At 43.7% G+C, this 125,000-nt stretch overlaps 1 protein-coding gene and 1 pseudogene across 2 annotated transcripts; both read left to right on the top strand.

The window, feature by feature from the left end:
• The first annotated feature begins 3,917 nt into the window (after positions 1-3,917).
• Positions 3,918-119,352, top strand: reck (reversion-inducing-cysteine-rich protein with kazal motifs). 2 transcript variants are annotated; one of them, XM_086191827.1, is made up of 22 exons: positions 3,918-4,108; positions 43,211-43,269; positions 45,841-45,915; positions 49,598-49,634; positions 53,437-53,522; positions 53,665-53,712; positions 55,432-55,465; positions 57,262-57,459; positions 60,095-60,214; positions 60,898-61,162; positions 62,391-62,564; positions 69,482-69,694; positions 70,345-70,481; positions 71,414-71,557; positions 72,426-72,614; positions 78,580-78,702; positions 94,450-94,621; positions 97,383-97,572; positions 108,076-108,286; positions 108,387-108,460; positions 113,820-113,975; positions 115,255-119,352. In XM_086191827.1, exons 1-22 carry the CDS (start codon positions 4,036-4,038, stop codon positions 115,468-115,470), a joined length of 2,994 nt encoding a protein of 997 aa, XP_086047953.1. In that variant the 5' UTR covers positions 3,918-4,035; the 3' UTR covers positions 115,471-119,352. The 2 variants fall into 2 exon arrangements, with proteins under 2 accessions (XP_086047953.1, XP_086047954.1); XM_086191828.1 differs by lacking the exon at positions 60,095-60,214.
• On the top strand, positions 29,182-30,414 carry LOC147242062 (uncharacterized; annotated as a pseudogene).
• Positions 119,353-125,000: the final 5,648 nt, after the last annotated feature.

Here is a 125,000-nt window from a genome sequence, read left to right as displayed (position 1 = left end):
GATGATGATGATGATGATGATGATGATGGTGACTTTGGTGGTTGTGATGATGATGATGATGGTGATGGTGATGGTGGTGGTGATGATAATGATGATGATGATGGTGATTGTGATGGTGGTGGTGATGATGATGTTGATGTTGATGATGATGGTGATGGTGATGGTGGTGGTGATGATGATGATGATGATGGTGATGGTGATGATGATGGTGATGATGAATGTGGTGGTGATGATGATGGTGGTGGTGATGGTGATGATGGTGGTGATGATGAATGTGGTGGTGATGATGATGATGATGGTGGTGGTGATGTTGTTGGTGGTGAAGGTGATGATGATGGTGGTGATGATGATGGTGGTGGTGATGATGATGATGATCATGATGATGGTGGTGATGATGGTGGTGGTGATGATGATGATGATGATGATGGTGATGGTAATGGTGTTGGTGATGATGATGATGGTGATGATGATGGTGGTGGTGGTGGTGGTGATGGTGATGGTGGTGATGATGGTGATGATGGTGATGATGATGATGATGATGGTGATGGTGATGGTGTTGGTGATGGTGATGATGTTGGTGATGTTGGTGATGGTGATGGTGGTGGTGATGATGGTGGTGATGGTGATGGTGGTGATGATGGTGATGATGTTGGTGATGTTGGTGATGGTGATGGTGATGGTGATGGTGATGATGTTGGTGATGATGGTGGTGGTGATGATGGTATTGATGGTGGTGGTGGTGATGGTGGTGATGGTGGTGGTGATGGTGGTGGTGTGTCTCTTCCCTCCCGGTAAGGTGATGGATTTCATTGTGTCATAACATCTTCATCAGGGCTTTTCCTCAGTGCAGAAACACATCCGGGGAACACGGCATCATGATTTTCACTCTTGCCTTTTCTCAGGACTACAAATCCCGCGTGTCCACAGCGCCTACATACGGTAATAAATACATTAACAAATTGTATATCACGCGAGAAGCATGCTTCAGTGGGCAGCGCCTCTATTCTAATTTTATTCTAGTTTCGAGCAGCCACGGCATGGGGGGGGGGGCTAGGGGGGGCTTAAGCCCCCCCAAGAATAACCTTAGCCCCCCCCATTAGCCCCCGCAGGCAAAAAGTAGAGCGATCCACAATCAACAGAAAAAAATTAACGTTTTAAAAAAAAAATAAAGTTTGCATTGCAGTTGCCGGGTGAGCTATCATGTTTTATGAACCAAACCAAATCACACACAAGCAAAAAAAAAACAACAACAAAAAAAAAACTTTACACTTTCTTACCAGGCCACCCAAATCGATTTGATTGGCTGGCTGACTTGGCTCAAACTGTTAGCTACACCTGCGCGAGTGCGCGTGCCCGTTTACGTACAAAGCGGTACAAAGCAGCAGCATAAAAAAGAAGACAGAAGAGAACACAGAAAGATGGATCGCTTCATCACTATTGGCAGGAAAAGAGGAAGAGTGGACACCGGGGATGATTCAGCGACTCCAAATTTAACCGAACGTGCCAACGAGGGTGGTAACGTTAACGTAGTGGAGACCGCCAGAGAGGAAGATGATGAGGAGGCAGCAATAATAATGACTGAGGAGCCGGAGGATGGTTCGTCATCATCAGAAGATTCGGAGACAGAGCAGAATGATGTAACGCAGCAGAATGTAACGTTAATCTTACCGGCGGGGGCTGATGAGGCAGAAATGGGGGAGCTAGCTTCCACTGCTTCCATTGCTAGTGACGCATCAAAGCTTGGTGCGGCAGACTTGAGCCAGAATCCAGCCGAAGGCCCGAAGCGTCCGCAACTGCTGTCCTACCCATCGCGAAAATTTGGCGCTCAATCGAGGGGATTTAATTGCTCATGGTTTAAGCAGTACAGCTGGCTGGAATACTCGTCCATGGCTGATGCCGCTTTCTGCTACGCATGTCGGCATTTTTCCCGCCGTGGATCGGGGAGTCATGTGGAGAAGAGTTTCACTGATGTCGGGTGTCGAAAAGGAGCAGAGAAACTATCCCAACACAACGCAAGTGTGTCCCACAAACTAGCCATGGAAGCGTGGGCTGAGTTTAAGGTGCGAGAGAAAGGTGGTTCGAGGATCCTAATAAAACTTGACTCGGGCATTCAAAGACTGTACAGGAAAACAGACACTACTTGAGAGCAGTGGTTGAGACACTGAGGTTTACACTGTAAAAGTGGAGATAGATAGATAGATAGATAGATAGATAGATAGATAGATAGATAGATAGATAGATAGATCTTTATTTTGTCATTGTAACATGTACAACGAAATTAAAAGTGCCGACCAATCAGTGCAACAATCATAAAAACTAAAAAGAGCTAAGAGAACTAAAAGCATAAAAACATAAAACATAAAAACCTAAAGAGCTAAAAGGACTGGTATTGCACAGGACCCTTATTACATTTACATAGCAGCGTTTAGTGCGACGACCGCAGTGGGGAGCAGCTCGGACCAGCAACTTGGGAGTACTTGCCATCAATTCTCAAAGGACAAAAGAGCTGGATGTTGATGCAGTGATTGACCGCTTCGCTGCAAACCACAACAACAGGTGCATCATTCTGCAGTGATGGTGAGTAGGCTACGCCATGTTCTCTTGTTGACATTAGATGCAGGCATTTTATAACTCTGTTTTGTCTTGTAATCCTACCGTCAGCATTTAGCCTATGACAGATCAGTGTTTATCGTTTGGTGTTTAGTGCCTCTATTTTGCAACTCTAGTAGGCCTATTCTTTGGTGAGTGAAAGTTTGCATTTGTTGCAATGTGCGCTTTATGGTCTTGTCCATTTAATGTTACTCTGAGGTTGGTGGTATATTGTTAAATATTGTATTTAGGTTTTAGTCACTGAATAGGCTAGCTATGGCATTTAAGCCTGATTTATGCTTCTGCGTCGTGGCGACGCCGTACCTACGCCGTCAACGCAGACCCCTACGCCGTAGCCCGACGTGCACCTCCAAAAAATCCTGACTACGCGTCGCGTCGACGCTTAGTGACGTGAATGTCAACGGACTGTGATTGGTCCGCTCACACGACGTTTCCGGTTCAGCACAACAACACCGCCATTTTTAAAGTTTCTGTGGTGAGAGCAACACGCAAAAATAAAAATGGACCAAGCCGAAGAAAGAGTTATCGAGGAGGTTCGCAAGTATGACCACCTTTACACCTTCCATTGTTGTCTCTGTCTCTGACCCATGTGCTATGACTGGAAGAGAACTAAGGAATTCGACAAGAGTCCCCCAAAACCATACGAAGATAAAGCCACACCCCTCTAGTGGCTTGGCGGTGCACAATGACGACGTAGGGGCAACGGCATAGGTACGGCGTCGCCACGACGCAGAAGCATAAATCAGGCTTTAGGCGTACTCCGCTCATGGTGTGTGTGTGTGTGTGTGTGTGTGTGTGCGTGTGTGCGTGTGCGTGCGCGTGCGCACATGCACGAGAGGGAGAAGAGGGGAGCAAATTTGTCCTCCTTGAACTTGTCGTACACACTTAAACACAAACATATTTATTATACAGTAATATTAAGTTGACTTGATCAGAAATAGGCCTGCTTTAATAGCTCACCCAGCAACAAAAATCGCGCATGAATAGGGAATGGCTCATCCGCTCCAGTATGGTCATAGCGCGGTACTGTAGGAGATTTTTTGTTTTATGCACCAAAATTCGTTAGCACCCCCAATGAAAAACCCAGCCCCCCCTTAGCCCCCCCAATCAATAATTTCTGGAGCCGTCACTGGTTTCGAGTTTTTCTACTTGAGCCAAAAACTACAACTGTCCGGTCAACTTCGACGTCTGCTTCGTCGCCGTGACACGAGCCGCTCCTTCCATCTGCGCATGTCCTCTGCGGTCCGCACCAAACCCCGGCGGACAGAGCGAGAGAGAGAGAGAGAGAGAGAGAGAGAGAGAGAGACAGACAGACAGACAGACAGACAGACAGACAGAGAGAACAGACCAGGGTCCATGTCCATGTCTCGACACCAGTGTCCTCTATGTCTTCTTGTTCACGATGCACTTTAGGATTTCATTAAGATGCGTGTGAGTTTGCAGATCATCGGATTCCTGCTCGCAGCAAACTTCAGCGTGCAGCCGCTCCGAGCGCAGGGTGAGTCCGTCTCAGCTCTCAACTTTATTTCTGTCGAACTTCGCTGAAACAGGACAGACCCGCTTATCGGCGGAGGCTGGACACATCAGCACTTTTACACCGCAACTAGTTGAATCCGAGTCGGCTTGCATCCGGCTTCCAGATTTCAAGCCAAACTCCATTCAGAAATCTGACGACTCCGTATTTCCTAGCTGGCGGTGAACCCGGGGACCTCTCCGCCGGGTCCCGGGACGTCCTCTGAGTAATAAAGGACTGGCGGTTGATTCGGCTGTCGGTGGTCCAGACCCCGTTCCGCTGCTCACTATAAAGCGACGGTTAACGAACCTCCGCGCGGCCGCCGAGCAGGGACCAGAATAACGGGACGCTTTGATCACTTTGTTGTTTTGCGGTGCGTCATTCCAGCGAGGGGCTGCGGGCGTGTAACGGGACCTTCCGCCCAGAGCTTCGCGCAGCAACACACGGAACGTTCGTTAACGGGGATCTATCAGTGGATAACGGGACCCCGGTTGGAGATTAGCGTCCCGTGAAGCCCCTCTGGGCGCAGGAAACCCTTGGAATGCTTGTTGCTGTGTCAGTTATACAGTTTTATATCACAATCTGATGACGTCAGCAGAGTTGTGTCGGTAACGGCAGAGGAAGGAAACAGTCAACTTTTGAGCTACCAGAGAGCTAGCTTAGCAACACTGCAGTAGGACTACAAATTCCATACGAGAACTACAACACCTTAGCTGGTGGTACATGTACTGTCCCACAGTGCTCTGAATTGTAGCACTCTCTCACACACACACACTATCACATTCACACACGCACACACAGACACACTCAAACAAACACGCTTACTCTTCGACTCACACACACACACACTCACACACACATTCACACTCACACTGGAACACATACACTCCCACACTCAGACACACGCACACACACTCACGATTGGCCGATTCTCATTTCAGCCTGTGGTTAATGAGACCTGCTGATTCTGATTGTCTAAGAACTCTACTTGACAGAACAGATTCCTCTTAGTTCCCCTAAACTGCACTCCTACCTGGATCTGTTCTGACTGAAGTAACCCTAACAAATCAATCAATCAAGTGTCCTCTGCTGGCAGAGGAGCAGTGAACGCCTCCTGCCGTGAGTCTCTGAGGCTGATGAGCAGTAGCAGCTGAGTGCAGCGGCAGGAGGCAGGAGAGGCTGCAGGCTGGTTCTGGGCTCTGAGCTCTGCCTTCTAGCATTAGCCCTTTACCTTTTGCTAGCTTCCTCCAGTTGGGCTGATGGAGGTTGGAGGACTGATTGGGTTGTTGGTCGTCTTTGGTCTGACTTGTTTTGCTAGTTGTGAGTTTATATCCTCATTATTCAAAGTGAAGAACTTCCTTTCTGACCCAGAATATCGCTGTGCTCAGCTGTGCCGGTTCCAGCTGCCGCTGGCTTTGTTAACCTGCTCAGACTCCGCTGGTTTAGTAGTTGGCTCTTGGTTCCTGTGTTTCCATCACCTGCAGGTTGAGTCTGTGTTGATATTGATTCCTTTTCAGAGCTGCTTTTGTGATCGGGAGCCTGATCTTGATGTTTTATTTTGAAAATTGACAGGATAATTGATCACTCATTTGGAGATTTCCTGACTGTCTCCATCTGCGCTGACTGATGTGCCGTCAATCAAAGAGTCTCACAATCCACTATTCCTGTGCGCCGAAAAGTGACCGGCTAGCAATGGCCAGCCAGATTCCAGTCCCTGGCAATCGGTTCACCCCTAGGACTCACATGTTTGCAGCCTGTGGTTGATGAATGGTGTAATTGGTGCGTGTGGTGAAGCCCTGAGGTTGAAAGGGTTAACCAGGTTTGATGTGGCAGCAGGCCTCTAACATGCTGCCGGGGAGCTCTTTGATCTCCTGTCCACATGGGTGCAGGATGTGGATTTGCTCCGGCTAAATGTCACTTTGTATCGTTTTATTCCTCGCACATCTGCTGGAACATGAAAGCAGCACAGCGCTTAGATCACCATTTGGGCTGCACATTGTCTCCCAGAGGCGTGGGACAGTAAACAAGGTCTCTGAGAACCTCCAGAAGGTGAGATCCACACTCCCATGTGCAAGAGTGACCAGCAACATCCTCCTCTCGCTTCCTCCTTGTGTCGTTTGTGAAGAAATTCCATACATTTTTGGCTTCTTCTGTATTTTGTGAAACTTCTCTCCTTCGTTCCTTTCATGTTGTGATTTGGTTGTACGCATCTGGAACCAATTTGATGTCTGTGAGCAGGGAGGAGGAGGGAGGAGGAGGAGGAGGGGGAGGAGGGACGTGTCCACTGTGAGCAGGCCCAAGTCCCACAAACCTAATTACAGTCGGCTAAACCCAAGATGAAAGTCTCCTATAGCTGAGCAGGAGATCTTGTTCCAGACTTTGTCAAAGATAAACAACGCACAACGGAAACATTCAGGGTTCAAGATTTCCTCTTAGAAGGAGAAACGTTAGCAGCCAAACATGTGTTTTACATGATTTGATGAAAATAGTAAGACAAGTAATGGAGACACTCTGGTAATGTGTGCGTCTGCGTGTGTGTGGACCTCACCTGCATTTGCTTGTAATCAGTGTTGTTTTGGACACGGGGGGGGGGGGGGGGGCGGTGTACATGAACATACTCTCCTTTAGGAGTCAGTCAGTATTCTACATTTGAGCACATTACTGTGTCCTGTTGTGGATGAGTCTTGCACCACTATAATGAAATCTGAACAATGTTGTGCATTCGTGTGTGTGTGTGTGTGTGTGTGTAAATATGTTGCATGTTGGTGGCAGCATTAACATGAACCTTCAAATGACCGACTACCACCGAGCAGCCGACCTCATTTATTTTCCCTCAAAACCCAAATTAACTCCTTCCGCTCTTGGCTGTTGGTTTGGACCTCGGCTCTGTCCGGCTGAGGGTTCTTCATTCACGTGCCTAAGAGAGAACTCGGGCAGCGATGTGATGACGTCCTCATGTGGAAAGGCTGGTGTATGGATTATCTACCATCTTTTCATTGCATTCATGTTCTGTTAGGTTCGTGAGAGAGGAAAAGCGGAAAGAACTGGGTACAAGATACAAGATGCTTTATTGTCATTATATACATAGTCAAGCTGTACAGTCAGGGTATGGACTCACTGAAAAAAGAGAATAAAGAGAATAAAGGGCTAAAACAATGGCCATCATCACAACCAATCACTGATTCACATAAGATTCAAGCATCACACATTCCAAATGATCACCTCACAACATCAAGTCAGTCAGAAATTGCACATTTCAAATATTGCACTTCCATTATTCAGTGTAACACATTGTGAAGTATGATTATGGCTGTGGGGTGAAAACTGTTCTGAATCGTGCGGTGTGTGTTTTGATGGACCGAAGAGTTCAAAGAGGTGTTGGGCAGGATGAGAGGGGTCTTGATGATGTGCTGCGACTTCTGCAGGCAGCGAGAATTGAAGCTGTATTCAGAGCTGGTAGTTGGGAGTTGGTGGTTTTTGAGCAGTGTTAATAATTCTCAGCAGAGCCTACAGTGGTGGACTGATGCTGAAGTCAAGATTCTGCTGACAAATCATAACTTTTGGCGGAATAAACCCTTTTGCAAGGCACCAAGGAGGCTCCTAAAGGTCCTAGATCTTAGAATCATCCCACATTCCATTTTCTTCTTTGTTGAGTTAGCTCCCACACTGTCGTGTGTATAAATAAACAATTATCAGTCACATGAATTTCAGAATTAAAGCCACCAACATGTCATATTTTATTAACTATATTAAAAGCATTTTCACTTTACACCAACTTCCTCCAGGAGAAAATCCAGCTTCGCAAGTCCTATTTTGCTATTAAAACTGTCAATTGAACATAGAATGACAAGAATTAACTGCAAGGTCACATGCTGCTGTGTGTTTCTGCTGAGCTGGGCTCGAGAAAAACTTTTACAAAATGGAATATTTATTGAATGTTATTCAATGAGTCAAACAACCACAAAAATTAAACATCTTAAACCACAATGTTGTAGAATGTCCAGAGAGCTGTCACTGACTGCTTCTGATACAAGGCCCATATCCAGGATTTTAGCAAAACCACAGTCCAAACTCAGGTTCTCTGTTCTTCCTCTGATCTTAATTTACACAATTTGAGGTGTTACTGCAACTATTGCATAAAAGTAGCTTCAAAACCATGTCAGAGAGTAACCTGCCCTCATGTCAGCCACTGAAATTCCATCCACCCATCATCCATCACTCCATCCATCCATCCATCTATCATCCATCCCTCCATCATCTAACCCTCCATGTTCCCCCTCTCCTCCTGTAGAGGGTGGTGGGGGTGGAGCCTATCCCAGCAGCCTTCCCCCAGGACAGGTCACCAGTCCATGTCAGGGCCAACACATAGAGACAGACAACCATTGGCTCTCCCAGCCACGCCTACGGTCAAGTTAGAGTCTGGATTAACCTGGTCCCCTCTTGATGTCTTTGGACTGTGGAGGAAGCTGGAGTACCAGAGAGAACCCAGCAGGAACAGGGAGAACATGGTGACTCACCCAGAAAGACCCCGTGCTCCAGCCAGGGCTCCACCCACAACCTTCTTGCTGGGGGGCCACAGTGAGGACCACTGCTCCACAGTGCCACCGACTTTGAATCCACCCAATCCAAAACTGAAAGTTTCCCTTTGCTAGAGACACCCCCTCTTCATGGAGCTAGCAGATTAAAACACGTAAAATTACTTTTTATTTCCTGTCTCTGCAAATTAGTATATATACAGATGTATTTTAAAAATCAATTTTCTGGCGAAAACCAGTAGCGACCAGGAACAGGCTCGTTGACAACCAAGATTAGAGTGGTGACGACTGGAGAGATTGTCTCCAGTCGTCTCTGAAATTACATGAATGTTGATAATTTACAGCACACCAGAGCTGTGTGTTCATGTTAGTGTATCTCAGTCAAGAAATTCAAAATGATAACTCAGCAGATATTGAGATACAGCACCGGCTACATGAATATCACTCACCTCTGCTGCTAATGTCAGATTTGAGTCTGACATCAGGATAATCCCATCAATCTAAGACCAAGATGATCCCCTCAATTTAACATCAGGATAATTCCCTCAATCTAACATCAGGATAATCCCATCAATCTAACACCAAGATGATCCCCTCAATTTAACATCAGGATAATCCCATCAATCTAACACCAAGATGATCCCCTCAATTTAACATCAAGATAATTCCCTCAATCTAACACCAAGATAATCCCCTCAATTTAACATCAAGATAATTCCCTCAATCTAACATCAAGATAATCCCCTCAATCTAACATCTGGATAATCCCATCAATCTAACATCAGGATAATCCCCTCAATCTAACATCTGGATAATCCCAACAATCTAACATCAGGATAATCCCCTCAATCTAACATCTGGATAATCCCCTCAATCTAACATCTGGATAATCCCCTCAATCTAATATCAAAATAATCCCCTCAATCTAACATCTGGATAATCCCATCAATTTAACATCTGGATAATCCAATCAATCTAACATCAGGGTAATCCCCTCAATCTAACATCTGGATAATCCAATCAATCTAATGCCAGGAAAATCCCCTCAATCTAACATCAAGATAATCTCCTCAATCTAACATCTGGATAATCCAATCAATCTAATGCCAGGAAAATCCCCTCAATCTAACATCAGGGTAATCCCCTCGATCTAACATCAGGATAATCCAGTCAATCTAATTCCAGGAAAATACCCTCAATCTAACAACAGGATAATTCCCTCAATTTTACATCAGGACAATTCCCTCAATCTAACATCAGGATAATCCCCTCAATCTAACATCAGGATAATTCCATTAATATAACATCTGGATAATCCCCTCAATCTAACATCAGGATAATCCCCTCAATCTAACACCAAGATAATCCCCTATAACTAACATCAGGATAATTCCCTCAATCTAACATCAGTATTATTCCCTCAATCTAACATCAGGATAATTCCATTAATCTAACATCAGGATAATTCCATCAATCTAACATCAGGATATTCCCCTCAATCTAACATCAGGATAATCCCCTCAATTTAACACCAAGATAATCCCCTCAATCTAACATCAGGATAATTCCATCAATCTAACATCAGGATAATTCCATTAATCTAACATCTGGATAATCCCCTCAATCTAATATTAGGACAATTCCCTCTATCTAACATCAGGATAATCCCCTCAATCTAAAATCAGGATAATTCCATTAATGTAACATCTGGATAATCCCCTCAATCTAAAATCAGGGTAATCCCCTCAATCTGACATCTGGATAATCCAATCAATCTCATGCCAGGAAAATCCCCTCAATCTAACATCAGGATAATCCAGTCAATCTAATTCCAGGAAAATCCACTAAATCTAACATCAGGATAATTCCCTCAATCTAACATCAGGATAATTCCAATAATCTAACATCTGGATAATCCCCTCAATTTTAAATCTGGACAATCCCCTCAATCTAACATCAGGACATTTCCCTCAATCTAACATCAGGATAATTCCATTAATCCAACATCAGTATTATTCCCTCAATCTAACACCAGGATAATTCCATTAATCTAACATCAGGATAATTCCATCAATCTAACATCAGGATATTCCCCTCAATCTAACATCAGGATAATCCCCTCAATCTAACACCAAGATAATCCCCTCAATCTAACATCAGGATAATTCCATCAATCTAATATCAGGATAATCCAATCAATCTAATGCCAGGAAAATCCCCTCAATCTAACATCAGTATAATTCCATCAATCTAACATCAGGATAATCCCCTCAAACTAACATCAGGATAATCCCCTCAATCTAACATCTGGATAATCCCCTCAATCTAACATCAAAATAATCCCTTCAATCTAACACCTGGATAATCCCATCAATTTAACATCTGGATAATCCAATCAATCTAACATCAGGGTAATCCCCTCAATCTAACATCAAGATAATCCCCTCAATCTAACATCAGGGTAATCCCCTCAATCTGACATCTGGATAATCCAATCAAACTAATGCCAGGAAAATCCCCTCAATCTAACATCAGGGTAATCCCCTCAATCTAACATCAGGATAATCCAATCAATCTAATTCCAGGAAAATCCCCTCAATCTAACATCAAGATAATCCCCTCAATCTAACATCTGGATAATCCAATCAATCTAATGCCAGGAAAATCCCCTCAATCTGACATCAGGACAATTCCCTCAATCTAACATCAGGATAATTCCATTAATCTAACATCTGGATAATCCCCTCAATCTAACATCAGGACAATTCCCTCAATCTAACATCAGGACAATTCCCTCAATCTAACATCAGGATAATCCCCTCAATCTAACATCAGGATAATTCCATTCATCTAACATCTGGATAATCCCCTCAATCAAACATCTGGATAATCCCCTCAATCTAATATCAGGACAATTCCCTCAATCTAACATCAGGATAATCCCTTCAATCTAATATCAGGATAATTCCATGAATGTAACATCTGGATAATCCCCTCAATCTAACATCAGGGTAATCCCCTCAATTTGACATCTGGATAATCCAATCAATCTAATGCCAGGAAAATCCCCTCAATCTAACATCAGGGTAATCCCCTCGATCTAACATCAGGATAATCCGATCAATCTAATTCCAGGAAAATCCCCTCAATCTATAATCAGGATAATTCCCTCAATCTAACATCAGGATAATTCCTTTAATCTAACACCTTGATAATCCCCTAAATCTAACATCTGGATAATCCCCTCAATCTAATATCAGGACAATTCCCTCAATCTAACATCAGGACAATTCCCTCGATCTAACATCAGGATAATCCCCTCAATCTAAAATCAGGATAATGCCATTAATGTAACATCTGGATAATCCCCTCAATCTAACATCAGGGTAATCCCCTCAATCTGACATCTGGATAATCCAATCAATCTAATGCCAGGAAAATCCCCTCAATCTAACATCAGGGTAATCCCCTCAATCTAACATCAGGATAATCCAATCAATCTAATTCCAGGAAAATCCCCCCAATCTAACATCGGGATAATTCCCTCAATCTAATTTGAGGAGAATCCCCTCAATCTAACATCAGGATAATTCCATTAATCTAACATCTGGATAATCCCCTCAATCTAACATCAGGATAATCCCCTCAATCTAACACCAAGATAATCCCCTCAATCTAACCTAAGGATAATTCCCTCAATCTAACATCAGTATTATTCCCTCAATCTAACATCAGGATAATTCCATTAATCTAACATCAGGATAATTCCATCAATCTAACATCAGGATATTCCCCTCAATCTAACATCAGGATAATCCCCTCAATCAAACACCAAGATAATCCCCTCAATCTAACATCAGGATAATTCCATCAATCTAACATCAGTATTATTCCCTCAATCTAATTTCAGGATAATTCCCTCAATCTAACATCAGGATAATTCCATTAATCTAACATCAAAATAATCCCCTCAATCTAACATCTGGATAATCCCAATAATTTAACATCTGGATAATCCAATCAATCTAAAATCAGGTTAATCCCCTCAATCTAACATCAAGATAATCCCCTCAATCTAACATCAGGGTAATCCCATCAATCTGACATCTGGATAATCCAATCAATCTAATGCCAGGAAAATCCCCTCAATCTAAAATCAGGGAAATCCCCTCAATCTAACATCAGGATAATCCAATCAATCTAATTCCAGGAAAATCCCCTCAATCTAACATCAAGATAATCCCCTCAATCCAACATCTGGATAATCCAATCAATCTAATGCCAGGAAAATCCCCTCAATCTGACATCAGGACAATTCCCTCAATCTAACATCAGGATAATTCCATTAATCTAACATCTGGATAATCCCCTCAATCTAACATCAGGACAATTCCCTCAATCTAACATCAGGATAATCCCCTCAATCTAATATCAGGATAATTCCCTCAATCTAATATCAGGATAATTCCCTCAATCTAACATCAGGATAATTCCATTAATCTAACATCTGGATAAACCCTTCAATCAAACATCTGGATAATCCTCTCAATCTAATATCAGGACAATTCCCTCAATCTAACATCAGGATAATCCCCTCAATCTAATATCAGGATAATTCCATTAATGCAACATCTGGATAATCCCCTCAATCTAACATCAGGACAATTCCCTCCATCTAACATCAGGATAATTCCATTTATCTAACATCTGGATAATCCCCTCAATCTAACATCAGGACAATTCCCTCCATCTAACATCAGGATAATTCCATCTATCTAACATCAAGATAATCCCCTCAATCTAACACCAAGATAATCCCCTCAATCTAACATCAGGATAATTCCATCAATCTAACATCAGGATAATCCAATCAATCTAATGCAAGGAAAATCCCCTCAATCTAACATCAAGATAATTCCATCAATCTAACATCAGTATAATCCCCTCAAACCTACATCAGGATAATCCCCTCAATCTAACATCTGGATAATCCCTTCAATCTAACATCAAAATAATCCCCTCAATCTAACATCTGGATAATCCCATCAATTTAACATCTGGATAATCCAATCAATCTAACATCAGGGTAATCCCCTCAATCTAACATCAAGATTATCCCCTCAATCCAACATCAGGGTAATCCCCTCAATCTGACATCTGGACAATCCAATCAATCTAATGCCAGGAAAATCCCCTCAATCTAACATGAGGGTAATCCCCTCAATCTAACATCAGGATAATCCAATCAATCTAATTCCAGGAAAATCCCCTCAATCTAACATCAAGATAATCCCCTCAATCTAACATCTGGATTATTCCCTCAATCTAACATCAGGATAATTCCATTAATCTAACATCAAGATAATTCCATCAATCTAACATCAGTATAATCCCCTCAAACCTACATCAGGATAATCCCCTCAATCTAACATCTGGATAATCCCTTCAATCTAACATCAAAATAATCCCCTCAATCTAACATCTGGATAATCCCATCAATTTAACATCTGGATAATCCAATCAATCTAACATCAGGGTAATCCCCTCAATCTAACATCAAGATTATCCCCTCAATCCAACATCAGGGTAATCCCCTCAATCTGACATCTGGACAATCCAATCAATCTAATGCCAGGAAAATCCCCTCAATCTAACATGAGGGTAATCCCCTCAATCTAACATCAGGATAATCCAATCAATCTAATTCCAGGAAAATCCCCTCAATCTAACATCAAGATAATCCCCTCAATCTAACATCTGGATAATCCAATCAATCTAATGCCAGGAAAATCCCCTCAATCTGACATCAAGACAATTCCCTCAATCTAACATCAGGATAATTCCATTAATCTAACATCTGGATAATCCCCTCAATCTAACATCAGGACAATTCCCTAAATCTAACATCAGGACAATTCCCTCAATCTAACATCAGGATAATCCCCTCAATCTAACATCAGGATAATTCCATTCATCTAACATCTGGATAATCCCCTCAATCAAACATCTGGATAATCCCCTCAATCTAATATCAGGACAATTCCCTCAATCTAACATCAGGACAATCCCCTCAATCTAACATCAGGATAATCCCCTCAAACTAACATCAGGATAATCCCCTCAATCTACCATCTGGATAATCCCCTCAATCTAAAATCAGGGTAATCCCCTAAATCTGACATCTGGATAATCCAATCAATCTAATGCCAGGAAAATCCCCTCAATGTAACATCAGGGTAATCCCTTCAATCTAACATCAGGATAATCCAATCAATCTAATTCCAGGAAAATCCCCTCAATCTAACATCACGATAATCCCCTCAATCTAACATCTGGATAATCCAATCAATCTAATGCCAGGAAAATCCCCTCAATCTGACATCAGGACAATTCCCTCAATCTAACATCAGGATAATTCCATTAATCTAACATCTGGATAATCCCTTCAATCTAACATCAGGACAATTCCCTCAATCTAACATCAGGATAATCCCCTCAATCTAATTTCAGGATAATTCCCTCAATCTAACATCAGGATAATTCCATTAATCTAACATCTGGATAATCCCCTCAATTTAACATCTGGATAATCCCCTCAATCTAATATCAGGACAATTCCCTCAATCTAACATCAGGATAATCCCCTCAATCTAATATCAGGATAATTCCATTAAGGTAACATCTGGATAATGCCCTCAATCAAACATCAGGACAATTCCCTCGATCTAACATCAGAATAATCCAATCAATCTAATTCCAGGAAAATCCCCTCAATCTAACATCAAGATAATCCCCTCAATCTAACATCAAAATAATCCCCTCAATCTAACATCTGGATAATCCTAAAAATTTAACATCTGGATAATCCAATCAATCTAACATCAGGTGAATCCCCTCAATCTAACATCAAGATCATCCCCTCAATCTAACATCAGGGTAATCCCATCAATCTGACATCTGGATAATCCAATCAATCTAATGCCAGGAAAATCCCCTCAATCTAAAATCAGGGAAATCCCCTCAATCTAACATCAGGATAATCCAATCAATCTAATTCCAGGAAAATCCCCTCAATCTAACATCAAGATAATCCCCTCAATCCAACATCTGGATAATCCAATCAATCTAAGGCTAGGAAAATCCCCTCAATCTGACTTCAGGACAATTCCCTCAATCTAACATCAGGATAATTCCATTAATCTAACATCTGGATAATCCCCTCAATCTAACATCAGGATAATTCCCTCAATCTAACATCAGGATAATCCCCTCAATCTAATATCAGGATAATTCCCTCAATCTAATATCAGGATAATTCCCTCAATCTAACATCAGGATAATTCCATTAATCTAACATCTGGATAAACCCTTCAATCAAACATCTGGATAATCCCCTCAATCTAATATCAGGACAATTCCCTCAATCTAACATCAGGATAATCCCCTCAATCTAATATCAGGATAATTCCATTAATGCAACATCTGGATAATCCCCTCAATCTAACATCAGGACAATTCCCTCAATCTAACATCAGGATAATTCCATTTATCTAACATCTGGATAATCCCCTCAATCTAACATCAGGACAATTCCCTCGATCTAACATCAGGATAATCCACTCAATCTAACACCAAGATAATCCCCTCAATCTAACATCAGGATAATTCCATCAATCTAACATCAGGATAATCCAATCAATCTAATGCAAGGAAAATCCCCTCAATCTAACATCAAGATAATTCCATCAATCTAACATCAGGATAATCCCCTCAAACCTATATCCGGATAATCCCCTCAATCTAACATCTGGATAATCCCTTCAATCTAACATCAAAATAATCCCCTCAATCTAACATCTGGATAATCCCATCAATTTAACATCTGGATAATCCAATCAATCTAACATCAGGGTAATCCCCTCAATCTAACATCAAGAATATCCCCTCAATCCAACATCAGGGTAATCCCCTCAATCTGACATCTGGATAATCCAATCAATCTAATGCCAGGAAAATCCCCTCAATCTAACATCAGGGTAATCCCCACAATCTAATATCAGGATAATCCAATCAATCTAATTCCAGGAAAATCCCCTCAATCTCACATCAAGATAATCCACTCAATCTAACATCTGGATAATCCAATCAATCTAATGCCAGGAAAATCCCCATAATCTGACATCAGGACAATTCCCTCTATCTAACATCAGGATAATTCCATTCATCTAACATCTGGAGAATCCCCTCAATCTAACATCAGGAGAATTCCCTCAATCTAACATCAGGATAATCCCCTCAATCTAATATCAGGATAATTCCCTCAATCTAACATCAGGATAATTCCATTAATCTAACATCTGGATAATCCCCTCAATCTAAAATCTGGATAATCCCCTCAATCCAATATCAGGACAATTCCCTCGATCTAACATCAGGATAATCCCCTCAATCTAATATCAGGATAATTCCATTAATATAACATCTGGATAATCCCCTCAATCTAACATCAGGACAATTCCCTTAATCTAACTTCAGGATAATTCCATGAATCTAACATCTGGATTATCCCCTCAATCTAACATCAGGACAATTCCCTCAATCTAACATCAGGATAATCCCCTCAATCTAACTTCAGGATAATTCCATTAATCTAACATCTGGATAATCCCTTCAATCTAACATCAGGATAATCCCCTCAATTTAACACCAAGATATTCCGCTCAATCTAACATCAGGATTATTCCCTCAATCTAACATCAGGATTATTCCCTCAATCTAACATTAGGATAATTCCATTAATCTAACATCAGGATAATTCCATCAATCTAACATCAGGATATTCCCCTCAATCTAACATCAGGATAATCCCCTCAATCTAACAGCAAGATAGTCCCCTCAATCTAACATCTGGATAATCCAATCTATCTAATGCCAGGAAAATCCCCTCAATCTAACATCAGGACAATTCCCTCAAATTAACATCAGGATAATCCCCTCAATCTAACATCAGGATAATTCCATTAATCTAACATCTGGATAATCCCCTCAATCTACCATCAGGATAATCCCCTCAATCTAACACCAAGATAATCCCCTCAATCTAACATCAGGAAAATTCCCTCAATCTAACATCATGATTATTCCCTCAATCTAACATCAGGATTATTCCCTCAATCTAATATCAGGATTATCCCCTCAATCTAATTTCCGGATAATCCCCTCAATCTAACATCAGGACAATTCCCTCAATCTAACATCAGGATAATCCCCTCAATCTAACATCAGGATAATTCCCTCAATCTAACATCAGGGTTATTCCCTCAATCTAGCGTCAGGATAATTCCATTAATCTAACATCAGGATAATTCCATCAATCTAACATCAGGATATTCTCCTCAATCTAACATCAGGATAATCCCCTCAAACTAACACCAAGATAGTCCCCTCAATCTAACATCAGGATAATTCCATCAATCTAACATCAGGATAATCCAATCAATCTAATGCCAGGAAAATCCCCTCAATCTAACATCAGGATAATCCCCTCAATCTAACATCTGGATAATCCAATCAATCTAATGCCAGGAAAATCCCCTCAATCTAACATCAGGACAATTCCTTCAATCAAACATCAGGATAATCCCCTCAAATTAACATCAGGATAATTCCATTAATCTAACATCTGGATAATCCCCTCAATCTAACATCAGGATAATCCCCTCAATCTAACACCAAAATAATCCCCTCAATCTAACATCAGGATAATTCCCTCAATCTAGCATCAGGATTATTCCCTCAATCTAACATCAGGATAATTCCATTAATCTAACATCAGGATAATTCCATTAAACTAACATCAGGATAATTCCATCATTCTCACATCAGGATATTCCCCTCAATCTAACATCAGGATAATTCCCTCAATCTAGCATCAGGATTATTCCCTCAATCTACCATCAGGATAATCCCATTAATCTAACATCAGGATAATTCCATTAATCTAACATCAGGATAATTCCATTAATCTAACATCTGGATAATCCCTTCAATCTAACATCAGGACAATTCCCTCAATCTAACATCAGGATAATCCCCTCAATCTAATTTCAGGATAATTCCCTCAATCTAACATCAGGATAATTCCATTAATCTAACATCTGGATAATCCCCTCAATTTAACATCTGGATAATCCCCTCAATCTAATATCAGGACAATTCCCTCAATCTAACATCAGGATAATCCCCTCAATCTAATATCAGGATAATTCCATTAAGGTAACATCTGGATAATGCCCTCAATCTAACATCAGGACAATTCCCTCAATCTAACATCAGAATAATCCAATCAATCTAATTCCAGGAAAATCCCCTCAATCTAACATCAAGATAATCCCCTCAATCTAACATCAAAATAATCCCCTCAATCTAACATCTGGATAATCCTAAAAATTTAACATCTGGATAATCCAATCAATCTAACATCAGGTGAATCCCCTCAATCTAACATCAAGATCATCCCCTCAATCTAACATCAGGGTAATCCCATCAATCTGACATCTGGATAATCCAATCAATCTAATGCCAGGAAAATCCCCTCAATCTAAAATCAGGGAAATCCCCTCAATCTAACATCAGGATAATCCAATCAATCTAATTCCAGGAAAATCCCCTCAATCTAACATCAAGATAATCCCCTCAATCCAACATCTGGATAATCCAATCAATCTAAGGCTAGGAAAATCCCCTCAATCTGACTTCAGGACAATTCCCTCAATCTAACATCAGGATAATTCCATTAATCTAACATCTGGATAATCCCCTCAATCTAACATCAGGATAATTCCCTCAATCTAACATCAGGATAATCCCCTCAATCTAATATCAGGATAATTCCCTCAATCTAATATCAGGATAATTCCCTCAATCTAACATCAGGATAATTCCATTAATCTAACATCTGGATAAACCCTTCAATCAAACATCTGGATAATCCCCTCAATCTAATATCAGGACAATTCCCTCAATCTAACATCAGGATAATCCCCTCAATCTAATATCAGGATAATTCCATTAATGCAACATCTGGATAATCCCCTCAATCTAACATCAGGACAATTCCCTCAATCTAACATCAGGATAATTCCATTTATCTAACATCTGGATAATCCCCTCAATCTAACATCAGGACAATTCCCTCGATCTAACATCAGGATAATCCACTCAATCTAACACCAAGATAATCCCCTCAATCTAACATCAGGATAATTCCATCAATCTAACATCAGGATAATCCAATCAATCTAATGCAAGGAAAATCCCCTCAATCTAACATCAAGATAATTCCATCAATCTAACATCAGGATAATCCCCTCAAACCTATATCCGGATAATCCCCTCAATCTAACATCTGGATAATCCCTTCAATCTAACATCAAAATAATCCCCTCAATCTAACATCTGGATAATCCCATCAATTTAACATCTGGATAATCCAATCAATCTAACATCAGGGTAATCCCCTCAATCTAACATCAAGAATATCCCCTCAATCCAACATCAGGGTAATCCCCTCAATCTGACATCTGGATAATCCAATCAATCTAATGCCAGGAAAATCCCCTCAATCTAACATCAGGGTAATCCCCACAATCTAATATCAGGATAATCCAATCAATCTAATTCCAGGAAAATCCCCTCAATCTCACATCAAGATAATCCACTCAATCTAACATCTGGATAATCCAATCAATCTAATGCCAGGAAAATCCCCATAATCTGACATCAGGACAATTCCCTCTATCTAACATCAGGATAATTCCATTCATCTAACATCTGGAGAATCCCCTCAATCTAACATCAGGAGAATTCCCTCAATCTAACATCAGGATAATCCCCTCAATCTAATATCAGGATAATTCCCTCAATCTAACATCAGGATAATTCCATTAATCTAACATCTGGATAATCCCCTCAATCTAAAATCTGGATAATCCCCTCAATCCAATATCAGGACAATTCCCTCGATCTAACATCAGGATAATCCCCTCAATCTAATATCAGGATAATTCCATTAATATAACATCTGGATAATCCCCTCAATCTAACATCAGGACAATTCCCTTAATCTAACTTCAGGATAATTCCATGAATCTAACATCTGGATTATCCCCTCAATCTAACATCAGGACAATTCCCTCAATCTAACATCAGGATAATCCCCTCAATCTAACTTCAGGATAATTCCATTAATCTAACATCTGGATAATCCCTTCAATCTAACATCAGGATAATCCCCTCAATTTAACACCAAGATATTCCGCTCAATCTAACATCAGGATTATTCCCTCAATCTAACATCAGGATTATTCCCTCAATCTAACATTAGAATAATTCCATTAATCTAACATCAGGATAATTCCATCAATCTAACATCAGGATATTCCCCTCAATCTAACATCAGGATAATCCCCTCAATCTAACAGCAAGATAGTCCCCTCAATCTAACATCTGGATAATCCAATCTATCTAATGCCAGGAAAATCCCCTCAATCTAACATCAGGACAATTCCCTCAAATTAACATCAGGATAATCCCCTCAATCTAACATCAGGATAATTCCATTAATCTAACATCTGGATAATCCCCTCAATCTACCATCAGGATAATCCCCTCAATCTAACACCAAGATAATCCCCTCAATCTAACATCAGGAAAATTCCCTCAATCTAACATCATGATTATTCCCTCAATCTAACATCAGGATTATTCCCTCAATCTAATATCAGGATTATCCCCTCAATCTAATTTCCGGATAATCCCCTCAATCTAACATCAGGACAATTCCCTCAATCTAACATCAGGATAATCCCCTCAATCTAACATCAGGATAATTCCCTCAATCTAACATCAGGGTTATTCCCTCAATCTAGCGTCAGGATAATTCCATTAATCTAACATCAGGATAATTCCATCAATCTAACATCAGGATATTCTCCTCAATCTAACATCAGGATAATCCCCTCAAACTAACACCAAGATAGTCCCCTCAATCTAACATCAGGATAATTCCATCAATCTAACATCAGGATAATCCAATCAATCTAATGCCAGGAAAATCCCCTCAATCTAACATCAGGATAATCCCCTCAATCTAACATCTGGATAATCCAATCAATCTAATGCCAGGAAAATCCCCTCAATCTAACATCAGGACAATTCCTTCAATCAAACATCAGGATAATCCCCTCAAACTAACATCAGGATAATTCCATTAATCTAACATCTGGATAATCCCCTCAATCTAACATCAGGATAATCCCCTCAATCTAACACCAAAATAATCCCCTCAATCTAACATCAGGATAATTCCCTCAATCTAGCATCAGGATTATTCCCTCAATCTAACATCAGGATAATTCCATTAATCTAACATCAGGATAATTCCATTAAACTAACATCAGGATAATTCCATCATTCTCACATCAGGATATTCCCCTCAATCTAACATCAGGATAATTCCCTCAATCTAGCATCAGGATTATTCCCTCAATCTACCATCAGGATAATTCCATTAATCTAACATCAGGATAATTCCATTAATCTAACATCAGGATAATTCCATCATTCTAACATCAGGAAAATCCCCTCAATCTAACATCTGGATAATCCCATCAATTTTACATCTGGATAATCCAATCAATCTAACATCAGGTTAATCCCCTCAATCTAACATCAAGATAATCCCCTCAATCTAACATCAGGGTAATCCCATCAATCTGACATCTGGATAATCCAATCAATCTAATGCCAGGAAAATCCCCTCAATCTAAAATCAGGGAAATCCCCTCAATCTAACATCAGGATAATCCAATCAATCTAATTCCAGGAAAATCCCCTCAATCTAACATCAAGATAATCCCCTCAATCCAACATCTGGATGATCCAATCAATCTAATGACAGGAAAATCCCCTCAATCTGACATCAGGACAATTCCCTCAATCTAACATCAGGATAATTCCATTAATCTAACATCTGGATAATCCCCTCAATCTAACATCAGGACAATTCCCTCAATCTAACATCAGGATAATCCCCTCAATCTAACATCAGGATAATTCCCTCAATCTAACATCAGGATAATTCCATTAATCTAACATCTGGATAATCCCCTCAATCTAACATCAGGACAATCCCCTCAATCTAATATCAGGATAATTCCATTAATGTACCATCTGGATAATCCCCTCAATCTAACATCAGGACAATTCCCTCAATCTAACATCAGGATAATTCCATTAATCTAACATCTGGATAATCCCCTCAATCTAACATCAGGACAATTCCCTCAATCTAACATCAGGATAATCCCCTCAATCTAATATCAGGATAATTCCATTAATGTAACATCTGGATAATCCCCTCAGTCTGACATCAGGACAATTCCCTCAAACTAACATCAGGATAATTCCATTAATCTAACATCTGGATAATCCCCTCAATCTAACATCAGGACAATTCCCTCAATCTAAAATCAGGATAATCCCCTCAATCTAATATCAGGATAATTCCCTCAATCTAATATCAGGATAATTCCATTAATCTAACATCTGGATAATCCCCTCAATCTAACATCAGGACAATTCCCTCGATCTAACATCAGGATAATCCCCTCAATCTAATATCAGGATAATTCCATTAATGTAACATCTGGATAATCCTCTCAATCTAAAATCAGGACAATTCCCTCAATCTAACATCAGGATAATTCCATTAATCTAACATCTGGATAATCCCCTCAATCTAACATCAGGACAATCCCATCAATCTAACATCAGGATAATCCCCTCAATCTAACATCAGGATAATTCCATTAATCTAACATCTGGATAATCCCCTCAATCTAACATCAGGATAGTCCCCTCAATCTAACACCAAGATAATCCCCTCAATCTAACATCAGGATAATTCCATCAATATATCATCAGGATAATCCAATCAATCTAATGCCAGGAAAATCCCCTCAATCTAACATCAGGATAATTCCATCTATCTTACATCAGGATAATCCCCTCAATCTAACATCAGGATAATCCCTTCAATGTAACATCTGGATAATCCCCTCAATCTAATATCAGGATAAGTCAATTAATGTAGCATCTGGATAATCCCCTCAATCTAACATCAGGACAATATCCTCAATCTAACATCAAGATAATCCCCTCAATCTAACATCAGGATAATTCCATCAATCTAACATCAGGATAATCCAATCAATGTAATGCCAGGAAAATCCCCTCAATCTAACATCAGGATAATTCCATCAATCTTACATCAGGATAATCCCCTCAATCTAACATCAGGATAATCCCCTCAATGTAACATCTGGATAATCCCCTCAATCTAATATCAGGATAATTCCATTAATGTAACATCTGGATAATCCCCTCAATCTAACATCAGGACAATTCCCTCAATCTAACATCAGGATAATTCCATTAATCTAACATCTGGATAATCCCCTCAATCTAACATCAGGACAATTCCCTCAATCAACATCAGGATAATCCCCTCAATCTAATATCAGGATAATTACCTCAATCTAACATCAGGATAATTCCATTAATCTAACATCTGGATAATCCCCTCAACCTAACATCTGGATAATCCCCTCAATCTAATATCAGGACAATTCCCTCAATCTAACATCAGGATAATCCCCTCAATGTAACATCTGGATAATCAAATCAATCTAATGCCAGGATAATCACAAAAGTCATGGTAATCTAATGAGGTTTATTTGAGGATATTTCCTTCAGGATGATACCATCAATCTTATTTACCCGAGATCTAGACCTGAATGCTAAAGAGGATCATGTCTGACAATAACCTTCTGATTTAGTGGGTTCTATCAACCAGGATCCTCTTATCTGACCTCTTTCCCTTTTAAAGCAAAACAACCAGTCAGGGATCAGCGCTACCATGACGCTGCTTATCACCTCACAACATCAAGCCAGTGTTTCCTGTTTGTGTTTTCATGTGAAAGGGGTGGAGCCCCCATTAGATGACCAATCACCAACATGGAGTGGTAAAGAGCTGCATATTTCACCCAAGAGGAACAAACAACAACCCTTCACAGATGTGAGGAATTTAAATCAGTAGAGCCGCAGCTGCAGCCGCAGCAATGAGTTACTGATATTGGCAGCTTGTAATATCACAGCTCATCAGCATGAGACGATCCGACCATAACCACCTTTGACTGACATTTGACGAACAGGTGATGTAGATGGACCCATCCATCCACCCATCCACCCATCCATCCATCCATCCATCCATCCATCCATCCATCCCTCCACCCATCCATCCATCCATCATCCATCATCCATCCATCCCTCCATGTTCTCCCGCTTCTCCTGTTCAGGGTGGTGGGGGTGGAGCCTATCCCAGCAGCCTTCCCCCTGGACAGGTCACCAGTCCATGGCAGGGCCAACACATAGAGACAGACAACCATTGGCTCTACCAGCCACGCCTACTGTCAATTTAGAGTCTGGATTAACCTGGTCCCCTCTTGATGTCTTTGGACTGTGGAGGAAGCTGGAGTACCAGAGAGAACCCAGCAGGAACAGGGAGAATATGGAGACTCACCCAGAAAGACCTCGTGCTGCAGCCAGGGCTCCACCCACAACCTTCTTGCTGAGGGGCCACGGTGAGGACCACTGCTCCACTGTGATTTAGATGTACGTATATTCAATATTAGCATTGGTGTCATTGTAGCAGCTGCAGCTGGTTTGATTCCTAAAGGTTCCAGTTGTGAGTCTGACTGGGATCATCTAACTGCTCTGCACCTGCGTTCCTCTAACTGGTAAATGTCAATCATTTCCTCCTGTTGTGAAGCAGATTAGCCCTGCAGCATGTTACCATGGTGATGTATTCCACTGAAAACTCAACCACCTTAATAGTAAAGAAATTCCCAAACTGAGCCTGAAGTTTCCTGGCTGACCCTTTAATCCTGTTTCCCAGTACAGGCCACTGTTCTCTCTCTTTCTCATATGCACACATGACCAAAACATTACGATTGTCAGAAATTGAAGGTTGAGGATGATGGAGACCCAATTGCAGACAGTGAGGGCGGTGCACAAAAGAGGTTTATTGAGAGGGGGGAATGGGAGACCTTGACAACTGGAGACGTGGCGTGAGGGCGAAGGCTTGAGACGTGGCGTGAGGCAGGAGACGTGGCGTGAGGCAGGAGGCTTGGCGTGAGGCTGGAGACGTGGCGTGAGGCAGGAGGCTTGGTGTGAGGCAAAAGGCTTGACGTGAGGCAGGAGGCTTGACGTGACAAAACTATAACTACAACGATGACAACAGCAAATGACGACAATGACCCAACACGTAACTGAGGAAACACACAGGTTAAATACAAGAGGGAAAACAAGACACAGGTGGTGCAATCACCCAGGTGAGACACATGAGGTAATCACAGGAGGGAGGACAGGAAGACAGGACATGACTACAAAATAAAACAGGAAACACGGAGACAGGGATCGTGACAACGATAGACTTAATTAGTGCTGTCAGGCGATTAAAATATCAATAAAATTAATTACAGGATTTGTAAATAATTATTCCAATTAAATGTATTTCAATCTCATATCTACTTACAGTCCCCAAATAAAGATTTCAAATCCAAGGACATTACAAAATTGTAGTGCATGACAAATCAAATGATTACACAAAGAAGAGAAGATGTGAAATTTACATTTTTATCGGTGATTGAATAAAACCTAAGTCAGAGCGTCTGAAGGCTGATTCTCAAACAGGCGCTTTGACAAGCGACGCTTGGCCAATGGCTTGGGCCATTTTGTATTTTTTATCCATCCTACAGGAAATTTGATGAACAGCTTTGTGCTTCTTTATAAAGTACATTTATTTCCTGTCAGTTTTTTCTTCTAATCAGCTGGTAATTGTGAGTCAAGACGAAAACATCCATTCATTCTCAAACCTTAAATTATCCCACTCAGGGAAATAAAATGCAGAACACATTAAAGCATGTGCTATAGTGTGTTATAATTAATCTTGCGTTAATTTGTATGTGTTAATTTGCGATGTAATTAATTAATATAATTAATGCCTTATAGTGAGAGCCCTACTCTAAATACTAAATAATCCTTCAGAGAAACATGAAACATAATAAAATCAAGTGATGTGTGGAAGTTGAGTCAGAGCCTCACGTTACTTGATACTTTGTTACATTCGATTGTTGGAAGAAACGACTGAATTTCATTAAAAAAAACAACCTGATTTTGATCCGCCTGCGAGGGACTGGCAACCCATCCGGGGTGAGCCCCGCCTCATGTCCAATGTCAACTTGAACAGTTTCCAGTCCCCCTCACCCCTCCCACCCCACCCCCGCAACCCTTAACCCTTATATGGGGTATAGAAAATGGATGGATGGATAGATTTTGATTCTGATAGTTAAATGCAGCTAATGGAGATGCTCTGATCAGTGTTGAGGACTGAAAGAATGATGAGTGGCACAAAAACTCCCAACAGCCTATAACCATTGAGTCTGCATGTTGGAAAGACTTGATGTCAAAATGTACACAAGTGAAAAGCCTCTGGACGAGGATATACCTTTGGTGAAAACATTGCTGATGGGAATAGTTCTTTACCTTCCAAATGCTCTGATGATCCTTTAATGTTCTTTCTGGCAAATCTCAATTAATCAATGCACAGGAAGTTACCTTTGACCTCCATCCATTAAATTCTCCCCCCAGAGAGTGCTGCTGATCGAAGGAATGCAGGAAGCAGAGTGTTAGCATACAGGATTCTCTGAAATGCGTGTGTGCATGCACGTGTGTGTCTGTGTGTGTGTGTGTGAGAGAGAGAGAAACACACATAGCCTCCTGCTACATCCCAACATTTTGAGAACATCAGTCCAGCTGTGAAACACAGCAGTACTGCTAATGAGTAATAGAAGTGCAAATACTGAAGACAGGATCTTCATTGATGTTTTTATATCACCAAACATGCAGTTTCTTGTTTATTGAGCAGAAAAATGCTGGTAAACAAGCAAACACTTCCATTCATAACAAAGCTTTGGCTTGTTTCCTGGCTACAATGGTCACTCGTGCTGACCATCTACCCAGCTGGCCACTCTGAGGCATTGCTGAACCTTCTCCATGAGGTCTGAACAGCTGATTTAAATCACACTGTTGACCTTGAAGGGGGCCACAAAGGATGAATCTGACACTGCTGCAATACCATTTCTTGGCACAACGGGGCTGTGACAGCCACACAGGGACGAACATTAGCTTTCTCTTACCAGCAGACACAAAAAAGCGAATGTCATCCAATATTGTAACTCAAAATATAACACGTGTATATTATATCCCCCCCCCATTTCCTCAAGCTCCTCTTCCAGCTCCTGGTATCTATCCAGCTCCTGGTGCTCTGTCCTCTGGTGCTGCTGTCCTTTGGATGCTCCATCTATCACCACCACCACCTTCTTCTGTCGGTGGTCCATCAGCACCAGGTCTGCTTGGTTAGCCAGCACCAGGTAGTCAGTCTGGACCTGGAAGTCCCCCAGGATCTTAGCTGAGTACTTCTCTTCCACCTCAGGAGGATCCATCCTGCCCTTGGGACCTCCAGCCTAGACTCAAAGCAAGTGTTCCTGTCCATTATGCAGCCGCAGCTGCTGCTACTATGTGGTGAACTGTCTCAGCGGTGTACTGGCCCAACCTGCTTCTGTGTGTGTGTGTGTGTGTGTATACACACACATATATATATATATATATATATATATATATATATATATATATATATATATATACACACACACACATATGAAGTGGAGGTCAGTGGTATAAATCCTGGCTAAGGGTCCTTAGGCAAGACCCCTAATGCTACACTGGCCCACCTCAGAGCATGAGTGATAAAAATAATAGAGTCATACCGGCTCGGATGTCCTCCAGGTCAACAAGGTCATCGTCAGTTGCTAGGGGACCAGGGAAATCTGATGAGAAATGGGGTACTGGAACAAGACACACTTGGATGAGGGCGGAAAATACAGAATTGTTGGGATGCTACTATATGAGCAATCCCAGAGACAGAGGATACATGCAGTGAATGAAACAGCTGTTAGCTCAGTGTTCCAACATCCATTACCAGAAACTACTGTCACAGCTAGAGATTAAGGACGTACAACAACGATGCTACGGCAAGGACGACAGGTCGGGGGGAGGGGGTGTCATCGTCACCACCACTCATTGAGATTGGGTACCAAGCCTCAAAATATACAAAAAGCCTCAATAGAAAAGCTGCTGACCTAAGAAGGAAGATTATGAGACAACAAGAATCTTGGAACCTCCGACGAATTCCAAAGCTGAGTTGTCAAGGATCCTCAGAAGATGTCAGGGTTTTGAGGGTTGAGGATGATGGAGACCCAATTGCAGACAGTGAGGGCGGTGCACAAAAGAGGTTTATTGAGAGGGGGGAACGGGAGACGGGGGAACTTGAAGACTGTAGACATGGCGTGAGGGCGAAGGCTGGAGACGTGGTGTGAGGCTGGAGACGTGGCGTGAGGCTGGAGACGTGGCGTGAGGCTGGAGGCTTGGCGTGAGGCAGGAGGCTTGACGTGACAATGAGGGGACACCAGGGGACGACGACAGCGACAATCAATGACAATGACAATGACAGCGACAGCGACAGCAACAGCAACAGCAACAACACCTACGACGACAATGACCCAACACGTAACTGAGGAAACACACAGGTAAATACAAGAGGGGAAACAAGACACAGGTGGTGCAATCACCCAGGTGAGACACATGAGGTAATCACAGGAGGGAGGACAGGAAGACAGGACATGACTACAAAATAAAACAGGAAGCACGAGACAGGGATCGTGACAGAAGATCTACTAGTGGATGCGAATACTGTGCTGAATACAACACCCACAGCAACCATCGCAGATACAAACAAGCTGATGTACAATACAGCAACAGTAATACTGGAGATGCCTGGGTGCAAGGTAGACATGGAAATGGAGCATAAGAAGCGATACCCTCCATGGAAGAGAAGGATAGAGGCTAAAATAAAGGCAACAAGGAGGGAAGTTAACCAGTTAGCAGAGCTGCAGCGAGGAAACATGGTGAATAAAGGTGCGCCCTGGAAATACACCAAGCTATCCATACCAGAGGCACTTGAAACTGCCAAACAAAAGCTTACAGCTCTGGCCACCCGACTGAAGAGACACACCAAGGAGGTAGAGGCCAGAAGAATAAACAAGATGTTCTCCACCGACCCAGCCGAAGTGTTCTCTCAGTGGCAGGGAATAAGAACCAAGCAGGCCCACCAAGAGCTGAGATGGAAAAGTACTGGAAGGGCGTATGGGAAAGAGAAGCATCACACAACAATGATGCACAGTGACTAGTGGAATAGAGAACTGACCACAGAAACCTCCCAGACCAAGATCCAGTGACAATGTTAATGGCAGACATCCAAGAGCCTCAAAGAAGAAGAGCTGGACAGCACCGGGCCCTGATATGATCCACATGTACTGGCTGAAGAAGCTAACCTCACTCCATGAATGCCTTGCAGCACAGATGAACCAGCTTCTAAGGGATGGGATGCACCCAGAGTGCTTAACCCAGGACAGGACAGTCCTGATCATGAAGGATCCCCAGAAGGGACCTGTCCCATCCAAATACCGACCAATAACCTGTCTCTCTCAACATGGAAGCTCCTGTCAGGTATCATAGCGGCTAAGATAAGTAAACGCGTGAGTCAAGACATGAAAGGTGCTCAGAAAGTAATTGCCACACATCCAAGGAGTCAAACACCAGCTACTGCGACAGAGCAGTCGCCTGAGACTGTAAGAGCAGACAGACAAGCCTGTGCACCACCTGGATACATAACAAGAAAACCTACGACTCAGTGCCACACACGTGGATACTAGAACATCTGGAACCGTACAACATCAACAGTAAACTGAGAGCCTTCGTTAGAAACTTGATGGAGATATGGAAGACAACCCTAGAGGCCAACTAAAAGCCAAAGGTCTAAGTAAACATCAAGTGCGGCATAAACCAAGGAGATGCACTGTCACCAGTACTGCTCCACATAGGCCTGAACCCTTTCAGTCAGATCATTGCAAAGAGTGGTTAGTTCCAGGAATGAGAGAGAAATTGACTCACTGAGCCACACCTCCAAGATCGTCAGGAACGATAGAGGGATGTCATTTGGATCGGACAAATCATCAGAATCAGAATCAGAATACTTCATTCATCTGTAACAGAAATTCTGTTCGTAATAGTGCTCCACTCAACAACAATAAAAAGGGTGTTACCACCCTATCAAATGCTCACAAAACACCCCAGGAGGACTAACATAAGGACAAGGATGGCGTGTTATAAATGCAAGGAGTTTATTCAAACTTGAGGAGACACATGAAGTCAGGTGCGGGCTGGACTGGAGAACAAAGGAACCACAAAGAGGAAAAAGGAAAGGACGGCCACCTCAGCCAACCTGCAATGGGCCGTCAGACGGGGCACTGACCTTCTACCCCCTAACTCAAAACACAACACAACGAAACCCTTAAGCACAAACCAAAGCCTGAAAAAAATGGACAAACAGCTCTGCCAGCCAGCCCGATGAGTGTGTTTTCCAGGAGCGTCTGGAGAGGGAGTGGTCAGAAGGCCCATGTGTGTCATGAGGAAGAAGAGAAGAGAGCGTGCGCAGGAACTCTGTCCTTTAAATACCCCAGCAGTTATTACGCACCTCGACACCTGGGACAGAAGAAACACAGAAACATTAAATTCCTAGGCCAGGAGAGGGAGACAATGTAACTCATGGAATGAAAGAGAACAAGGCTATGCACATTGTAACAGAAAAGACTATACACAGAGTACAAAAGAGCTGTGTGGAAAAATACATAAGTACAATAACTGGGTCATTTACATTAATGAAGACAGTGCAGTGAGTATGGATGGTTGACAGTGCAATCATGTATTGTATAGTTGTGTGGTTGTATTGTATAGTTTTATTGCCACTGGGAGAAAGGACCTTCTGTGGCGCTCAGTTTTTGAGGTGGGGGGTCTGAGTCTGTCGATCCGTGTACTCCTGTGTTGGACCAGGAGCTGATGGAGGGGGTGGGTGATGTTGTCCAAGATGCTCCGCAGTTAAAGAAGCATCCTTCTCTCCATCACTGTCTCTAAGGAGTCCAGTTTCACCCCCACCACATCACCAGCTTTGAGGATGAGTCTATTGGGTCTGTTTGCATCTGCAGTCCTCAGTCTGCTGCCCAGCACACCACAGCAAACAGAACCGCACTAGAAACCACAGACTCGTAGAACATCCTCAGCATCGTCCTGCAGATGTTGAGCCTCCTCAGGAAGTAGAGGCACCGCTGTCCTTTCTTATAAAGGGCTTCAGTGTTTCGAGCCCAGTCCAGTTTATTGACTATGTGGACTCCAAGATATTTATCGTCCTCCAAAGTGTCAACGTTGACCCCCTGGATGGAAACAGGGGTCACAGGAGACTTGGTCCTCCTCAGGTCCACCACCAGCCACATTGAGCTGCAGGTGGTTCAGCTCACACCATGAGTCAAAGTCCTCCACCACAGCCCTGTACTCTCCTCACCCCTGCTGATACATCCAACTATGGCCGAGTCAGCAGAGAACTTCTGAAGGTGGCAGGACTCTGATTAACTGCTAAGGTCCGTGGTGTAAAGGGTGAAGAGGAAGGGAGAGAGAACTGTTCCCTGAGGTGCCCCAGTGTTACTGACCACTGGACCCACACACTGACCACTGTCTGACACACAGCTCTGTAGGTGCACATACTGTGGTCTGCTAGTCAGGTAGTCAATATCCAGGACACAAGAGGGGCTTCAACCTGCATCTCCATCAGCTTCCAACCCAGCAGAGCTGGCCTGATGGTGTCAAAGGCATTGGAGGAATCAAAAAACATGATCCTCACAGAGCTGGCTAGCTGGTCCAGTTGAGTGTAGACTTGGTTCAGCAGGTAGATGATGGCATCATCTTCTCCCAGGTGGGGCTGGTAGGCAAACTGGAGGGGGGGGGTCCAGGGACGCGGTGACCATGGGCGGGAGCTGATCCAGATCAGGCACTCCAGGGTCTTCATGATGTTGGACGTCAGAGCCACTGGTCTGTAGTCCTTATTAGTCCTGGGATGAGGTGTCTTTAGGACCGGAACCAGGCATGATGTCTTCCACATCACAGGGACCCTCTGGAGGCTGAGACTCAGAATGAAGAGTCGATGTAAAACTCCACACAGCTGGGGGGCGCAGGCTTTGATCACCCCAGGCCTGACACCGTCAGGGAGTGGAGGGCTCTCAACTGACTCCTGACCTGGTCAACAGTCAGGGACAATGGTGGTCCTTGTGGGCAGAGGGGACAGGTGGGGTCTATAGGCTGAAGTGTGAAGTGGGGGGTGGGTGGATTGGCAAAGGTGTGAGGTGGAGGTGTGAGACCCTCACAGGGCGATGAGTGGGGATGGGGGGGATGTCAGGAGATCCAAAGGCACTGGTCGGGGACAGACACCAGCAGGGACTGATGGGGGTTGAACCGGTACCACTGTGTTGAATCTTTTGAAGAACAGATTCAGCTCGTTGGCCCTGTCCATGCTACCCTCAACGTCCCTGCTGCCCTGAGGTCTGTAGTCGGTGATGGTGTTCATGCCGCTCCAGACTTCCTGCATATTATTTGTCTGAAAATGTACTCCAGCTTCCTCTTGTAGTTCTCCTTGGCCTCCCTGATTTTTAACTTCAGGTCTCCCTGAATGGTCCTCAGCGCCTCCCTATTGCCATCACTGAATGCCCTCTTCTTATCATTCAGGATGGCTTGGAAGTCCTTTGTTACCCAGGGTTTGTTGTTTGGGTAACAACTTATGGCCCTTCTTAGGACATTGGAGTCCACGCAGAAATTAGTGTAACCGGTGATACACCTGTGTGTCCGTTGATGTTGTCTCCAGGTCTCGCACAGAGTACATCCCACTCAGTGACTTCAAAACAGCCCTGCAGTATCTGGAAAGTCTCTTCAGACCACTTCTGAACAGTCCTAATGGTCACAGGCTGGCTCCTCACCAGGGGCACATAGCAGGGGTAAATGTAGCAGGATGATTAGAACTGAAGGGGTCACCCTATCAGAAGGGCTTATAGGTGACATCCAGAGAAGCTACACACAAGCTAATGGAAACCATGAGGAGGCAGTAAGGATGTCAATCACGAACAAATACTATATATATTTTATATATATATATATATATATATATATATATATATATATATATATATATATATATATATATATATATATATATATATATATATATCCATGACTGCACCAGAACGTAGATCGCAACAAACAGGTCACATTTGGATTATGAATTTATTTAAAAATTACAAATTGTGAACTGTGAAGTTGAAGTTGTTCATTTTAATCCATGTGAAAAGAAGTTAGAGCTCACTCTTGGAAAGTGTGAGCTGGCAATGTAAACACTCCTCCACCCTGGTGAGGCTTGAGGCTGCGAACTCCATTCGACCTGCTAATGGGATTTTCTTGCAACATCTGAATGCAAATAGTCAATTTACATGTTGTCTTTCTCCCTGTGTGACAGTTTTCTCAATGTTGTTTCAAATATCCACAAAATTCCCTTACCCACTAGCCCCCCTCCCCACAACACACACACACACACACACACACACACACACACACACACACACACACACACACACATACATACAAAGAGGAATGTGTCAACATGAGCCCTGAGGTCTCTGCAGGAGGAACATGTGGTCCAGCTGTGGGGGGTTATCTGAATACCCCTGTGTGTGTGTGTGTGTGTGTGTGTGTGTGTGCGTGCGTGCGTGCGTGCGTGCGTGCGTGCGTGTGTGTGTGTGTGATAGCATGTTAGGGATGGGCCAGATACTCAGATGAAACGATTATCTATTACTGACGAAGCGATTTTGAGGCCAGGTATCTAACAAGTAGCAAGGTGTCACAAACTGTGATCGGGTGTTTGGTGTCTGTGTCCAACAAAGTTCTCTGATGGGCAGCTGGCCTGTCAAGTTGGTTGAAGGCCAACAAGAAGTTGGCATGGCAGGGATGAGGTTTGGTTGTAGGCCAACGGGAAGTTAGCATGATAGGGATGAGGTATTTTTGTAGTCCAGCAGGATGTTAGGATGTAAGGGATGAGGTTTGGTTGTAGACCAACAGGAAGTTAGCATGAAAAGTAATGAGGTTTGGTTGTTGGCCTGTAGGCCAACAGGAAGTTAGCATGTCAGGGAGAGGTATATAAATAATCAAACTGGAAGCTAGAATGTAAGGTGCGAGGTCTGGTTGTTGTCTAACCAGCTGCAACATAATTTGTGAAGTTAGAGGGAAGGCTTTTTCCTACGTCAAACTTTTTGTCATGGAAACAATGCATCAAAATGAAAATTGTGTGCATCTGTTTGGGCCCTCTCTCGAAGAAAAATTCTTTCCTAAGTGTGTATACAATGATGGAAAGGCAGGAGCACAGTATTTCATTTAGAATAGTATTTTGAAACACAAAAAACCTCTAAGAAACATCAAACCTTCCGCCCATTTAAGAATTGCAGTCAGTTAAATTGAAAAAAATTAATTTAATTTTGATAAATTGTACAGCCCTACTTTTGATGCTCAGTTATTTGTTAAAGCCTGATGCCAGTTTATTACAGCTTGAGTCAGATTGGTCCAGTTCTGACCACATGTCACCGATGCCATGGCAACACATTTTTCACAATAGATTCTTGAGAGCATAAAGCTTCTGGTCCTCATCCTTCTAGTGAGGGGTTGGCTCACTGTGCTTCATTCCACAGACCCTGAACGTACTGCGCGAGGGTGGGGGTGGTGGTGGTGGTGGTGGTGGTGGTGGTGGTATTGGTCCGGTGCTCATTAGCGGCTAGCTAGAGGCCTCATCCTGTACATGAGGGGCCTCCATCAGCCCCCTCACTCAAATAATTATGTCACTCTCCATTGTGTGAACAGGCAGTGTCTGTTTATGCACACGTGTGTGTGTTTGTGTGTGTTTGTGTGTGTGTGTGTGTGTGTGTCTGTGCATACATGTGATTGTGTATGTGTGCATTGGTTAGGGTTTGTGTGGGTTTACTCAGGGCACTCATTCCACCCAGGAAGTGCATGAATATACCATGCGATCACATGAAGAGGCAGGCAGCACACGGGAACTGGAAACTGGCCTCATGTTCAACACTCACGTCTACTCGAGATCTACATGGCTACTTTTGTCAAAGCGATTTTTCAACATGGCTATAACTTAAGTTGGATTCTCTTTTTATTTGGAAAATGCTTAAAGAACCAGATCATCATTGTCTGACAAATAAAAAAAACTGTAGGCATTAGCATTTGAATAGTTAATGTTGATGAGATGAGGGAATTCATTTTTTTTATCCATTATCTGTACTGGTTATTCAGTTGAGGGTTGTGGGGGGGGGGGGGGGGCTGTCCGAACTCTCACTGAGGCGGTGTCACCTTTGACAGGCTACCAGTCTATTAAAGAGACATACAACTGTTCACTCCCTGTTATTGATGGAAGTCTGAATCTACTCAGGCTCACTCATTCAACCAGACTTTAAGATGGGGAGTAAGTATGAGGACACACACACAAACACACATACACTTTTCTTTTTTTTTAATCGACATCCAAAATATATATTATTGACCTTAAAAATCTGAGTAAAAGCAAATAACAACAACATTATGCTAGAACCATCAGTACATGAGATTAACGAGTTCCTTTGTTGGGTTACATGTGAGCAAAACAAGAAATTAATCCTGGCCTGGTTCAGTAATCCCTTCAGGCAATGGTGACCCTTCATTACACCATACTAAGACCATCCCTCAGCCCCCCACGCACTAATGACCTACCCAACTATGACCCTCCCCAGCCCTCCCTACCCACTGATGACCCAACTACCTATGATCCCACCAACCTATGACCCTACCAGCCACCCACCGAACTATAATCCCAAACACCTATGATCCCCAACCATGACCCCAACCATTTATGACCCCCCCAGTCCATATATGACCCCCATCTATGACCCCTCCCACATATGACCACCCCAGCCCCCCAACCTGCCTATGACCCCACACACCTATGCCTCCCCATCCCACCTATGACCCCTTCAGGCCCCCCATCCCCTTAGTTGGCTTGGGTAGGGTTAGGTAAATAATTTGAATAATTTAATGTCTTTTTTTTGTTTTTTTTTTACACATCATTCATTCTTCATAGAGGAGCTCATTAAAGCCAGAATGTGTTGATATCAAAACCGTTTCTCCATCATCGAGCTTCGAATGTACACTGGCACCCTCAGGAGCATCTTTGCTCCCAGGAGTAACTGGAACTTTACCATTTTATTTTGTTTGTTTTTATTCAACAATTAGTTGATTAATAATCAAGAGTCGGGCTGCACGGTGGTGCAGTGGTCAGCACTGTGGCCTCACAGCAAGAAGGTTCCATGTTCGAGTCCCGGCTCGGGCACGGGATCTTTCTGTGTGAGTCTCCATGTTCTCCCAGTGTCTGCGTGGGTTCTCTCTGGTACTCCAGCTTCTTCCCACCATCCAAAGACATCAAGAGGGGACGAGGCTGATTGATTCTCTAAATTGACCGAAGGTATGAATGTGAGTGTGAATGGTTGTTCGTCTCTGTGTGTTGGCCCTGTGATGGACTGGCGACCTGTCCAGGGTGGGACCCCGCCTCTCGCTCATAGATGCTGGGATAGGCTCCACCCCCCGCGACCCTTAATGTGTAGGAATAAGCGGAAGATGACGATGGATGGATAATCAAGAGTCACACATCCCTGCAGGACGCTAAGACCTGGAGCTCAGTTGTCTCCCTACTGAACCAATGAAGTGATCTTGGAAAGACGAGGGTATAGTCATGTATACTTAATTGGTTTAAGTAATCAACAATAGAAAAACACTGTGGAGTCTACTTAAAAGTACAGTAGTCAGAACTCAGTAATGTGAGTGCAATGAACTTGAAATCCTAGTTAATTAAGAAAATTTGAATGCCTTAAAATTAAAATATTTGGAAAATTCCAATGACCACACAGTGCAGTACTTTCCATTCACTTTATTGAAAAACAATATATTTTACTATCCAGGAAATAAGGTAAACATTTCTTTGCAAATATACGTTTTTTTTCATTCTATGAAAAGTTTTTAAGTTTAGGACAAACCCAACAGCAGCAATATCCAGTGAGAACCAGAGTTGGCAATAGAAACTGCAACTTTCTAAATTGTGTCCATTTATACATCAAGTAAAAGGATAATCACATACAAAATAACTTCCCTCAAGAATATTTGCTCAGTGCAATGTAATATTGAACCAATCCATCCATGGAAATAAAGAATTGTGCTATACATTTGTCTTTAGCTACAAATACAAGGATAAAGACACACACAGACAGACAGACAGACAGAAAGAATGTGGCAACATGTTCAGTCAGTGCAAAAAGAAAAACTGTTCTTTGTGAGCCACCAAACGAAGTAGGCATTAACAACTATCCTGTGAGGACCAGAGGTTTTACAAAAAGACAACAAAAAAAACCCAGAAACATTGTCAAATGTGCCTTCTTTGGAATAATGTCAAAAAAGTAATAGACACATCTAGTACAAAAACAATAATAAACAAAATGACAACTGAACAACTGAAAGATAATGTACTCCAGGCTGTGCAACAATCCAGACATGGACTTAAAGGAATTGTGTCATCAGCACAAATGTATCTCACACTGCAATGTCATTTTTCAGTCTTTTGAAGCTTTGGAGGTAGGGCGCCTTGATCCAGGTTCAGCATTAACCTGCTGAATGAAGGTGAAAGTGTTCTTCAGGCAATTTGGGTACTGCAGATGGAGCACGTAGGTAAAGCCAAACATGAGACACAATGCTTGAGGTAGGCTGGTGAGTGTTTCCATGACAAGGCTGCCTTCTATGATGATGCCCAGTCTTGATGGGTTCAGCTGAGATGATGCTGGGCTTGAAGCTGTGTTGTCCTCAAAGCAGATGATTCCCATTGGTATGTCCACAGACTCAAGATCCTACAGTGTGAACAACAAGACAAAAAGAAAATATTGAGGTTAGCAGCAAATTATTGCATACAATCAGCTGTGTGGCCTCTATAATAGCCCACATAACAAAGCCCGTATGGACAGAAGCCACCGTGTAGACCCTGTTAATGTGTGCTGGGACTCTGTCTTCATGTGTGTTTCTTCTTTTTTTGTCTTTCACTGTCAGTAATATGTTAATTCACATTTCATATTTTATTACTGGTTTGTTTAGTTATACAGCATGTACAGCAGTGAGAACAAATTTCCCTCCTGGGACAATAAAGTCAAGTCAAATTATAATTCATTGTGTTTTATGTCAGTTCTAGATAGGTGTTGTGTAAACAACACATTTTTTAAAGGACTCTGCACTGTACAATTAATTTGGCATCATTTTCAGATTAAAATTTAATCAACATAACAGACTTTTTAACCCTAATAAATAAAACTAATTTGTTCTGGCTAATATTGAAAATACATTTTAAAGTTAAATAAACTGTGGTAGAATGAAACATCTATATGAAGAGAACACAGAATGACAAAACTGATTCAAACACTGATCGTAAAACGTTCCTCACCAAACTGCTCTTACAGAACAAAGAGGCATCGTCCCCAAGAATGATTGGCAGTCCCCTCAGGACAAGGCATCGAACAGCTGTTGGCTCAGTGCTCTGCAAAGAGATATCACACATTTAAATGTAGAAAAAAAATCATATTCTGTAATATGAATGAACTAACCATTCATATAATTTCAAGAAAACATAACTATCAACCCACCGTTGTCTGTTGCAGCAGGTCAGTTAACTGCTTGCCAATCCGACCTGTCTTTCTCTTGAAGAGATCCATCAGGCTTGGGCACAGACCATCAAGGACAAGGAAGAATTCTTCTTTAAGATTTCTTCCAACAATCCGGTTAAACCCCAAGTAAACCTGAAAAATATGAAATTCAATTTTGATGTTCAAGATGGACAACACAAATAAAAATAGAATTAACGGACACTATCACAAACCTGGCTTTCAGTAAAAAGCACTGGCCATCGCGGGACCATCTGGCTAATGTCAGGTTTTAGACGATAGTGTTTAAAAAGTTGTGCTCTCTTCTCAAAGATGGCTGCACAGAACTTGCATTTCCAATGCATTTTAATGTGGCTATCAACAAAAATGCTACAACTGAATTGCAATAGTTCTAATTCTACATTTCATATAGAAATCTATATTGGAAACACATGTAGAGAACTACTCTGGAAAACTGGAATCAGCAAATAAGTCAAGCTCAAATTTATGCACACTCAAATGTACATGTTTCAAACAAGAGAAGTTTGGCCATTTCCAATGATAGTTAAAGAAAAATAGCTTACCTCATTCTCACAGGAAATGGCATCCTTTTTACTGGACCACAAATTTGTAAAAAAAAAACAGAAAAATGCAGACCGAAAATGTGTCGAGTGAGCAAATTTCTCTTCTCCTTGTGAAAGAAAATGGCGCAAAGTTGTCAGTAGCCTCCAACGGAGAGAGACTTGACTTGATCAGCCAATCAATTCATCAGCCAATCACAGCAGGCCACCACTGTGGTAATGAGTACACTCATTAACTGTCTCATATCCTACTTTTACACTCATATTATTTAAGTAATGCACCAAAACTTATCAAAACTAATTTATTAAAGTGGTATGGACTCAAATTATTTGCTTGGAAAGGACTTTCGGGTTTACAGTGTGGGTCAGGGTCAGCATGGCACTGCAACTGCAGGACAACTAAATGGTCAGGACGTGTTTGTTAAGGCTAGAGGGTTACACACACACACACACACACACATGAAGAGGAATGTGTCAGCGTGTGTGTGTGTGGGGGGCTTAGTACTGTTGGTGCATTATCAGCTGTGTAGGAGCCATAATTTATAGATGCAAATGAGTTTGAAATGTAGATTTTATTTCATTATTTTTAAGTTTGTATTTCAGATCTATGTGTTGTATATCTATAGTGCAGTTAGAATGAGATTACGGTAATTCCGGTCTCAGTTTGGATGAGAGCGGTGATAGGGAGCACATAGTTTTTCTACGAAGTAAAAGTGATGGATATAAATAGATTTTTCCTTCAGTCAATTTTTTTTGTTTTGAAACGGATACATCTCGTCATTCATTCCTGTAAGAATCCCTGCCTTTCATCCTCTCACGTGGCTTTAAACAACGAAGGAAAGCCACAACAAGCTGGCTCTGGTTTTCTCCTTTTGGCGGCCTAACATTACTTCTTATACTTATAATACTTTCAGCTGCTGTTGAAAAATCATTTTCTACTCATATTTATAAATAAAAAGTTCTATAAATCAGGATCCTGATTATAATTAGTCAAAACTGCTCTTAAATCTTCAGAATCTGTATATGAAAGTTTGGTGTTTAAGTGCCACTGCAATAAAGATTTCTGGCTCAGAGGAGGAGAAAAACCCTTGAAAATGCATTTTTCATCAAATCTCACTGAACATGAAGGACTCTGCGTACATCTGAGTCAACCTGTCAGCAATGCCGCAGTGCGATGAGAGCATTAGAACCCGGATGCACCGCTTGTCTCTCTCCTGCCGCTCGCTGCTGCGTGCTAAACCAAACTTGTCATTAGAGCGGGTGCTACGATGTGTAGATGGAGCCTGACACTGTCGTGTCACTGTCGGCATGGGTGGCATGGCTCAGGGGTAGAGTGGCCGTCTAGCAACCAGAGGGTCGCTGGTTCGATCCTTGACCCCCAGTGACCATGTCAAAGTGTCCTTGAGCAAGATACTGAACCCATAATTGCTCCTGATGAGCAGGTTGGTGCCTTGCATGGCAGCTCCACCATCAGCGTGTGAGGGTGAGTGTGAACGGGTGAATGAGACGACAGTGTAAAGAGCTTGGAGTGTCGCTAAGGTAGAAAAGCGCTCTATAAAATTGAGTCCATTTACCACTGACATTACTGTCGTCAGGCTCCTGTGATGAAATATTCTGTACCATGAATATAACACCGGAGTATCAGACCGCTGAAGCCCAGGGATGATGTCAGCGTAGTCTGGTCAGCAGGGGGACTTTGATCCATCAATGTTGTCTTCCAGGCAGGAAGCAAAGCCAGTTCTCTTAGGGTTTAAGAAAAACTATGGCGTGTAGACAGTTTATGAATGCGGCCTGAGGGCTAAGCCCCTTCTAGATACAGCTGGTTCGTGACATTATGTCACCATGTGATATACTGTGCGCCCTATCCATCCATCCATCCAGGAATTGAGGATCGAACAAGCGACCCTTCAGTTGCAAATGGCCACTCTACCTCTGAGCCATGCCACCCCTTGACTGTGTGATGTGTTTTTCAAAAATAGGAATTAATTCAGAAGTTTTGTAGAGGTTGATGCTGCAGCAGGTGTGTCTGGCAGGCTGTATGTGTCATCATGGTGTGAAAGTGTTCAGGTCCATACTGAGGAGGTGGATGCAACAAGAGCCAAGGGACTTACTGGAAGCTTGTCCTGGCTGTGGTCTGGACACGCCCCGGCAGCAGCCCCCAACCTTGGCAGCTGCCCCCTTGCCCCTGCTGAGTGAGGACACAGGCAGACATTATTTACATGGGTGACATGAAAGTGGAACAGGGAACTTATTCTGTCTTGCCTGGATGCAGCTTTGGCAGAGCTACCTGTGGAGGCACCACTTGAAACGCACCCAACCTCAATATTACGAGCTCTGGAAGGAGCTGTGTTGGTCATACAGATTCCTCCCTGTGTGAATGAATGAAGTCATCCCTTCATGTGCATCTTGAGGTTTTACATCTTGGAGCAATGCTGGTGAATGTGAAAGTTCAGGCCTTGCTATTATGGTTCTTAAGGTCAAAATATTCATTGAAATGAACACAGCCCAGTGTTAGGTTTTTTATTTTCTGATGTGAACATGATGGACTAAATTGAAAGAATATCAGGCTCCGTGTGTTTGACTGAGACTGAAGGAAGAACAGCATTTGACGTTATCACAGCGCTTATTAAGATCCTGCTGCAGTCCTGTGGGAGTGATGATAAAATATAAAACTAATCATCTGATCTAGTCTTTTATGTTACTTCTTTCTTCACAAAAGAAGAAGAAAAAGGGGAAGAAGACCTCATTTATAGACACAACACAATGATTGAACTTTGTTGCTGTAGTACTGTATAATATAGTGATATTCAAGTAGGAAGGTGATGATGCCAGCAACTGTCCAGGCTTCGTATGAGCAATCTGGTCTTGGGACCTTTCAGGTGGTTGTTGCTGCATGTGTCTAATATGTTTTACATTTTTGGACAACAATACATTTCGTTAAAGTTTCTATTTGCAAAATTTTTTCAACAGTTTTAGCAAAAGCTATATCAGCAAAATGATTTTCTCTAATGTTGAGCTCAGTTTGGGACGAACTCTGACCTCCCTTACCATCGCACATGAACCAGGAACACTAAGACAATGCATTTATGTCTGCAGATCCCTCCTGCTGCCACCATGCTGCCGAGTACTCTTCCTGCAAAGAAGCTTGCAACCAGGTATGAACACACAAACTCATTAAGCCTCATTAAGCCTCCTAGAGCAGGAGTAGAACCTCCCTTTGAGTAGAGCAGGTGGAGAACCTACCTCCTAGTAGAGCAGGTGGAGAACCTCCCTCCTAGTAGAGCAGGTGTAGAACCTCCCTCCAAGTAGAGCGGGTGTAGAACCTCCCTCCTAGTAGAGCAGGCGTAGAACCTCCCTCCTAGTAGAGCAGGCGTGGAACCTCCCTCCTAGTAGAGCAGGTGGAGAACCTCCCTCCTAGTAGAGCAGGTGGAGAACCTCCCTCCTTCTATGAACCAGCACATCTGAAACAGCAGAAATGAAAACCTTCCTTTACCAGAAGGAAGGTGGAGCAGATCCAGGATCAGGAGATGAGACAGAGACAGAAGAAAGAGAGGGATTGAGAGAGAGAGAAAAGAGGGAGAGTGAGACAGAGGACAGGAACAGACAGAGGCAGAAAAGAAAGGGACAGAGAAAGAGATGGGGACAGGGACAGAGACAAAAATGGAGAAGAGACAGAAAAGAGAGGGATAGAGACAAGGAAAAGAGGGAGTGAGAGATAGAGGACAGGGACAGAGACAAATACAGAGAATAGACAGACAGAAAAGTAATGGACAGAGACAAAAAGAGAGAGAAAGGAGGGAGAGATGGATGAAAGGGACAGAACAAAGATGGAGAAGACAGACAGAAAAGTGAGGAGCAGTGAGAGAGAGACAGACAGAGAGAAAAGGGAGGGAGAGAAAATGACAGACAGACCAGGACATGAACAAGATGGGAGGAGAAAGACGAGTGGAGAGAAGGACAGAGGGACGGAGGACGGGAGAGTTAAGACGAACAACAACAATAAACTATCTCCCAATAATAACACCGACCACTACTGGAGCATCAACTTCAGCATGATATGAGCATTAAAGTAGTACTACTAGTACCAGAACTACTAGTGGTAGTACTACTAGTGGTAGTACTACTAGTACCAGTACTACTAGTGGTAATACTACTAGTGCCAGTACTACTAGTGGTAGGAGGTGTCAGCCTGAGGCTCTGCAGGTCTGTAGCCTCCTCCAGCAGCAGCAGCAGCAGCAGTCAGGATCTGGGTGGTGTACTAGTACTACTAGCCACTGACTCACATTGTGCTGTATCTGTTTCCCACCTGTGACTCAAAAGTTGGTGCTAAAAGTGGGCTGCAGGCAGTTTGCTGAATGTGAATAAACCTAACCGAGCGTAGATGTTGGAGTGGCACTCGAAGAGTTGCTTCCACTGGTGAATCATTTCTGTTTTAATCCAGTTTGTAAGCAGTAACGCTTTTTGTTTTTTGTTTCTGTTGTTAATATGAATTAAAAAAAATCATAATGGTATGATAAAGTAACCCTCACTAACAATGTAATATAACTTAAAAAGAATAATAACAGTCAGACTTGCACAACAACCTTTTGGGGTTCCATTGCTTTGATATGAAAATTGGTCCCTTGTTAAATGCATCAAGACCTGAAATTAAACCCTCCATAAAGGCACATAACAGTCTTGGAAACATAATGAAAACATCTTTCCAGCCCACTCAGAAAGTCAATACCTTACCTATTAATTTAGAGGCTATTTTTAATTTAGTCTTAGTATTGAGATGAAAATGCCCACTAGTTTCAGTCAAATCTTAATCTTTCTTGTGATGATTGTTTTTAGTCGATGTCAGTTGGAAGTACTTCTAGTCCATTTTTAGTCATCAAAAATTCCCTACACTGTAGTCAGTTTTTAGTAGGGATGGAGGCACGAGAATCAGCTGGTTTTCAGCATGACTGACATTATCAGTTACTGGCTGTAACCACAATGTAAGACCAATAAAACGGCAGAGAGCCAGAATGACCAACAACCCAATCAGTCCTCCAACCTCCATCAGCCCAACTGGAGGAAGCTAGCAAAAGGTAAAGGGCTAATGCTAGAAGGCAGAGCTCAGAGCCCAGAACCAGCCTGCAGCCTCTCCTGCCTCCTGCCGCTGCACTCAGCTGCTCCTGCTCATCAGCCTCAGAGACTCACGGCAGGAGGCGTTCACTGCTCCTCTGCCAGCAGAGGACACTTGATTGATTGATTTGTTAGGGTTACTTCAGTCAGAACAGATCCAGGTAGGAGTGCAGTTTAGGGGAACTAAGAGGAATCTGTTCTGTCAAGTAGAGTTCTTAGACAATCAGAATCAGCAGGTCTCATTAACAAAAAAAATGCAATCCATGCACCTGAGCCCCGAACCCTGATAATCAGGATCCAGGACTGCTAATGAGTGCTGGCTGAGAGCCCCACATACATTGCAGTGGTTGCTCTCACAGTTGTTTGTGGACCTGACTTTTAGCCAACATGAGTTTTGATACTATTATAAAGCCACCATTTAAACGGGAAATTATCATGAAGTATATTTTCAGCTGGAGCCAAAATATTTCCACACTGAGGCTTGGAACGCTCACAGGTGAAGCACATTGGATCAAACAGGACAGTTTAGAAACAGCTGTTTCACCATCTTACATTTATTCTGACAAATAGATCCATTAGGACTGTCTGGTGCTGACTGTGTTGTGCCCATTCCTCAGCTCGCCACCATAAAGAGTGAGTCGCGTCTGAAGCATCTTCTGCAGAGGTTACCCAGCTACTGTCCAGAGTCTATGGTGAGTCCACACATGACCATTAGGTCCAGTCGCTCAACACTGCACATCAGCTGTACATGAATGAAGTGAAGCTGGTCACCTGACAATCAGATGGAGATAACCAGTGAACGGGTCACTCATCCAACGCACTCCGAAGCCTCTCCTACGTACCCCTGGCTGACCCTCTGGCCTGTATGCTGCATTTTTATAGATGCGCCTGAGCAACAGACACTGTAACCTCAACACATAAGTTGATGGGTTTGTTCTCATCAGACGAGCATACAAACTAAGACACTAAGATGCTGGAGGTTTGGGGTCATGCCACAGCACTGACACAGCCCTCATCCATCCATCCATCCAGTTCGAACAATGTGGTGTTGATGAAACACTGGTGTGGATTGAATGTTGGTCTGTCTGAGTACTAGATGCAGGGTGACCACCAAAGTGGAGTTACACACGCAACCACACACACACACACACGCACGCACGCACACACATACACACGCACACACACAAAGACACATGCACACATACACATGCACACACCCACACAATACTCACACACACTCACATGCTTGCACGCACACACACGCACACAATCTGATCACACACAAGCACAGTGACACACACACACATGCGTGCCGATGGCCTAATGGTGAACAAAAATAAGTCTCACATCAGAAGTTTGTCACAGAAAAGTTTGAAGGCTATATTTCACACATCATCACAACTACTACAGCAGACCAACATAAATTGCAAGAACTTATTTAGTGCATTTTTACACTACACATTTTTTTTTCATTTTAATATTTTCCCTGAATACCCGCACCACTATTAGTAGTAGGCCTACTGTAGTTCTCTTTTAATGAGAAACTTGTGGCTTTGCCTGCTGGTGCACAATTGCCTGGATATCAAAGTCAGTCTTTGTGCATCCAATCTGCACAAGATGAAAAATGCGTCTCCATGAGCCTGTTTCTCTCTTTTGACTTGATGTGCTTCATTGTTGAAAAACTGCTCTCACAAATATTCCTGCTCCCAAACGTACTGGTCACTGAGTGCAAACTCTCTGAGGTGTGGACAACAGGACTGTGGAAGCAGACTCCAAAAGGAAATTCCCTTCTCAGTGTGCCTCGTTTGAAAAAACGGATCTGGTTGCAGGTTCCAGCTGCAACTCTGGAGGTTGCTCACTGACAGCTGCGGAGAGGGGGTCCACGAAGAGCGTTATTTGAGGCTGCGACGTGTGAAAATTTAGGAAAAAATGCTTAAACTGCTCCCGCAGTCTCTTGATATCAGCCGTGTATTTGTGAAGTAACTTTTCACATTGAATCAAATTTTTTTGCATCTCCTCACTAGTGGGAAAGTCTGTCAAAATCAGAGGTTGGGATGATAATCCCTCTTTGAACAGGTCTAGTTTGCACTGAAATGCGGTCATGTGTGCATACAGGTCACACACAGTTTGGTCTCGCCCCTGCAACTTTGTGTTCAGGTTGTTCAGATGTGAAGCAGTGTCAGGAAGTAAAGCCAAGTCACATAGAAACACAGTGTCTTTGAGTTTCTTGAGGTAAGTCCTTACATCACCACGAACGCTGTCCTCCAAAAACACTGGGATTTCAGAGTGCAGTGCAAAAAAACCCGCTCCAGACACTTCCCTTCACTTCCTCCAAAAAGGCCATGAATCTCCTGTGACTGAGGGATCTGTTTCCACCTTGGATGAGATTTGTTACTTTAGTCACCAAATCCATAACCTGGCTAAAGTTGAGTGTCTTGGCACAGAGGGCCTCCTGTAGATAAATTAAATATGCGTTCAAATAACCTATATTTTGTCCTGCATGTCTCTTTGTCAGGAAGTTATTTCTGTAGGATAAAGACAGTATTTTCAGCGCAAGTTTGTACCACAAAATTACCCAACACATTAGATAAAATTCTCAGAGACGGAGATCTCAATTCAAAGTTTTACTTGCAGCAAGGAGTCCAGGCAAAGTTCTACATCTGCATTGAACAGTCTCAGTGTCTTCCAAACATTTATATGCAAAGTTCCTCCTCTCAGTGGCTTCCCATCACGCCTTGTTCTTCCTTCTTCTGTCAAGGACAGTTGCAGGGGGGGCGTAGGGATGCTGGCTCCTCACGTGTCCAAGGCCTTTCCCAAACTCTTCTTATCTCAGGAGTGTAAGCACAGCCTGGTACATCCTGCTCACACTTCATTTCTTTGGTCTGTATAAAGGTCACAACACTACCATACAGTTCTACATCAGGCTAGAACTTCGTGATAATAAAACATAAATGTGTCTACATATTTTCTAACACTCTTAAAATTCCAAAACCTATACTCACTCACCTGATGTATGATACAGTGCAGTCTAAGGCAGTTCACTCCGCTCTGTTGGAGGAGCCCTGCAAGACCATTGCGTCTTCCCCGCATCGCAGGCGATCCATCCGTTACAACAGCTGTCAACTTGTCCAAGCCGCCATATTCGTCTGCAATGACCTTGACGGCGTTGAATATGTCGTGACCTTGGTGGTGTCATGCAAAGATATCATCTTCAATAACTCCTCGTGCACTTCAAACGAACTGTCGACAGTTCTTGTAAAAATCAGCAGCTGGCTGACATCCGTCACATCTGTACTTTCATCCAAGGCCAGGGAGAAAGTATTTGCAGTCCTGCACAACTTGTTTCAGCTTCCCCTCAACATGAGTGTGAATGTCAAAAATTCTGCGAGTCACTGTGCGACGAGACAAGGAGACCACATCAAAGTTTTTAGCCACGTTATTCTCACCAGAAGCTCTCGCCATTTCCATGGCACACCTCTTCACAATTTTGCCATCTGACAAGGAGCTTCTTTGCTTTAGCGAGCTCAAGCCCAACGGCATAAGATTCCTTGAGTGTAGACTGCTGTGTTGCTGCTGGTTGTGGCTCCAGAAAAAAGTCACTGTTGTGTGTGTACTTTAGATTTGAAGTCTGCTACTGTAGCAGCCCTTGTGGCTTCAGTATACTTCTAGTATTTAGCTTTGTGCAACGTGTTATAGTGGCGACTTAAATTGAGATCTTTCATGGCAGATAGGGTCTCTAAGCAGACGAAGCACATAGATTTGCCCTTAAATTCTGTGAACATACTTTCTGCTTCCCATATAACCCGAAGCATGGTTTTCCCGATTGAGTTTCCTATTTCCTCTGCTCTTGGCCATGGCTTAACATCTCTTCCTTTCAGGTGGAGAAGACCGGTGCAGGCAGCGTCTATATGGGAGGCGGCATCTGGTGCCCAAAGTGTGTCATTACAACTGATTCAGTGCCGCAGAGGACACATTTTTATAATTTTCAATAAATTATTTAAGGGCCGTATCGAGTTTGGGTGTGGCGCAGGCCGCCAGTTGCCCATCCCTGCTATATATACTCTGGAGTTCAAGACACTTTTAACTACAAAGTTATACGATAAAATCATCCATCCGTCCATCCATCCATCCATCCATCCATCCATCCATCCATCCATCCATCCATCTTCAACCACTTATCTGAAATTAGGCTGCAGGAATGACAACTCCAGCAGGCCTTCAGAGACATTATATTGAATATTTTCATTGTACTGGCCATGCAAAGTTGTCTCCCTCCTCAAAATGGAGGGAGACACTGATGTCTCACAATGATTGATGGTGTTCTTGGAAAAATTCCTTTCCACTTACTTGCATTTTCATGTCTTTTTTTTCTAGAATGAACTGTGGATGTGCATCAACTCTACTCTTCCAGGTGAGATCATGTGCTTGGACTGAAGCCTATATTTATCATATGTAATATTGAAAATGGACTCCATGTGACAGTATGATGGCAAACTGTAATAATCAGTGTGGTTAGGCTAACATTAGGTTAGGTCAGCTGACGCAGGCCCCACCCTCTATTGATTGCCCAAGTGAAACTAGACAGGGGCGGTTCAGCCTGGCGTAATCACTTAAGTTTGAACCAGCTGTGACTCCATTAGGTATATAGCTGCACAAGCTGCAGTGGAGCGTCAGTCCAGTCCAGACCTGTGAGTCTACCTGTGCAAGGACAGTGGCTGCTGCTACTGTCTGTCTATTCATTATCCAACCAGTCTAAAGCACCATATGCTTTACAAAAATCTAAGTGATTTATGGGTACAGAACAAGACGCATGATTCATAGAAAGAGAAATCGACAAAACCTTTTTGCACTCCAGAAATGTTGTCCTTGCCCACTCTCCATTACCTTTGGTCTCTGAAACTGCAGTCAATGAAAGAGAATTCATCAGTTCACTGATGAATTCTCATGTATTCAGGTCCTAACCCTGACTGAGATATGGATCTGCCTAGAAAAGACACCTAGACCAGCTGCACTCTCTGTGTCCCCTACACTAAGCCATCGCTCTGCTGAATAAGGAGGTGGTACAGGCATGTTAATTCCAGACAGTTGGACTTAAACAGAACTCTGTCAACTGAGCAACAACACAGCACTTGAATACCATGCTTTAAAAATGACTGCACCCATCAAAGCATATGATCTGGTTGTGTACTGCCCACCAGGGGGTAATATGGATAGTTTTGTCTCAGAAATGGACATGTTACTCTCTGACATCCCTGATGATGGCAAACCCCCAATTGTCATGGGAGACATAAACATGTACATTGACAAGATACAGTCAAATTACTTTCTGGCACACCTCCTCTTTTGACCTCAAACGAATTTCTCCTCCCACTCACAAAGCTGGCAAAGTCCTTGACTTGGTACTGACTCTTAACTGCTCCAAAGCAGATGTGACAGTTACCCCACTACACCTTTTAGACCATTCCTTTGTACAATCCTCTGCCACCTTTCTGTAAATGCAGGCACCCACAGAGATGGTTTCCTTCTGCAGTAACCTGAAGTCCCTCAGAGCAACATAACTGTCAGACAAATGTGTGCGCTACCATGCCTGACCACACACATTTCTCTTGATTGTCTGTTAACAAGTTTACAGAAACACTCTGTTCCTCTCTGGCATCCTCCATGGACAAATTAATTGTCTTTCCTGTTTGTCCCTCCGTTTAACCACAGATCAATGATCTGCTTTATTTAAATCAACTCATGCCCACTAACTTTGCCAGATATCTGGGTGTCACCATGGATAATCAGCTGACCTTTAAGGTACACGTGGCCTTGATTGCTTGGTCTTGTCGATACGCCCTCTAAAACATCAGGAGGATCAGATCTGACCTGGCACAACAAGCCACACAGCTTCTGGTGCAAGGCCCTGATTTCACGCATCAACTACTGCAGCTCTCTCCTAGCTAGCCTCCCTGGTGTACGTTTAAACCTCTGCAGATGATGTAGCCAGTCTGGTCTTTAACTCACCCAAAACTGCACGTCACGCTGTTGTTAATGTCTCCTCACTGGCTTCCAATGGCGGCTTGAATCAAATTCAAAGCTCTTCTTCTGCCCTACAAAACAGTGAAAAGAATGGCTGCTGCCTACCCAGAATCCCTCATCCTGGTCTACACACCCTCTCGCCGCTACGCTCTGCCTGTGAGAGACGGCTGGTACTCCCAGCCCAGCGTGGCTCTGAATCTCTAGCCTGACTCTTCTCCTCTGTTGGTCCCAAATTGTGGAATGAACTTCCCACCTCCTTATGACCCACAGAGCCCCTTTCTACTTTCAAGAGACATTTTAAGGCTCAACTGTTCAGGGAACACCAAGGCACTCAAACCTGACCCCCTTCCTCTTTGTCCTCAGAGTAGAACGAGTCAGGAGGTCTGAGACCAGCTCTTAGGTCACGTTCACATCAGCCGTGTTTCGTCCAGTTGAACTGAACCCTGGAGCGTTTACCTCCTTGGTGTGGTTCATTTTGGTTGGTGTGAATGCTAGCCTGGAACTCTGGTGCGGACCAGTCAACCGTTCCCAGGGTCTGCCTGGTAGGGGTGGTCTGGGACTGCTATCAAGTGAACTCTAGAGCGGTTTACTTCTGGTGTGAACCCATCCACACCAAGCACAGGAAGTGCGCTGTTTTACACGTCACATTCTGTTAGTATGACTAGCGAACCTTGTGACTGTAACATGTATGTGATGGTGAGCTTTTTAGTGTCCTCTTACCTCACTGGTCGCGCCCGTATGGCGAAGGAAAAAACATGGAGGGAGGCCCTCATTACAGCCTGTTGTCTCCTGTGATACGACCGCCAACTGCAGACGTGCGTGTATTCATACATCATTTAATCTCTGAAGTCGTCCCAGCCGTTCATACGTGCGGTCTGTTGAAGTCTGCTGATACGCAGTCCAGACCAGCACCAACATGAGACTGAGCAGACGAAGCTCCATGGTGGAAACTAGAAACTACGAGGGACTTGTGGTCTCAACTGTATAAGCAATCACCGAATGGCTTTGCTGCCACATGGAGCGTTTGAGTTTGGCCTTTGTGAACGAGAAGCGGACCGTTGAGAAACTGCAACAATGTATCATCCTCGCTTTGGTTTGAATCAGAAAATGGACCTTTTGGTGTGAACATGACCTTTGTGAACACTCAGCACTGACAATGTTGAATGTTGAAAGATATTGTTGATGTTGAATTAGTGGTTGTGGTCAGTTGTGGTTATATTATATTAAGATAAAAAGCTGGCACTTCTTCTGCCACTAGATGGCAAATGAAATTGTAGAACTGTAGAGAAGGAGGCATGACACAGCACTGATAGTCTGTGTCTAGTGGATTGTACTCCACAGTGCTCTACTTTGGTAATAAATTTTGTGTCTGTCTTAACTGTCATGCATCCTTCATGATGTCACCAAGCTATGTGGCTGAACTAATAAACTAGTCATGCTTGAATAGAAGAATATTCACTCTACTGGTATTTCCCCTACTGGCAACCAGAGTCACCACATATAACCAGGGTCACCAGTCATAACCAGGGTTACTACATATACAGTAACCAGGGTCACCACTGGTAACTCCAGCCCTGGTAACCAGGGTCTCCCCCTATAACCAGGGTCACCACTTGTATCCAGTGCCTCTATTGGTAACCAGGGTTACCATTTCCAACCAAAGTCACCACATCATACCAACCTACATCGGTCCCAATATTATCACTGCAAGCCTTGAGGGAATACCATCAACTCAGACACTAATGTCCACCCACCAAACTGTTTCAACTGTACTGTTGAAATTTCCTCCCACAGTCCAAAGACATCAATTGGGGACTAGGCTAATTGGACACTCTAAATTGACCATAGGAATGAATATGAGTGTGAATGGTTGTTGGTCTCTGTGCCGGCCCTGTGATGGACTGGTGACCTGTCCAGGGTGAACCCCGCCTCTCGCCCGTAGACCCTGGGATAGGCTCCACCCCCCCGCGACCCTTACTAGTAAAGAATAAGCGGAAGACAATGAGTGAGTGAGTGAGTCCAAAGACATCAAGAGGGGATCAGGTTAATCCAGACTCTAAATTGACTGTAGGCGTGGCTGGGAGAGCCAACGGTTGTTTGTCTATTTGTGCAAGCTAACATGTCTAACTTTACTTCTGGAATCTATGTGTATGGAAGGAGTTGATGATTTGGTACTTGACTTTTGTGCCCAGGAGTCTCCAGAAAATCCGACAGCTGGGTGGGGCTGGGCTGCTGTGAGCTGGCTATCTCAGCTGAGTGTCGCAGAGAATGCAGACAGGTGAGTTATCATGACATAGAATTCACTGTTTACTATTCAGTTAATGTTTTAAGATAAGATAAGATAAAGCTTTATTCATCCCTCAGTGGGGAAATTTTCATGGCAGTTTCCCATCTTTGACCTCATGCTTTTTCCCTCATAGGCATCATCCAAAAATGACTTAACTAAAGTATGCAAAAAAGTCACTGAGGTAAGTCCAAGATGTACACAGTGGATAACTCAAAGAACGTCAGGCTTCTTTGTATCTATAACAGAGGCCCAAGACCAAATTCAGCTACTCCTTCTTTTCCTAATAACTTAACATTTCTTGTGCTACCCCTACAGCTCACTAACACACACCCACACCAAGTTTTTTTTTTTTTTTTTACATTTTATTCATAAGGCGCCTTTCAAGGCACTCAAGTTTTTTCAAATGATCCATCAGTACATATGGGTATTTATCATCTCCAATCACCAGTGATTCATAAACAAAATCCAGGTGAACATGGTGATTTGTGGCCTACTTCTACTGCTTCCAATGGAGTTCAACAGTGACCACCCATTTTCAGAGCAGCTCCAGATCTGAAAGTAAATTTTCCATTCACTTCCTCCATAGACACTGACATTGTTGATTTGGTGTTGAGTTTGAAAAATAGACTGGAGCTAAAATTACATCAGAAAGACCATCACTGTTCTCCATACTACTGTTACCACAGCTGCCAAAGATTTTATAAAGCCCCAAGAGCCTGCAACCCAGCGCTGGTTTGATAACCCCATTCTCTACTGTTGGGTGCATTCTCTGCCTTAATGACATTAAACTGATACATCACAAAAAAAACAGCAAAAAATGAAATAGAGAGGCAACTCCTCATCTACTCACAATGAAAACATCATAATGTGGCTTTTATTAGGGCATTTATCCAGGTTATGACACAGGTGTGTACAGTGGGAAAGGGGCATAATTTTTATGGAAACATTTTAGTTGAAAGTACTTGTTATACAACTGTTCAGCTCCCTTTATATGAAAACTCAAGGAGTACCATTGTGCAGGAATATCACTGACAGGAAACAGCTAAACAGACTGAACTAATTTAACTGAGAAAATCAGCACAATTAAGTGACTGGAGCAAAACTGACAAGGTTGAATGACAGACATCTGAAAAAGACTGAAACTAATGACACAAGACAGACAACATGAGAGCTGGGATGCAGCTGTTGTTAGGAGGAGGACAGCAAGGTGCAAAAAATGCATAGAAGTACATTTCAAAATCAAACAGGAATAAATCAGAGTATGAAGCAGCAAAGGTCCAGACTAAAAACCTAACGTTCCAAATGGGGCTGTGATGACCAGTATTATTTTTAAATAAAGAATGAAGTTGTAGGTGAGACCTTCCCAACCTTTACAAAATTAGCATTAATTACTAACATTGTCCCAGAAAGTCAATGTTTTTGGTTGGTTATCTTTTTGAGCAAACAGTTTTTTAAACTCATCACACATTGTAGCTTTTAAATGATGAGTCAAACATATGAGAAGTGTAACAGAAGAAAAACTCTTCCCTCCAAGGAGTAAGTTTGCTTTGTGTTCCCTTGTCTTCTAGTTTCAGTAGTGTCGATAGTTTTAGAGACAAACATATTTGCTTCGCTGCTTTAATATTGTGTAGCTCCCTTGAATTAATTTAAATGCAGGTTTAATACTGTATATATCTATCAGTTGTTCTCCAGGCTCTAAAAATATGGAAACAGTAATATATATGGAGTGATGCCCAGCTACAATTATGTTTCTGACAGTGAACCTTTCATATATCCTTCCCATTAGCATCTACTGGATCTTACAGATGGAACTGCTGATGATTATAATTCATGAACATCAACAGCACATTATATCAGAGAATGCTAATATTAGCTTTGTTGTTTCCTGCTCTTGTTCCAGAAGCCCCTCTACAGCTGCATCACCAAAAATGAGAGTAAGTTGTCATAATGCATTCTTCCTGTGTGGCCTTGCTTGTTCTGTCACGTGGTCTATTGAAACACAACATGCACAGAAGATACAGCTGCTCCCCACCGTGCACACACACACAGTCACACACACACACACACACACACACACACACACACACACACACACACACACACACACACACACACACAGAGTTGGCTGAGGCTCAGGAGGTAAACTGGGTTCTCTTATCGATATATGGGTTCATTATATTTATCTATATCTTATCTATGGGTTGTTTTTTGATACCTCAGATGGATGTAGTTAAGCATGAACCATGAGTTTGTCTCAGTGGGTAGGCTGCAGTGTGTGTGTGTGTGTGTGTGTGTGTGTGAGAGAGAGAGTGAGAGAGAACGAGAGGATGGGCTCCATTGCTCTACATCTAACCCTCACCCATCTGGACTCCAAGAACTCCTACGTAAGAATGCTGTTCCTCGGTTTCAGTTCAGCATTCAACACAATCATCCCAGCAGCTAATACAAAACCTGGGCCACCTAGGACTAAATTCACCCCTCTGTAACTGGGTGCTAGACTTCCCCACAGGGAGTCCACAACATGTGCAGGTCGGTACAGTAGCACCTCCTCCAGGACCACCACAATGAACACTGGAGCCCCACAAGGGTGTGTGCTCGGTGTGCTGCTCTTCACCCCTCTGACCCATGACTATGCATCAACACACAGCACCAACCACATCAAGTTTGCAGATGATCACTAATGACGATGAGGCCAACTGTAGGAAGGAGATGAGCTTACTCAGCCAGTGGTGCAAGGACAGCAATTTCTTCCTCAATACGAGGAAGACCAAAATGATTGTGGTTGACTTCAGGAGAGGTCACTCATGGCATCCCCTGCGGACCATTATGGTGCTGCTGTGGAGAGGGTGACTAGCTTCAAGTTCTTCAGGGTGCACATCTCTGAGGACCTCTCCTGGACCAGCATCACTGGTGAAGAAGGCTCAGACACACATCCACTTCCTCCGCAAACTGAGGAGAGCACATGTTCCATCTCCAAACATGCTTTTTCTACCAGGGCACCATTGAGAGCGTCCTCACTGGCTGCATCACTGCGTGGTATGAAGGCCTCTCTGCTTCCTGCAGGAAGACCCTGCAACACATAGTGGATACAGCCAGCAAGCATACAGCCATCGGTGCCCTTCTGCCCTCCCTCACAGACATTTTCCAGACCCGCCTCACCTGCAGAGCCATCAGGATAGCTGGTGACTCTTCCATCCCCTCACACTCCCTCCTCAGCCTCCTGCCCTCAGGGGGAAGGTACTGGAGCCTCCAGGTGGGGTCCTCAAGACTGCTAAACAGCTTTTTCCATCAGGCAGTCAGGAAGTTGAACTCCACCAACTACCTTCCTGGGACTCCAACAGGCACACTACACTGCATACAAGCACTCTCCCCCAGCTGCACTACTGTCACTTTTATCCACTACTGCCACTTTTGTACTTTGTACCTTGTTTGTTATTTGTCTTATTTTACTTTATTCTATTGCATTTTATTTCATTCTATTTTTGGTAAATTCTATATATTTAGTTACTTTTCATACTTTTTATATTTTATATGTATATGTACCATAGGAAGGAAGAAACATGTTTTTGATTCCTCTGTATGTTTGATTAAGAGTGACTGACAATAAAAACTCTTTGAATCTTTGTTACTCACTTTCAAGATTAAAGGTTCAATGTTGTTGTAGGCAGTTGGGACACACACACAACCGGAGGAACAGACGTCACTGAATGATTGTGTTTTGCTCTTCCAGTGGGCTCCATGTGCTGCAGCCATGCAGGACGTCACACTACGTGCAGGGAGTACTGTCAGGCCATCTTCAGGACTGACTCCACCCCCACGGTGTCACAGATCAGTGCTGTCAAAGAGTACTGTCAGAGCCACAGTGCCCAGCTGCTCAGCTGTGTCAGCAACTTCACCAAGTCGTATCCAATACGCAGCCCCATCGACAGTAAGTGCATCGACACCTCACAACGAAATGTCATGACTTCACCACACAACTGGCAGAACTCAGACATTGAGTTACTCAAAATTTTGGCAACAGGAGCCCATATAAATGGGATGGACCATTAGGAAGAACTAAACTTAACCAACCCCCAAAAATGTCATATACCCTTTTCACACTGAAAAATGCACGTCAACGAGGGTTTTTGTACCCCTGTTTGCTCGGCATCAGGGCTCATTCAAGCTTCCAGAAGACCCGGGTCTGAACTCCCGCTGTGAGGCTGTGTGCCTGTGTTTTTCTCACTCATACGTAATGGCGCTGACAACGTCATCATTACATGTAAACGTGCGCCGGAACACTGAGAGGTAAACAAACGACAACATGGACGTCGCCGAGTCAAACCTTAGCGTTGTCGTTGCGTGCATTGCAATGCTGTCTCTTTTGCAAAGCATACAAACGGCGCAGATGGAAAATTTCTGAGCGCCACTGCTGCGAAGGAGGATGGAGTTTTTGGCTTGTCTGGAAGGGAGCCGAAGAAGCTACAGGTGAAGCCTGACAGGCGGCACAGTGACAAAATCAGGAAGGTTGCGTGAAACCTGAGACGATGCCGGTTGCCTTTTTCACACTGCAGACAAGCCGAGCCTAGCATCTAAACACTCGGGTCGCATGGTGAGTCAGTCGACGTGGGTCGAAATGCCGAGTCAACCCTTTCAGAGTACTGAAAAACCCGCTTTGACACACATTTTTGGTGCAGTGTGAAAGGGGATTTAGAGATTCATGTGTGTGTGTTTGTAGTTTTTCTGTATATTGTAGATTTCAGGTTACAGCATTGTATTTGTCATAACAGGTCAATAACAGAAAAATAGGATTACTGTTTTATATATAAATGATGTTTTTTGGACCTGGTTGATAGTAGCTAAGGAGGTACTCATCAGCTGCTCCTGAAAGGAAAAAATGAGGATAGGTGGCACGATGGAGCAGTGGTCGTCCCTGTGGCCTCCCAGCAAGAATGTTGTGGGTGGAGCCCCGGTTGGAGCACGGGGTCTTTCTGGTTGGAGTCTGCATGTTCTCCCTGTTCCTGCTGGGTTCTCTCTGGTACTCCAGCTTCCTGCGACCCTTACTAGTAAAGAATAAGCGGAAGACAATGAATAAGTGAGTGAGTCCAAAGACATCAAGAGGGGACCAGGTTAATCTAGACTCTAAATTGACTGTAGGCGTGGCTGGGAGAGCCAATGGTTGTCTGTCTCTATGTGTTGGCCCTGCCATGGACTGGTGACCTGTCCAGGGGGAAGGCTGCTGGGATAGGCTCCACCCCCACCACCCTGAACAGGAGAAGAGGTAGAAGATGGATGGAGGGATGGAAAAAATGAGGAGAAAACAGAAGAGAGAGAGAGAGTATGTGTGTGTGTGTGTGTGTGTGTGTGTGCATGTGTGTTTGTAGGAAGGAGGGGGTGTGAGCCTGCCAGGGCCAGGCCTGGGTGGGAGTCTCTCCAGCGTCAATCCATCCTATCTACATAGGGATTGGGGATGTTGTGTCATCAGACGGGACCATAAGACCAAAATAAGATAGAGGAAGAAAATTACTGCAGGGTTTGTGAGCAGTGACATCAAAAAGGATGTTTCCAGTGCTGGTGTGACATACTGTCTGTCTTAAAACATTAGTTCAGGTTAGACTTGAGTCATAGCATACATAGAGAGTAGACAAAGCATGGGCCGTAAATATAGGAAAAACAAATAATGCATTGTTCTATGCCATTGTCTTGTGCAGTCCTTGGTCAGTGCCAAAAAGACATCAATTTTAAAAAATAGTATCACTGTAGGCATTTACATTAAAAAGTGCATAAACCTCACACACATTCCACCCACACACACCCACATAAATGTAAAACTGCTATGCTGTAGTTGTTAGGATGGTTATGGCTGTTGGGTAAAAACTGTTTTGTAGTCTGTTTGTTCTGGACCTGTATCTCCTGCCTGATGGCAGCAGTTCAAACAGTTTGTGACCAGGGAGTAACGAGTGCTTTAGGATAGATTTGGCCATTTTGAGGCAGCGGGAGCTGTGCAGTTTTACCAGAGAGGGAAGAGGGCAGCCGATGATTCTCTGTGCTGCCTTTATGAACCCTGGAGCCTTTTCCTCTGTGCCACATTGCAGCTTGAGAACCACACACAAAGACAGTATGTCAGTATGCTCTCAATTGAGCAGTGATAGAAGGACACAAACCCTCAGGAAGTAAAATCTCTGCGGGGCCTGAATCACCAGCCCAATGGTGTTGATGCCCCAAGTCAGGTCCTCCACGTTTACTCCAAAAAACCTGACCCTGTCCACACAGACCCCGCCTATCAACAGCAGCTTGATGACTGTCTTTTTCCTCCTATAATCCATGAAGAGCTCCTTGGTCTTAGCTGTGTTGAGGAGCAAGTTGTTGGGTCTGCACCACCTCACCATACACTGCACCTCATCTCTGCAGGCAGACTCATCCACCCTTGAGATGAGTTAAACTACTGTGGCGTCATCTGTGAATTTGACGGAGGTGTTGCTTCTTTACATATGATAGCCATGTCGACCAATACTTCTGGGCTTTATTACTTTAGAATCATAGGGAGAAGGTCAGCATTTCCATTTTGTATATTTCTTTTACAGTGGCTGTCCACTCTGTCACTGTCGGTGGTTCCCTCTTGAGCCATTTCCTTGTTATTGATTTCTTGCTGGCTATCAGCAGTATTTTCGGAAGGTACTTGCCCTCGGGATTGAGCTCAGTTGGTAAGTGACACAAATACAGCTTTCAAGTCATAATCAATTTCAAAACTGAGAATAATTTTGTTTCTTCAACTACTTCTAGCCAATACGGCTGGATTGCTAGGCAACACCAAAAGATATGACAGTGGTCAGCCATCACATTGTTACATTGTCTCTGAGAGTCAAGCTTGCTGTTTTGACAGATACTACAGCATCAGAGACTTTCAACCAACCCAAACTCTCAGTAAAATCAACCATCTTCAGTTATGTGTCAGTCAGCTGGACAGGTTCAGGTTCTCCATTCCTCTAGAAGCCTCTACAATTCTAGTATCTGGTGGGGAGCTATAGGCTATCATAACTCTGTGTGGGTGTGAGCTGCTACAGGGTTATTGGGTTACGTGAGAGTCATTGGCCCAGCTAGTATTCATGTGGGTTTTTAGGGGGTTGCTGATCAGTCTCTCACACATACACACACACACACGTAGCCTACTGTGGATAATTTCTATGACCATCACTATCATCGTTTTATTTGACTAACCTGACTCTTCTCCCACTAAAACACATAGAAATAGATAGTAGTACAATAAATGAGCATTAACTTAAAGGCTGCCTAACCCTAACCCCCCGCCCCCATCACACATTTGATTAAGTCATCATGGATGCAGTTTTAGGTGTATCCCAGTATAAATCATATGTCAAAACTCCAGGTCTGTACTGCTGTGACCGGGCTGAGGCGACCCACTGCCAGGTGGCTTGCCGTCGAATCCTTCGCACCATGAGCACAGAACACGAGATCATGGAGGGTTTAATCAACGAGTGTGGCTCTCAGCCGCTGCCTCAGGAACCTATGTGGCAGTGCTTCCTGGGCAGTGCTCACCCACCTTCTCCCACTGAAGAGGAAACCCAACATCCAGTAAAGATGGACTGTGCCAAGCTGCACTGCTGTTCCAAGGCTAATACGTCTCTCTGCAGGTACATACACCGCCTATTCTCATTGTGCAGGGACAGCTGACTTTAGGCATGAGCTTAATGAGCATATGAATTCACGGACAAAAGGCACGGACAATAAGATTGACTCAATTTTTTATCACTCCTGTATTTTTGTTATTATTCCGAATGATGAAGATGTAAGGTGGCAGTAAACATCAAAAGTAGTTTGCAATCCTCTACGTAAGAGCTTACTCTTTTCTCCTGTACCAAGTAAGGCACTGGTCAGGTGACCTACACTGGCCAAAGAAGAACTTTCTGATAAATTTTAATCATGAAAGAGATGTCTACAAGTCAGCTGACTGATCATGGCCCTTCTATAGCCAACATTCAAATCATAGGGTTGTTCTCAATTTTTCTTTTTTTCCAGAGTTATTTTCCTGGGTCAAATCAGGGGCACCCTCCATGTTCACATGAGACCAGCGGCTGCTTGCTAGCTTTGCAGCCACTGCCGCTAGCTTGCTAAGCCTATTCTGTGAATACTAATTTAAATAGAAGTTTTGATAGGGTGTACTAGTTATGATTAATTAACCTCACTGATAACGTTACCTCCATGTCTTAGCTCTATACTGTCAACTGTAGGCTTGATTATAAAGTCTTTGTGATTATAACATGGTCAAGACAGGGAGAAGTCGTCACCTGAGTCACACACTGCACTGACTGTAATTAGAACAACAGCAATTTATCACCAATAAGACTGATGATGGTGAAACATGCAAAAAGGTTTTATTGAAGAAATGGCAAAACAATACATATATATTTTAGTACATCAGAGATTATTAGTTTTACACAAAACCAGTTAGTTGATTTTGTTGATTTTGTTGAATTGCATCATCAGTTGATAAGATGACATTTCTAAGAAAATCTCAATACTGGAAAAAAGAACAATACCATTTTTTTAATCATATTTTTTTCTTACAATAGGGTGAAATTAATCTGGTTTGGTTAGATGATGTTGATAATTTACCAATAGGCACATGACAAATACAGTTAATTATCATAAATGTATTATTTAGATTTATTATGATTTCATAATAATTCAGCAATTCCATCTGCTGAGGAAGGAAGATTTATCTGTTATTTTAATGTGTTTTCAGTCGTGATGTACTCCTTCAGGTGTAAACCATGCCAACCTACCTGAATGCAGATACAGATAATGACATCTCTGTGCGTCCTTATTTAACTTAAGTTAACTTGGTCTTTTCTGGGACAGGGACATGTGTCAGGAGATCAGCACTAACTGGGGCAGCCAGACATGGCAGGATTTTGACCAGCTGTGCGAGTACAACCCAGTGGAGGCGGAGCTGATCAACTGCCTGGCTGATGTCAGAGAGCCCTGCCAGCTTGGCTGCAAGGACCTCACCTACTGTACCAACTTCAACAACAGGTCTGTATCTAGTCATCACTGTGGACCCCCTGAACAAGCAAGTGCTTCCACACCAAGTTCATTCCAACTTCAAAAAACATATTGAACCATATGTGTGTGCAGTGAGCTAGTTAGTGTTCATGGCTTGAACTGAGGTGAAAGGTTTGTGTTGAGCAGAAGCCACAGAAAAGTGAACTACTAGTTTGTCTTTTACTACAAAAATAATTGTAATTTGAGGCAACATTTAGAAATAATGACTACCATGTCTCTGGTCTTATGCTGATCCCTTGATGTGGTGCTCGAGGTTCTCTAGACATGAGATGTGACTTTAGTTGATCCCATAGGATCAATTTACAGACCGCTGAATGCACAATATTATAATGATAAATAGCTATTTCACAGCTTGTTGGATTGATTTAATGTTTTTTTTTAATTTTACTTGTAAATCCAGCTTTGATTTGATTGGATCAGTCCATTACAGAAATAGAACAGACAGATAGAGACAAGCTTTACAAGTATTTTAACGTGTTGCTCCATTATTCAAAAGCGATGACGTTCTCTTTTGTTCATTTCTCCCAAAACAGATTGTTTGACAAATTACAGTTGAGTCTGCTGGTCAAGATTTTTTGATTGGCATTTTTTAGGCTGTCATTAGTTGTGCTGTTGATGCACTGAGTGGTATGAGAGGTTTTACAAATAAATTGTCAATTCGTTTTTTGGAGATAGCAAGATTGAGCATGAACAAATACTGAATTTGTTTTATATGTTGGCATCTTTATGTGGTGAGACAAGAGACAATATTATCATCTTGATTCCATAATGAAATAAAAATGGGAAAAAATGCATTAGGATTTCTTTTTTCTTGCTGAATTGCAAACTGCAGAGTGAAAATCTGAAATTCACATCAAACGACAGTTATGTGACAGATGAATCTGTTCATTAATTCCATGATTTGATAAATATGTGGCAACAAATGATGCTGATTGTTCTCTGACTTTTAGACCCTGGATTTGATTTTAATTAGCAGTAAATAGTACTAACATCTGGATTTATTTCAAACAGGAGACTATATATCCCTTCTGCACCCCCATAAAGGGATAAAGAACCCATTTCATACGCAGCAGCTGCTCTGATGAAACGGCTTGAACTCCTCTTCTGCGTTACAGAAGAGTCAGCTGACTGAATCTAGTTCTGCTAAATAACAGTCAGGCCAAGCACACACACTCATCAGTAACAAATGGAATGAGGGAACCACACCCAGAATGTTTCTCTGTTAACCACCACTTAGCTGACTCACTTGAGACCAAACCCTCTAATCAGACATTAAAGATGCTTCCTGGTGCAGTCAAGGAGTAAACAAGTTTCATTATTCAGGACTTCCAGAGCCATTGGTTACACTGCTGCATGTCTTACTCTGCAATCAGCTGTTTGCAGATTTGCAGTTATAATAATTGTTTGGTTTTCCTGAACTCTCTCATTGGCTAGACTAGTGTTGGCAGAGTGTTGGAAGTTTCTCATTGGCTCCTGCTCTTTCAGAATGATTCAGCAGGTTGCAGTGGTGACGGGGTGGTCAGCGGGGCCAGTCTGGAAGTTGGCCCCCTGCAGGTCTGGCCCATTCCTCAGCCCCTCTCATCGCCTCTCTGTCCCATCACATCACATCTTATGTGTCACTAGGCCTTGAGGGGCTGGACCCCCCAATTTTAATCACATCGTAGACATTTAGGGCTTGGAGGAGTGCATGAGGATGTACTGGGAGACTCTGCCGTCTGCAACCGGCGGGGCTCCCATGCCCTGGGTGCCTCTGCCAATTTAAACTACATTCTAGTCATCCACATCATCACATCTACATTACCACGCACAACACGCACCCTGGATCATGTTGGGATGGGGGGACAGCTGGGGCGGGGAGTGGGTCCAGTGCTGCCTCCTTTGCTAACTGCACCATTGCAGGCCTGAGGGTCTGGCCGGTGCTCTTTGGGGGGGGGGGGGGGGGTCCTCCTCCTGGCGTGGTGGTTGGGCTGGGGTTGGTCGCGGGTCCTGCTGTTGTGCGGTGGATCGCTCACTGGCAGTTTCACTAAGTCTGAGGTGCCCTGGACCGTATCAGCATCTATGGAGTACTCAGCCCCTGTGTGGAGGAAGATGAGAGTATGATGGTTTTGTCCAGGGGTGGCGGTCCTGGGCGTGCGTGCCTTCAGCTCACCCTGGCAGGCGGGCTGGGCCTCTCGGGGGAGTGGGGGGTCCTGGCTGGCTGGCTGGCTGGTGGTGCCCGATAGTCTGAAGCCCGCCTGCTCTGGGGGGAGGGGGAGAACAGGGGATGGGTGGAGGGGATGGGGATCGTGGGTTGGGGGGGGGGGTAGCTCTTTACGGGGGCGGTGGGCCTGGTCATTGTGGTGGGCTGTGGTTGCCCCGCCTGGGTGTGGGGTGTGGGTTGGTGTCAGCCTCACCGCTGGCGGACCTCTTGGGGGGCTCTGGTCTGTTCTCGGGCCAGAGGGGCCCTGTGCCCCTGGGCTCTGCTCATGCTGTGGGGGGGGGGGGCGGTTGCCTGACGCGACGGGACCGGGTCCTCTCTGCCCCGTCTGTCTGTGGGTTGCTTCTGGGTGGGGGTTGCTGCTCCTATGCTTTCCTTCGGGTCCTGGCATGGGTTGGACCTGTGGCTGTCTCCTGGGGGGGAGGGGTGGCCTGGGGCTCCCCGTGTCCTGGGGGTTTCGGGGTGCTCTGGTGGCCTGGTCCTGACCTGCCTGCTATCCTGGACTGGGGGTGCGATGTCCTGGCCCCCCCACATCAGCTACAGCCAGCTACGCACAGCATCCAAGACAAACCGTAGCACACACACACATACACACAAACACGCATGCGGAGCACAACTGACCCATAATCACACACTCAGACATTTATCTAAAAATTATATAAAACCAAATGGTAACCCTGCACCGGAAATTCTGCAACCAATGTTTTTTTTTCCTTTTTTTTTTCTTTTCTCCTCTCTGTTGTTGTTGTTGTTACTTTTTCTTTGTTTGTTTGTTTGTTTGTTTTTCTCTGCTATTGCTGTTGTTGTTTTTGTCCCCCCCTTGTCTTCGCTGTCCTGTCCCTGTTCTCTCTCCTGTCCTCAGTCCAGTAGCTTCATCAATGAACCAACACCATTCCTAATAAAATTAAGCATAAATGTCAATAGGAGGAGTTTATCAGGTTCCTCCTTTGCAGAGTAAAACTGCTTCAGTACAACAAGGCACCAGGAACATGGATGCTGCTGAACAGGACAGGTTTAAAAAAAAAAGAATGATTCAGCAATGAGTGCCTGGTGCAGCGTGTAGCTACTGTCTCTCTAGGAACATTTACAATGCAGAGTTTCAACTCAGTGTCTTCAGTTATATTCTTCATCTCTTCAAGCAACACAAGCTTGTTTCTCATGTCACAAAATACAGTGAAATAAATCACACATGATCAAGATTCAATAAAAGGTCCTCAGTTTTATCTCTGACCACTTGTTTCTAATGATGCATTAATCTTGATAGACATGCTTTATTTCAAGCCACAGCATGCTCATAAAACAAGTTTAACTCAACTCTTCACCTTGCAGACTAAGCCATTCCTTAAATAAGACACAGCACGATATTTATATCCCTTGTTCCACCAACTAAGGGTGCTGTTTATGCTTTTCAGATTATGATTCAGATTCAGAAAACTTTATTTATCCCCATGGAGGGCAATTAAGGAGGATTTTTCAGAATAGTACTTTAACCCGGACTTGTTTCCTTGCGTGGAGCTCCAGAAAGAACAGCAAATATGACAATTTGAAGGTAGGACCATATCAGTTTTGATGTTCACATGTTGTGTTGCAGTCACAACCATATATACTAAATACATAATGAGTTTCCTTAATGAAATGAATAATACCTCAGACACTGACAAGTCTGCACAAAATGGAAGAAAAGCAGAATCACCACAAATGGATGCTGTTGTGACTGAACCATGCAGAATGCCAATATCACTGATGGTTTCCTAAGATGGTTCTTAAATTTGTTGTTAAGAACAGTTGTAAGAAAAATGCACGTCAGATTCATGAAACATTCTTAAATAACCAAAATTGTTCGCACCTATGTTGTTAGATTAATGAATCCCATTGTCCTCGTAAATTGGAAGCATGCGCAGGGGCTTGACATAGGGGGATGCCCCTCCGATCCACATAAATGCCGTACCAGGAGAGGGGCACACAGCAGAGTAGATTAAATAGAAGTGGTTCAATCTGAAGTCTAAAGCAAAAGAACATGTTGCCAAACATAGTGGAGAGACACTGGCCACTGGAGGAGGTCTGAGATGGACCAGCGAATCTGTGCCATTATTGGTGGGGCGGCACTCTGGTGAACCGTCCACCAGAGAGTTTAGATGCAGACCTGGACCCCCCATGACACAGTTTCACCTCTCATCCCTGTTGCAGAAGGTAACTGTTTTCCCCGAAGAATTTTAAGAAATTGATGGCATAATTTAAAACATGTGAAACTAACCCCCCAAAGGATAATAAATATTAACCCCAAGACACACCACTGCAATGGTATGATTTTTAAAAAAAATGTTATCCCTGATTTAACCCATTCTTCAAACACTGAGTGCCCATTTGCGATAAATCCTGGGCACCACCTGTACTTTACAGGCACTACCTATACCAACCTGGGGAGAGCCCAGAACCATACTCGTCCTCCTATACATGGCTCGCTAATTGTCACAAGACAGGGGGGAATTTCACCAGTGTAGATAAAGCACATGGGAGGATCAGTTCGGATTTCACCCATTTAATAGGAGGCTACTCCAGGCAACAACAACAGCAACAACAAAAAAACTACCACATAGAAAAATGTTCAGTTCATCCATGAGACTTAATAAATATTTTGACCAAATTTGAATAAATTACCTCAAGGCAACCCATTATTTACTGATTCTAATCAAACTTTAATATTTGTAAACATTCAACATCTATTGACTTTTAGTGTAGTGACACTTGCAACCGAAAAAATCATCAACTCACCTTGTGATGCATTTATATTTCTTCTATTTTTTGTCTCTGTATTCTCAGTGTTACAACATATAAATTGACAGAATCTCCATAGAAACAGCTGTACTTGTTCTGTGAGGTGGCCAGTAATATACACATATTTCATGTGGTGATGGCGGGACGCAAAATGCAGAGAACAGATTGTAGGCAGGACTGGATTTAATTGAATGTTTAATTAACAAAACACAAACAGAAGCTAAAGTGGTACAGTAAAACAGGAGATTAAAAAAAATCCACTGGGAAGCAAACAGGCTAGATAACATACTGGTGAGGTGACATGACAATCTGACAAAGAGCGACTCAGAATACCAAATGTAAATAAACTCAAATCATGACCCAGGAAGACACAGGTGGAAAACAGGAGTGCAGGGAGGAGCTGGTGGGGGGAGAGAGACCAGGAGCAGGACTTAGATGGAACAGGACTGATTAGCCTACAAGTGAAGTGCTCAAAAAAGGTGTGAAACTTACACAACCACACAAAGACACAGGAGGGAAGAGCTGACAAATTAAAACAGGAAGTGACCAGAGTGAGCAAACACATGAGCTACCAAACTAAAAATCAACAATACAAACTAAAGAATCCAAAACCAAAGGCCCAAAAAAAACTAGACATACATATGTCCTTGATTATAAAGCCACCTCCACGGCACAGAAGAAGAACATCTTCAGTGCGGCTCAGGAGTAAGTTATATTGTAGATTTCTAGCTCCTGCTTGTCTGTTCTGGAGTTGAGTTTTAAACATAATACGTTTTTCTTATGTAGCCCTTTTTTCATTACTCAAAGACACCTAGAGGGTTGTGTAATGAACAGGCAAGGAGATTCAAGTGCAAAGATCAAAAACACACTTTAATGAGGAACAAGCAGTGGTTGTACACAGGAAGGCAGTCCATAGGGCAAAAGTACAGATGTGCACTAGGCAATGGCAGAGTAAAAAAAAAAATCAGGAAGGAGGGTTCAAAACACAGGCAAAAGTTCCAAACAAGACTAGGCAAGAGCAGGGTCAAAATCCAGGAAAAAGGGCATTCATGGGAATACATTTACGAGGAGAATGCAAGAGAACTTGGGACCAAGGAACCTAGACAATCTGGCAAAGTAAGTGCGGAGTGCTGGGAGTATAAGCACTAAGTGGTGTGATTAATAATGACAACCAGGTGTAGCTGAGAACTGGCAGGAACTTAACAGGAAGTGGGAGTGAAACAAGGTTGACACAAACAAAAGGTGAGGTTAACAAAATAAAACAGGAAGGGGATCAATCCATAAAATGTCTTTACTCAGCGAGCATGGCAGGTGAGAGCAGCCACAAAGAGCCGTGTCTCCCCAGGACAAGGGTTTGGGCCCAGTGAGTGGGGGTGGTGGTGGCCATCAGTAGACTGGTGGGTGCAGTCAGAGGATGATGACCTGTCACGGCACTGTCTCTGAATAAAAGTGGCTGAACTAGAACTTTTGTATTCAAAAACATTCTGAAAATATATTGTGTAAGATTCCATTTAAGGTTTTTAGCAGTTTGGAAGTTATTACTCTGTTCGAATAAATTTCCTCTTCAAGGAAGGCTCATTCTACATTCACATGCCACAACTTGAAAATTTGAGTGAAAGCTTGATGCCCCAGTGTTCATAAAATGTTTTCAGCATGGAGATTTTATTTGGGTTTCACTATGAAATATAAGATAATGTTCACTAAAATAGCTTTTTTGTTTGCACTTTGTTTCAATTTGCTTTGTTTCTCCTTCGTTTTCATGTTCAATTTGTGGCCATGACAATGTCCTCAAACTATCTTCTCAGTTTGTATGAAATGTTGGCCAATGTTATTTATTGGCTAACACATTATTTTTTAGTAATTTTTGCAACACTCTAGATTTTATTAAAAACCTGCTTACCACCTGTACCTGCAGGCCAACAGAGCTCTTTCGCAGCTGTAATGTCCAGTCAGACCAGGGAGCCATGAATGACATCAAGCTGTGGTCCAATGGCACGATCAAGATGCCCTTTATGAATATCCCTGTGCTGGACATCAGGAAGTGTCTGCCAGACATATGGAAGGCTGTGGCCTGCTCCCTGCAGATCAAACCCTGCCACAGCAAGTCCAGAGGGAGTGTCATCTGCAAGTATGTAACTACTTCTGCCCTTTAACAGAAAGTACTTCCCAAAACCTATGTCTACATGTGGTGGATGTAGATCTGAGAACATGTTTTTAGGACTGAAGTCAAACAGCCAGAAGTGTTACAATGAATTTTCAAGTGAGGGTAGCTTGGAATGGCTCAAAGGGTTATTTAACTGTCGAATGTCAATGGGCCTGATTTTCAAATTTTCTTATGTAAAAGTCATTTCTTTTTTTCCCACCATTTCTTCAATAGAACTTTAGTCCTCAATTTAGTCTTACAGTCAGCAGACAAGCAAGCAAATTATTGATTAGTTTACTAGATATGGTCAAGTTGCAGGTTTCCAGCTGAAGAAGACACTAGATACTGTCTAGGAGAGAGGGAAAGAAGGACATTAACAGCAGAAAAAAGCAGCACTTTTGGCCAGTCGCGAATGTGAGCCAGCCAACAGCTCTGGGCAGGACAACAGCCTTGAATGATGTTACACCAACACTTGTTAATGCAACCCAGGGCTGGATTCCTATGACTGTGGGTTCCTTATCAGAGAGAAAGCACTCCCTACATCTCCACTCAATATATTTGCATTATTACAGAACTGACTTGAAATGTTTGAGCACAGAGGCTAAGCTGGCAGGTGAATACATTTTTGTCCTCAGATCCGATTGTGTGGACATCTTAACTCAGTGTGGGGACAGGAAACGTTTCCGTGAGGGACAAACACCAGAAAGGATTTGTGAGTTGCTGTCGCCAATCGATGACCCTGAACGTTGCATCCCCCTCCACAGATACCTCAGTGAGTGACATTGCACAGTACATTGTGTTCTTATTTTAGGTTAGGTACAATAAGACCTTTTTTTGACACCTGTACATTTTTATGGTTGCATGTTTAGCCTTATTTCTTTGTCAAAATAAACACAAACAAAACATATACTCATTAAGAGGAGTTGGATGGATGTTCCTGCTCTACACTGGTGAATACTTACAAAAGGTTGTCTATGGAATGACAAGCTGTGAAGGACTGACTGGGGCCATTGGTTACTAGAGTTCACTGAAGCACATGGGTCTTGAATTGCCCATAGTGACCCTTGTCCACTGCTGAAAGTAGCCACAATGGTCTTGTGAGGAACAGGATTGGACCTCGCAGCAATGGAAGAGGATGGACTGGTGTGAGGAAGCACATTTTCTTTGACATTGTGTGGATGGGCAGGTGTGTTGGGTGTAGCTATCTGAGAGAGGGATGGCACCAGGATGGAAAGAGGTTGAGTTGGCAGAGGCAGTGCGATGCTTTGGCAATGTTATACCAAGAACTTTGGGTCCTGCCATTCATACCCAGAGTATCTATCTAAACACTGTTGCAGACCAAGTACGCCCACCACCCCCATGGACATGTTATAAAAGTGCCCTGCCACACCACAAAAATGATGATGATTCAGTGGATATCAAATATCCTCGATCTCTGTCCAACACACTACTTTAAAGGACAAGCAGAGAGACACCCCTCACACCACTCCGTGTGCATTAGGGACCTCCAGAACCCCACTGGATGCAGCTACCAACATGTTAGCATGTTCCTTTTATGGTGTGTGATGCCACTTTCAAGGCTTTTCTGCTGACTATTCATATTTTATTTGCTTCTGTTTAGCATTTTGTCTGTGAAAAGTGCTTTATAAATTCAATTTACTGGGTTAGGGTTTAATATTACTGACTTTTTCCTCCTCTCTCCAGCCCCTAGTTCTCTTGGAAATAACATTGTTGAGGAAGTCATCCATCCATGCAACCCAAACCCCTGCCCGAGCAATCACTTGTGCCAAGTCAACAGGAAAGGTTGCCTTGATGAACTCAACTGTCAGCCATATCTCTGTGTACAAGGTATGAGTGCCTGCAGCAGCCCCACTCTGCAGCATGGCCATCACATCCTAAGTGTGTGTGTGTGTGTGTGTGTGTGTGTGTGTGTATACTGTGTATATATATATATATATATATATATATATATATATATATATATATATATATATATATATATATATATGTATACACTTGTTTTTTGTTACCTATTAGAGACCTATTCTGATATAATCACCAACCTTATCAGGACCTGTAGTCATCACAGGGACTAAATCCAGCACTTTGTCATTTATGACTTCCCTGTTAAAGTTAGACTTAAGGTGTGGGTTGAGGTCAGGTTCTGATTCAGGTTAGGGAAGAGCAATGAACCTGTCGAGAGAGGAAAGGAAGAGCGTGGTCAATTTGTTGATTGGTTACTCAACTTTAGGCTGAGGGGAGCATTGGTACCTTTTCCCATAGTGCACTATGGTCCAACCCTCTACAGCATCATAAAACACCATAATGGGTTTATTTTAAGTATAACTATTTTTGTGGTATTTCACATTGTTTATTTATTAATAAGTTGTGTACACGATATTTGTGTTAAAGATATGAATTAAAATGTCTGGGTATTTATTAGTTGTCAATATAAAATAAAAGGAACCAAACTAAATGAAATTCAAAGAAAAACTTGTTTTGGAAAAAGAAAGAATTGTTTTGTTTTTTTTAATTACTGTGAACATATAGGAGGCAACGAGTTTAGGCTGTTCACATGATTGGTAGTCAGTCAGTTGAATGTCCCTATAGCGATAAGTGCATAAACGTGTGTGTGTGCGTGTGTGTGTGTGTGTGTGTGTGTGTGTGTGTGTGTGTGTGTGTGTGTGTGTGTGTGTGTGTGTGTGTACGGATTCAGGCTGTAAACTGGGTGAGGCCTCAGAGTTTCTGGTGCAGCAGGACACTCGAATTCAGGTGCCAACTCGCACTGGTCCAGCTGGGTGCTATGAAGTCTGCAGCTGTGGTCCTAGTGGGCGTCTGGAGAATTGTGTGGAAATGCCCTGTGTGGATACTAACAAACCTTGCATCATAGGAGGACAGAGGAAGAGTAAGTTGCTGGTATTTTTGTTTTGTTTGTTTTTTTGGCTTTTGGTACACATACATCTGAAATTACAATTGTATTGTATTGGAAAAAAAACCTTAGCACACAGTCTGAGAGTTACTTTGATGTAGCTTTAAACAAAATTTGCATTAAAATATAGTAGATTCTTTTAAACCGTGGCTCTTTGTGATCATAGTTGTTATAACCCTTATTTTCAACAGCACGAGCTCATTTTTGTAATACCATTGACTTCATTGTTATATTGTTATAGATTGACCCCCACAATTCCACACCATGAGACATGCAGTACACGTGAGCAGTAATGAAATACAAGGCCTTGTTATTTAAAATATCCATGGATGAGAGGCTAGCTGGTGGCAAAAGGTAACGGCAACCACCCAACACCTGCACAAACTGGCCAAGAGTGCCAATGGATGCCTGATTAAAGGCTGCAGGCTGTTCCATGTCCTGTCAACTAATGTCAGCATCATGTCGCTTTGCCAAAGACTGAGTACCTTGCCAGTAAGCTGCATAGGCTTGGAATGTTCCATGAAGAATGAGGCATTACCAAGGCAGATGAATTTCTCAGACCGATAAATTTGGAAATCTGTCTTTTTTTTCATGACAATAAATTCTGCTTTAATAGACTAAGGAACCTGAATCTATTATAACTTTGTGAATTTCCTATCACCTGTGCCAGATGTCAATTAATAGTGGATTTAAAGGCTGATGCAATACTGATGTTTTGATTAGGAAAATGCAACATAGAAATGGATCAACTAGACAGTTTAAGTCATTCCATTTGATTTGTGACAGGCTTACATAAGTAAGACTCTTGATACAGACAGTTCTCTATTTAGCATGTTTAAGAGTGCATTATCAACTTAAAGATCATGGTCTCATATTTGTGGAAAGTCAGAGCAAAGCTTATGACTTCATTTCAATTAAATGCCCCATAAAAGGCTAAGTAAAGAAAGTGTAGCAAAAGACATTTAATAAGGAATTCAGAGTGGAATACAACCAATCAAGCTCTTTTACCATGCTAGGACACACATAGCTGTCACAACAGTGCTGGCTCTTTTTCAAGTCCTTCAGCCTGCTTTTGTTCTGTGTTTATCCCTTGGACGCATGGAAACAAACAAAACAATCGTAACATAGTATCATTACATACATTTCAATAAGGAACTATCTAAAAAATGAAACTGTCCTGAAGCCCCTCGTCAGCCTCCATCAGCTTCTGAGAAAGTAATCCTTTCCTGTAGCTTGCTAGGTTACAAATTTGTCGAATTTAGAACTGGGGCTACATTTAGAGTTGAATTAATCACTAAAACGCAACCTTTTCACATCACACAGTAAATTTATGGATCTTTCACAAAAGCTTAGTGATCAATGGAGCAATGGTAGAAGAGAAATACAACTCTACATATAAGATGGAGAAGAGACAGAAATGAGGGAGAGAGAGAAATTAGGGAGATAGAATGACAGATGGGGGACATGAACAAGACAGAGGGAGAAAGACAAGCGGAGAGAAAGCCAGTGGGACGGAGAATGTGAGAGTTAAGACACACAACAATGACAACGGTAATAATAGTAAAGTAGCTACCAAAAATAACATCTACCAGCTATTGCTATATCAGCATTAAACCACTAGTACTGATACGAGTTCTAACACCATGCTGCTGTTAATGCTAGAGTTAATACTACCATTACTAGGGCTACTAGTGTTAGTACTAGTCAAGTCAATTTTATTTGTATGGCCCCAAATCCCAACAAAAGTTCTGTCCTGACTCTGTCCAAGTAGAGCAGGTCCAGAACCTCCCTCCTTCAATGAACCTCCACCCAACAATTCTCCATCAGCAAGCACATCCTGCAACAGCAGCCACCAGAACCTTCCTTTACCAGCAGGAAGGTGGAGCAGATCCAGGATCAGTGGGGACGGAGAGAGAGCAGGAGAGAGAGGGACAGAGATAAAGAGAGAGAGAAAGGAGGAGAGACCGATGGACAGAGACAAAGACAGAGAATGGAGGAAGACAGAGAGACAGAAGGAAAGAGAGGGACAGAGAAAGAGGGAGAGAAAGGAGGAGAGACTGATGGACAGAGACAAAGACTGAGAATGGAAGAAGACAGAGAGACAGAAGGAAAGAGAGCGACAGAGATAAAGAGAGAGAGACAGGAGGAGAGACTGATGGACAGACGGGGACGTGAGCAGGTGGAGCTACGGGTGACAGCTGGAGCCTCTTCAGGTCTGGAGCCTCCTCCAGCAGCGCCAGGATCTGGGATGAGGGGAGAAGAAGAGGAGTTAGTAACACGTATGAGGACAGGAAGAGGAGAGAGAAGCCCAGTGCATCATGGGAGATCCCCAGCAGTCTGAGCCTGTAGCAGCATATCTAAGGGCCAGCCTAAGCAGGCCTGACTATAAGCCTGATCAACAAGGAGGTCTTAAGTCTGCTCTTAAACCTAGAGAGGGGGTCTGGGTCCTGGACTGAAACTGGGAGACGGTTCCACAGGAGGGGAGCCTGATAGCTGAAGGCTCTGGCTCCATTCTACTGTTAGAACTCTAGGAACCAGCAGGAACCCTGCATCCTGGGAGTGAAGGGTTCTAGCTGGATCATAGGGGACTAGGAGCTCTGTCAGGGATGAAGGAGCCTGACTGTTGAGGACTTTGATGGTAGAAGAAGAATTTTAAATTCTGTTCTGAATCTGACAGGGAGCCATGCAGAGAAGCCAGTCCAGGAGAGACCTGGTCTCTGCTACCAGTTCTAGTCAACACGCGTGCAGCAGCGTTCTGCCATCCAGGGTACCTGTCTCATCAGATCAGGTGGTCCTCAGGTGTTTGGGCCCAGCACAAGAACTTCAGTTTATCAGAGTTTAATAAAGGAAATGATGGGTCCTCCATGTTTCCTGTCCTTCAGACAGGCCTCCAGTTCAGTCAGCTGGTTTGTTCCATGTGGATCATTGATGAGTTCAGCTGAGTGTCGTCTGCATAGCAGTGAACATTAATGGAGTGTTTCCTGATCATGTGACCTAGAGGAAGCAGGTACAGGGTGAAGAGGACTGGTCCAAGCACAGACCCTTGTGCAACACCATAACTGACTGTAGTCGTCTTAGAGGAACCATCATTAACTAGTACCAACTGAGATGACTTAGTAAATATGACCTGAACCAGTTTAGTGTGGTTCCTTCAATGCCAATAATACTACTAGTACCAAGACTATTAGTGGTAGGAGGTGTCAGCCTGAGGTTGTGCAGGTCTGAACCCTTTTCAAGCAGCAGATCAGTCAGGGATGTGGAAGGTGAGAAACCACCATGACTCAGAGGAAGCAGTCAGGAGGGGGTTTTGAGTCCTGGACCGAGACTTGAGAGACGATTCCACGGGGGAGAGCTTGATAACTGCATGCTCTGCCTCCCATTCTATTTTTGGATCCTCCTGGAACCAGCAGGAGCTCAGTTGCATCTAGGAAATGAAGGGTTCTAGCTGGATAATTGGGAACTATGAGCTCTGTCAGATATAAAGGTGCCTTATGGTTGAGGGCTTTGGATATTAGATGAAGAATCTAGAATTCTATTGTGGATCTGTTCGGGATCAATTGCAGAGAAGTCAGTACAGGAGAGATGGTTCTGGTTCTGGTCAGTCCACTAGCAGCTGGAGAGTCTTTGTGGACTGTTGGTGCAGCCTGATAGGAATTATAGTAATCGAGCCTGGAAGTGACAAACGTCTGGACTAGTTTCTTTGCATCTTCTTGAGACAGGATGGGATATCAGTCAAGTTCAGAGTTGTTCTCAGTGTGTCTGCTGCTCTATTAATGAATTATGAATGAGGGCGGAGCTAAAGTTGACAACAGGCTCGTCTGTTGTAATGGGACATTACAGTGAATTTAACACCAGTGAGATTGTTTCCTTCAATTTCACAATGACATCAGCAGACAGACATCTGGTAAACTACAGTTTTCCTCAGTGTTCTGTAGTCCAGTAGTACAAGTACAAGGTGATGAAGGGAAGTTCAGCTCCACGTGTCAGGACCAGGTTGGGGGGTCAGCAGGATGTTCTCACATCCACACTGATAGAAGCAGTCATGTCTGAACGTGAGATGAATGCAGGACCCAGACTGTCACTCCCAACATCCTCCTGAAAAGATGACTCCATCTGTTTAAGACCTAAACTGGACATAAACTCTGAGGATCAGATCAGATCAGAACTCAGGGTCTGGAAACAGGAGGGGGAACACAGAAACTGATGGAAGCGGCTGTAGAGTTTCCTGGCTAAGACGACTGAGAATCAGGCTTTCAAATAAATTAGGACTTCTTCTGGTTTGGGGTTTATTACCAGACTTGAGTCGAGAATGGTGGCAGGTCTTCCTGCTGGGCCAGAGTCTGGAGGACTGGGAGGGTTAATGTGACTGGGAGGAGTGGATCCATGTAGGCTAACATGCAGGCGGTTCCACAGGTTCCAGTGAGACACAACAGGTCAATAAGATAGTCAGATATTAATTCATGTACTGATACTGCTTTGATGACAGACATGTGCTATTCAACAGCCCACATCTCATCTTCATATTCTCTTGAATTAATTCCGTAGTGGTGTTCATATTTATCAGGCTGTATTAGAGTGAATAAACTGACATGGTCTGGAAACAGACAATCGCTATGGGGGTTTGGTTGGGTGCCCCCCAGTGGATGCGCAGAGAAGCATATAAGACGACAGCTCTGCCTCCTGGTCTCAACTGTGGGCTGTCTGGGTTCTGGCTCTATAATAAACTGGGTCATATTTCTTGGAATGAGAGCGGCTTCATCCACAATGGAATAAATGCCGTCTCTCCTTATCAGACCAGTAGACAATGTGGGTTTAATAGATAAACTTCTGAACACCACCTCGACAGGCAGCAGCTGAACAATGAAATTACTGATCAGATGCGGCAGGGGTCCATAGAACACATCAGTCCCACGTTTTCTTTGCAAATGTATACACAGACTCAATATTGATTTCAGTGGCCTCTGACTATTGTCGCCTAATGTCATGACTGTGGACATGGCCAACAATTTGACCATGTTTAAGGTTACTTTTAGCTAGTAGTTAATATGTGACTCAATGTTGCCTCCTCTGTCCCCTGGAACACAGCTGACTGTGGTCGCTGGTGTCCATAACCTCACTTTCCTCAAAATGGAACCTCCAAAGACTGGTTGTGTCACTGGGTGGGAAAACCTGTTGGGACTGTGACTGTGCTTGGGACTCTGGGACCACTAGTCAGAGCTATGGTAGGATGGTCTACACCAGCTAATAAGGCTGGTTAATGCTAGCAGCTAATTGTTTGGATTCATACGTGCTGAGCTGCGGCAGGTCCAATTCAACCTCACTAAGCCTCGCCTCCAGTGCTACCAACGAGCTACGTTTGACATATTCATCCGTATCACTAAAGGAGGCACAGAAACAGCTGAACATGTGAAAGAGCAAAAACTAAATTGCAAAGAATTGCCCAAACAGTGTCAGAGTATCAGGGGAGTGGTGCTGGATCAGATGAATTTGTGTAAATAATAGCAATAATTTTGTATTATTTTATTATAACACCTTTCACAGAAATAAAGTATTTGTGAAACCTAAATACCTCTTGATAGAAGGGTCCATGTTGTATCATCTTGGGGTCTACAGTGTGAAAAATGTTGGCGAGTCACTGTACCAGTGAGATTAGTTTGGAAGGTTTCCTCCAAAAAGTAGCTGATTATGTTCAAAAAGTTCAATTATATCAGTCACCTCCTGTTCCAAAGAAATCAATAACAACAATACTTCATGAAAAGACTTGAATCACCCACTGGTCTTCCATTCCCCCATTTCACCCTATACAATTACATGCACAACAAATTTTGCCCCAGCCTGCCCTCTCTTTTTCTTACGTCTTTGCAGTATGAAGCATTAAACACAGTAGCAAGTTCATGTGTTCCTCACTCATGTATTTTTGTGTTTTGTGTGCTACCACCAGGTCATGGGATGTCTTTCAGGATGGACTGCCACACCTGCTTCTGCATTTCGGGTGACACCATCTGCTCCACCAGACAATGTCTCAGCACTGAGAGCTTAGATGAGGACAGCCGACATATTACTGGTCTGTGTGTGTGTGTGTGTGCACGCATGTGCACAGGTGTGTGTGTGTGTGTTTGTGTGTGTGTCACAATTAAGGATCAGCCGAATAATTGGCGGAATTTTTGCATTTTTTTGGTTGCATCAGGATCGGCCGATTCACGCATGAGTTCTCCAATTTTCAGGCTCGTTGTGATACAGTTGTTATATTTATGTTAAAATCCATCCATTTTCTACCTCTTATCCTGTTAAGGGTGGTGGGGGGTGGAGTTTATCCCAGCAGCCTTCAGGTGAGAGGCAGGGTTCACCCAGGACGGGTCACCAGTCTATGGCAGGGCCAACACATATAGACAGGCAACCATTGGCTCTCCCAGCCACGCCTACGGTCAATTTAGAGTCTGGATTAACCTGGTCCCCTCTTGATGTCTTTGGACTGTGGAGGAAGCTGGAGTACCAGAGAGAACCCAGCAGGAACAGGGAGAACATGGAGACTCACCCAGAAAGACCCCGTGCTCCAGCTGGGGCTCCACCCACATCCTTCTTGCTGGGGGTCACAGTGCTGACAACTGCACCGCCGTACCGCCCTGTTGAAAGATGGAATCAATAAAAAAACTCTATAGTTATAGTATATCGCAGTCTGTGTACTCCTCTATTCTGCCTGTTTCCTGCTTCCCTCTGAAACGCTTGGATTCAACACCCCCCCCTCCCCACACACACACACACACACACACACACACACACACACACACACACACACACACACACACACCTTGTCCGCCCCTACCACGCTCACCTTGCTGAGATTGATCAACGTATTTAGGGGCCTGCTCCCCCCACTGCATAGTAACTCGGCTCCTCTGACGTGCAAGGAAGTTGTCTCACCAGGTAACTGGCTTGTTTAAAATTTTAGCATTTTAAAAATGTTGACTTAAGCAATACAACCGTATGCCTTGGAGCCGGAATCTGACCCAGACAGTGACAATACACAACCTGAACCTCCGTTGCAGCAATGGGTTAGGGCAGACGTCTCTGAATGGTAAAGCTAAATTCCACATTTCATATTATCTACTAACTACGGTACTCTGTTACTGTTTTTTTAGTCACCATGGCCTGACACAAAACTTCAGCAAAGTCTTTAATACTGTACTGTGTGTACCCGCTGCTTGTATTCATACTGAGAACAATTCTTTCACTGCAGTTCAGAGCTAAAAACAGACAAGACACTGACAGAATGTGACTTACAGCCTGTGGTTCGGTGTCTTTACAACCATGTAAAGATGGGACAGCAGTTGCCCTCAGGATTAGCTTTTTTGCAAATCCAGCATCGAAATGAGAATTGATCAGGAAACTGCTGTCCATGAAATGTCAAGAGCACACGAGCAGTGAAGGCAAAAGAGTTACTTGCTTCCCTGAAAACAAAAAAATCTTGACATTGCTGCCTTAATTTGTCTTCTTTGGGAAGTCCATGCAAAGATAAGAAGTGTTTGCACCCTTTGTTAGCCATTTCGATGACAACACTGTAGATCTGTAGTCTGCACTGTATACTTTCGTGGCAGAGTGTGGGGGGCGGGGGGCAGCAACACCACTGGACACTGAGACCAGAGCCAGGTGAGTAGTTGTATATGTAGCTTCCCCTGAAGCTGTGATATAACAAAACGAGACTAAAAAAAAAACTTCAAATCTGGGCGTTTTCAGTAGTGCAGAGCTGCATGAAACTGCTGCCAGGGATTATTTTTACATACGCCTAACTCATGATATGATATGATACTTCCACCTCCTCCAGACAAAGTAACCAACATATTTCTAAGTCTGAAAAGTTGGAAAAGCATAATAGGTTCCCTTTAATGTTTTACTTGCCTGTACATTCCTACATTCTTATTGCCAGATTTGAATGACCAGTTCTTCATGGGCATTGACCTTTTGCAATCACAGCATTGCTGATGCATTTGGCATCATTAGTCAAGCCAGTAACAGAAATCAAACTCCTACAGGTTGATGCACCCCTGCAGGTGGCGAATTTTATTAATATATTCCAGTCAGTGCATTCAAAAAAATCCTTCAGCATTGCCTCTGCACCGTGGGATAACCTGGATAAAGACCCAGTAAGACTCAATGACAATTGCTGCAAAAGTGGCTTCCATAAAGTGTGTGTGTGTGTGTGTGTGTGTAAAGGTCTGAATACCTGTACATATAAATTACAGATTTGCTTTTGATTTTCAGAAATTTGCAAAAAAATAAACAAACATTATACTTGTAATAATGAGAACACATAGTATGTCACAGAGCGGAAAGAAACCACAATCATCACACCATCTCAAAAACTGGGATGAGCAGTAATAATTTTTATTACAACAGAAGTGATAAATGATCAGTTCAGTTATTAGGGTAATAGATTTCTTTTGATGATTGATTTGAGACTCCTCATATGGCTTTTTGGGCGGCACGGTGGAGCAGTGGTCAGCACTGTCGCCTCAGAGTAACAAGGTCTGCAGCACGGGGTCTTTCTGTGTGAGTCTCCATGTTTTCCCTGTTCCTGCTGGGTTCTCTCTGGTACTCCGGCTTCCTCCCACAGTCCAAAGACATTAAGAGGGGACCAGGTTAATCCAGACTCTAAATTGACCGTAGGCGTGGCTGGGAGAGCCAATGGTTGTCTGTCTATATGGCCCTGCCATGGACTGGTGACCCATCCAGGGTGAACCCTGCCTCTCGCCAGAAGGGAGCTGGGATAGGCTGGGATATGCCCCCCCCCCCCCCCCCCCGCGACCCTTAACAGGATAAGCGATAGAACATGGATGAATGGCTCTTTGCAGTTCACTTCTGGTCAAGTGAACGCTGGTGCCGTTAGCTGCCGCTGCTCTCAGTTTGTTTTTTTTAACAATTGTGACAATTGTGATTATCAGCATTGTTTGCCGCTGATCATGTACTGTTGGTAAACGTGGTAATGTTGATCTCTACCCTGGTCTTTTTCTTAAAACGATTGGTTCTATCAGTATCATTTTGTCAGTTCAAACGCTACCTGACTGTAGCGTGTTAGCTTCCTTTCATCTGGCCACTGCTCCTGCTGCTCGGCCAAACGAAACATCTCCTCATGTGGAGCTACAAACTCGCTGCAAGTTTTGTGCTCTTCTCGACTGCCCTGTCCTTCCTAACAAATTGTCAACCCCTGTTCATTACATGAGTGTGGAACTCCTCCAACTTTGGTCCCCCCGGTCTGCTCCTCTGGTGATGCTGCTGTACTTCCCAGACACCACTTGCCTTCCCCGTCTGAGGTACATCCATCACGGAGAAAGATGAAACTTCCGCATTGATAACTCAACTACAATAAACTCCTTCTGGTCTTCATCTCGCGGCCACCCTCCAAGAAATGCCCGCAGGAAGGTGGACCACAACGCGTTTACCAAGCCTGGCCAGGTTGGGTAACACCATCCCCTCCAACAAACTCAGTGGCATCAAACTTGGATTACTTAACATCAGTTCCTTCACTGGCAAGGGACAGCTACTACAGGACCTCTTCCTTGGATGTGGTAGCAACCCAATGACTTTTCTCAGCTGAATGAGTCTATTCCAGCTGGATTTGTTTACATCTGTCAACCCTGTCTCACTGGCAGAGGAGGAGGTCTTGTCATAATTAACCACAAGACCTGGAAGGTCTCCTCTAATACTGTTCCAGAGTTTCAGCCATTTGAATCATCACTCTAAAACTGAATGGACCCACTCCACCTGTTTTAGTCAACATTTACCATCCTTCTAAACACAACAGGGATATCACTGATGAATTCACTACATTTCCCACCCACAGCTGTTCACTCACATCCATTATACTTTTCACTATAATTTGGGTTACTTCAGTATGCTCTCACTGAGGACTTCACTTATTGCTTGGACAGTTTTGGTCTCCAACAATTTATTGACTTCACTACCCACTCTAAATTTCACATTTTGGACTTGGTCTGTTGCTCAGGGGTCACCCCTCTAAACTGTTCCTCTGTCTATCTCCCCATCTCTGATCACATGCTTGTCTCGTTTAATTTGATTTTGTCCAACCCAAACACAAAACCAAACAGTCATGTGTCATGCCCTTCCGCAACATAAAAAATGCAGCAGGTGTTCATGGTTTCCCCATCATCAGTTACCCATGCGCCCTGGATCAGCTGATCTCTACCTAAAATATGGTCTCAATCTCTGTTGAACTCATTTGCTCCCCTCAAAACTCGGACTGTCTCATTCCCCCACTATGGCCCTTGGTTCGCCCCTTACTCTCTTCAGCTGAAAGCCAAAGGACCTCAATTGGAGTGGCCCTCCAGAAGATCTGGACTCAGCATCCACAAGCAGATGTATCATGCCCACATCCTCCACTACAAAGATGCCATCATCACAGCCAAATCCCAATACTTCACTGAAAAATAAGGGTCACATGGGGCTGGAGCAACTTTCAGGCAAGAGGCTGGGTTCACCCTTGACAGATCGCCAGTCCATCGTAGGGCCAACATATAGACACAGACAACCATTCACACTCACAGTCATACCTACAATCAATCTAGAGTACTCAATTAGCCTATTCCCCATTTGCATGTCTTTGGACTGTGGGAGGAAGCAGGAGTACCTGGAGAGAACCCACGCAGGCACAGGGAGAACGTGCAAACGCCACAAAGAAATATTCCGTGCCCGAGCAGGGACTCAAACCTGGAACCTTCTTGCTGTGAGGCAACAATGCTAACCACTGCACCATGTGCCACCCCTTCATCTCATCTCCAACCTGCCATACCTCTCAAAAATGGAAAAGGCAGTGGCATCACAGCTTGAGGCTCACCTCTCAAACAATAACCTCTATGAACAGTTCCAGTTTGGCTTTTGTCCCCACCATATCCCACCCCGCCAATTTATCAAAACGGCCCTCCTCAAGATCACAAATGACCTCTTGATGGTGGCTGACTCCAGACTCTTATCCATCCTCATCCTCCTTGACCTCAGCACGGCTATTGACACCATATCCCACTCCATCCTCCTTGACAGACTTGCCTTCTTTGGCATAACTCACACACCCCTAGACTAGTTCCAGTCCTTTCTCTCTGGCTGCACTCAGTTCATTCAGTTAAAATCATTCACTTACCATCCACCCCCATCTCCTCCGGTGTTCCCAACTTTCTCAGATTGAACAGTGATAAAACTTAACTCCTCCTCATTGGTTCCAAATCAACCCTCACCAAACATCCCAGTTTCACCGTCACAATAGACAACTCCTCAGTTTCCCCTCTCCCCTGGTTGAGAGTCTGGGTGTTGTCATTGACAGCACCCGATCATTCCATACCCACATCAACAACACCATCTAGTATCCTCTGCAACATCAACTGCCTCTGCCCTCTCTCTCTCCCAATTGCACAGCAATCCTGGTCCACTGTCTTGTTACTTCCCGCTTTGATTACTGCAACTCACTTCTCTTTGGTCCCCCACACAAACTCCTCCATATGCATAATCACCAGAACACCATCAATCTGTCACATCACTCCTGTTCTACATCAACTCCACTGGCTTCCCATTGAACACAGCACTGACTATAAAATCCTCCTCCATACATTCAAGGCCATCCATAACCTTGCTACTGCATACCTCTCTGACCACCTACATATCAATGGCCCCACTCAGTCTCTCAGGTCTGCCTCCATGATCAGTCTGACTGTCCCCCCAGCCCAGTTGTCCACCAATAGTGCTAGAGCCTTCAGCAGCTCTGCCCCTCACCTCTGGAACTCCCTTTCCTCTGACATCAAGAACATAGACTTCATCTCCTTCCAAAAAACCCACTTGTTTAGGCAGGCGCATCATTAATCAAAATGAAATATCAAATTGTTGTTCTGCTGCAACAACAGAGTCTCACCCCTATTTGTCATATATTGACGTTTGGTCACTGCCCCCTGCCGTCCAGAACCGATGTCAAGGGTAACCTTCAGTGTCTGACGAAGAGGGTCATTCACTGATTGTAATACTGTCCCCTTAGCTTCGGATTTCGACGTAAGTCACGTGACTTTCAGGTTTTCTGCTGCTGAAACTAATAAAATGGCTGCCGTTGTTGTCATTCCCTGTGATAAAAAGGCATATTTCCAGATACTTTCCGCATTAAAATGTGTTTTAATGACATTTCTAGCGGGAAATATGCATTTTTTTCACCACCTCTGTTCAGTGATTGTATGTATAGTAGGTCTGCGAGGAGATCGTAACAATAATTCATGTTGTTGTTTTTTCTTTCACCAACGGGACGTATAGGATAGGATATGATATGATTCAGCTTTAATAATCCACTAAGGGGTAACTAGATCACCACCATGGCCACATACAATACAACATAAGACACAGAAAATATATATTTACGTCCAGCTGGACGGCGGAGGACCAATAGCCAGTGAAACGATCTGGAAAATAATCAAAATACAGATTAAATAAATTGAATCTTTACAAAAATAAAATATATCAAGACACAAGAAACATAAATATATTCTTGTAACATACAAATGTACAATATTATCGACTCAGAGGTGAAAAAGTAGCCAAAAAAATGTCTAATCTGACGTTAGCTAGCAAGCATTCCATTTTGATTAAAAAGACATTTGATTTATATCAATCTCTGTCTAATAAAGCTATTACAGTGGGGAGCATTTATGACATTTGTAAAGTAGGAAATGAAATGGAGGTTATTTTTCATACCTGATAGCGGAGTCAGGAGGTCAGTGAAAAGTTGGCGGAATATGTGATTTCCGGTCTGCGCGAGCTGGAAAATGTCTTCCGGTCTGCAAGCATCGATGAATAAAAATAATTAAAGCTGCAAGCAGCGTTGATAGGGCCTGAGCCCCCGCGTCGTTCACGCCGTCCCCAATCCAACGGCGTATTGGTCTAGTTTGAAAGCCTTGTAGTTGAGGAGTTAGAAGCCTGAGTCTGATCAGAGAGTGAGAGCAGAGCTGAGAGCTGGCCCTTTAAGAACCCCTCCCCCACTGCTCTGTCTCTGATCTGTGCTAGAGTGAGAGCAGAGCTGAGAGCTGGCCCTTTAAGAACCCCTCCCCACTGCTCTGTCTTTGATCTGTGCTAGAGTGAGAGCAGAGCTGAGAGCTGGCCCTTTAAGAACCCCTCCCCCACTGCTCTGTCTCTGATCTGTGCTAGAGTGAGAGCAGAGCTGAGAGCTGGCCCTTTAAGAACCCCTCCCCACTGCTCTGTCTTTGATCTGTGCTAGAGTGAGAGCAGAGCTGAGAGCTGGCCCTTTAAGAACCCCTCCCCCACTGCTCTGTCTTTGATCTGTGCTAGAGTGAGAGCAGAGCTGAGAGCTGGCCCTTTAAGAACCCCTCCCCCACTGCTCTGTCTTTGATCTGTGCTAGAGTGAGAGCAGAGCTGAGAGCTGGCCCTTTAAGAACCCCTCCCCCACTGCTCTGTCTCTGATCTGTGCTAGAGTGAGAGCAGAGCTGAGAGCTGGCCCTTTAAGAACCCCTCCCCCACTGCTCTGTCTTTGATCTGTGCTAGAGTGAGAGCAGAGCTGAGAGCTGGCCCTTTAAGAACCCCTCCCCCACTGCTCTGTCTCTGATCTGTGCTAGAGTGAGAGCAGAGCTGAGAGCTGGCCCTTTAAGAACCCCTCCCCCACTGCTCTGTCTCTGATCTGTGCTAGAGTGAGAGCAGAGCTGAGAGCTGGCCCTTTAAGAACCCCTCCCCCACTGCTCTGTCTTTGATCTGTGCTAGAGTGAGAGCAGAGCTGAGAGCTGGCCCTTTAAGAACCCCTCCCCCACTGCTCTGTCTTTGATCTGTGCTAGAGTGAGAGCAGAGCTGAGAGCTGGCCCTTTAAGAACCCCTCCCCTACTGCTCTGTCTTTGATCTGTGCTAGAGTGAGAGCAGAGCTGAGAGCTGGCCCTTTAAGAACCCCTCCCCACTGCTCTGTCTCTGATCTGTGCTAGAGTGGAGAGCAGAGCTGAGAGCTGGCCCTTTAAGAACCCCTCCCCCACTGCTCTGTCTCTGATCTGTGCTAGAGTGAGAGCAGAGCTGAGAGCTGGCCCTTTAAGAACCCCTCCCCACTGCTCTGTCTCTGATCTGTGCTAGAGTGAGAGCAGAGCTGAGAGCTGGCCCTTTAAGAACCCCTCCCCCACTGCTCTGTCTTTGATCTGTGCTAGAGTGAGAGCAGAGCTGAGAGCTGGCCCTTTAAGAACCCCTCCCCCACTACTCTGTCTTTGATCTGTGCTAGAGTGAGAGCAGAGCTGAGAGCTGGCCCTTTAAGAACCCCTCCCCCACTGCTCTGTCTCTGATCTGTGCTAGAGAGAGAGCAGAGCTGAGAGCTGGCCCTTTAAGAACCCCTCCCCCACTGCTCTGTCTCTGATCTGTGCTAGAGTGGAGAGAGAGGAGGAGCACCAGGACTGGAGTGGGACAAGAGGAAGAAGTCGGCATACGCTGGTCAAGAGGGACACAGAACACCATGTTCTTGGAGGGGTTTCTGTCAGGAATGCAGTGGTGTGGTTGTTAGAGCTGTGGGATGGATGGTGTAGATGTGAGAAGGGTTTGTGTGACAGTATGTACCCTGAGAGGACACCGTCTCCCCATTGGAAGGTGAAACGTGTCTCCCCCACTTTGACGGCTTGTAAAATGGACACCGAGTGAGTTATTACAAAGTTTGTAAAGATTTTTGAAGAGCAGAGTTGTGTGATTAATATTTGTAAGTTTGGAAGTGATACCATTAATGCCCTAGGAGGAGATAGATTTTGATGGGGGAGTAAAGAAAGTCGGTAGGTGTAGGTGGCGCTATAGACTTTTTTGTTGTTTTTTTTTTTTTTAGATTCATGAATGTGTTGCCAGACCAGACAAGTGTGCTGAATTTGAGCGAATTTCATACATGTTCAGCGCATAATGCGCATTTTGCGCACTCAGTGAACAGTCTAGTACCAGTTTTTGAATGGGTGTGTATGTGAAAACCAGCTCCGGGCCGTCTGACCAAGCTGCCTCAGGGGTAGTTCCCTTAAATTTCAAAAAGGAGAACATGAAAAAGGAGGACAGGATGACATTAGACTATCTGAATTATTTACTGCTCTTATTTCATTTAAGAGAAATAATGTACTTGGTAGCGTTTGGAAAGATCATTCCAGATGTTCTCCTTGATGCTCCTTGTGAAGGCAGAGTCACCTTCCTGCACAGTGTAGTGTTGCTCCAGCTTCTGCAAGATGGGCAAGATCTCACCACAGGTTGGAGTTTTGTCGCTGGAGACTGCCAGTGTAGAGGTATAATGCTTCCGCATAAGCAGCACAAAGTCCTCTGCTTTTCTTAAGTCCTCATTACCTATTTTGGCCAGCCTGCATTATAAACAAAACAGCAAAAGATATATATAGCATAAATATTCAAAAACAAAACCAGTCCAACTTTAAAACAAAGCACATTGTCATTTTCAAAAGTATATCTATTACCTTTCCTTCTCCATGGGCTTTCTTATCCGTGGGTCTATGGCTGCAGCCTGGATAGCAGGAAACTGCTCACAGAATCTGTCCATAATCAAATACAAAGAATTCCATCTGGTCCTTACATCCAGGAGGAGCATGTGCTTGGGCAGCTCTGAGGGTGAACACATACACAGTGTAAATATTTATGTTATAATCTGAATTTCATCATGATCTAATGATTTACATGCACACATAACCTATCTATATTTGTCATATATTGCTTGCAATGTAATGAGAGTATCTTACTGAGTAAGTCTTGTTTCTCTTTAAGTACAACTTTTGCCATGTGGGACCTCTTCATCCAAACAATGACTGCGCGAACTCACGCTGCCCAGTTGGAAATCGCAGTGCAATTGTACAGCTTCTGCGCTCCCAGGTGAAGCGTATGAGCAAAACATGGCAATTTCACAGTTTGCAGCTTTTTGATAGCTACATCCATGCTAGCTGCATTGTCGACAGTAGCTGCCACAACCTTTTCCCTGACACCATATTCCTCCAGGATGTCGTCAATCTCCTCCGCTGCAGCTGAGCCTGTCTGAGCTTGGTACACGGCTTTGATTTTAAGCACCTTTTCCTTAGCCTGGCCATTACTTACAAAGTGCAGAGTAACTGTGAGATAATGATCTTGACTAAAACTTGTCCATCCATCAGCAGTGATGGCTGCCTTTGACACTTGTTTCAGCTCAGACATCAGATTTCCCTTTTCGACAGCATACCAAGCAGGGATCAAGTGGTTAGTTAAGCTTTCTCTGTTTGGGGCTTTGTATTTTGGGTTGAGAATCTTGGTCATCTCCCTAGAAAATATAATGAAAATTAATGAGTGAAACATCTTGTTAACTTGGAGGTCCTCCGGTTGTGCTAAGTCATATTGTCTAAACTGAATATTTCCTCCACAATTGAGTACATTCACCTACCGAAATTCAGGGGCATCTACTGTAGCAAATGGATTGAAGTCCTTCACAACAAACTTAGTGACTGCTCGGTGACATTCGTCTACCCTGGCCTGGGGCATTTTACTTTTGCCTGCCTCGATGAAAGGAGAAGCTAGAGCAGGTAGTGAGCAGCAGAAGCGAGCGCTGCCAGCCTCCGAGCCAGCCAGGCTCTCTCTCTCGTCACGGTCATCTTCTATATGTAATGCAGACGGCATTCGTTTAATAGCATAATGTTAGTGTTGCTTGCTTTACAAAGAAGCACACAGGCAGTGGGAGCTACTGACCAGAGTTTCCTTCCGTAGTAACCGCAGAGGTGATCACAGCTTGGCTACTACAGCCGCTGCTGCCGGGTTGAGATGCATCAGTCCGAAGGATGTCAAAAACATGACACTCATTTAGAAAGATTGCATGCTTTGTGCGCAAATGTTTCTGCATATTCTTCGTATTCCCTCCCAACGCTGTTATCTCCACCTTGCAATGACTGCAAGTCGCTTTGTTGTCATTTTTCCTCGTGAAGTGAAGCCACACTTTCGATCGTTTGAACCTAGTTGATACCATTGTTATGTTTTCGACTGCAATGCGCGTGCAAAACCAGCGTAACCTAATCACGTAGTCGTACTTGCTGAATCGAGCGTGCGTAACATGCGTAAGTTACGTGACGTAATTCGTGCTGGTTGGAATCTATAAGAGAATCGTTAGATGAACTGCCAAGCGATTCCATGGAATTGAAACACACGGAACCGGTTCTCTATAGGCACCGGTTCTCGATTCCCATCCCTACTCATGGGTGTGTGTGTGGGGGGGGGGGGGGGGAGGCTGGGACACATAGCTGAGCTGGAGCGCTTCTTTTAACCTAGGAAGTTGAAATTTTAGTGTGTTGTTCTGTCCTCCATAAGGATCACATCTGTGCTGGTTTGACCCCCCTAAGTCCTTTCTGCTGTCCGTAAAGGGCGTGGCAAAGTCCAGTAAAGTCTATCAATGAAGCATCATAACTGGTCAAAGTTGCTCCAAATGAGATGAGATTTCTGGGAGGCAAGGCAAGGCAAGGCAATTTTATTTGTATAGCCCGTTTTCACAAACAGTTTGTCTCAAAGGGCTTCACATGGCATCATGACAACATCCTCTGCCCTGAGACCCTCACATCGACTGCGGAAAAACTCCATAGAAAACCTTTAACAGGGAAAAATCTGAGAAACCTCAGGGTGAGCAACAGAGGAGGGATCCCTCACCCAGGACAGACAGACGTGCAGTAGATGTTGTTACAGACAAGAAAACAGTTTACAATACAAAATGTGGGAAACACGGAAATGTTAATAACAGCTGAAGAAGGAAGCTTCTGGTAGGGGAGGCAGGGAGAGCAAGCCAGCTTGATGGGGGACTGGATGGCAGACTGGTTCATGGGAGGGGAGGCAGGGAGAGCAAGCCAGCTTGATGGGGGACTGGATGGCAGACTGGTTCATGGGAGGGGAGGCAGGGAGAGTAAGCCAGCTTGATGGGGGACTGGATGGTAGACTGGTTCATGGGAGGGGAGGCAGGGAGAGCGAGCCAGCTTGATGGGGGACTGGATGGTAGACTGGTTCATGGAAGGGGAGGCAGGGAGAGCAAGCAGCTTGATGGGGGACTGGATGGTAGACTGGTTCATGGGAGGGGAGGCAGGGAGAGCAAGCCAGCTTGATGGGGGACTGGATGGTAGACTGATTCATGGGAGGGGAGGCAGGGAGAGCAAGCCAGCTTGATGGGGGACTGGATGGTAGACTGGTTCATGGAAGGGGAGCGCAGGCCGGTGTAACAGTAGGGAATAAGAGGGGGGGGGGGGCGATGCAGGCGGCGGTTGGGGCTCTGGTGGATCTGTGGAAACACAGAGAGACTGCGAGACACCAAGGCCAAACTACAAAGTGCAACAAGTAATGGTAATGACAGTTCCAAAAATGTGCAGGGAGGAGACGAGGAGAGAGGGGGAGAGGAGAGGAGAGGAGAGGAGAGGAGGGAAGGGCTCCATGTAACCTGATGGGAGGAGTTCACACCTCTGCCAGAAACCAACATTTAAAACTTTGAAGCCCCACCTCCTTCCTGAAGCTACTTCCTGTTTGGGAGGGGGTTCTAGAGTTATTCCACCAGATTATGATTCTATAAATTTTAGAGGCCTCACAGTTCAGGTTTCAGGTCTGTATCCACTGTAGAGGCCAAATGAGAGCAAAAGAGCAACAGGGTCAAAGGTCAACAGGCCTCATGTCTCAGCCAGGCCTCAAAGGGTTAAGTGAGCCTTTTGGAGCTCCTTTGAAAAAAGGCCTGACACCAATCTTGTTCAGGACAAACATGAAGAAGGATCTTTGGAACATTTTCACATCTTTAACACCGCCTTGACTCCTTTTTATAGCAGGAGGCACTGAACAGCACAAAGCTGCTATTGCAGCCATCAGGCCTCATTTCTGATCAATGATTATTGTTGAAACAAAGCTGAATATCAATTATTGATTCTTATTATAATCATTTTGAACACCTGATAAGAGAAACACAATAAAAACATTTGAAAAGGAAGGATCAAGGTGTTGTTGTCCTGCAATACTACAGTACAGCATCAGAGACACTCAGTTATTGATTGCCTGAATGATTGATTTCCCCCAGAAGAGGAACAGCTTTGTTGGAGCAGTAAAAATACACACATCAGAACGACAAAAGTTACACTGGAAAAGAAATGACATGACATTACCAGCACAACATCTGAAGAACAGTTAGGATAAATTTAACTGGCCAGATAGTTAGGATTTCTTTAATGATATCCTTGATGAACCCAGACATCAGTGTGGTTTGTTCCACTCAATAATAAATCTGTAAATATAGCGTGACATGATGGAACTGAAAGGCCACCTCTGAGTGCAGGAGTTCGCCTCTGTGACGGATGTGACGTCAGCAGACCGCCATTAGTTTGAATCATTGTTTCTATTCTTAATGCTGATTGGTAGATCTGGAATGGTTACAAATGGACTTTGTAGGTAGAATAAACATCCAGAAATTAAATGAATTTGTTGATTATCTTATTAATCAAAAGATAAAGTATTCAAATGTTTGTTTTTTTCCTCGGAGTGAGCGATAACTTCCGGATTTTCTCACAGGAGAACGGGGGCCGACTTCCACGGAAGCTGATGTTTGGAATTCCTGGGGCACTAAAATCCATTTCATATTATTTTTATTGAACAGCTGTAGTCAACAATCACACAAACAACAACAAACAAGCGTAGCTATTTTATATTTTGATGGTGATTCCTGGGTCAATATGTTTTATATTATTTCACAGACAGAACAGGTCCTTTGTATGCTTTTCATAAGGCTAAAACATGAATACATAATACCCTTGTGTCTTAGAACTCCACTGATATCTCACGTTTTGTGCATCAGGACCGCTTTTTATAAGTCTGCCTTTCATTGCTGTGAAGACAAAAAAGAGACGTGATGAAAGGGAATCCCAAGTGACGGAACTCCACACATTTTTTTTTTTTACATTTCATTCATAAAAACAAGTGTTTTGTTAACAGGAAGTGCGTCACTTGCCTTCGTTTCCTTGGACTTTCTTTTTATCGACAAACTACAGTTATAGCACAGCAGGTGCTGAGATAGTGGCGAAATCATTACTCAATATTTAGTGGGGGATTATTTTTATTTTTATTCATGCAGACAGGAAGTCGTTTTCCAGCGCGCGCGCAGACCGGAAATCACATGTTCCGCCAATTTTTCACTGACCTCCTGACTCCGTTATCAGGTATGAAAAATAACCTCCATTTCATTTCCTATAGCTAACGTCAGATTAGACATTTTTTTGGCTACTTTTTCACCTCTGAGTCGATAATATTGTACATTTGTATGTTACAAGAATATATTTATGTTTCTTGTGTCTTGATTTTTTTTATTTTTGTAAAGATTCAATTTATTTAATCTGTATTTTGATTACTTTCCCGATCATTTCACTGGCTATTGGTCCTCCGCCGTCCAGCTGGACCCCTATAGCGATGGCGATATTGTAAATATATATTTTCTGTGTCTTATGTTGTATTGTATGTGGCGATGGTGGCGATCTAGTTACCCCTTAGTGGATTATTAAAGCTGAATCATATCATATCCTATCCTATACGTCCCGTTGGTGAAAGAAAAAACAACAACATGAATTATTGTTACGATCTCCTCGCAGACCTACTATACATACAATCACTGAACAGAGGTGGTGAAAAAAATGCATATTTCCCGCTAGAAATGTCATTAAAACACATTTTAATGCGGAAAGTATCTGGAAATATGCCTTTTTATCACAGGGAATGACAACAACGGCAACCATTTTAGTAGTTTCAGCAGCAGAAAACCTGAAAGTCACGTGACTTACGTTGAAATCCGAAGCTAAGGGGACAGTATTACAATCAGTGAATGACCCTCTTCGTCAGACAGTCACGGAAAGTAGGTACACTTGACGCCGGTTCTGGACGGCAGGGGGCAGTGACCAAACGTCAATCTATGATGAATAGGGGTGAGACTCTGTTGGCTGCTAACTCTGCAATGTCTGCTTTCACCTTAAGTTTGTATTAATGTTTTAAATGTGTTTTTGATTTGCTGTACAGCGCCCTTGAGTGCCATGAAAGGTGCCTTATAAAATAAAGGTATTATTATTATTATTAGTTCAGTGTCTTCAGTAGTTGTTTTCAGGCTGACTGGTATATGGTGCCTGTTGGCTGACTGTGTGCCTCCAGCATAGGATGAGGGAGGTAGAGGTGAGGAGCTAAATTAGAGATTTTGCTGCAGCATTAATACCAAATTTGGAGCTGGATGATCTTGCAACTGGTGGCAGAGGATTTAGACTGAAGTAGAGACACCGTTAGTAAACAAATTCATTGACAATTAATTAACAAGTAATCCTTACCCCTGATACTGAGTGTAGATTAATAACAAATAAATCACAATTTACAATTTACACAGTTTACAACAAAATGAATAAAATGCTCAAATGTGAATGTTTTTTGGAGCCATACTATCTCTTTTAAAATTCCTATATAAATTTTAAGTTAAATTCCAGTTAATTTTCAAAAAAATAGAAACATTTATTTTAACGAGAAATCTGGTACAGTAACTGCGGTTAAAAAAGTGTACTCATTCCTATTGAATGGCAGTACTGAACAAATAATGAATATTATAAAGTACTTACTATGTCCACATTATGAATAGATCTTTCTTCCACTTTGCTTGAATATTAATGTGTTCTGGTTCTCATTCTGATATTTCAGAGGATTCTTCTGGCTGAAAAATAAAAACTTTAATGTAGTATTAACTAAATTGACTGCTTACCCCAGTGACACTGTAGCTTCTTTCCAGACTAATTTTAGTTTTCTTTTCCCTCCATGTCTCTGCCAGGTCTTCCATGTAACTGTCCAGACCGCTTTGTTCCAGTGTGTGCCTCCAATGGAAGGACCTATCCCAGTGCTTGTGTGGCTCGCTGTATGGGTTTCAAGGACCACCAGTTTGTCTTTGGCCAGTGCCGCCTCACCAACCCATGTGCCAGCAAACCCTGCCAGAGAAACCAGAGGTGTGTAGCAGCTGCTACTTGCTCTTTCACCAACCCATCAACTCAAACATAAACAACCACATACATTTTCAATTTTGGATCAAATAGATATTGATATTTAGATATGGGTGACAATCTGTGATCAAATTCTGTATCCCTGATGTATGCATTTTCTTTGGCAGTTACATTTATTGACATCTGAATACTTTCTCCTTGTGTGCTGATGGATTAGGTTGTCATTAACTTCAAACGGAACACTTCTAAGTTTGACTTTCAACTGTAATATTGTTTCACTTTTCACTCATTGTTCTACATTTAAGTGTGACTACAGTCACTTAAAGTCTTCATTCACAGGTATTTTCAACTGAAACATTCCAGCAGTTCGCGTGATACAAGACATCTTGATGATACTCTGCCTTTCATGCAGCTATCAGTGTGTATTTTCAGTTCATCAAAGGAGATCAGCCGACAAAACAGTGCTTCAGTGTGGTACAGGGGTGGACAAGTGACTTTTTCTGACAAGGGTCCAGGACAGGCCAGCAACTAACAGATGGTGGGCCTCCTATAGATTGATGGAGGGAGGGAGGGAGTTTCGGAATTGATAATTAATTAGAGGTGTGATTCCATAGAACCCTACAGGAAGTTCATGCTAAAAGTTAACTGGAGATTAGAAAACTTAATGACATAATCAAGTATTGTTATAAGACATTTGTTCAACACACTTAAATATCACTTAAAGCAGTGTCCCACAAAACTGTACAGTCTTGGAGTGTGTTCAACAACAAAATATGTACAATTAAGATAAATAATATCAAGTTTTTGCCCAAAAAGAATCAAGTCCTGATGCTACTGAGTCCTAACACAAGTCTTACAATTCTAGTAACATTAACAATGATGATGAATTATAAGAAATGATAAAGTGTTAGCACTGCACAAGAACTCAACTCAGAAATTAAAATTGAGATTTAAACTGGTCACTGTAAGGCCTAAAGGACAAGTCTTCTGTTGAAGAAATTTGTAGATAAAATCCAAAGACCCAAAGTTGCTGTGAGGTTGAGGAGGTTTTAATGAAAGCGAGCCAGTAAGCTGGTGAACTGACCGACTGTTGTAACTTTATATGTTTAGCTGACATTTGTACTGGAGGTTATATGTTCTAGTAAATTTAAGTTAGGGAAAATAATATAGATGCATTTAATAAGCATAACTGCCTAATTTCATTGTCTGATTTAAGTTATTGATTATATGCTTAGTTGAGCAGGTGGAACTACGTTTCCCATAATGCATTGCAAGTCTCGGTTTTTTTTACCGTTGTTTTTTCCCGCAAATAAGAAGGGTATGTGACCGAATGTGAGAAGGGAAAAAGAGATGCTCTCAGTAAAGTTCTTGAACGAAACGCTGTAGTCGACCTCCATTTGTTTTGCACGGCTAGTGTGGAATTTAGAACACCGACAGGGACTGTGTCCTCGTAGGTGAGTCGACCCTCAACAACGATTGTGGACTTTCTCCACTGTCTCTCTGTCATACTGTCATATCAAAGGGTCCGAACAATATCAAAAGGGAACAGGGCACAAACAGTTGAAAATCAACATCCTGACGACATGTTCTTCTGAGTGAAATGTAAATACAGACAAAAGGGTCGCAATGGGGGTGTCTGCAGTGACAGTAAGTGGGAGACATCAGAGGGACCCAGGTAGACGTAGGTATGAAGTCCCAGAGGGGGGTAGTGAAGGTGTTAGGGTTTTGGTCAGGAAGGGGGCAGGGCTTCCTCCCCGCATTCAGATATTCATGACTCTTCTCAGTGGGTGACAGGGGTGGGGTGATTTCACATCTTATGACTTTTGCAATAATATAGATTTTCCTCAGTTCTCTCCTCCATGAAAAATCCTCCCTGGCCAGGTGAAAGCCAGCAGAGGAGCATCACTGTTTACCTGCTCCAAGCTTGGTTGCTCTAATGCTGCAAACAGTGACATGCTAGACGGCTGTAACGGCTTGGCTAACATGGATTCCTCGTGGTCATTACCGACCGGCTCACATTCCCTTCTGATATGCTTCCAACTGAAAGCCACTGAGATAACTTTTGTTTTTTTCCCTCCCTGACTTATCCCATTGTGTGTGGTGAGGTGGTGAGGATCTTAACACCGGGTATGCACAGGGCCCTGCTCCACAATCTCGATTGCGGGGGATGGGAGATATGTTGGAATGGTCCATCAGAGGAGGATCCCTCCTTTGTGACACTCCCTGAGGTTTCTTCCTTCAACCCTGTTAACAGGGTTATTTGTGGAAGGGTTTTGTCACCCTAATTGAGGGTCTAAGGACATGATGTTGTATTGTGTATTGTATTCTTTGGGTTAAAAAAAGGGTTGAAAAGGACACATATCACACAAAAGGCAGTGTATTATCAGAATGAGGCTCTTTGTCAGTTCCTGTTTTATTTGAGGGATTTACTCACTCTTGTTTGGTTTGCTGTACTATTTTCTATTTTTACTTACTCTTCTGAGTTAATCACCTGTGTCTTGTTAGTGAATCACTCTTAGTCAGTCACAGCTAAGTTCCCAGTGTTTCTCCTCTAATCAGCCCCTTCCCTGCCCTCAAATTCTCCCCACGGATTGGTTGAGTTTGTGTTTTAAGTTGTGTTTCTGACAGTGTTAAATGTTAGGGACAACAGTCATGTTGGGATAAAGACTTTCTGTGGTGCTTTACATGACTTACATGAACATCAAATGTCAGAAAACATAGAAATAATCTCTCTAACACAGTTCAGTATGTGTGTACTTGCTTATAGATGCATCCCAAAGTATCGTGTGTGCCTGAGTGACTCCTCGGACTGCCCGCAGCATGAGTGTGTTGGTCGGCTGCTGGCCTGTGATAAGAGCAGCGTGGAGCCAGCTTGCGATTCTGATGGCCTGACCCATTCCAGTCTGTGCCAGCTACAGCAGACTGGAAAAACCCTGGCCTACATGGGCCACTGTCAGGTGGGTAATGGGAAGGGATCACACACATTCTCACAAACACACACACACACACACACACACACAAATTATGTGTCAGCCCTGTCAGACATGTGCTTCTCCACCAAGTGGCTGCATAGCTGTGTCATGTCATTCAGTTTCACTCATCTTGAGGCTGTTAAATAAGACTGTCTCAGTGTGGAAGTGGATGATTTTGTTCAGTTATGTGTGGCAAAATTAATCCGAAGCTGAAATTCAATAACAAAAGATAACAATATGGGTACTATAGTTGAACTTCCTTTGGAGGGTCTACAGCAGGGGTCTCAAACTGGTCCAGTACAGCGCCGTGTGGCTGCAGGTTTTCATTCCAACCCAGCAAAAGCAACACTTGATTCTACTTAAATCAAATAAGCTGTGTCCTCACAGCTCATTTGTTGGATCAGGTGTTGCTTTTGCTGTGTTGGAATGAAAACCTGCAGCCACAGCGGCCCTTTACTGGACCAGTTTGAGACCCCTGGTCTACAGTGTGGTCAGAAATAGGTAGCCTGTTGGCGAAAAGTGGCCCCCCAGGATGACATCAGGCCCGCCAGATTATTTTGTTAATATTTCTTGATTTCTTTGCTTATCTGTAAAAACACATATTTGGAGATTAATTAAAAGCTTTCTTCTCAAAGAGCTGCCTCCCTGAATAGATTCCAGTCCGTGTGCTCAAAACAGTCCTAGAGTGATCCTGTGGCTCCTTCTAGCCAGGTCCTAATGGTCCTGTGCTCAGGCATGGAGTGTCTAACCAGGGGTCTGTATGCCAGACTTAGCATAACAGAGAGGTGATCTGATTGTCTAAGGTAGGAGGGCTTTGTACATGCCCGAGATGTTTGTGTATTTGTTCAGAAGTAGACTTTCAGATGTCAGTGATGGATGAGTGAATGATGCCATCTACAACAATAATAAATGAGTATTTAATCCTCTAGAAACCAGCCAAGATGAGGGAAGGACAGAATCGTCTTTCAATTGTCAAATCTATTAATGCTAGCACCAGATTTTTAGGGCTGATGTTATGTTGAAAATGTAACTAGTGGCATTTTATCCTTGAGGTTGATGGGTTGGAAGCAGGAAAACTGGGCAAGCAAAAGTATCTGAGCCTAGTTGACAATGATCACTGAGTCAGATGATATCCAAAAATGTACATCGTGTTGGATGGTACTGGTCTGCAGTTGTTAGACTGGGGTAAGGGGCCATGGGTGAAGGCCTGACCACCAGGGGCTCATCCATGGGCCCTTACCCCAGCCAGGCCCAGCCCAAAAGTTTACATGGGCTCGTCCCCCCCATGGGCCCACCGCCCGCGGGAGGAACCAGCAGGGTCCTGTGCAATATGGTTTGGGCAGCAGACCAAGGCGGGCGTCTTGGCAGTCTGATTCACTGACACAGAAGCAGTTACTCAACTCGTTACCCTCGTTAGGGTGCTGGAAGGGGCACGGGAGTTTGCCCAATCAGTCCACATGTGTTTTGTGGATTTGGAGAAGGCTTATAACCGTGTTCCCAGGAGCACTTTATGGGGGGTATTTGGAAAGTAAGGGGTGGATGGCCCCTTACAAAGGGCCATTCAGTCTCTGTACAGGAGGAGTGAGAGTCTAGTTCATATTCCCGGCAAGATGTCTGTGTAGGTTCTCATTCATCCAGGTCATCGTAGATCGAAGCGAAGTAAAATCTGGTCAACTGGACGTAAGTTTATCTTGAAGACGTTTCACCTCTCATCCGAGAGGCTTCTTCAGTTCTAGTGAAGAGTGTGGAAACTCCAGCTTATAAACCTATGTGGGAGTGGTCAGTGCTATTGTGGTGGAAACGACCCTCCCGAGACTCACCTGGCCTCCCATCTTCCATCTTTGAACAGAGGAGGTGGACTGCGACATTTCCTTTCACCTATTTACAACCAAGTCCTTTCAAAACTTCCCCAAAGAGCTCAGCTGAAAGACCCATGTGGAACGGCTGATGCCAGCACAGCCCATTAGCATCTGAGTGGTCGGTGAAACTCCCTAACGACCACCCCTGAAACTCCCTGACACCTCACAACGACTGTCGTTTGGGGAGGCCAGGTGAGTCTCGGGAGGGTCGTTTCCACCACAATAGCACTGACCACTCCCACATAGGTTTATAAGCTGGAGTTTCCACACTCTTCACTAGAACTGAAGAAGCCTCTCGGATGAGAGGTGAAACGTCTTCAAGATAAACTTACGTCCAGTTGACCAGATTTTACTTCGCTTCGATATATTCCCGGCAGTAAGTCACATTTTCCCAGTGAGGGTTGGACTCTGCTAACGCTGCCCTTTTTCATTGGTCCCGATCATAACTTTTATAGACAGAATTTCTAGGTGCAGTCAGGTGGTGGAGGTGGTTGAGTTTGATGGTGGGTGGATGTCATCTCTGCTCTTTGCAGACGATGTGGTCCTCTTAGTTCCATCAAACCATGAACTCCAGCTCTTGCTTAGGCAGTTCGCAGCCAAATGTGAAGCTGCTGGGATGATAAACAGCACCTCCAAGTCTGAGGCCATGGTCCACAGCCGGAAAGGGATGGCCTGCCCCCTCTAGGTCGGGGTGAGGGTCTACCTTAGGTGGAAGAGTTTAAGTATCTTGGGATCTTGTTCAAGAGTGAGGGTAGGATGGAGCAGGAGATTGACAGGCAGATTGGGGTGGCATCTTCAGTGATGCAAGCACGAAACCGGTCTGTTGTGGTAAAAAGGGAGCTACGCCAAAAAGCAAAGCTCTCAATTTACTGGTCAATTGATGTTCCAACCCTCACCTGTGGTCATGAGCTTTGAGTAATGACTGAAAGAACAAGATTGCGAATACAAGCGGCCGAAATGAGTTTCCTCTTCCGGGAGGCTGGGCTCTCCCTTAGAGACAGGGTGAGAAGCTCAGTCATTCAGGAGGGCCTCAGAGTAGAGCCGCTGGTCCTCCATGTAGAGAGGAATCATTAGGGGTGGTTCGGACATCTGGTGATGTCTGCCTTGCTCGGGAGATTTTCCGGGCAGGTCCAACTGCGAGGAGGCCTCGGGGCCGACCCAGGACACACTGGAGTTATTATATCTCTCGGCCGGCCTAGGAACACCTCAGAATTCTCTTGGAAGAGCTGGTGGAAGTGGCTGGAGAGAGGGCGGACTGGGTTTCCTTGTAGAAGCTGCTGCCCCAACGACCCACACCCAGATAAGCATTTTAAGTGTCATGATGTGGGGACGAGGAATAGACCCAAATGAAGATGGCAGGCAAGGAGTGTTCACAAAAAGGGGTATTTAATTAAGAAAAAGTACAAAAAAGGGACACAAAGTAGCAAATGAGGAGCAAATACAAAGTACAACAAAAAGTGGTCAAGAGGCCTAAATCCTGGACGTGGATCGAACAACTAAACTCAAACCTTACAAAGGAGAGTGAGGACCATGAGGAGGGAACAGGAGACAAACACGGAGACAGGAGACTTGAGACTTGAGGCAGAGAGCGACGACATGAATGGCAAATGACATTGACAATGAAGACAAGCATATGACTATGACTGACTAACACTCGACAAAGAATGGACCGAAAGGGGAACACAGAAGTTCAATACCCTTGGGCAAACAAGACACAGGTGCTGCAATCACACAAGTGAGACACATGAGGTACCGTATTTTCCGGAGTATAAGTCGCACTTTTTTACATAGGTTGGCTGGTCCTGCGACTTATACTCCAGAGTGACCTAAATATGGGTGAAAAAAATGAAAAAAATCACAGACAGCCACGAGGGGGCGCTCTGAGTTACGCGCCGATGTCTCCTACTCTGTAACAATTTAAAATTAAAACAAATAAAATAAACATTAGCTTACCGATCGCCACTAAACAAAAATGCCGCCAAAAAGAAATTCATATTCTGCGGACTTCAAGCTGCAAGTTGTGAGATTTGCAGCTGAAAACGGCAATCGAGCAGCAGACAGGAAGTTCGGAGTAAGTGAGAAGCTTGTTAGGGACTGGAGAAAAGCGGAGGCTACTCTGACAGCGATGAAGAAAACGCGAAAAAAAGCGAATCGCGGGCTGAAAGCTCGGTGGCCGCAGCTGGAAGAACGAGTGCGCCAGTGGGTGCTTGAGCAGCGCACTGCGGGGAGAGGCCTGTCAACCGTGCAGCTACGCCTCCACGCCCAGGTCGTTGCCAAGGCGATGGATATAAACGATTTTGTGGGAGGGCCTTCTTGGTGCTTCCGCTTCATGAAGCGTAACTCCCTCTCCATCAGAGCCGGACAACGGTGTCCCAAAATCTGCCGGCAGACTTCCAGACAAAAGTCCGTAGCTTCTGTGAGTTCATTTCGAAGCAAGTGAATGAGCACAACATCACCCCCGATCACGTCATTAACATGGACGAGGTCCCTCTCACATTTGACATCCCCATGGGTAGAAGTGTAGCAGAGAAAGGGCAAAAGAGTGTCAACATTTTTACAACAGGTCATGAAAAATCCCACTTCACGGTAGTGCTGGCATGCTGTGGCGACGGATTGCCATTGCCGCCATTGGTCATTTTTAAAAGAAAAACCATGCCAAAAATTCAACCTCCCTCTTCTATAGTCATGACCGTGAATGAGAAAGGATGGATGGATCAGGAAATGATGAACTTTTGGCTCACCAACTGTTACACGAAGCGTCCCGATGGCTTCTTCAGAACGCGCAAAGCGCTGCTCGTGATGGACAGTATGCGGGCGCACATCACTCCGCAGTTTAAACAGAAACTGAAAACTTTTAACTCTATTCCTGCCATCATCCCCGGTGGATTAACAAAAATAATGCAGCCTCTTGACATCTCCGTGAACCGGAGCTTAAAGGCCGTGCTGCGTCGCCTGTGGGAGCAGTGGATGACGGACGGTGAGCACAGCTTCACCGCAACCGGGAGGATGCGCCATGCAACTTTTCTGCAGGTGATGGAATGGATTGACAAAGCGTGGGCTTCAGTGACGACAGAGACCATCCTGTCCGGGTTCAAAAAGGCCGGAATAACTGGAAGTGAGTCTGAGTCGGAGTCTGACGACAGCCACGAAGAAGAGGCCCCGCTTCGTCTTTCTCCGGAGCTGGCCGAGTTATTCCAGAGTGATACCGAGGACGAAGAGTTCAACAGCTTTAGCGATGTGGAGTGATTGCGAGCTCTTATTAATGTAAAAGTACAGTAGTTGTTTTGTTCTTTATGCTCTACCTGTTTATTACCGTATGTTCGTGCGGACACTTTTTCCGTTCATGTTTATTTTTCGTTTTGCTGAATGTTGTTTATGTTGGCATATCTTACAGCCATTCAGCCTGTTCTGTATTATTTTATTAATGTTAACCTCTGTTCCAAGGTGAAATGTCTATTTTTGATGTATTTTGTAAAATAAATAACCCGCAAAAAATGCGACTTAAACTCCAGTGCGACTTGTGTGTTTTTTCAATCTCATTATGCACTTTTTGGGTGGTGTGAAGTATACTCCGGAGCGACTTGTAGTCCGGAAAATACGGTAATCACAGGAGGAGCACAGGGAGATGGGACATGACTACAAAGTAAAACAGGAAATACGAGACAGTGACCGTGACAGAACCCCCCCCCCCCCCCCCGAAAAAAAGGCCTGGCTCCCAGACATCCCAACCAAACAAAGACCAGGTTGAGTGGAGGGAGGCCCGGACATGGGACAGGGCAAGACAACAAAAGAAGAACAAACAAAAATTCCTTTTCAGGCCTGCAGCCCAAGCAAAGCGGAACCCAGACAGAAAGTGTGTAGGCAGCCCGGGGACCAAGCAGCGTGGCTCAGAGAGTCTGTGGGATGGCCCTGGGCCCAAGTAGACCACGGGGAGTCTGAAGGGAGTCTGGAGGGCGGCCCAGGTGGCGGCAGGAGTAGCGCCCACCAGGACCCTTGGTGGCGAAGCAGGAGCGGCAGTCGCTGGGACAGGAGTGGTGCCAGCCAGGTCCCTCAGCAGCAAAGCAGAAGTGACATCTGCCAGGAGAGGAGGGTTTGCCCGCCTTAGCCCTCAGCACCGGGATAGGAGTGGGGCCCACCAGGAGCTTCGACGGCAAAGCAGAAGTGCCGTCCGCCAACACAGGAGTGATCCCCGCCAGGACCCTCGGCATCGGAAAGGAGCGGCATCCGCCGGGAGTGGGGTGATGCCCGCCAGGACCCTCAGCACCGAGACAAGAGTGGTGCCCGCCAGAGCACCTTGCATTGGACTAGGTTGGAGACCAGGAGCCCCAAACTCAGTCACATCAAAGCTCGAGGTTCGGCATCCTTGCCCCCTCCTTCTTCTGCTCCTACCTCTGCCGCAGAGCTACGTGCTGCACCCTTCGACACCGGAACAGGAATGGCGTCTGCTGGGAATATGAAGATGAATGGCTTGAAAATATTTTGATAAAATGGAAATTAAGTTTGACATCTCAGTTATCTTCTAGGCAAGGTCTTTCATTGCCCATTGCCCTGGTATCCTTCCGCTTGATCTTGGGGCCCGTCAATTCAAAAATATCACAGCAAATCGATTGTGTGTGCTATGTGATCAAGGTGAATTGAAAAGCAAGAGATATTTTCTTTTGTACTGTATAATTTATGATGACTTAATAGAGTTACTGTTCCACCAAATGGCTCATCTGAATCTTAATGTGTATTTGCACTCTGATTAGAAAAGAATGGAATGACTATTTAATTTTGATGTATTTAAATGTGCAAGTTTTGTGGCAAAAAACTGAAGATTATAAAATAGTTAATACTTTGTCTATATGAGTTGGACCTGCCATGGACTGGTGACCTGTCCAGGGTTTACCCAGTCTTCATCAAGAAGAAATAAAAACAAACATAATAGGGTCTTTGCCTGAAGTACCTTCAGGCTCAGGCCCTAAAAATCAGACAGACAACCATTGGCTCTCACAGCCACGCCTACGGTCAATTTAGAGTCTGACGAGGCAGGGCAATTTTATTTGTAGAGCCTGTTTTCACCACCAGTTTGTCTCCAAGGGCTTCACATGGCATCATAACAACATCTTCTGCCCTCAGACCCTCACATTGACTGAGGAAAAACTCCATAGAAAACCCTTTTAATAGGGAAAAATCTGAGAAACCTCAGGGTGAGCAACAGAGGAGGATCCCTCACCCAGGACAGACAGACGTGCAGGAGATGTTACAGAGAAGAAAACATGGATTATGTATGGATTAACCTCGTCCCCTCTTGATGTCTTTGGACGGTGGGAAGAAGCTGGAGTTCTGGAGAGAACCCACGCAGGCACAGGGAGAACATGGAGACTCACCCAGAAAGACCCTGTGCACATGCAGGAGCTTGAACCTAGAACCTTCTTACTCTGAGGCAACAGTGCTAACCACTGCACCACCATGCCGCCTGTTATTTCATTTTATTTTTCTAATGTTTATTTCTTGGTATCAGTTAATTTTTGTTATCCTTAGTTGAAAAAGTGTACACCATGCTGTAACCCTGGCATGTAATGTGATTTTGTGGTGTCTTGCAAGCTCATGTGGGCTTGGCATATTCATATGCATGACATAGTAATAAAATTTAAGACAATCAATCAATAGTAGTTTGGTTCATCAGGAAGATGCTGAGAAACACAGCCATGATGGATCAGGGTGATTGCTGTCTCTGCTAGTTGTATTATGTGACTGGGAAACACAGGAAAGAATCTCAAGCTGCTCTGGCTCTCTTGCTGAAGGCTACATGTCCCTCGATCATCAGCTGATCTACAATTCTACAATTCTACAATTTCATTTAGCAGACGCTTTTGTCCAAAGCGACGTACAACACAAGCAAGAATTCAGACTTAAGGAAAAACCCATAGTCAGCGCAAAAGTGCTTCAGTTGTGATTTGGTCACAGCTATTGCCATCTAGTGGCAGAAGAAGTGTCGCCCCCCCCCCCCTTTTTTTGGGGGGGGGGGGACAAACAACATCACATAACACAGTTAGTGCTACATAATCACTAAGTGCTGGGTCTTGGACCCTCTGACTGATTCTACCCCACAGGACAAAGAGGAGAAGAGTCAGGTTCAGTGCCTCGGTGCTCTCTGAACAATTGAGTCTTCAATTGTCTCTTAAAAGTAGAAAGGGACTCAGCAGAACGCACAGAGTTCGGTAGTTCGTTCCACCATTTGGGAACAACAGAAGAGAAGAGTCTGGCTAGAGATTTGGAGCAGCACTGGGCTGGATGCACCAGGCGTCTTTCGCATGCAGAGCGTAGTGGGCGAGAAGGAGAGTAGACCTGGATCAGGGATTCCAGGTAGGCTGGAGCCGTTCTTGTGATTGTTTTGTGAGCCAAGAGAAGTGCCTTGAATTTGATTCTGGCTGCCACTGGAAGCCAGTGAAGAGAAACCAGCAGCGGGGTGACATGTGCCCTTTTGGGCTGGTTGAAGGCCAGACGTGCTGCTGCATTCTGGATCATCTGCAGAGGCTTGAATGAGCATGCAGGGAGGCCTGCCAGAAGAGAGTTGCAGTAGTCAATGCATGAGATTACAAGAGCCTGAACCAGAAGCTGTGTGGTCTGTTGGGTCAGGAAGGGTCTGATCTTCCTGATGTTGTAGAGGGCATAACGGCAAGACAGAGAAACTGAGGCCACATGAACCTTAAAGGTCAGCTGGTCATCAATCATGACACCCAGGTTTCTGGCTGAGTTTGTGGGCACAAGTAGGCTCGAGTCAAGTTGGACACTGACCTGAGGCTGAACAGATGGACAAGCTGGAAAGACCATAAGTTCAGTCTTAGACAGATTCAGTTGAAGGTGGCATTCCTTCATCCATGTGGAGATATCAGCCAGACACGCTGATATACGATCTGAGACCGTTCTGTCATCAGGTGGAAAAGAGAGGAGAAGCTGAGTGTCGTCAACATAACTTTGGTAGGAGAAGCCATGGGAGCGGATCACTGCACCAAGTGAGGTGGTGTATAGAAAGAAGAGAAGGGGACCAAGCACTGACCCCTGAGGAACCCCAGTCGATAGGCCATGTGACCTAGACACCTTTCCTCGCCATGATACTCTGAAGGATCTGCCTGTGAGGTAGGACTTGAACCACAACAAGACAGAACCAGATATGCCGAGCTCAGAGAGTGTGGAGAGGAGAATCTGATGGTTCACCGTGTCGAAGGCAGCAGACAGGTCCAGCAGAAGTAGGACAGAGCACTGACCAGCAGCTCGAGCTCGTCTCAGTGACTCAGGGACTGACAGGAGTGCAGTCTCAGTGGAGTGGTCACACCTGAAGCCAGACTGAAAAGAGTCAAGTAGGTTGTTGTTCCGCAGATGTTCAGAGACCTGGTTAAATACTGAGCGCTCCAGTATTTTTGACAGGAATGGCAGAAGTGATACTGGCCTGTAGTTTTCAACCTTGGTGGGGTTGAGATGAGGCTTTTTGAGCAGTGGGGTGACACGGGCTTGCTTAAAAGTAGCAGGAAAAATGCCAGTTTCCAGGGAGGAATTGACAATGTGTGTGACTGCAGGTTTGATAGTGGGCAAAATGGTCTGCAGGATGCTGGTGGGTATTGGATCGAGAGGATAAGTTGTAGGTTTTGAGTTAAGGAGAAGTCTGGAGACCTCATCTTCGCTCAGAGGAGCAAAGGAGAAGAGTGAAGATGCAGTGGCAGGTTGGTGCTGGCTGGACTGGTCAGGCTCAGAGAACTGGTTGCTGATTGCAGCAACCTTTTCAGTAAAAAAGTAGGCAAAGATGTCTGAAGTCAGTGCAATGGAAGGCTGAGCAATTGGACGAGAAAGCAAGGAGTTAAACGCCATAAACAGTTTTCTGGAACCAGAAGTGGCACAGATCTTGTTCTGATAGAAGGATAGAAGATCTCTCTGTAACAGCTAAACATGTTTCATGTCCTCAGGTTCTGAGATATAAACACAAGTGTGCTGTGTCAAATGTATATATACAGCCTTCCAGTCAGGTAAATACTTTGATAAAAATGTTGCAAATTTAAGATCTTAATCTCTTAATTTTAGTTTAGTTTTAGTTGGTGGATTACATGCAAATAAAGCAGTCCGCCATCTTGTCTGTGCTGTCTGTAAGGCTGAGGTAGCGTCACCTGGGAGGAGAGTGTGAATGTCACATCAATGAAAGACTGGGATGTTTCCCATTTGACAGACAGACAGGATGCACTGTTGATGGAAAAAAAAAATGCTGCATGTCTTGTAAGCCATAACTTAAATTTTAATTTCATCATCATCTTATCCACAAAAACACAGCTTATATTTCATAAAAGGTTTTATTACTGCAGATCCATTTTTCGCTCGCCTTCCTCTCATCTTTGTCACAAAAAAGGTATGCTGACCAAAATGTTTTTTTGTCACCTTTTGTGAACAAAATATACACTGAATTGGTGTAAATGGAAATTATGTATTAAAAAAGAAAACAACAATGAAAAATTCATAGAAAATGATGATCATGTATATGTGTGGTGTTTTTTTTTAATAATAATAACAACCATAATCATAATAATACATTTTATTTATAGCAGTGTTTCGGAGCACTCAAGGGGACTGTGCACTAAAGCCATAAATCAATGATTTTCAGGATTCCTGTAGGAAGCGGCAGCAAGTTTGTGGCCACAATGGTGAGACCTACAACACAGTGTGTGAGGCTTTTTCTGACCGGGTATCTGTGGACTATGAGGGCCACTGCCAGGCTGTGGGAGCCACGTCTGACCTGGTCCCCGATTCTGCATGCAGCTTGATTCCCTGCCCACAACTTTCCACCCCAGGCTGCCAGCCTGTAACTCCACCTGGTGAGCCAACCTCATTGACAGAGAGGACGCTGTAGATGAACTTGTGTGTATGTGTGTGAAAGAGAAAAGACTATAGTCCCGATGTTGACCTGTTTTCCAGGAGCCTGCTGTCCAGTATGTGCCAGTTTGCTACAGATCCTCTGGAACAAAGAGCAGATGAACACTTTCTCAAAGGTTTGGACACATCACAGGACTTGTTGTCTTTTGGTTCTTGTACTGTTTCTTCATGATACACATATCCAAAAATGCGATGTGTTAGGTTTGTAGCATTCAGCTCATAATAAGAAAATGAAAATTATGTGAAATACTACACCATAGTGCCATAACCATCATGCAAAAATGTATCCGTACCAATGAATTTGCCTGAACTCATTCACCTATTGCTTGGGTATGCCAGCTGTGAGTAAGCCACTTGTTCCACAAAAATTACTTTAATAGAAGAGATGTTTTAAACAGTGACACATTACCATTTTTATTTTTATGGGTGCTGCTAGCGGCATTAGTTGTATAGATGGCCACCCATACTAATGCAACCACAAGCAGACTGCACAAAATAATACCATGTACTACAGTTACAATGCACCAGGTCATGAGTGCTTGCTCTGTGGTGATGCACTTGCAGCAGAACAATTAACATATTTTTTTCTGTTTGAAAAGCTACTTTGTGATTGTTTTTGGCTGACAGATTTTATGCGAACATAATGCTCATTTTGTTCATCCAGATTTGCCCTGAAACATAATTTCAGGGTGTTGTTGTAGAGGATAGCCCCTAGACTCAAAACCATCCATCCATCCATCCATCCATCCATCCATCCATCCATCCATCCATCCATCTTCTACCTCTTATCCTGTTAAGGGTGGTGGGGGTGGAGCCTATCCCAGCAGCCTTCAGGTGAGAGGTGGGGTTAACCCTGGACGGGTACCAGTCCATGGCAGGGCCAACACATATAGACAGACAACCATTGGCTCTCACAGCCATGCCTACAGTTAATTTAGAATATCCAATTAGCCTCGCGACAGTGCTTACCACTGCACCACTGTGCCACCCAGACTCAAAACCCTTTTTCATGTAGTAGGAAAGTTTTTTTCCCCACACCATGTTAATGGTAGCGTCATCTCTGTCAGTATGCAGAGGCTGATTTGGTGGGAAATTGTAATGATGTATCCCAATATGATTTTTGGTCCACTGTAGCTCGGCTTTAGCTAATATTCATGATAAATGTTTGATAAATGAATCATGATGTTGGGCAGCACGGTGGAGCAGTGGTCCTCACAGTGGCCCCCAGGAAGAAGGTTGTGGGTGGAGCCCCGGCTGCAGCACGGGGTCTTTCTGTGTGAGTCTCCATGTTCTCCCTGTTCCTGCGTGGGTTCTCTCTGGTACTCCAGCTTCCTCCCACAATCCAAAGACATCAAGAGGGGACCAGGTTAATCCAGACTCTAAATTGACCGTAGGCGTGGCTGGGAGAACCAATGGTTGCCTGTCTATATGTGTTGGCCCTGCCATGGACTGGTGACCCATCCAGGGTGACCCCCCACCTCTTACCTGAAGGCTGCTGGGATAGGCTTCAGTCCCTCTGCAACCCTTAACAGTGTAAGTGGGAGAAAATCGATGGATGGATGATGGATCATGATGTGGAATTAACTGTTATAGCTGGCATGTACTAAAAATTAAAAATAAAAATTCAGGTTTGTCACATTATTCAGAAAGCAATCTAATTTTGTTTACCCTGACTGAAATACACCAAACGTGATGTTATGTATATCCTGTAACTCCTGTTCCCTGAAACCTATGTGGGTTTACACATAGGTTTATAAGCTGGAGTTTCCACACTCTTCACTAGAACTGAAGAAGCCTCTCGGATGAGAGGTGAAACGTCTTCAAGATAAACTTACGTCCAGTTGACCAGATTTTACTTCGCTTCGATCTACGATGACCTGGATGAATGAGAACCTACACAGACAATATATAGTATGGGATATTAAGCCCTCGCATGGCTCAACTGAAGACAACAACAACAACAACAATAATAATAATTATAATACATTTTTTAAAGGCACCGTTTTTTGGCCACTCAAGGTTGCTGTACATAGCACATTTAAAAAAAACACACCTAAAAACATCAAAACAAACATCAAAACAACAATAAAGGATAAAAACAACTGAAAGAGGCACAGAGATTTCCATTTAGTTGGATAAACAGATTTGAAGAAATGAGTTTTGAGTTGTGATTTGAAGTGGGTCAGTGAGTCAATGTTTCTGAGTTGGGTTGGTTATGAATTCCTGAGGCTGGGAACAGAGCGGCCATGAAGTTGTTGAAGTTGGAGGGGAAGGCACCAGTTTTTTTGAAAATTGGGGTGATGACAGCCATTTTGAAGGATGTTGGAACAGTTCCAGAGGTGAGAGGGGAGGGCTGAGGCGCTGCTCGCTCCCTGGAGCCCGCAGCAAGAGCCGAATTATCCTTATAGGCTAATATGCCAACACCTCTCTCCCGGAGCGGAGCCAAGGCTGCCTCGACACATTTGGTGAACGTTTGAGGGGCCAGTGACAAGCTGAATGGCAGCACCAGGTATTCGTAGGCTCTTCCCTCGAATGCAAACCATAGAAAGTGCCAGTGGTCTGGGTGGATCGCTACATGAAAGTACACGTCTGTCAGTTCGATACTTCTAAACCATTCTCCTGGTGTGATCGTGCTCAGTAGCTGCCTGAGTGTTAGCATCTTAAATTAAGTCCGTAGACATTTAACATTTGCAAGTCCAGAATAGGATGGAGTCCACCTTCTTTCTTCGGAACAACAAAATAGGGTTACTTTACCAACCTCTGTTCACTACCGAAGGGGGGACAATTCATATCGCTTTTTTGTTCAACAAGTTGTTTATTTCTTCCCTCAGAACTGCTGCTGCATTACCTCCCACAACTGTATTTACTACAGTGCGGAAGTGAGGCGGCCGGGTCCCGAACTTTAAACAGTAACCCAAGGCAATGGTTCTCTCTACCCAAAGTGTAACTGAGCATGCGCATCACTGAGGGAGCTGAACTGCCAGCTGACTGACCTGCAGCACTGTGGGGGAGGGGCTGTCACCCTCTGTGGGGGGGATGTGCTTGGGAGACTGTGTGAGGAGAGTGCAGTGCCTCTCAGGACTGGACTCCTGAACAACACATGAACGCGGCCTCTTTGGCAGCAAGAGGTGAGGGGCAACCGTGTCTCCCAGCTGCTGAAGCCCCTCTGGAGTCGACCCTCAAGCTTAGATGACGGCTCTCTTTTCCTCCGGTGTGCTGAGCTCCTTCAGAGGCTCGGTGGCAGACCCTTGTTCCAAGCCGAGGGGTGTGGGTTCTGGCCGAGTGTGCTCTGCCTCACCGACTGGGGCCCCAAACTCGCGGGCACCGTGGTCTTCTTAGGAGGTGGCGGAGGCGCCGGTCTGCGCTGAGTGACCGGCTGCTTAGGCTTAGCATCACGTGTGGGGATGATGCTGCTCAGAGCTCATCTTTTTATACCGTAGGTGAAATTGAGCCTGGATGGCGTTGAATGATTGTCCAAACAAATCATCAGCTGACACAGGCTTGTCCAGATAGACAGCCCTGTCCCTGTCCCGAACATCGGAAAGAGTCAGCCACATGTATCTGCACCACCGTGGAAGCCATTCCTCTTCCAAGGGGGAGTGCTGCACAGCGGGACACTCAGAGGGTGTAATCCGTGGCGACGCTGACCTCGTTGAGGAGAGGGGACAGTGGGCTGTCAGGAGGCATACGTGACCCGAGTTCCGCCACACACATTGCTTGGTACATCTGGAGCATGGTGACAGAGCTCAGAGTATGGGCTGTGCTCACCTGTGAACGATATATCTTCTCGAACTCTGACACGGAGAACCCATAGTGCTTGGAGGGGAGTGTGTTGGAGCTGCCGACACCGTGGTTATGTGTGGGGGCCAGATATGCAGCCAGGGATGCCTCCATGGGTGGAAGGTTAACCAAGCCTTCCTTTTCAGCGCCATCCAAATCCAAAAACTGTCCAGAGCTGGGCACCGTGGCTTGGATAGACAGCGGTTTGTCCTATATCGATATGAGTTCAATGACAAAATCTGGGAACATGGGCAAGCTGTTCTTAACGTCACAGTCAGTTTGTAGGGTGTTTCCTCACACTCGAAGCAACGACTGTTAAGAACAGCCTGCCTATCTTCGAGTGGGAGGAAAAACCCGGCGAACCATGACTGTTCTTGAGTTGGAGGAGGAGAGGCCAGTCCACTTCCAGCTTCTCCGCTGCTCGGTGGTACAGCAAAAGGAAGGATGTGTTGATCTGGTCAGCCTGTGCAGCAGTCGCGGCAGCCTGAGCAGATGACACTGGCCGTGCATGTCCAGGCCAATGTCCAGCACATAACCGTCCTCGGGATAGCAGGGTAAAGGCTGGCTAGAGCGGAGGACCCCGGCTAACCTGTCTTCACAGTCCATGTTGTCTGCCCAGCTGTCTGTGTCAACATGGACGAAGAGCTCCTTGCCGCCGGACTTGAATGAAGCACGGTACTTCAACTCAGAGAGGAGGGGGTCGAGCCGTGCAAAATGGCTGTCTTCTTAGCACTTTCTCCACAAACTTGACCTGCCTTTCCAGGGTCGAGCTCCAGAGCTGGTGACAGGAGTCACAAGACTCTGGCTCAACCAACGCCCTCCTGCTGTGGATGATCCCTGGGCAAACCGGACAAGCACTGTGGAGATCCTTGTCATGCAAGGAGAAGCCGCATCCCTGAGGAAAGGGGGGGAAGGGGGACTTTGTCCTCGCCTTCTGAGGCACCGTGCTCATAACAAGACACAAAACCAAAGGGAAAAAAAACACAAAATTGGCACTACGCGGGTTGCAGCAGTTAATACCAAGTAGGGCTGTTCAGCTAATTTCATGGGCAGTAGCCAGAGAGAGAGACCAAGCTAGCTAGCACCACCTACTTGGCCTGACTCAATGAAGTGTTCTTATTTAGGTGAAGAGTGTAAGAACTGAGGGATGACTGTGGTGACAGGGTTTATATGTACAGGCGGGGCCTCACATACATCATCACAGATCATCTGCCGTAAAGGCATGAATAGAGGTGTCTTCAGTTGAGCCACGCGAGGGCGTGATATCCTATACTAAATATGTTGTACTGAGTGAACCGACTGAAGGAGAACATACAGTATCTCTGTAGTATAATTTAGAAATGAAGTCCAGTTTTACTTGTGGCTAAAAAGTGAATTGGGCGGCATGGCTCAGGGGTGGAGTGGCCGTCTAGCAACCAAAGGGTTGCTGGTTCGATCCCCGACCCCAGTGACCATGTCAAAGTGTCCTTGAGCAAGATACTGAACCCATAATTGCTCCTGATGAGTAGGTTGGCGCCTTGCATGGTAGCTCCACCATCAGTGTGTGAATGGGTGAATGAGATGACACTGTAAAGCGCTTTGAGTACTGCTAAGGTAGAAAAGCGCTATATAAAATTGAGTCCATTTACCATTTGAGTCCATTTAAAAATACAATTTTCTTTTCATCTTCTGTTTGCGCTTTCGTTCCCTTCCCAGCTGAATAAGAATGAGCCAGTGACAGTCCACGATGTCCTGCAGATCCTGCGGCTTCATGTCTCTGTGCCACAATGTGATGTCTTTGGCTACCTCAGCATCAACCAAGAGCTGGTGGTCCTCATCGCTCCAGTTGACCAAAAACCAACCCCATTGCAGGTAATATACACACAGTTTTTGATACGGTACCACAGCAATCCTGTGACGTGTCTGTGCCACAACATGATGGTGGAAGTAGTAGCCACTTGTAAAGGTACCAATACAGCTATGTGAAAATATTACATTACAAAATAAAATAATTTTTAACTGATATATAAAATTTACTTAAGAAAAAGTACATATTGCACTATAGCAACCATATGTAGTCAAACTATTAAAGTGAACTTTTTGGCTTTAAAAAAAAACATGAAAATAATTTAGAAAGAGGCACGAGACAATACGATCAAGCTGATGTGTCAGCCCTCCTTACTATCATAGAAGTGATCCTGGTTCTAGGGTGATCTGAAGAAAAGATCGGCCCAAATATCTTGTCTCATGAGATTTATAGTGGACCCAAACTTGATCAGCATCCCCACTAGCTCAAATACTGTAGTGTCAATGGAATAGCAGTGGAATATAGTGCAAAAATCTGCAAAAGCCAATGAGAATAAGAGCCCCAGTGGAGTAGCAAAGTCAAAGTTCGATACTTGCAACAATCTTTCCAATAAAGATAAAACTGCTTGTTTTATGAATGCGTGTTATAAGAAGTCAAGCCACAAGAAGCTTTTTGAATCATCAGCAAATCATAAACAGCAAGATGCTAACAAGGCTAGTATGGGCAGTGGCATTACCACTGCGGGTAATGATCCTTGTGTTAACATGAAAAATAATGTTGCAACTCTGACTGAGCTGAAGATACAGATCTGCAGTGGTTAGTGAAGTTATTGATGTGCAATTAGTTGCTGGTATGGACATTATCTGGGCCGTGGTAAATGCCTCCATAGTAGAGAACCCCACTTTGAAGTAAAGATACTATAAGTGATGTATATGCAGCCCACATCTAACAGATAGAGCTAAGAGAAGGCTTCCGGTGCTCAAGCCCCAAAAGTTTTCTGAAAAGCAATGAATCTGAGGTTTTAAAAGAACCTCAACTAGGTGTCATTCTCCTTCTGATCTTGATTTAAAAGACAAGTGTTGAAAACTGTGCGCCAAAACAGACAACTTGGTTCCTAAGATGAACAACTGCTGGGACTGTTCCACAGTAAAATAGGGATGGAGCTGGGCTCCAGACACATACCATCAACATTCTGAAAATTGATTGTGATAATGATATCCATTACACCGCAAAACCAACTATGAAGATGAATTAAAAAAAGTGCATTGAGTCAATTTAAGCACAACAGGACTATGAGACTGAAGAATTGTTAAATCTGACTGATAAGTTTGTTCTATTTTTCAGATCGAAGCCTGCAGTAAGGAGGCTGAGAAGATAGATTCCCTCATCACCTACGCTAGCCCCACACTGGTCTCCCGTGTCCCACTCTCAGCTTTTCTTGCCTCTGAGATCAAGACCTCTTCCATCCATTCCTCCAGCAGTGCTTCAACATCACCTCTGCATCCCGGCCTGTGCTTTCTCCTGGGCCTGTTTATCACTGCGGCCCCTGGTCCCCCATAGATGGACTTATTAGCCCCTCTCTGCATTTCCTTTAATAACTTGTAAGGTCCCAAGATACTCCCATCCTTCTTCTTGGTATGATGCGGGTCTTATGAGGTGAGTTCTTTTGGGTGACCGTGGAGCAGGAGGAAGCAGCATTAGCATTTTTTGACAGTCACTTCCTATCAACTCACCTGCGTGACAAACAATCAAGGTGGTGGAAAAGCTATCAATATGAAAAGCTTTTGTATGAACAGTATTATTCACTAAATTTCCTGTGTGTGTGTGTGTGTGTGTGTGTGTGTGTGTGTGTGTGTGTCTTTGCGTCTGTCCTTTTGCGAAGCATTGGCTTCATACCAACAGTGTTAATCTGTTTGTACCAGCAGTAAGTTTTTCCGTGAATGCTGTGTAGTTGCAATCTAATTTTCATAACTCACTCTATTCTCAGGCCGTGTGTGTGTGTGTGTGTGTGTGTGTGTGTGTGTGTGTGTGTGTGTGTGTGAGACATAAGGAATTGCTCAAAAGTCCTTTGCATATATTCAACCTAGCCCCCCACACACACTTTCACACATTAGCTTGATCCAGACATTTTTGTTCAACATAAATCATGTATTAGAATTGGATCTAGTGCCATTCTTCCAGCAGTCAGTATTTAATAATGCACAATCCTACCTGAATACATGTGATGGATTTATGGACCTAGTGTTTCAACCTATAACCTCAGCAGCATTAGTGCAATGCTCAGATAAAATGAATCCAGTACATACGCAAGTTGTAAGTACTGATCCAAAAGGTGCCTAAAAGACATCAAAAAGTTCAAATATAATTGCAAGTCCGGTTTTCGTTTGGTATATGAACTCTGACTAAGATGGAGATTTGGCGCATTTGTCTTGATGACTTGAATTTTTTCCTTCCATAAAACCTGGTATCACTTTACCTGATATGGTGTCCACAAAGTATACTTCATATTTTATGATTGTGAGATTGTGAGTGCATGAAAAATGACCAGAACATGGGGTATTCTACAAAAGGAATGCAAAAGTTCTTGTCCACTGACTAATATTTTATAAGTATTTTCCAACCAAAGACATTTGTTTTGTAAACTTTCCCCAATTTTTGTTCATTCATTCTTAATACTTGGTATGCTTTGCCTTTCCATGGTCAAAAAAGACAATTTTACTATATTTTATGTCCAACCAATTTAAGAATTGACAGCAAACTAAATATATTTGAGGCACCTAAAATACAATCAATATTTGTTTATGCAATGTAGAACAATTATTAATTACCAACCTGTGGCATTTAAAAATGCCCTCCTTCCTGGGGAATGGATTTATGAATTCCCCACACTGCTAGTGTAATAAGAAATATGGTCAATTACATTATCTCATTACAGGACTTGCTCCCACTTGGTGAGTCTACGTTGGTATCAAAGGCCATTTTCTGGTCAGAGTGATCTTTCTTTTTCCTTATGTTGTGTTTTCCAAACCAGACTTGCTGGTCTCAGGGCTGACCATCTCGTCATTTGGACACTTCTCTAACCTTTAGCACCAGCGCACTATCGAATCTGTTGATGTAAAATATGAAGTCACCATCATCATGGGTATTCAACTGCACATTTAACTCCAATGTCGCAAAAACACAAATATTTCAAAGTGTACTCGTAGCTGATTTACCGTATATCACTATTTGAACCTATAAATTAGTGAAAACTGCAAAGCATCAAAATGAAGTATGTGTGAGCTGCGAGTGTGAGGGGTTATACTGTGCTATTTTGTCTGCAACACCTCTGATAAAGTGCTACCAGGATGTCAATGATCCATTCTTATCCAAAACAGAAAACTCTAGAACATGACCCCCATTTGTGTGAGGCCAGTAGCTCTGAAAGCAATAAAAGGGATATATTCTCTCTGTATATATTAAGTAGAAGCCATCTAATAATATAAGGACAATCAACTATTCATTACCCATAATCCACTTTGGGTAGAGGAGATTTCCACCATATGCCTTGTTATAATATCTCAAATGAAGTATTATTGATAATGCAATAATTTTATATAAATCTCTATGTTTGATTTGTGTCTAAGCGGATTAAGAGGATGGTCACTATGTGCCATGTTTTTGACACAATGATGTTATTGTTGACAGTGTTACTCCAGAATGTACTATCATGTGTGTTTGTCTCTAACTGCCTGTACAGTACAATTTGTCCCCGTCTCAAGCAGTATTACTGTGCTAGGCAGCTCTGTCGCAGGGAACCCTCACCATCAGGCCTCCATCGATTATTATTGTTCTTTATACTATATTAATATCCTCTGGATCCCACATGAATGAAGTTTTTTTTTTGTGCCTGCAGTGTTGTCCTTAATTCCATGTCACATTTGGAAAAGGCTGACGATGAAAATTGTTGGCAACACATATTCAGACACAGCTGAAGTTGTATCTCCTGACTGTACCAAGTTAAAGGAAAAATATCAGTTCAAGAGACTGAGAAATTCTCAGAACAAAAAGAAAATAATGATCATGTAATATCAGTTGTAATGTCTGCACAATGTTATTCTAACTTGGCTTATATCAATTGAGTAATAGCAGCAAGGGGGGTGTACCTGGCTCTATGTTGTTCATGTGCACATGAAGTGAAGTGTTGAAATGAGCAAGAAAACAAATATCACAGGCATGATGATGCTCCATGTTTGAGTAAATGCTGCTCCTGTAAACTACCTGCCAGTATAGACAGGGAGCCATGCAGCATCCTCCTGTTTCCATCAGACCCACAGAAACATTTGAAAACAACTATCTGAAGATATCTACTTCAATGGGATGTTATGAGGTATTGTCTGACAAGAAATCTGCTTGACCCACCAAGCCAGCAACATTTCCAGTTGTTGACATTTAGTTATATGAAAGTTGTGACCACAGGGAGCCAAACTTCATCATCAGGATAACATCTAATGTCAATGGCATTTTACATCAGACACTGATGACCCCTAACGACACTGAAGTTAATGCCTATATAAACATGATGGGAAGTCTTTTAACAATGGCATTTTGATTGCAAGTTTGATGTTTGACTTTGGACACCAGGTCACATAGAAATCCCTCATTGTAAATGTCTTTTGGACATTAAATTGATATTTGACATCGGTTGAGACATGCTTTGTGTGATGCAACCACGAGGCTAAAGTTAAGAAAAAAAGCAGCTGCTTTTTAAATGAGTCATCACTAATTGTTTACATGGAAGTAAGAGGCAGTGTTAGTTTGTAATAGCAGATTTGGTTCATCTTTGCAGGGTTGTAGGTATAGTGTTATGAGAAGGTGTTTCAGTGTTAACCCAGAAGACCTCATTATAAAGACGAAACACCATTCTTGAAATGCCAAATAACAGGATAAACATAACTTGTGCTTGATTGCAGTTTGTGTGACAGGCTCAGTCAATTTCTCTATGTGCACTGGTAGATCTGTTATGAACATTGGAAAGAGCCAGGTGAGCTGCTTCACCTGTATCAAACCCACACAGAAAAAAACATTTATGTTGAGATTCCTGGTTCAGATTTTCTAATTTCTTCTATTGTATAAACGTCAATGTCTTGTTATGGAGTGTAATTGAAGCAGTCAGCTGTACTTAAATCATGGAAACACTCAGGCTGCCTGGAGGACTCACGCCAATCAAACATATGTCCCAGGATTGCTGAACTATTATGTTTTGGGACTTTTTTTTTTTTAATTATTCCTACCAAATTGTCTTGTTTATGGTTCATTACATGTCCTTTCCTTTATATTATTTGTGTTTTTGATATTTGAAAGTGCCATTTATTTTTTAAAGGAAAGGAAGAAAGTAAACTGAATGTATATTTTCATGAAGTATATAAAAGTAATAAAACCACAAATACGTGTTTGTGCTTTATCACTGATCACCAAAACAGGCAGGGTAAGAATTTAGTGTGCCAGTGTAAATGTCATCATATTGACCATATTTTTCGAACTATATGGGTAAGTGCAGTGGTTTGTTGGATTTAGGTGCGTGTCTAAGCTGGATTTCATGGGCAACAGTGATGTTCTTGTTATAGCTGTCTCATGGCAGCCTCTCTGGACAACACGTCCATGTGTATGCATTGTGATGTTCTGTAATCTGTGTATCGGCCATCGTAGAGTAAGGATTGTCTGTGTTTGTATGTATGTATGTTTGTTTATATACAATAGAAAGGTATGCAAGTGTTTTCAAAAACCCATCCATCCATCCATTTTCTATACCGCTTATCCGCTAAGGGTTGTGAGGGGGCTGGAGCCTTACCCAAGTGACAGTGTGTGAGAGGTGGTGTACACCCTGGACGGGTCACCTGTCCCTCTCAGGGCTGCTGTTAAGGAGTTTGTGTAGAGTATGCATGTTCTCCTTGTGCCTGCATGGGTACTCTGAATACTTCAAGTTCCTCCCAGCGTCCAAAGACATGTAGGACGGACGAGATCAATTGACACTGGGACAGAAGGTGGAGTCATTTTTGCAGCTGGAAGAGAACAGTATCATTCTTTCAGCTCAGAAAGATGTAGTCGGCCAAAAAGTGGAAAAAAAAACAAAGAAGGGTACTAACCACCCCTCTGATAGATCTCCACGAGGCCTACATGCGGACATGTGACCGCAAACACTGTATGTCATATCAGCAGTTTACAAGGTATGAAGATGGATGAAAACATGTCTGTCCTGATAGACAGTCTTGCAATCAGAAGCCTCCTTCATACAAAAAGCTTGAACTGCTTGTATCACATGCAGTAAAATAGATGTGAGATACATGCAACGCCTCTGTCTGTCTGTTTATGGTGAGGGATAAATAATCTCTCTCGATGACTCCCCCTACCTCCTCCACTGAGTTAGGTTTAGGGCAAGGGTAAAATTCCTCTCCTATACAGGAGAGGGGTAGGCATGGGCACATCCAACAACAGGTGAGTATTTGGGTTAGGGTTAGGGTCAAAAAATCTCTGGCTCCCCCCACCTCATCCGACGGATTAGGTTTTAGGATTAGAATCCACTCCCCACCTAAGTGGGAAGTGGGGATGGACTGTCCATCCTGGGGGCTGGGTCCACCACCCGAAGGTGGTGGGGTTGTCCAAAAATTAGGCTTAATTGCCTGAAATATGTGGCTGGTCTTTGCCACGACGTTTCGGCCCCACTTGGGCCTTCTTCAGGCGGAGCCAGCCTTTTAGTGTGGCACAAGGTAGGTCTTCTTCACACTATGAATGTTACGAGTAGGAGTGGAGGGAAGTAGACCCAATTGTGGACAGAGTGTGGGACAGTGCACAAAAGAGGTTTATTCGGAAACAGAGGCTTGAGACGGGGACAATGGAGGCTTATGACGGGAGATGGGGACACTGGAGGCTTGACGGCTTGTGACGGGAGACTGGCGGCTTGACGGCTTGAGACGGGGAACTGAAGGCTTGACGGCTTGAGACCGGGGACTGATGCATAGTCCTCCAAAGAGGAACTGGCTGGACTCCCCAGTCCACAAAAAATGGTTATTTTATGGGTTAAGGGTTTAGAATGGGTGGGGAGATTTTTAGGGGTTAATGCCACAAGGGCTCCAAAAAATTAATTAAAAAAAAAAAAGTTTTCCACCAACCTAAATTGGTGTGTATTCCAAAAATTTGGCTTATAACCTTAATGAGATCAGCCTTAGCGCAACATTTTGGCTTATTCCTAGCCTTCCTCAGGTGCAGCTGATCACAATAGTGACTTTGCCTGGTATGGCATAAGTAACACTTGGTCCCAAAAAGCACTTCCCTTTTATTCCCTTTTGTATCTCATTCTATCCCTCCCTTGTTTTGTTCAATGTAATGATTTTTGTGTTGTCCAATGTATATTGTCTTTTAGATCCTTACACCTCTTTTGTTAAATTATATTTTGTTCTTAGGTTATTAGGACCTGAGCCAGAAGGTACTTCTGGCGAAGACCCTATTATGTTTGCTCGGCAGAGCAACACATTAGCAGCACTAAAAACACTAAAAACACACACTAAACAGTGTCCCAGGCCCCCCCAACACCCATGAGGCAACTGGGCCAGACGGCCCGGAGCCAGTTTTCACATACACACCCATTCAAAACCTGGTATTATACTGTTCTTGCTCTCAATGAGTGCGCGCTATATGCGCATAATGCGCATAACGCGCATAATCTAATTTGACCCCCTGAACATGCATGAAATTCGCTGAATTTCGGCACAATCGTTCGGTATGTCTCAACATTCACTAATCAAAAACAAAAACGCCACAAAAGTCTATAGCGCCACCTAGGGAGCCACACAAAAAAAAGATAATTTTTTTTAATTTCGCGCGCTATAACTCCTCACACAAAACTCCCACAGACATGGGACCAACACCGTTGGACTCGTCTCATCAAGACGAACAATTCTTACACTCTGACCCCTCACCTATCTCCAACAGAATGTCCACAAATTGGAAAAAACTGTCAAAATCAGGACTTTTTTTACTCCCCGAACAAAATCTATCTCCTCCTAAACCGTAAATGCCAGGGCTTCCAAACTTTCACACATTACTCTCCCAACTGTGCTGATTAAAAGTTGTTCAAGGTTAATATACTACGCGCTCAGTTTGGATTTTATGAGCCGTCAAAGTGGGGGAGACACTTTTCGCCTTACAATGGAAGTCTATGGGGAGAGCGTGTCCTCTCAGGGTACATACTCTCAAACAAATGCTTCTCACATCTACACCATACATTCCACAGCTTTTAAAAACACACCACTGTATTCCTGACAAAAATCCCTACAAAAATATGGTATTTTGTGTGACTTTTGACCAACGTATGTCGACTTATTCACCTTTTACACACTACATTTCTCTGAATCCTCCACTCTCTCCACTCCAGCACAGATCAGACACAGTGCAGCGGGGGAGGGGTTCTTAAAGGGCCAGCTGGCAGCTCTGCTCTCAGCTCTGCTCTCAGCTCTGACAGAGATGGCAGAGAGCGAGCAGAGAAGGGAGGGGCTCTTAAAGGGCCGGCTCTCAACTCTGCATTCGCACTGTGCAGCGAACTGAGGCTCGTATCTCCTAAACTACAAGGCCTAGGGATTTGCCGATTACACCGTTGGATTGGGGCCGGTGTCAAGGACGCGGCCGTAGGCCGCGCGGGGGCTCAGGCCCTAACAACGCTGCTTGCAGCTTTAATTTTTATGTTCCAATTCTTTTGTCTTTCTTAGAATAATGTTTTTTAGAATAATGTTCTTATGTTGTCCAATCCATGTTTATCCTTCTTGTCCTTATCTGTTTGGTGTCTGATTGTTTAATTCTTTACATGTAGTCTTGCCGTTAGTCTTGTAAATACATTTCTGTTAATCCCTTAACCTGTCTCCTGTTTTTATGTCCAATTTCTTTTTGAATAATAAACCTTTTTCAATTCTTTCCCTCTATTCTTCACTGTATTTTCTTCCAATGTTATTCTCTTCCCTCTACCTAATTTCTTCCTTCCCCTTCTTAGCGTTACCTGTTTTCACCTTCACCTTTGCCTCGTTAGGCCATGTGGCACTTTACCTTTCCCTTTTTCACTTTCCCTCTTCTTCTTTTAAGTTTTATACAGTCTTTAAGTTTTTTTATACACAGGCTTATTTTATTCATGGGCTTCAGGGTTTGGGGTTAGGGTTTAGGGTTAGGTATAAGGTAAGAGTACCACCCCACTGAAAGTGGTGCACTTTGGAACTGTAAGGTGTAGGAGGCTGAAAGTTGGTGCATAGGGTTCTGATGGTTGGTGGAGTGATTGGTGAAAGTTTCAAGTTGATTGGAGCAAAGGGGGCGGAGTTATTGGCGAATAAGGCCCTATTTTGAGCTTCATTGGCGGTGCACTTTTGAGCTGTAGGGGGCAGAGTGCTGAGACTCTGGCTACACCACCCCCCCCCCCCCCCCAAATGTGGGCACGGGCTTTCCAAGGAACCTAGTCCTGAGTCTCTCGGATGTTCCTAGCCTGAGTAATGTGGATTTTAAATTCCCCCATTCAAGTGAACGGGAGTGAGTGAAAATTTGACAAAGTGTTTTGTGTGAAAAGTGTCCTGTGGAAAGTGTCTAGGAGCTTTTTTGGGGTGATTTGGAGTGTATTGGTAGTACTTTGTTGGGTATGAATTTTGCAATTAGTATGGGGTGGATAGCACTTGTGTGCTGAAGTGTGTGGGTGAGTGTGGGTGAGTGTGTGTGTGTGTTTGTGTGCCTGTGTGTGCGTGCATGCGTGCGTGTGCGTGCGTGAGGGTTAGGGTAGGCAAGAGTAAAGGGAGAAGGTTAGGGTTAGGGTTAGGGTTTAGGGTTAGGCAAAGGAATAGTGCCCTGTCCTCTCCAGCGAGGACGAGGGAATGCACAGTCCTTCCCCCCGGCTCCCCTCCCCTCCCGGGTCCCAAATGACCCATCACGGTCTTGCCACTGGGGTCTGAAATCCTGCGTTAGACGGGAGCGACCCCTCCTCCTGTAACGCAGTGGTCCACCCTCCCTCATCAGTGGCAAATGCCATCCTGAATGTTGGAAGTGTGTTTTAATAGTTTTTTGTATTTGTGTTTTTTTTTCTTTTTTTCTTTTTTCTTTTTTCTTTTTATTCTTTTTTGTGTTTTTAAAAGTTTTTTTGTTCAAAAATTAAATGTGAAACTAAAATGAAATCAACTATAAAAGACTCTCCAAAAGAGCTATTTATTTATCTTAAAATATAAAATCAAAATCACAAAATTAAATAAATCAGATGAAAAATGTCCAGATGTGACCTCGCGACGTTTCGACACTTCTGTGTCTTCTTCAGGCTGGGCACAAAACAATGAAAAAAGCCTCCAAGCACCAGAGCATGTAATGCCTTCGGTTGTCAGAGTCAGAATGAACTGAAAGTGAATGTTACCCCTGTTTATAGTGTTCCCTTTTTTTGATTAAAAAAACGTTTTTTTTACTACCAGTTTTTTAGTTGTCTTTTATCCCCATTGTTTAACCCCGTAGAAAATATGTAATACTCCAATTCTTTATGTAATTTATTACCATATGAAATCCAAATTATTCCTCCCAAATATTTTTAACCCCTTATTGACCAAATAATTTTAACCCTTAACATGAACTCACTAATATACAGTATGAACTTTTTTAATGTATTTATTTTTAATAAAATAAATTATCATTTATTTCTGTCTATTTATTTATCTATTTATTAACTATCTATTTTTAACCCTTAACAAGAATTCCGTAATCTGCGGTATGAATTTTTAATATGTATTTATTTGTAAGTATGTAAAATATAATTTATTTGTGTATTGAATTATGTAATTATTTATTTATTTATTCATTATTAAAAGAACTTGGTTAGGGTTAGGCATAGGATTAGTGGTTAGGGTTAGGGCAATGTTAGGGTTATGGTTAGCAAATTAGAAATTGGGTTAGGTTTAGGTATGGGCTAAAGGTAGAGTTAGGGTTAGGGTTAGGGGATAGGGTAGGGTTAGGGTTTAGGGTTAGGGTTAGGGTAGGGTTAGGGGTTAGGGTTAGGGGTTAGGGTTAGGGTTAGGGTTAGGGTTTAGGGTTAGGATTAAAGATAGAGT

The sequence above is a fragment of the Aulostomus chinensis genome, chromosome 21 (genome assembly GCF_037954235.1).
Source record: "Aulostomus chinensis isolate RoL2024-O1b breed Wild chromosome 21, RoL_Achi_v1.0, whole genome shotgun sequence".
NCBI classification, from domain to species: Eukaryota; Metazoa; Chordata; class Actinopteri; order Syngnathiformes; family Aulostomidae; genus Aulostomus; species Aulostomus chinensis.
The sequence above is the reverse complement of the archived record's forward strand: the minus strand, read 5'-3'. Positions and strand labels throughout refer to the sequence as shown.

Bases quoted from the DNA above. Each gene is read 5' to 3' on its own strand.
- reck (XM_086191827.1), top strand. From the start codon at position 4,036: ATGCGTGTGAGTTTGCAGATCATCGGATTCCTGCTCGCAGCAAACTTC. The intron at 62,565-69,481 runs GTCTGTATCTAG...CTGTACCTGCAG, and splicing joins TGTACCAACTTCAACAACAG to GCCAACAGAGCTCTTTCGCA. The intron at 108,461-113,819 runs GTTTGGACACAT...TTCCCTTCCCAG, and splicing joins AGATGAACACTTTCTCAAAG to CTGAATAAGAATGAGCCAGT.